Source organism: Periophthalmus magnuspinnatus, chromosome 7, assembly GCF_009829125.3.
Source record: "Periophthalmus magnuspinnatus isolate fPerMag1 chromosome 7, fPerMag1.2.pri, whole genome shotgun sequence".
Lineage (NCBI taxonomy): Eukaryota > Metazoa > Chordata > Actinopteri > Gobiiformes > Gobiidae > Periophthalmus > Periophthalmus magnuspinnatus.
Genome location: NC_047132.1, coordinates 27,134,837 through 27,279,015, shown reverse-complemented (window position 1 = coordinate 27,279,015; position 144,179 = coordinate 27,134,837). Strand labels below are relative to the sequence as shown.

The following is a 144,179-nucleotide window of genomic DNA, read 5'->3' as shown; positions in this document are numbered from 1 at the left end:
TCTTTCATTTTTGTCTTTGCCACCATAATTCGCTCTCGCTCACTTCATTTACCATATCAGAAATCAGAGTACTCGCATCAGAAGTAACTACGTACATGATATTTCCATAACCTGATCACTCCAAGAACCAGATAATGATCAGATCTTTGGTGTGCATGGAAAGATGTCTGTTTCCCCTCCAGTGGGTGGTTGGTTTGAGTTATAATTATGAGTAAAAATGATCACGGTCCCATGAGTGGAGTTTGAACCTGTGAGTACTGCTATAAAGAGACAGTGCTTTGTTATAGTAATGCAGGCTCAGGGGTGTAGTATGCAAGATGTACTGTTTTTAAAAAGGCTTTATGGTGAAATAAGGTGTAATGAGTTCCATAAAGAGTGGGCATGATACAGAATTAAATTAGACCACATAATATGAGCTTAACTTTTCACCTGCTTTACATAAATATAGGGAGTTGATAGCTTGGATATTTGTTTAAATATAATGAACCCCCAACTGATCTTATGAGCGAGTCTATTCTGAGATGAGAAGTTAACACTATTAAAGTAACATCACATAACTTTCTGTATTAGGTTGGATATTTATGGTTATATTTCAGTTACATATTCATTTTACCATTCAAAAGACATATTTAGTTTTTAGTTCTTATGGTAAATGGCCTAATTTTTCTTAACGGATTTAGGTAAGCGATTAAAAATACATGATGTCCAGGAATTTGCCTTAAGAACGAAAAGGCATCTGGGTTCTGCTAACAAAGCTGTCACACCTGATCTTGTTTCATGTAACTTTATCCAGAGTTTGAGGTGTTAAAGGCTGGACTGAAACCAGATCGTACTGCCTCCAACTGTGACAAACAACAAAAACCCAAACTCACAGTATCCTGACTGAACCAAAGAGGTGACATAATGCCTCGGGCTGGACGACTGCAACATCTCACACAGCAAACACCTGGGCTTCCTTACCTGCCTGTTACCATGGAAACACATTTAGAAATACCCAGTCCTGAATTTAGTGCAGTAGTTTGGGCAGAGTCCTGCTGAGAGACAGCCTGGTGTGTGAGATAGACCCTGTTCCTAAGATGGTTATTAAAATTTGAATCATGCACTTAATTATGTTGGAAGAGAAAGACTTATGATGCAATCGTGTTATCTTTTATTATCCTATTATCAAATGCCCAAGGGTGCTCATTTGTGCCCTTGAAAAATTTAGGAGTTTGTAAAAATGTTCACCAGCAAGGACAATTAAGCTACTTTGTTAGTAAACTTTAAAAAGCCAATTACTGCGATAATATCTCAAAAAGGAGTGACCTCTGTTAAGTTCACCACCAACATCTTTACTTTGGGCATCACTGCTACTGATACTGCTGGGCCTATACTTAACTGCAATGTTTCGACATTAACATCAAAAACAATTAATACTTCTTCAAACAGTTTCGATGCATGTTTTACTTTTTGTTATACCTATCACCTATGACCTGCGCCCTACCTGAAGCCAGCTGCATCCACGCACAGATCTTGTACACATTCCCAGCGTTAAGGAAGAAGAAGAGACTGAAGCCCACCATGGTGCCCACCACAAGCAGCATGGAGCTCCCCACGAAGAACATGGCGGTCCTGAAGGCCGGGGACGGGATGGAGGCGAAGTCCAGCACGCTGCCTTTGCACGTGAGCTCTGAAGTGAGCGCGTTCCCGATGCAGTAATGAAACAGTCCAAAGTATCCGGCCTGCGGCGTGTTCACACTATCCCCAATCCAGTATGGCTGTATGAAGACCACCACCTCGATGATGGCGAAGCAGATGGTGAAAACGGCCCACATGACTCCGATGGCACGCGCATTACGCACATAGTTGGTGTGATAGATTTTAGCAGCTTCTTGCGCTGGCAGCAGGTCAGGCATTTTTCAGCAGGTTTTGCCTTGTACTGTGACAAACACTGAAGATATGAGCTCTGTGTTCACTGGCACATTACTGGACTTAAGTGCATCTGTGTGGTGCTGTTAGGAGTTCACACCTGTTGCGTGTGACCAACAGTGACGGACTCCAGTCACGGTTCAGCACCTCGGACAGCGCCCCACTCACTAATTCATGAGGTTTCTGCTCTTGTGTCATCCCAACGCACTGGTTTCCTGGCTGCATGGATAATTTTAAACCTGTTAAGTAAAATAAACACATTGAAGCTTCCGTCTCACGCTGTTGTTCCTTTTATTCGAAAGCAGAAATACACCGCCTACTGTGACTACTGAAAATGAAAATTGGATATCTCCTCCAAATAAATTAGCTCCGGAGATAAAAAGAAAAATTGCACAAAGTTTACGTTGTTGTAGTTATTCTTTGTAATCTAACTCTACGGTCATCCCACGTTGATTTTATTTTGCAGCAGCTGCTGCTGGACACAGCAGAGGCCAAGTGGGATGGGAGGCGCAATGGGGTCAAGAGGTTACAATGAAGCTGCTTTTGTGTTTGTTTTTTTTTAACATATCCAACTTTGTTACAGGCTTTGGCCACATGCTGGCTGGACTTGCTGAACTTTCAGACTCACCACGCAACTAACTCTTGATGTTTACCATGGGAACAACAGCAGCAGCAGCTTCCTTATAGCATAATGTAGCCTACATAAGAAAACAATGCAATATCTTAACCGGTGAGGAATGTTGACCTGTGATTTAACTGGAATTTGCAAAGTTTAGGACCAGTTACTCTTAGTTTACTCTTTAAAATAGTTTAAAAACATTTTAGCTGTCCTTGTGCCAAATTCTTTGATATATTTATAATTCCTCTAATCTGGCAGCAGTGATTAATAGAGTTTTATAAATCAATCAGCTGTTCACATGCTCTAAAATAGTTATATGACAATCACATAACAAAAGTAACTAAAGAGTCAGCGTGCGCTCTAAAGACTGGTTCTAATATGTATGGATGTGCTTCATTCATCCAGACCTCTGACTCTGCTCGCTGCTCTTGTTACGATGTGCTGTACTGTAACTCTTTATTTCCATATTTTGAAAGGTCACTGTTTGATATTTAGCGGCTCATTCAGAAACAGCCTGCAGGCCCTGCTCGTGTGGTAGTTTGCTCAGATTTATTGGGTGAGATACAGGAAGCCAAACATGATATCCACTTTAGTATTAAGTCCTCCCATCAGACTGCGCTTTGGTAAATAAACAAATGAAATTGGACGAGCTGGTGGTGGATAATTGTGCAGGCTGTTTGGAAGCATAGTTAATGTTGTACAAGATGAGGCCAAGATAAATGTTCTACTCAGCAAATATATGCAAATATATATTAACAAGTGTTTAAGCTAACAGTAATTGCATAGAAATGTTTTTAAACACAGCTGTTGGAAAAGATTTTATCTCTACAACTATTTACCATAACATTTTACAGCAAGAGCTAGTAATATGGCACTGCAGGGTGGGTCTAAGTCGGGCGGGCTGGGCCGTGAGCTCATCCATATAATGTTTTGGTGATGATGTTACATTGTATTTCAGTGCTACTCTGTTTAATACAGCTTTATGCTCAAACACCGACACCTCTTCTATCTACTCCTCCTACTGGTCAGCCTCTGTCACACTCAGTGTGTGACAGGAGGATTTACCCAATCACAGTGAGGTGTGAACTTTCAGAGCAAGAAGATACATTAGTTACCTCTGAATGTAAAGACAATATAAAGATACTAAATGTACATGAATCAAGATAAAATCATGATATATTGGCATATCACCCACTTTTTGAGTGGAATTGTGAATGAGTATGGAGAGAAAGATACTTAGTGTAAAACCTATGTCATGTTATTGTGTACAACTCTACAGATCATTGACAGGGCTACGTTTCAGTTTTGACTTTGTTTAAACTTTCTTTCACTTTTACAAAGGTCCAGCAAGATTCTGCAACCTTTTAGATCAGTCTCAGCTGTCACTGCGCTCCCTGTGAGGCCCATTGACCGCTTTGATTGACAGCTCGCTGCTCTGCTGCCAGTCTTTGAAGACACTCTTTCAAAAGTTTTTTCTAAACACACTTTTTATTGAAGCTATGTCCAGTAGAACATTCCTGTGGTGAAGTGTCACACTATTGCCTAATCACCACCATTAAGATTGGTATCTGTCTCTAGATATGCTTTTTAAAATAATTTCTGATCATTTTATTGTTGTTTTGTTGTAATTATCTGGTCACCATTGTTCAGACTATTCATTGAATACCACTACGTTAGATAACACTATTTTGACTCTAGCCACAAGATGTCACCAGGGAACACCTGATTACTGCTGTGGGTTTTTGAAACAAAGGTATTATATAAGGCTGGTTAAAGGATAAAGTTTTACCACTTCATTAGAATAAGCCCAGAGCCCAGCTCTGTTGCAACTATGAGATCCTAAAATATTTCTAGGTCTTCACCAAACTCCCCCAGAGCCTGTTTATATAATCCTCCATTGTTGCATTTAGGATGAAGACTCTGTTTTGTAATTCCATAGAATTGACCTATTTTACAGATGTTTTTGTTTAGCATCCTAGCTGATTACTTTGGCTTACACATATGGCTTGGATGACACATTAGCTCATCTTCACACCATGATTTTGTCCCTTTGGTGCCAGCTCTGGGAACATAAATGTGGTATTTTTGAAGCGAAAAGCTAAATATGCAGTGCGCGTCCAATCACCCATGGCAGCTGCTCTGTGATGTGTGCCACTGAACACAAATGCAGTGCTGGCCGTTCCTCATTCCTTTGCAAATATAGCACTCATTGCTTTTCCCTAATTTCTCTTCTGCTCTGTGGGCTTGTGGTCCAAACAGCAGAATTAAACTTTTGGCAAAAACAGAGAATCCAATTTGCAGCAGACCAATTTTCTCATTTAGAGAGGATTTTAGCGTGTGCATGCTTTTAATATTAATGCTCATTGATAGATGTTACTTTGAGTGACTTTTTTTCTTTGTAAATTTTGAAAGTGCTACTAAGTGATTAAACAATCATTTCCATTCTTAAGATCAAGGTTGGATGTATTGTGCCACATAGAGAAATATTCTATTCATCTTTCAATTCCTCAGGGGCAGCCTGTCAGGAGCAGTGGGCGAGCACAGTGCACGGCCAGAGACACTTCTCCAGATGTTTAGCCAGGACCAGAAGCAGAGCAATATCCCACTGTGGCCTAGAAAGCTCTGGGAATTCAACATGGAATTTTAAAACTTAAATTTTGTTTTTCTACAATCCTCTAAGCAGATAAACAAAGACTTACTGTTCAAAAGAGCTATTGATCAACTGTGTTTCTCAAACTGCCTTTCCAATTCCAAATGAACATACAAAACTTATAAAGGTAGACTTATTTTTCAGTATTTGTTTAAAACTCTTAGTATATTATCATGACACATTGCCAGCGAAAATATTGACTGATTCAGCACTGTTAGTTTTCACTGAATATGTTATAAAGGGACTGGACGACAATCAATTGGTTTTAGGCATAAGCATTCCTTCCTGATTTGAAGAATTTGGCTTGGCAGTGGTTCTCCGTTAATACCGCAATCCAAATTAAAACTTGCTTTATTTCTTTTGGGGATAGAAGAAATCATTTGCCTGAAAGCCATGATTAGCTTTAACTGGAATCTGTGCTTCTACCACCAGATGTCTCTAACAAATGTACACATGCCACTTTTTGCTGCTGTCTGCTTCTAAACAGGTCTAAACAATAGAACTGAGCATTTGGCCAAACGTAGAAAATCCAATTTGCTTCGGGCCAGTTTCTCATTTTGGGAGGACTTTAGTGTTTAGTGGCTTTTAATAGCGTGCTCTTTGCTCGTTGTCACTTTGAGGTGTTGATGACGGTTCTTGTTGACAGGGGGCAGCGGACAAGAGCACACCACCATCTGGGCTTCTCCTCCATTTCCAAGTCCAAGTGTCTATAACGAGCAGCTCTGAGGCGCCGTTTCATGTGTGGAGAAATGTCGTCAGGCGTGAGTGCTTCTATGAGTGTGTGTATGTGTGTGTATGCGTGTGTATGCGTGTGTGCGTGTGTATGTGTGTATGTGTGTGTGCCTATTTTCTCCGGGGGATCCCTGGGAGCCTTGTGTAGTGGCTCCGCAGTCGCAATCAGCTGCCAGCGGGGGGAGGCAAAGAAGAGAGGACACCCCATGACGGCACTAATCAAACCCAGAGTGAGCTTGGGAGGAGTGGGTGAGATGTGTCTGAATGCTGCTTTAATGAGCGTAGTCCCCGGTTACGTGCGAAGGGAAGTTTGAGAGATGCCTTTAAGAGCTGTGAAAAAACAACAGCAGCTTCATAAAAATGGGCTTCAGGAGATGGTTGTTATTTGGGTTGTGTGTTTACTGCTGCTTTCTGCTCCTGAATAATGAGGTTTGTAATAAAAATGATTCAAATTCACTGCAACTAGCATCTGCACTAACACTTTGTTTAGAATGTGATACCAGTGCTTTTTTTGGTGAGTTGCATATGAAAGGTTAATAACTGTGATGTTTGTGCTTGAAATATCAGTTGCTGACATTTTAGTTGTTTATCTACCAAATACCTTGCCATTCTTAGCAAAAGACAAAGTTTAAATCTATCAACTGGACAAATTGTTGTAGAAGTGAAGACGTTTTGCTGCTCATCCAAGACTCTTCTTCAGTTCTGGTCAGATTGCTGGTGACCGCTGCCTTATATCTATCTGAAAGGAGGGGCTAACTACACTGAAATTGTAAACAGCTATTGCCTCCCGTTTCAGCTTCATAAGAGGATGTAACAACACCGGCGTGAAAGCTTCTCTGGACCCCAGTCAGCTGTACATCTCCATCTCAAAGCCACTAACCACTCCTTTGAAGACAGTGAGGGTCAGATCTGAGCCAGAGAAAAGAAATGGTTTGAGAGGGGAGTTAAAGAAGCTATTTTTGTTAGGAAAGACAATCCTTCCTTGAACAGGAATGGGGGCCTTAGACATCATCTCTCCCCCATCTATAACTCAATCCTCAGACCCAGACAAAGAGAACAATAGCAGGTTGTTAAAGGTTGAATAGGGTAGTTTCAGCTGTCACCTCTCTCTGTAACTGCTGCAGTGAGCCTCGTCATTTTGGTCTTAAAATGTCCGTATTAGCCTTTTATTTTACTATTGTGTCCTTAAATCAAATATAACAGACAAATTAGGTGCCTTCTTTCCCCAAGGTCGCTCCCACTAGCGTTAGCAACAGGTTTGTTTGACAGCCCCCGTGTCACCTTCATCAGCCTCACTCTGGATCTGTTCTTTGTTCTTTCTGTAACAACTGGCCTGGATGAGCTTCATTTCACTGGAGTCGAACACTATGGATGATGTCACACTCACTTAATCCACTTCTTTATACAGTGTATGGCTTGAATGCAGATTTTTGTTGTAATACAGTGAGTTCTTGGGTCTAGTCACTAATACACATGATCAGGTTCAACATTTGTGAATTTCCCTTTTGGATATTTCATGGTCAAGTACAATGTCTGAGCTTTTTTGTTTATTGGCGCTATCAAGTTTTGTGCCTGTGAAAAGACAAACTCATCAAACTGATCATTACTCTGACAGTGTTATAGATGTAGCCACGACTGTGAGCCTAGTTTTTATTACAGGTAAAGCATATCTGAACAAACTTTTTTCTCAAGTCACAGTTGTGTGAAATGCAGTGAGGTCATCAGTCTAAGTATGAGTTTTAACTAATACAAAAGCTCTTTTTTGTGCATTCACTCTTTCTCAGACCTCTGTGTTATTTATTTATTTATTTTTCACTCCTAAGTTGCCATGTTTGTTTAGACATAAATGGACCATATGTTCCTCTAATTGGTTAACTGGCCCGTTAATCCTGCCCATTGGAAATCTGGGAGACAGGATATGGCTCCAGACCGTATTGTCTTTGTAAAGTACTGTAAAAGCCTGTGGTTTTGGTGGGCCAGGAAAGTTCCCAGGATAGATAAGGTAGTACCCAGGAAGTCAATTTTTGGAAGACGTATAGCACATATATAATATACTTTACTATCTTCATAAATCCCATTGTTCATGTGTGTTAAAGTGCTTATACCCTGGATTAACTCCACTCATATTAACTTAACCTATTTAACTCCACAGTGCTATTACACACACTCCGCTGTCCGCGCGGGGAAGATCAAATCTGATCTGAAAGATGAAGGAGGTGAACTGCTTTCCCCCTTTCCTCTGCCTCAGAGGCACCACACTAGAATATAAATGGGAATAATGCATATATTTACCTTGTGAACTATTGACAGATTTTCTGCAATGAAGGCAATTTCAGTCTTTCAGTCTCAGTCATATTTTCTGAGGAAAGAACAAAGGCTTGTGTAGCCTCTGTCGAATTCAAAATAAACTATAACTAATGAATTCATAAATGACAAGGTCAGCAGCTGTAGGCTGTAAGTTTGAAGCTTTTAATTATGGCATAAATGAACATTTATTCTTCCAGAGCCACAGTCTGTCACTCATTAGTAGTTGCTAAATGGTAACATAGGAAACACACGCTTGAATACATGAAAAGTCTCCTGTGAAGTCATTTTGCAGGTAAAAACTAGTAACAAGATGAAAGTCTAATTTTTCATTTGCATGCACAGCGCCCCCTAGGTGTTTGCTGTGGGCAACACTCTTTGAAGTGTCGTTTTGAGGGAAACAATGGCACCGTTTTGACTTGTGCCCCAAATGAATAAAATGTACAATACATTGTTTTGACTGCATTTTGAAGAAGGCTTTGGTGTGTTTTTCTACTGGAGACCCTTTCAACGCTCAAATGGGTTTCAAAACAGTCTATTTAGTCTTTTACTCGTTGAAAACATTTTCCAAGAACCCATGACTGTGGGGCTGTGCAATTAATAGAAGTTTAATTAAATAGAGATCCAGTAATTGTCAGCTAGCTCTGGTGTTTTTAATAGAAAGGTCTACAGTCAATCTTCTGTCAATAAAAGCATGTGATTTGGAGCGTGATAAAGCAAAGTCTCATTAAAACTATTTATGTCCAGGAAATTAATAGAGACAACTATATTTATTTGTTTTCGATAGTTATTTGTCTTGTTTGTATTGTAACTGGTCGCCTATGCAAAAGAGTGGTACTGATCCTTCCACTGAGCTCTCCCTGTAGAAATAAGTATGATAAGACAACATTAAATTGATCTGTTTGAGGAAAGAAATCTGATACTTTTGCCCTGTATGACTGTATGTATGATTAACCATTACAGAAAAAATAAATCTAAACCTTGTGAAGCAACATAGAATATGACTTTCCAGTGCTGCACATTACCACTGCCCTACTCCATCAGAGGGTTTCAAATGCCCTCGTGAGCGTCAGGTACAGTCAGTGGCGTTGTTGCTGTTCCGAAGAGAATTCCTCTCTCACGGTGTCACTGCAGCACATATTAATTTGTATGAATGGCTCCGGTCACATGTCATTAAGCTTTCTCTGGCCTTATACAAATGTCCGCCTCCTTCCTTCTCGGTTCATCATTTTTCTGTGTATAATCGAGAGCGAGGTGTGAGAGCGCTTGTAAAATGGCCCATGGCACTTCTAATAACCTCCGCTGCTTTATTACATTTATGGGCCCCTTTCATCAGATGAGGGACGCGCTGCTTATTCCGTGATGTGATTACGGCTCTGCTGGCGAGCACGCAGGCAGCCATATTGTTTTTCAGGAATGTGACAACTGTACTATATGTTGTGTTATAGTACGACGCCGGGGCAGTTGGTTGTCAGTATTCATCAGCTTGATAATTTTATGAGGATTCTCACACTGAAACATTGATACATAGCGCTGGAATAGAAAATGAGTTACACCAATCAGGTTTAGCTTGTATAACCACTTTGTCTGTTTATCCTGTCATTGGCTGGCTGGTAGGAAATACAAGAGAATATCAGGAGAACATTTTGGCTTGTATTTGATGTAGTAGAAGCAGGAGAATTCGTTAAAAATACCTTTGTGATAGCTTAATGGATGGGTCATTCCCAAAGCTGCAGTTCTTATGATGAGACTAGTGATGGGACTTAAGTATCTGCCAGAAGGGGTACAAAGTGGAGCAGTGCTGAGTGGACAAGGGGGACTGCTCTCATAGACATAACTAAAGGATTTGTATGTTATAGCAACACATTATACATGTAGTGTTGTGCGTGATTGAGTTACTGATGGTTGAATTGGAATTACAGCTTCATTACCTGACTTTTCCCTCTATAAAGTCTATTGTATTGCATTACTTTGTGATAAAAAACAGACCATTGCAGGCTGTAAACATTTTATCATTTGCAACTTGAAAAAAGGGCCATGTGTGTCGCTGTATGTTGCTTTGGGATGAGAGCTGATTGGCTGTGCATTAGTGGTCTATATTGCTTCACTTTGCTGTCTTAGAAAGCTGTGCACATGACCAAGAAAATCATGCATGTGAATACCTGATGTGCCAAAGGGTTTGTGAGAGCTAATAATTACATTTAAAGATCCTATATTAAACAGAATTGACTCTTGTGAACTTTAAGTCAAACTATAATGCTGTTACCTCGTCAGAAACATACCTGGAGTTGTGTTTTGTTTCATTCACACATGTTTAAGGAACCCTTTATTTTTAGTCTGTCTACATTTCCAAAGCTCAAAATGCTCTATTCCACATTGTGATGTCATGAAGTGTCCAAGTTAACAGCTTGAAAATCTATCTTTTGTTCAGTAGAGATGGGCAATTCCGGGTCTGAAATTAACCAAATGGTAAATGGAGTTTGGAGTTTAAAAACACAATGGAGCACTTCCTGTATTAACACAAGACATCACAAGCTGGAACAGATTGTATTGTGTTTGAGAGAAGAACTCAGCCTAAATATGCAGGAATTGTGTGTTAAACATGCGTGAATGAAACGAAACCCAACTCCAGGTGTGTTTGTGATGAGGAAGTAACATTAGAACAGATCAGAAAATAGTGTCATATGGGCCCTTCCTTTCACGCTTTGGGTATCTTGGCTTTAAGGTCAAAGTGCAAATATTTTCCATTATCTATTTCTATTTCTATTTCTATTTATCATCCCCTATATTCTCCATTAGTCTTATCTGCGCTACATATCTGTATCTGGATCCACATTCTACAGTATATCGTCATTCACTGTATTCTCCACGTTCTGTACTCTGATCTGCGTATCTCTTACAGATCTGCAACAGTTGTAATTTCATTTAAGGTCTGTGTTAATTTATTCTGTTATTGACATTGGTGAGGGCGTTGAGATTCAGCTGTTATGACAGTAGTGCAGCAGTAGTGGTCCCTGGTTAGCCTTCATTCAAATAGGACTCTACATCAGCATGCAGGGGGGGGCTCCAGGTATCCCTCCTGTCTGTCTCTGGTGTGATCTGGGCCTGGAGGCAGAGCGCACTGTAATAATACTTTAAACTCCCGTGCACGTTCTGGCTTCTATAACCTTGAATAAGAGCTGTTTTGTTTATTGGTTTTTCAGCAGCGTTTGAACATAATGAGCTCTGTGTGTTTGCTGCAGGTGTCGGGCGCATGCAAAATAATGTACTTAACCTCACATAGTGTTCTATCGACAAAAGAAGCCTGTATAATGCGCCTACACCAGATGTGAAAGCTACTGAAATGTAAAAGTAATCATTTATTGTACACCGCCTTAACTGCAACTTAAACAACAACAGAGCCGCTAAAGAGCCACTGTCAAAGTCTGAGATTTTGTCTTGAAGTCCCTTTGTCTAATGTTTAGCGCACCCTTTAGTATTGATACCAAAATAGAGGAGGACAAAACTGGGCCAGTCTGAAAGAGTTTTAGAAAAAGCCCTTTTGCTCAAACATTGGTACTGGAAAAAGTTGTTTCCGCCTTGTTTTAGGGATGATCATCTTCCAAATATCAGTTCAGTCGTTATCCTGGTTGGACATACGTATAAACTGATGCAATACGACTATTTACCGTAGTCATTTGGTCGTAACTGTCTCAGAAAGTCTCCGAATGTTTGAATTTTTATTCATACAAACTTGTTCTGTGGTTAACTTAGATAAATAAGAGCTATTTAACACATTTAGATTTTTATTATTTTATTTTTGTTTAAAGGAAATAAAGACGCTGGTATCAGTTGATATCGGACACCAGCAGCTTCTTACAGGTGAAGTATTGAAATCGGTGCTGGATCGGTGCAGCCGTACTTGTCAATATATCGGTTTAACTTTGCCGTTTTCTATTATTTCTATTATACTAGCATTATTGTCGTAATGCCCATCGCTGTGAACTTAAATCTGCAACAGGAGATGAACATTTACAAAAATACAAGTAGCTGTTTTTCAAAGTTTGGTTTGCTCATTATTTCAAACTGTCACAAATGTGGCACCGTGTTGTGAGCACTTACCCAAATAATCCAGTGTGTTTTGTGTCATTTTCACCTCATTTTGTTTCAGCTGAGAGGGGAAGGTGGAAAAAGTGGGCTATTTCACTTAATGCACCTGGACTTTTGGAAAAGTTTGAGCTGACCCAAATACATTCTTCAACCCACTTTTGGATCTCTCTGAAGAAGCAGAGGATTTACATAGAGCCAGAGCAGACACCTCTGAGACTGGACTTTTGACTCCTCCAAAAATACATTCAGAATATCTCAATCTTTTCTTAGACCTTTGTAGTAAACTGACTCTCCTCCTATAGGTCTCTAGAGTTAAAATCTAAACTACCCAAGGCACCACAGGTTATTGTTTGAATAAAATAACTATAATAAATCCTGTTGAAATGAAATAAGTAGGATTACACAGGCTCTAATCGTCTCATATGGTTTGTAAATCAGAATAAGCTGTGTAAATGGTAGATGTAAATGTCAGTTTTAAAAGTGATTTGTGTCAATGGTTTCTTTATAAATGGCTGTTCTCCAAAGACTTGCTCTGTCTGTTCTCTCTCCTCAGTCTCAAAACACAAAAGCGGGACTTGGTCTTAGCACTTCTGACCGACTTGCAGATCCAGTAATGTGTGCACAAGAAACACATCCATTTAAATGGCCAACAAGGGACACAGTTAGTGGATAGAGCTGCAAACTGCAAAGAGGTCCAGACTATGGTTCTGTTCTTTTATGAGGAAAACATTTAAAGCAAACGACTCTGGGCTGCTCTTGTAAACGATTTCAAGACAATAATGGAATCAAGAAATGTGTCATTACTTAGAAGAACGATATAAAACATTCACAAAATAAGTATGATTGTAGAGTCAAAATACTGAAGAAGTTATAGGTTATATTCAGATTTAATACAGGGTGTTCATCAAGTCTCTTTACAATTATTAAAAAATGGATCACAAAGGCAATTGATAAGATATATTTATCAGACTTGTTCTATTGTACTCAGTGGTTTCTAAAGTTTTATACCTTATTTAATACATCTCTATATAAGCACCATTAGATGCACAAAGCACATCAACACGGGTCTGGAGTTTTTGGAGCATAGCTTATTCAGTGGTTGCAGTCGCATCTGTTAACTTTTGTTTTAGTTCAGTAATGTCCCGTATCTTTGTTTAATTCACAGTATCTTTAACATACACCCACAGAAAGAAATCGAGAGGTGTGACATCTGGAAAATGCGGTGGACACAGAATTGGTCCAACTCTTCCAGTCCAACAGTCTCCAAATGTTTGATTGAAGAATACATGAAAAATACAATGTTATTATAAATGTTTATAACCATTGAGTACAATAGAACAAATTGAATTAATATATCTTTGTAATTACATTTTAAAATTGACTTTAGATAGACTTTATGGACATCCTGTACAACATTGTAGTCTTTTGTATTGTATATATATATATATATATATATAAGTGTACCAGCATTTGTTTCTTTTACTTTCTTTCTTTCTTTTCTACTTTGTCAAGGACCATGCACAAAATCATTAATATTACAAAACAAAAGATGATTTGTATCAGATTTAGCTACTACTACTTTTTATTTATAGTCACAGGAGGATTAAAAAGACACATTCATAACAATTACATTATAAGACAGTTAGATATAAGACATCATTAACGTTAGCTGTTAAATACAATAAAATGTCACCATCTTCAATACTACCTACATTTTTCCCGTAATGATTTTAAATAACACTTAAACTTAAAGAAGAGAACCCATAACTTTTTTTTTAAGAATTTGTCATGGCTGAAATACTAATTCACCATATTACTTTATTTTTACAGTGTTCATTGTCCTTAGACCAAAGTTCGCACGCCCCCTCCTATGCAGTATAGCACATTTTTTCATCCTGTTTCAATGAACCAAATTCTCTTTGTCTCTTCCCTTTTGGTTGCCAGAGCTGTGTACAGAGCTGAAAAACACACAAAATACCCTGCTATATTTTTGCTCTCAGCTACATCTTTCATCATTCAACTCAGCAGTTCGTAAAGCCTCTTCATGTCCTGTTTTTGAATGCCAGATCTGTGTATTTACGTCACTGTTGACCCTCCAGCTGCACTATACCAGTATATTTTTGGGGCAATGAGTTTGGCTGTGGCACTAATGCGGATATTTTGTCCTGAGCTTTTGTGCAAAGCAAGAATCCAAACAGAAAAATGCTCTTACGTACCCCCTGGCCTTTCTATTTGTGCAGCTTTCTGTACAGATGCTGTTTTCTTCCAGGTGAAATAGGCCAACAGGGGGCAGTAAACCGACAGTGTGAGACAGTTGACTTATGGTGGGGAATCCTCAGAGGAGTCTAGAGTGAGCCAGAGATATTTTGGCATTGTAGAACCATGGCTGCAATAAACAATAGTCTTATTTGAACAGAATGTATGTTTTGGACTTTGTTCAATGAGCTCAAGGGGATGTTTCTAAAAAATATCTTTGATCTCATCTCTATTGTGTATGAGTTTCTTTCAGTATATAAAACATGAACCTTACCAGTCGGAGCAGTGTGCACTTGAAATACTGATCTCTCCTTATACTGCCAATACAACTGCGCTTTTTACTTTTTACCTTTTACTTGAACCACTGCTTTTGTTCATTTTTAGCACTTCATCTCAACTGTGACTTTATTCAGAGGCTTTGGTTTTATATTTGATCAAGAAAATAGCGTTGAACCACATCCGTGTAGCAAATTGATGTGACTTCAGTCGTTATTATTATAATTGGTTTTGCAAATAGCCTCTCAAATCTCACCCTGTCATCAAATTTGGTATTTTTCTAACAACACTTGACTTGTAGCTGAATCTCACAGAGTTTTTAATGGTAAAATTCCATCTAAGTAGGGTATTTTTTTTCCCTACGCTGCCTATAATCGTCTTGCAGCGTTGAGGATATTGATTTTAAGTCTAATGTAATGTATAGCTTTGTCCAAGGGGAAGGTGCTATTGAACTGTCCTATAGTTAGAAGAAGTAATTGCAGTGTAACACCCGTCTCTGTGACAAGCCGGTCCTGAGCGCGTGCATCCAACATCCTCCCTGTTTCTCCAGTATATATCTCCTCTAATGATTAAGGAAAACAAACCTATCATTTCCGTCATGATGTGTGGTGGCCTTTTGAAATGTCATCAGCATCAATACGTCTGTCAGGAGTCCCAGCGGCAGGGGCAGACTCGCTCCATCATTCTGCCCCCTCACCTCCGTGTCCGGCTCCTCACACGGGGAGGTCCTGTCTGAGTGGAGGGTTATGTAACTGTGAAGGGAGAGATGAGAGACTGAGATACTGTTTTAAACATGAATAATACTCCCTTTACATTCATTTTAGTTTCCACCAAACCCCAAACTCTCTCACTGTAGCTCATCTTTGTATTTAATCTTTGAGTTTGACTGTGCTGTGCTGTTTTTAACAAATACAAAAAGTAAACGATTTAGTTGAATTTAAATTTTTCTTATCCCTTTGACAGTATTTTAGCAATTAATCCAAAATGTGCACTATGGAACTATTCTAATGTAGGTCCACAATTTGCTTTTCTCTATTGTTTTGCCTAAAATGATACTGGTGTTTTTATTGCTCAAAGATCCTTCAAAGGACATGCATTCTTACTGTGAGCGGGGTCACCTCTCCAGTTTCCACAGACCTGACCTGTAAGCTGGCAACGTATTTCGATGGAGATGTATGTTTAATTCCATACTGTATACAAGGAGATGGTTAGTGCACCTTTAAAGTATGACAAAAAGTTTAAACTTATCACAATATGCCATCTTAAATTATTATTATTATTATTATTATTATTATTAATTTATTTTACATTTGTACATAATTATTAGTATTAAAGGTGCACTGTGCAAATCCAGAGGTGTGACATAGTGTTTGCGTTGGAAAGTCCCAGAGTATGGCATTAAACCTATCCATTTTGCACTTATTCAATTGCAGATGATTTTATTTGTCCAAAATACTTTGAAAAACTTGAAAAACCTCGTCAGATTTGACCTGTAACTTGGCCTGCTGGCATCGCATGTTTGTGTCCATGGAGATAGATAAGCTTAATGTCATACTGAGGGACTTTCACGGTGTAGCTTTAAGCATTAGTACACACTTTTGTTGCCAGGTTGTTTCTGTCTGCTGTTATATAACTGTTTAAGCAGGAAGTATCCCATTGATAATGAAAAGAGGCTGAGGGAGAGTGAGTTTGTTAATTGGTCTGTGAAGGTTTCATGTAGAAAAGCGCTTCCTCTGTGTCTGTCTGCGCGCTCCAGACACTAAGGACGCATTAGTTTACATGATGAGGTCCAGGTCTTAATTAAAATGGTCTACACAAGGTGGTTTTATGCGATAGGAAGAAATGCTCTAACTGAATAACACCGTTTCAGTGCTGCAAAAACATCCAAACGAGCGTACACACATAGCAATCCCAGTATGGAAATGAAGTTTACCACGCAACTCCTTATGGACCGTGTCGTCATAGAATACAGTGGAAGGTGCAAATATGTGACTAATGGGAATATATACAAGCATGCGGGTCGTATTTTGGATTTGATTAAAAGTATGCAACCTTAAAATACAGCTATAGTTTTATTTAAAGGATGTAGATTCCACTTTTATAAGCTTTTAATTATAACAGTGTTCTCTCATGATTACCTTGCTTAAAGTTGTATTTTGATTGATTCATGCATTTTTTTAGTAATCCTGCATTATCCGGCATTAGGGTTGATAGGCTGTCCCCTATCCCCACCCACATCCTTGTATTTACGTGCAATTATATGAAAAGTTAGGACACCGAGAGATACATGTAAGGATCTAAAACAGACATGGCCTCATTTTAATAATAAAACATGTGAGGGACAGTCTGTTGCTTGCTACAGGGAAATAGCACTATGAAGAGTTCTACAGTTTTGTACAGGAAGTCAGTGGTCCCATTTTTATTATTAAGATGTTTTAGATAAATATAAAATCCCCCAAATATATATTGTTTGTACCTGAAAAAAACACAACATCCCCTTCTTCCTTATGGAAATTCTTACTTTCCATCTGGTGGAAGTGGGGGCTCTTTTGGCCTAAAGCAAAGTGGAACCTGGACAATGCCCCGTTAATAGCAAGACTGACATTTATGGATAACATACCTGCAAATGGATTTAAATTTGTATTGGCAGTCGTATCGGTCACATGGCGCTAATTGCATGTAAAGTACAAAGACCTTAAGTTGAACCCAGCGCTATCCCCTGGCCATCAATGAGCTGACATTTCACTCTAAAACACCATTGATATAGTCTTATTGAACTTTTTTTGTGTCTGGATTCAAAAGATAAAAAAACTTCTGATGTAAAAATAAAATAAAATAAAGAATAAGAAAATAAGAAAAAATAAGAATAACAATGGATTTGTTAATTACTTAACACCAGTGGCACCTAAAGTGGAAATCAATAATACAGGATAAAATAGAAATATAAAACTAACTTTTTTACTGTAAACACTTTTGTTTGTGCTATTGTGACAAAGTGTGAATTTTTTCATTATTATGAAAGCAGCATGTTGCTATATTTATGACTTCCATTATCAAAGTATTTTAAAATTGGAATTTTTTAGTTTGCCACAAGAAATAAAATATACAATTGCAGAAAGTTTGTTGGTCAAAGCGTTGGTTGTGTTTGAATGGTAACTCATACATAATTTGAATATGTATTATTGTCCTCGGCACAAATTAGTGTTTTAGTAAACTTTAGTAAAAGTTGCTTTTGCTATTGTAGTTTTGGCATATTTCAGCAATGTAATTATTTTTTACCCTTTCACAGCTAAATAGAAGACTGAAATAGCTGCGTTCGTTTACATTTTGTCTTCGAAATCCTCCATCCTCGGAAGCTGAATCCAATCATTATGAAACACTACCTACTCCCTCCATTGTTTCTTTGTGTATTGAATGTCTTTAGCGCCAAAACAACAGAAGTCCCTCAGAGCGGTGCTGACAAATGATTGACGAAGACTGCCCCAAGCTCCAGCAGACAAAGCATATGTAAAGTATTTCTCCCACTGTGCTTAGTCTAACTTGGGCTGTGTTTTAACGTAGCTCCTTTAGTGATTCTTTTGTCTGTGTTAGTGGACTCTCATGATTGATCACTTTAATGACTGCACAGGAAAGGCACAAAAACAGCTGAGATTTGAATCTCTTCCAGCATTGGGCTTTTAGCTCTAAGTCCTGTCTTTTACATGGGGAGGCAGAGGTGCTCCATCACACAGAGAGTGCCGCTGCTGTTGCTAACACTGACGTGAATGGGGATTTAAAGACTTCGTTAGAGGCTATCTGACCTAGAACAAGCCTGCAGATGCATTCACTGTCTCTATTGAGCGGTGGTAAATTAGACCTACTTAGATTGAGTGCAATGTGCAGAATGTTGCTTGAAATATTAAGGGCAGTATATAGTATTCACATTTAAAACGATTAAATGTGTGTTTTAAGTGTTTTAAGGAAAAGTAATTATTGGATTCTGTAGTATTTCCTTTATTAACTCAACACATTAACTTCAACTGCAACTGTTCAATGCACTCTGCAGACCTGGACTCCCTGCTGAGCTGAGATACTTTGACTCTAACAATTAGATTTCGGCCCTGGTCAAAACGTATTTTGTATTTGTAGATGATATGGTCTCCACAGGGATTTTTTCCTTCTGCCGTGTTTAGCGCTGTGCTGAGGTCCATCTCCAGGATCTTGTTCAGGAGTAACCACCTGGAGCATCATTCTAAAGCACATTTTGGGGTCAAACCCAGACATTTAAACCTCTCTTCAGTTTTTTGTATTCTTTGAATTCACATTTTAATGCTGATTAAAATGTGCATGTTCCTAATTCTAATCCCAACAGCCACTGAGAGACAAGACATTTAATAATAGATTGTGATGCTGTACAGACACTCTGTTCTAAAGTTATTTTGTTAACTACTTGATCTATTCTCTTCATATTTCAGATGGCCTTTTCTGGGAATTATCTACTTGATGAATAATTTACAATGTCACAAATGATAAAAGAGCGTTTGTCTGGAGAATCTAGAATCATCTCTGTATTTTTTATGCAGATTGATATCAGTCTGGTTCCCGTGCTCTCTGCTGCGTCTCAAGCCCAATCAAACATAATTGTGCAATCAGAATTATTTTTACAGTGACACATGTAAAAGGAAGGACTCATTGGTCACCTATCACTTACAAATAAAATGAAATCATATTGAGAGTTTAGTGCTTTGCTTCTTGACTCATTGATGTTTTTAAATCCATTCTAAAAAAAAAAAAAAAAGCCATATTTGTTTTGGACAGATCATGTGTGTCTCTGATTGGCTAATCCACCTGTCAATCATGTCCATTTGAGGAGATCCACTGGTGACCAAACACACATCTTTGTAATGTATTGATTAGGTGTGTTTTCTGGATCCCAGGAAAAAGAGCTTAACATAGACATTGACTGGTTCATGGCTGAGTGCACTGAGAATTTTTAAATCATAATGTAAAAAAGATTGGAGAAAATGAACACTTAAGTAAAGTTAGGACTTGTTGGTGTTGGAGCTTCCCTGCCCTTGTTCCTCTTTTTTGTTTTAGCTACTGCAATTATAACCAACCCTCTCCATTTGTTCTGGTTTGGAACCTGGGGAGTTTTGTGCTTGGATTTAGAAATCACCAAGTTGTTGTTCTGGGAGATGTATTTGCTGATATGAGGACTTTGCAAAATTCAAAGCAGAATAGTTCATTTTACTTAAATATTCAGAACAAGGCAACAAACAAAGCCTCATCCAAGCTCAACAAATGTGTTACTAGTAATGATGATTGTGTGCAGTTACTTATTTGACAGGATTCCTTCATGTTGATCTCTACTGACTTGGCTGTGAATGGGTGTTTCATTCATTTCAGGCCGGGGAGTAGCAGCTGTTGAGGGTTTGCCAACATCTCGGTGGGTTGGAAGCAGCACTAACGACTCCATCGTGAGGTTTCACACTCTTCTCCTCCCAGCTTCCCCCTGGACCCACAGTGCACAGCCCTCCACCAGCAGCCTATCAGCACAGAGGACCACGCTGCTCCAGTAATGAGATAAACCGTAATGGCATCTCCAACTCTGAGCTCCAGAGAGTGAGTCGACTATTCTCATTATCTAAGATGTTCAGTGTAGTGTCTCATGATGGAAGGAAAAGTCATATAAATCATACTGTCACTGTCCACTCCACTCAACCCCTCCCATAGTGTCAAACTGCAGACGGCCCGTTGGTATTTGAACATAATAGTATTTCTGGTCTTTGGCTCGTCATTCTGACTGTTTACACTGGTGGATCTGAAGCCGAGGAGATGTGACAAGCAAAGATGGGTCGCCCACCCACTTCTTTGTCTAAAGATAGACGTGAAATAAAAACTGTACTTTTATGCCTTATGTTGCTATGGAAAGGTTAAGCAGTCAAATGAAGTCTTAAAGACTATTCTTGTGCTCGTAAAGGCGGTGTGATTCATACATTTTATTTATAAAACATTACATTATGTCAAGAATGGATTCTTTGTAGGCAAATCATCTTTGCCCTATGGAAACAACAACATCCCATATTTACCTGACCCCAGGTGAATTGAACTGTGGAGAGGCTCACATTATGGTACATGTGCTGCCTCTTCTGGCATTGAAAGTGTTAAATTACAGTCATTTCATCAGGTTGGTCTGAAACATGGCAAAGAATCATTTTTGGTGTAGTCCCCTCTCCCTTTTAGCTGCTGCAAGAAAATGATGCATTTAGGAACTCTCCATATGATTTACTGTTACAGTCTCCAAACACTTTGGATTTAGCTATTTCACAAAATGACAGTTATTTTCATAAATTATATATTGGGGTGACCATAACCTGATGTAGAATAGTTTAACTACTAAACAGGTCAAATCCACTGCTGGTATTTATTGTAATGTTTTAGGAAGCTGAAGCCAGAGGCCCTTTTACTCTGTGTCACAGTGTTGTCTCTGGAATAAAAAACTATGTGGCTGGAGCTCTGAGCCACGAACTGCAGCTGTCGTAAGTCACTTGCACTAATCATTATGAATCAGAAGATTGATGTTCAGTGTGGGGCTGTTGAAAAGCTCATGTCCAGTGTATTGTATATGAGATATTTATATCTCATATACAATACACAACCCTAACCCCACAAAATAATCTCATATATAAGAGAACTAAAATGAGCTGATGTTGACAGAAGACAGAAACACTCACTGATTTATTAGTTAAACCTTTGCACGAATGACAGAATGAAAAATTAAAATGAAATCTATTTTGCATGTTGTAACACCTCTAGTGGGAGTATAGAGCAGTAGCATGTGCCCTCAGTCATAACAGAAGAGGCAGTATCTTTTTCATTCTAATAAAATGAATTGTGAAAATGTCAAAGAAAAGCATTGCATTTTCATATTTTTGTTGGCGTTATTATATACTTCAGGGATTTACATTCAATCCCATGAAATAAACATACCATCCCTTTAATAGCATTGGCTTAATATTTCCACCAACATTTTAAAATCGTACAGAGACATTTATTTTTGCCGGAGGACACTGAGCCCCCTGAACATGTTCTTTATGGCATCTCCAGCTGCACCTGCCTCTGATCTCTTTGTGAGAGCGTGGCTTGTATCTCTCCCCGGTGTGCCATCAGTGGTGCATGCTGGGAGCTCACTGCTGACGGCCCCTTGCATATTACTGCCTGTGTATTTATTGCGCACATATACTCCCAGTGCAAGGGGGAGCTGCGTAATGATTTGCATGGATATAACCCTGAAAAAAAAAACTGTCTTGAGCTTCTCCGCCCCCAGTGAAGTAAACTTTGATCAGTGCTGGGAGGAAGCGTCACGGGGCAGGAGGCAGCTGAGGTTGGAGCTAAGGTTAGACTCATGCTAAATATATATATGCAGAATGTGTGTACTCTATGCTCTGCTTCCACTGGCAGACCTGCAGTGAACAGTCAGCCACACCCTTTTAACACGATACGTCAGATGCCCTTCCTTTCTCTCAACTGTCAATATTTCTTTTCTCACATTTTTACGTATCCTAATAACAAAGCCTGGTACTTTTGCAAACTTCATTGATCACAAAAGCTTTCAAGTTCACTTTTATGTCTTAAAGTGGATCTATTGTGCTGAATCAACTTTTCAGAGCAGCTTTTACTCATGTTATAGCTGTTTCCTTTCTCATTTACCCTCTGGAAGTTGTATTTGGATTTAATCATTCTTTTTCAAGACGCCATTTTGCCGATCAATCCCTGTTTTCACCAGCATCGGTATACTTTTTGTTTTTTTTCTTTGTTTGTGATATGTGTAGCATTCAGCAGTGTTGCGTAGTCATTTTGGTACAAATTAAATAAAATCCGCTATTGCCAGTGTGATGTGCATCTGTTCGTAGGAGGGGCAGAGTTTTCTAAAGTAGAAAACGGCAAACTTGTTTCTTTTATTAAGTCGTTTTAGATTAATATTGTAATTTAAAATGTGCAAATTATAACAAAATGATCCACGAGTGTCACAGATTATAATTATACTGTACAGCAGACACAAGCACAATGGGTCTTCTTTAACACTTACTGAATATATTGACTATCTTTCTTGTTGTAATTTGCGAGTATTTATTTGACAGTTTAAGATTTACCTGAAATGTATCACTATATACTCATTAAAAGTACTGACGGGCTCTTTTGCCTGTCAAAACTGTACAATTACATAAAGCTCAGAACTGAAGAATGACTTGGATGAGCAGCGAAACGTCTTTACTCCTATAACTTTTTATCCTTTTGACAGATTTGAATGTTTCTTTTACTATACATACAGCTTGATTTTAGTAGATTTTTTGCTTTTTTTGCGTTCTGTAGTGAGCAGTTGAATCTTATCCAAGCAATCCTGTTTGAGCTCTGTTTAGTCTAGATGTTAACCCAGATTTAGATCCAGGTTAAGTCCCATGATACGATTTAAGAGTAAGTGTGAACACATCCATAGACTTAGACTTATCTTCCAGTATCTCTATGGGAGCCATCATTTTACCTCACACATTTTGACAGTTTGAAGTAACCACAGCGACCCAACAGTAACACAAAGATGACCTGCATCGCCTGACTGTTATTGCTACTTCAAGACTTTTGACAGGTGATATAAGTGAGCATGCATGAGGGGTCAAAGGGCACGGCATCAGCACAATCTATATGGAGAACTTTGACCCTTTTGTTTTTTCAATATACCCTTGACCATTTGGGTTAAGAAGTCAATGGAGCCAAATTTATGAGCTTTTAACCATGTTCCCTTCACTATTACCATAATTGTATTTCGTATTTCGAGTGATTCATGCATGTTTGAGTAATCTTGTATTGTCCTGCGTTTGAGGCTTGAGTGCTCAGAAAATTGTCCATTTTGCATAACGATTTTTCAACAATAAAACACATGAATGAAAATATGCTGCTTGCTACTTTCAGTTCTACAGTTTTGAACAGTTTTTAACCTGTTTCTTTGTTGTTTAAGACCAGTATTGTGTTTGTGGTAGAAGTATAATCAGTGTTAAACTCAGTAATTGAAGCCGTTTTACTGCATGTTGGTAATATATTTAAACTTTTTCTCAACACTGCCCTACACATAATTAAACTCTTAAATCATTCTTGTTCTGTTATACGCGCTGGCTAGACTAAATAGCTTTATGTTACTATTTTAAGATTCTTACATTAGTGGAAGCCGACGTTACAGAAATGGTCCATGCAGTGGTCTGGTTTTATTCAGAGGCTGATATGAGCTCACTGACTGAAGTAATTGCATTTTGTCTTATTGATTGACACTGGACACGGTGAAGTTGCGGTTTATGGAAAATGATGGAGATAATGAAGGAATTTTATGTCTAAGTCCACTGCTGGAAATGAATCATCGTTTTGTATTCAAGTGAGCAGTTTGAGCAAGAAACATATTTGACCAAATGTTATAAACGGAAGGAAACAGGAAGTAAAATATCACATCTTGGTATTAGCTGAAAAATCCATGTTACATCATCTCTAATATAATATAAAACATATGATCCATGTCTTACAGATAGAGTTTCTTTTATGTCAGCTTGCACATTAAAATCATGTATTTATATTCTGGTCTGTATTTAATCCTATTTCAATTTACACAATAGATCCTATAATTTTAAGTGTTGTTTTTGTGAGAAAGCCCTGAGTTTTCTGACTTTTATATTGCGTCTGTGCTAGCCCTGCAAGGACAAGCTGTTGAATACAAACACTGGAAATGGGTGCTTGATGTCAACTTACCATAGCAATTTTGTAAGATTTCAGAGTGGCTTATTCTGCCTGTGTCATCTCTGCTTATGTTTTGGACACATGCTTATTAGATTTCTGTTCCTTTTGATGATTGTCATAAGTCGTCCATCTCTAGTGAGTTTTGACATTTTTAAAAGAGATATATTATTTTTATAGGTATTTATATAAACTATAATCTATACCACATATAGATTATTATTTTACATTGTGTTTATTTTGAACCACAACATTGATCTAAAATGCTTTAAAAATAGAGACATGCCTATGGACTTCCTGTTCAAACAGCAGAATTAACAGCCCCGCCTCTTCACTGTGACATTACTCCACAGCAAACAGCAGATTTTCATTTATTTTTATTGTTGAAAATTGGTCATGTGATCATGTTGAACCCTGTCAGGTGCAGTCACTCACCGGTTGCTCTTACTCCAGCTCTGTCCGGTTTCAAATGACTGTTCAGTCTCCTGTGTGTTTTGAAGCTCCAACCACCCATTATCACGCGTGTACCCAGTGGTCTAGTGGATACATCACACGTCTCACTGCTTCACATCCAGACTCTGGCACTTCAACATCGTTACTGTACACAGTCACTCACACTGGCTTCAGCCATTGGACTGTGTCTCGTTCATACTGTTCTTTAATAGAAAATAGATGTGTTAAAACGCCTCAGAAATGAGGGTTTGGCTGAGGCATGTGCAAATCGCATTTAACTTCATGGATACAGCAAATGGAGAAAGTCAATTTTCTCCAAGTCGTCAATGGTACTTTTCACTACGCTCATCCCACAGTGTAATTGAATCTAGTCTCTATAAAAATGTATTGATTACCCCTGATTGAATTTCTAGCGTGTCCCTGGGGGGTGTCTCCGTGTCCTCACAAGTGCAGCAGTGCCAGGCTCCAGTGGATTTGTTAACACGACTGGGTTTCATTCTGAATTCTCTCAGAGCAGAACTCAGCGGGCTCCTGTCAGCTCCGTCTTACCTCTCTTTGTTTTCTGACACTTGCTCTTTTTGCTGCCTTTGAAGATATTCCTATTTTTTCCCCACTGAAGCGTCCAACATGTCAAACTTTAGCTCAGAGGAAAGAAAAGACGACTCACTTTTTGCCTAATATGGTAGAGCAAAAGCGTGGCTCTTTGTGGATTTGAAGATTATTTCTGAGAGCTGTACATAATCATATTTGTAAGGATTTTACCTTTTCTTTTTCCCTTCGTGCTGCATTAATTCCTCAGCTGTTTAGCCTGAACTTGTGTGAACCCAGCTTCGCAACAGTGTTTAAAGTAAATAAAGACGGTGAAGTGAAAGAGCCCCTTTAGCTGCAGAGGTAGTGAAACTTTTTTATTTACTCTTAAATCTCATTTCAGAGGCATCGTGGGAATGGAGAGGCCAGGGGTGGGCCGCACTATCTGGACTTTTTTCTCTGAGTAATTAGATGTACGCCAGTTTTGAATTGGCCTTTAAAGGATAGACATACTTTTATACATAAAAGACTGATAATAAAACATAAACGGCAGCTGTTTAATGCCATGCTGTGAAACATTAAACATTAAAATGGATGGTGCACTACAAAAGTTATACAGTCGCCCTTTACGTTTAAAATGATCTAACATAAGATATTGTTTCCCAGAAATGAGCTATTTTAGTCTTGCCTGGCAACTCCAGAATGAAATATCTCTGTATTTTTATACAGTGTACGCGGTTTATAATGAAATGTATTCACTTTGGCATTACTGACAGAGCAAAGCCAAAATCTGTATGCAGATGAAGGTGAGAGGCAGCAGAGCTTTGTGAATGGGGAACACGGGACATGATTTGAATCCTTGTCATTGGGTTGTTGCGGTCGTATCAGGAGGATCCTTGGATGACTAGGCCCAGACATCAGCTTGCATGAACATAAAGGATATAAATCCACATTCAGAGTGTGTTTTCCCTTCAGTGACTAGAAGGACGACAGAGCTTTTAACAGGCCTTTTCAGCAGATATGAAATGTTTTCTGTGGCCTTCGAAAAGCATTAGTGCCTTGAACAACATAATCATGTGTGTTTAGAAGAATTTAACCGCTACAGCTGTTGGAATGCCAGTCTTATTTAGGCCAACGATGTTTGTATTTAGTGATTCAGTTGTCATTTCCTAATATGCTACTGAGTCTCAACAGCTATGGGTCTTAGGCGGGATGCATCTCATGGGCTTTTGTTCCAAGGACGTCAGAGATATCCCCAACTTTTTGCTCCAACTTTAGCTAAAAAGTAAAGCAGGATCTATTTAATGGAGCATTTCAGTTTTTGCTTCTAAAGTTTCAGGTCTACAGCACACTAAATGTTTCTAGCACGATTCATCTCATGTTGTCCCAGATTTAAATATGCTCCCTCCACTTGGATATGCACAGCGTGACAAACAAGTGAACTCAGTCGTCCCACCCAGAATGCACTGGGCCATGGGCAGCTGGGCTTTGGTGCTTTGTTGTAGCTCTAAAATTGTTTGACCCAGATGATATAGACATTGCCAGTTAAGAGGAGTGAGACCAAGTTTACTGTATTTAAAATCCTGCTCCCAGTTTCTCTTAATGTATGCATGTAATGTAATGTAGAGGTGAACTTATTTAAATAGACTCTTTTTTCAAACCAAGGTTTAGTTTGTTTTCATACAGTTTCAGCTCTTCACTAGCAGTCTTCCTGAGAGTGATCACATGATGTCGTCTGGTCAGCTGATTTAAACAGGTTTTGGCATTGTCTTCCTACCGGTAAAGGCAGGACTGAAAAAACAATCTATTAAAATAAATGAAAGTAATTTATATCAAAGGCATCATTTTAAATTTATGAAAAACTATCTCATTTTGTTTTCTCCCTGTGGTCATTTTGGATTATATCATGCTATAATTGTTTGGTTAACTAAAGATTAAAAGAGTTATTTTAGGGCACATGTGTCAAACTCAACGCCCGAGGGCCAAATGTGACCCGCCAGGTCATTTTATGTGGCCCACAACAAAGTAAATTAAAAGGTATGAGTTTATCAGGAGATGCCTGTGTAAACCCTCAGTCGTCCAGGTCTGATCCATCGCAAAAGACAAAGTTTAAATCTATCAACTGGACAAATCGTTGTAAGAGTAAAGACGTTTCGCTGCTCGTCCAAGCCGCTTCTTCAGTTCTGGTCAGATTGCTGGTGGACACTGTTGATAGATTTAAACTTCGTCTTTTGCTGTTTATCAGGAGACACACAGTTACACAGGCATTTTTTCATATCTATGTAATCCATATGCAATATTTGTAACTCGAATGAGTAATAAATATAGAAACGGTTAATTAACAAGATTAAAAAGTAGCTGCATTTATTTTACATTACATTTGGTTACATTTAGTTACATTTATCTTACAGTTACATCTGGCCCTTTGAGAGCAACCATTTTGTTGATGTGGCCCTCAGTGAAAATGAGTTTGACACCTCTGTTTTAGGGAAATAGCTGCGACTGTGGCCTTGTCCTACTTGTCCCATCACAGCCATTATGTGAGAATGTAAACTTAGGATGTAAGCGTGTCCTACGCTTCTGAAAAAAACTCTTTATATTTATCCAGAGTTAGGTGTAATCCCTCAGTTGTCCAGGTATGATCCATAATGAAAGAAACATTTAAAATCAGTCAACTGGACAAACCCCTACAACACCTACAACGTTTTTTCTTTTACTTTCTGACAGATGGCACACACAAAATGCAAATCAACACAGTTCTTGTTTGACTTTTCATTTCTTTACAGTAAAACACACCCACTTCATCTGACCCTTATTGTTATTATCCACACCGACAGGCGGCTTCACGGAAACGACTGTAGCATCTTTGACACACAAACACAAGTGACACTGGAGACGTGCACATCCAAAGCACTGAATGAGACCAGCTAATTAGAGAGTTTCCTCCTTCACTCGAGAGGCTGTCTTATGATTAAACCAGCCCCATGAATATGTATATGAAGTGAGCAGGAGAGAGGCAAGATCCAGGTCAGGCTGCTTCTACTGCTGCTACTACTGGAGTGACTGTGAAGTGAAACTAAAAGATGCTCTAAAATCTCAGGAGAAAGACAGTGAGGGCCCTTAACTTTTCCAGATTATGTGGATAATAAATTTACGGCTGTAGTTGTTGTGCACACACAGAGATCCGCCACTTCCTGTTTTGGGTTGGTAAATGGAGTCTATAGGGACCAGTTTATACACTTCAAGTCTGACATTTAAAAGAAAAAACAACAACAATTTGATATGTTGTGTTGACTGTGTAGTGGTTTGAAAAGATGGCATTTACACACAGAAACAACAGGAAGCGCTTTTGGCACTTTTGGGCGCAGTTGAGCCTTGAGTTGCATCAAAATATTAAAATTGTAGGACGCAGGGTGATACATAGACTGTGTTGAGTTGAACTTTAAAAATGGCATTTAACACATGGCCTGTATTTAAAGAAAAACATTCATAGTTGACTTTTGTTTCAGATTGTGTTTAATAGGAAAAATACATATGCTACAATCCCCTTTTCCAAGTTTACACTAAAAAGAATAGTGAAAAAATACAATACAATACAGTACAATTGGGTAACAAGTCAGAGCTATGGTGAGGCGACCCCACTCACCGTAAGAATGCACGTAATTGAATAAATGCAAGTTTGATGCATTTTATGCCATAACGTTCAACACTCCAGACAAAGAAATGACTGATCTACATGAAAAAAACAATTTAGCAGACCTCCACGAGAAAGTTACATAGTGCACCTTTATAGGCCTTAACAAGTTTAGAAGTGCTGAAGTAACAATTGACTATAAACGGTAATATTGCAACTAATTTATGCCACTGACACAATAACCCCAGAGCAGATTTAAACTACAAACACTATTCTAAATCTACAATATTGTTAAAAAATTATGAGCTGCAATAAATACACCGTAGAATGAAACACTTTAGTACTTAGTTTGCATAAAAATAACCAAATATTTCACAGAAGTGCAAAGAAAATGTACACATCATAAATATTGATCCCAAAAAACACTGTTAGTCGATAAAGTAATTTTTCTTTTTTTTTTTGTAGCCAACTATATGTGGTCTGGCTTTGTGTGCATCTTCTATAAAGGCAAAAAAATTGTTTGTTAGTTCTACGTAAACATTAGGGCTGTTTTGGCACCCCTTTCCACTGTTATTAGACTGATTATTTGCTTTAATTATGTGCAGTAACTCGAAAAAGACCTGGACATGTACATTTCAGTGTAAGGTGAAGCTATACATTACAAACACTATGGAAAGACCTTCGCAGTAATAATATATTGGAAGCTTTCTCATTGACTCAGTGTTGCATTCATATCTGAAAATGGGTTTTAATGAATTTTTGCAGACTCCAGTTTTAATGAAATCCAGTAGACTTCCCAATCTCTTCTCTATACAACCAGCATTTGGTCCACCATTTTCTACGTCTGTGTTATCAGCGTATAATTATGTCTTTGAGATATTACTTTCCATTGAATACATTAAAACCCTAATTAGCCCTGTTCAGCTCTAGACCTTATAAAGCTAAAGCCGAGTGTATTGTAAGCACCGCATGGCTCTGCTCCTCTCCTCTGTCACACACGCCTCAGCAGCACATCTGTCAAAGGATATGAAAAATGCACACAGTATCATTTTCTTTTATTAAAATGTGCCCCCTTATTTCATACTCTTACCACTCGCAATGACAGTTTGGAACAAGATATACGATCCCTGGATCCCTGACAGCTGTGGAAAAATGATTTGTATTTGATCATTAGTATTTATGAAAAATTTGCTATTGTTTGCAGAGCCACGAAGGTATATGATACTGAGCTTGGAAAACCATTTTTACTGAACATTACCTCGGCTTTCCTTACCTGTGTCTCCTTCGTCTCAGATTTAGGGATTACTTTCAAACCATTGTTATATTATTGTCCTAGAAAAACTTAAATTCTGCAAAATTGACTTTTCAGTCATTTAATCATGTTATAGTTGTTTCCCTACAACTTATATTTGGATTCGGGCATGTCTGAGCAACCTTTAATCACTGATCACTGATAAATCCCTGTTTTCACTGCCACTGGTGCAAACCCACTGCGCTGTATTTCTCTGTTCTCCTATTTTATTTTCCTAATTATGACACACGCAGGATTATGTAGAGTTGTGCAGTCATTTTGGTACAATTAAAAAAAATAATAAAATCAGCTGCTTCATCGGAGGTGCTGAAGTCAATGGACTTGTTTCTTTTACTAAGTCATTTTAGGTGAATATTGAGATAACATAATGATCCATGGGGGTCATAGATTATATCTATAGAGCAGACACAGGCACAATAGGTCTTCTTTAATAATCCAGGCACTCCAGCTGCGCAAGGAATGTTCTACCTTTTCTGTCACCCTTTGTATCCAGGATTAGCACATACTTTGTCATTACACATTTCCATATTATGTGTTTACTGTTGTTGGAACATAAAATAAACATATAAATCTTTAAATGTGAAATCATAAGGTTTCCTCTAATCATAACATTCATAATGACTGAAACCTCGGCCAAATTGTGGAAAGGCTAATCTTTTTATTTACCATCTCTCACGTTTGAGATCATCTTTATGGAATTTTACTTTGAATGACAGCCTCATGAAATGGCACTTATTATTCTTTACTTCTCATACAAGTAAAATGTGAGATAAAGAATCACGTGAACTCATTCATTTTGACATTCTTGGATTTCTTCATTCTTTCATTCTTCAGGATTGTGGCGTCACACATCATCAGAATTTTCAGTTAGTCTAATGTTACAGCAATGGAGATTTTAACCTGGTGAATACTAGTTTAGCTGTTCTTCACAAGTATTTGTGACATTGTAGAACTATAAATGTATTTACCCAGCAGTTTATCTGGTTGTCCCACGGTGCTGTTAACTGGGGAGGGGCATTGTTCCTGATTGGTTTCTTCGTCTTATTATTTTTCCCCCCAAAATAATTGCATTTTTAACCCTCTGAACATCGAGTCTCACATGGAAGTATAGAACCAACCTGTCCAAGAAAATGATCAAATGAGCATCACGACAATGCCAGTCACGTACAAATTGGGAGTGAGAACAAGCAAATTTTGGAGTAGACTCATGAAATTCAGAGCAGTGATAGAGCTTCATGAAACAAGCCTAAAGTTGAATTGGAGCACGGCCCAATGATGAACAGATGAACAGGAGGTCGGCCATATTGGATTGAATTCTGTTGTCACTTTTACTGGCTTTGTACGAGTCTAGTTTATGTTGTTTTGGCTAATTTATCTCTATGAGCGATTTGCACTGCTGCCAGAAACATGGCGCATATCCATGTTCCAACAAGTTTTTTTTTTTTAACATTCCATCCTCAGCTCTGTATCTGTTCTTTACCAAACCTGGTGCACAGCTATTTCATTAGGCCAGGTGCCCTTCCTATTGCAATTTAATGCAGACTTGCTATTCTCAAAAATGGTACACAACACAAGCTTGTTATCGCATATGGAAACCCCCCCCGAAAATGATATCACTTGGGAATGATTTTTTCCTCTCCGCTTCAGGCAACAGCATAAACGCATTTTTGTGTATAATGTGAACCCTTGCTGCATTAAAGCACTGTAATTTTTTTTCAATATAATTACCTCAGAGATGTTCCAGAGTGTTGCCGTGTGCAGCAGAACGCAGGCAGTGCTGGTGGCATTTGCTCCATCAAAGTAATGGATGAATTCATATAACACACATGCTTCATCACAAACATATGCACTAATTCATTTACACACAGAAAGGAACCGCATGCAATGGCCACTTTCAGGCTAAATGAGGCCGACAACATTTTTCCATAGACCTTCTCCATACAAATAATGTCGGATACAATAAGTTACGTGTACATTATGGTATGTTAGAGGCTGCAGTAGTGGTCCGCTCATTATAAGTCATAGTATCTCACTGCGTTACTCGATACCTCAGCTTCCTGCTCTTCAGAGATGCCATAGGGCCAATCATTGGAAATGGGAAATGACAAATGCGCTTCGGTTCGACACAAGTGCATTGCTGATGTATGTTGAGTAAGACTTAAAAGAAAAAACTATTCATCTTATGCTTCTATTTAAAGCCGTGGTGTAGCGTGCTTTAAATGTGAGATCCTGTGCACAGCCTTGAAACATGAAGGTTTTTATATATAGTTTTATAACGTGACAGCTCTTACCACAAAAGACATTATTCGTGTCAAGAACTTGTCAAGGCTGTTTTAAAATATTCTCTTTTAAAACAAAGAGGTACATTGTTCATATTTATGCATTAGGGGAATACTTCAGTTCCTGTTGCTGTGAACATGCATGTATTTGGAGCTAATTTTTCATTACATTATCACTCTTTCTACACCTGGTGGGAAGGCAGCAGCTTAAGTTGTCTGGGGATGACATTGGCCATTAACCCTGACCACCTCCACTCACTTATACATTACATTCATACATTTAGCTTGTTGAGTTTCAGTTGTGTCACAGTGAGAATCCTCCCGCTAATCTAATCCTAACTCATCATTTACCTCAAGATCTGGAGATGTGTCCTCTGTTCTTGACACGTTGCCAGGACACATTGCACATTTCTCTTTCTCAAATTTATACTGAATGTTAACATGTTACTGTACATAATTAAGTTTTTGTGTTCTTACAAGTTAAGACAGTAACAGAATAACAAGACCACAATTTTAATTAAGATTCACATATAATAATAATAATAATAATAATCAAAATGGGTTAACAGCAGAAAAAAACTGCAACAGCCGCTGAGTTTCACAAAGTCTTTTTCTTCACTATTGTAATGTTAAAGGGTCCACTGCGCTGTTGCATGATACGGCCTCAGAAGGAAGTCAACCAGCCTCCTACTCATCTTCTGATCTGTCAGTTGGGAAGACACTGTGCTAGTAAACAAAACAATAAAGGTCAAATAATGATTTAAAAGTCTTCACTGTGGCGAAGAGCTCAGTAACCTTTGAACTTTGGGCCAGCTGTCAGCCTCATCATTACAGCTGATAAGTGTGGCCAGAGCATGTTGTGGGAGAGGGAAGTCAGAAAAAACAGAAGATGCTTTGACATATTTAGATAATTTATTCACAGTCTTTGTCTGTGTTGTAGTTCTAAATAAGACTCGAGAACAAGGCTCGGTGGCTAAGTGGTTAGTACTCCTGACGCTTCGCAGCAAGAGTGGTCCAGGTTCAGTTCCCAGATCGTTGGGGCCTTTGTGTGCAGAGTTTGCATGTTCTTTATGTATCTGGGTGGGTTTCGTCTGGTCACTCTGGTCCCTGAGACTTGTACAGGTTTAGCTCGCTGGTCCTGATGGGTTGTTTCAGCGACACTTGAAGCAAGTGCAGAGAATAAAAAAAAAAACAACTTACCTACCTTGCCCATTGTCAATATCGACTTCTCTTTAGCTCTAGAGGAATGTCAGTTTTTTATTTTTATTTGCACCACCAACAACTTGAGTCAACATAAACCGTTTACGCCAAGATAACCTCGTATACAGACATGCATTACAAAGTTCCAGAGAATTTAAAAACTACATTAACAACAGAAAGTTCACTTACTGCTTAATGGATCCCATCCTTTTAAGTGCTATGATGAAGAGAAGACCTGTGTTATCTAGTTCCCCCGCCAGGACTATCATTTAATCATATTATTAAAAGTACTTTGTTGCAAATTAGTTTTTTTCAGATACCCTTGGACTTTTGGATGACTGCTCTCTTTGTTCTTGGGTGTTGTTTTGGTCACGACGGTCAGTAATACTTATTATGAATGACCTTCTGAGCTGAAGGTCATTTTCACTGATGTTTTTTGTTGTTCAAGGGGAAACTGATGTGTCTCATCCAGCGCCGGTGCTACTAGTTGTTCAAGGACACAGCGTTCATGATTTATTTGGCAGGAGCTTTGAGACATCTTGAGGAAGAACATTCAATCCCTGCCCTTGTCTTCACTCTTTTTTCTCTTTCTGCCTTTCAGTTCAATTCACTTAATAACTTTAAAAATGTCAGAACATTACAAGCCCCATTATAACTCATCAGTAATTTCACACGATTGAATGCTTTTGTGAGCTTTTGTGAGCATTCTGGACCAGTAATTTTTCTTAACTGTCACTTTTTTTGCAGCTGCTACACCAGCTTTTGCCACGTTTCATAAACTTTGCTAGCTCACCACATTGTCCAGTGACTCGGCAACCAGACTGAAAGCTGGTTTATTTTTTAGCACACCCCACTGGCCACATAGTTATATTTTTACATATTAGTTAAAGCAGAAGGAAATGGCTGGATTTGTACATTTGCCGTACTTTATGTTGCTATGGAGTTGTAGAAAATGCACAAAAACATAGCCCTGTCACAACAACAACAAATTTACAAGTGCGATATATTCATGAAGTAAATCTAGATGATGAATGACCAAACCATAAAGTAGAATTATCCTGAATACAAATAATAGAATGCAACACTTAAGCTGTGAGTTTGTTTCTATGATGAGTCACAATTCAACCCTCTACAGCGCAAATCTCATCATAAAACAGAAAAATAATGCGCATTTTACCACTAGTGCCCAAGAAAAAGTACAATACACAATAAATATTGACCTCCAAAAATAAGTGTTCCAGCTTTCATATACGGAACGATATAGTAATTATCATGCTAGTCCCACAAATACACAGTAAATGAGTTGTTCCATGTCACGGCCCACTGTTGACCTTCAGCTTGTTGCTATGCCCGCTCTGAACTTCCTGTTGGACGTATCAGACCTGGCTTACCCCCGGCTCTATGGCCCTCTCCCGCTGCTCTGCTCCGGTGCTGCTGCTCATTCCGCTGTAATTACAGAGTTGCGGTGGCTATAGGAGGCAGGTACAGGGTCTCTCAGCAGGCAGAGGGACCAAGCACTCAAGAGAGCTCAAATCAACCGGCTCCAGACGACCACGAGCCCTAATTACCAGAGCGCATGAGTAATAATGAGGTGGTGTTTGGTCCGAAATGTGCCAATCAGCAGTGGGTGCCCCCTACAGGTGTACATATGCACCTTTATACGGAACTGATATAATGAGTCTGTGTGGATATGGAAAAGGTTGTTTAGTGTTTATATATGTACTGGGGACTTTGATATGGGGATATTATTTGAGGGAAGGGAGGATTTGTGTGAAGGAGGCTGGTATAATGGACTGATATTTGCATTTTTTGGCGTATCAGATATTGAACTTGAATCTTTAACAGAGGCTGATGATTTGATTTGGGCCTAACACCTGGGAAACACGCTGAGTCTTATTTGATCATTTACGTGAGAGGAGGGGGCACTGCCAAAAAGGTGACTACAAAGCTCTGTGAAAGCATGATTTTTACTTTACTCTTAAACCTTGTGTTGAATACTTTGTGTCTTAAGCCTTGAGATGAACTTGTTTCTCTGTAAGAATGCGACACATACATCTTCACTAGACCACTAGAACTTCGGTCACATGATACTGGTATTCCTTGTCTTGTAATGCATCTTTTTAGTGACTGCAAGCATTTGTTAGTGACGTATTTTACCTCTCTGTGACAGTATGTAAAACAAGTTAAGTCCTTATAAGACCAGCCTTCTATAGCTAGTACCCTTCTGGGGCTTTAAGTACTGGAAAACTCCCTTGAAACACAACGCATGTTCCTGTTGTCTGTAACTTCAATTATTTGATCAGATAAAACTTCTTTCAACTCTCTACCTCACATGTGTCAAACTCAAGGCCCGGGGGCCTAATGCGGCCCGCCATGTCATTTTATGTGGCCCTCGACAAGGTAAATTGAAATGTATGACTGTCTTAAAATGTCAGTTTATCACTAGTTATGCAGTTACACAGACATATTTTTTATATCTTTGCAAATTTGAGATGAACCATTTTGTTGATGCGGCCCTTGGTGAAATTGAGTTTGACACCCCTGCTCTACCTGGTCTGCGATCTCTCCCTTCACAATTACACTCTGGGTCTGATGTGAAAAAAAAATGCGGATAAATCTTATATTTTAGGTAAAATGCTCAAAATTGGCGCCAAAATATCAGTCATCGGTTGCTCTGCTTTGGAAGCAACTGGTTAGTCTATGGTAGTAGTTATGGTCCTCCATAAATAATATCTTTTATGCTGATTGTCTTGTCCACTTTGGCTGCTAATGGTGCTGTTCTAAAATCTTTTAAATTATATTCACATTTAAAATACACATAACTAAATACCGAGTGTGTCCCGTTGTAATACTATGGTTTGCTCGGTGTCTTGTTTGATGCATCTTTCTGTTATTTGACCGAAAAACTTTTGTAGGTCAACAACACAAAAGCAAACAGGTCAGTCTTAGAAGCGAGGACCTCCCGTTTCATTGCGATACTGTTGTTATTCGCCTCCGGTTCTGTGATGCATCTCTCTCTGGTTATTATATGTACAACCCTGAGATGCAACACAAAAACAAACACATCAATCCTTTCTTTTCTCTTGTCTCGAAAAATAAAAAGTAACTTGAATATATTGCATAAGTCTGGTTTAATCCCAAGAGTCCCTGTGTGAAAGTCTCTCCCTCAGACTGAAGCCTTTGGGGAGGTGTTAATGAGTTTGCTCTGAGCTTGGAGTCAAAGCAGAGAGACCTGAGGCGACTGAGCAGCTGCCGACCCTGGGCTTAAAGAGGATGACACTGCTGCGGGCCACTTCAAATACCCATGGTTAGGCCTGTCACAATAATACATTTTGAAGTGTGATATAATTGCTGGAGTAAATGCAGACGATAAATGATAATACTGAAATGAATTTATGCCCAATGCAAAACCACAAAACTACTCTAAATCTACAATATTGTTGAAAAATCATGAGCTGCAATACATAAACAGCAGAATGAAACACTTAAATCTTATCATATAGACAAAAAATAACCAAAAATGTATCAGTAGTGCAAGGAAAATTCACACATAATAAACACTGACCCCCAAAAATCTTGTTTCAGCTTTTATACATTGAACAATAAGTCGATATACTGTAGTCTTTATCGTCTATCTATAGTGTGTCAGTTTGACTCGCACATTAAACAAGTCCACAACATAGAAAGTACAGAGTGTAATAAGAAAACACAATATAAACGCACCAGTAAAACCATACAGAAAACTCAGGCAACTACTCGTCCACCCAAAAAAATAAAATGTAATTCCGAATACTACTTGTAATAAAACATAAATCGGGGAAACAGGGACCGCATCCAGTACACGGAAAAAGGAACATAAGACAGAATGTGAGAAGGAAACACGAGCAACAAAACACAAAGCAGAACAGGAGCAACAAAAATCAGCCATTTTTGAACATTTTATAAGAGAAAACCACATTATGAACTGGGATTTAGGAGGAAATCGAAATACATAAACATGCTCATGAGACTTTAAACTGGGATGAGGGGGCCTTTTTACTCTCTCACACTTGGAAAACTGTCCTGAAGAAGTCGAACTGCAGATGGCGCTGTCGTCTTGTGTCCACCTGTGCCTCCACCAGTTTAAAAACAGCTGACAGGACACTCCCAGCTAAACTAAGCTAAACTATTTGAATAAGTCCACAACATTCGGAATTATATGTAACGTCTAGAAGTAATAATCGATTTTAGTAGTTCAGACAGACACATACATGCAATCTGTGCAGTAATTCAACCTATGCATTTCAAGTCATAAATTATAAACTCTATCGCTTTAGTTTGAGGCGACTGGTTATATGAATGAAACCCAAAAGTTTAACGTTAAACCCAGTTGGCACTTAGCCGTGTACAGCTGTTGTGATTATCTGTGTTACTCATACTGCCACTGATGCCAGGCTCTTATCCTGTGGCGTGTTTGAAGAAGCATCAAAAACCGCTTAAAAACATGAAGCCATAACACTGTGTACAGCATGTGGACAAAAACAGGATCTGTCTCAATATTTTTGGTCAAACTGTTTGTTCCCGTTCAAAGCAAACAAACATCGTGTCTCAGAATCTGCCCAAATGCTGAGGGAATGGAGTGAGGGAAGTCTTGGCATTTATCGGTCTGAAAGAAGCATTCAATTCTAATTACTTAACCACTTACACTCTCATTAACAAATTACCCCTTAAAGACAGCAGAGACCAGTTTGAAAACAAAACAGTGTCACCATATTGTTGATTTGTTTTTGCTTCCACACTGATTTATTGCTCTGACTCAACTGGAAATGTATCACAATTTGCCCCCTTCAGACACTGGACCTGGAGTTTAAAAAAATGACTGCTCATATAGTCCCCATTTTCATTTCATTCCATTATAGACTAACCAAAGAGCTGTGTAAATATAGCCTCGTTGCTGTAAGATATGCTGTGGTATGATAGATAGTTTTTAATTTGCCTTCACAAATCCGTCACACGTTTCCTCTGAAGCTGAGTGGACTTTGAGGAGCTGTCCAGGTGCTGAAACAAAGAATAGACACTGCTTCTCAATTAGTAATAGGCGCTGGTGGCTGCTGATGTCATTTTTTCACGGAGGAGGATAAACTATTCATCCGCAGCGAGTGAGTGTCTCCACTTTGAGCTGAGAGGCGCGCGGCAGAAGAGCGGGGAGGCAGCCGATTGAAGGGTGCGAGTTTAATCTACGCTTTCAAACAAGACAAACAGTAGCACTTTGTGATTTATCCGTTCTCTCAGTTAGAGGCTTCCAAAATCAATTTAGAGCAGAATAACGATCGCCACAGATCAATTTGGTGATTCTGCAGCTCGTGTGAGAATGCAGGCAGAAGGGGAGGAGTTCACCGCGCTTACTTTTCCAGTGCTACAGTAGAGCTCAGTGCGCGGCTGTCTCTGAGCGGACAGCGACGCAACTTTCCAAGCGATCGCACCTCTCCAATGGACAGCACCTAGAGTCAGGTCCGGACCCCTGCGCCCGTCCCTCATCACTTCGCTGCCGCCCGTCAACGCCACAGCTGCCGCACGTGGAGCTGGCGCGCGCCTCCCGTCAACATGGAGGGAGATGTGGACAAAAAAGAGGCAACTGCGACGGTCCGAGACTTCGACCCGATCAGCGGGAGCATCCCGGCCACCAAAGTGGAGATCTCAGTGTCATGCAGGTGAGTGGATGCGCCGGAGTTTTTCTGTCTGCGCCGTAAGAGGCGCACACAAACACAAAGTGTCCCCTCTTAAAACGCACTCACTATTTATAACTGTACTTATAAAAGTTAGACCATGTCAAACGCTTACATTTTCTCTGAGTTAAACAAATTCTTAATTCTTCTGCTCCTTTTTAGGTTATTATTTAAACTAAAATGACGCCACTCTTTTTGCACTTATGTTCTGAGTCTGAGTGATTTATAACTTGTTTATTGCCCTCAAACTTGTGCTAGAATTGTATTTTATTGAAGTGGTGATGTTCTGGTTGCATGAATGCTTTGTTCTTGTCAGTTATAATGACTCTGAGAAACGAAGACGAAATGAGCTTATGTTTTATAGTCTATAAAAATATCTCACCATTGTAATTTGTGCCTATAATGTTACATATAGACTTAGAAGTAACACATTTCCGCGATGATACCAAATCTTCGCTGGTGCATCCGATTTCCAGTTACTATGTGCGTTGGTATTTTACGCGTGCCAAGTCCCTCGCCACAGGAGACATCCAGCGCCTATAGAGTTTTCCTGGCGCTGGAAGCGCTCCCGAGGCGACGTGTCATGTGTGAAACAGGCTGGGTGTGCTCACGCTTGGCATCAAAGAAGACTACGCTTAAAACCGAATGAAAAAACAAAGACGGGTCCCTGGGAAACCCCTTAAAGCAGCCTCTCCTCTGCGCAGGGCGGGGCACTGCGCGCAGGTAGGGTACAGTGACAGTAGGCTGTTGCAGTGGTAATAAACTGCACACACCAGTGTGGGGGCAGGATGCTTGGGTTTGGGTATGATGCAGTCAGGGTGTGTTCACTCAAATCTACTGAATGTGATTCTTTCTCCCATTTAAGATTATTACAAGTTATGGCTTTGGTGCTTTGGTGTGGTCTTCTGTGACTGTTATCACTGAAATCATTGTGTCACATTCAACCTCACACCATCATGAGTGTTTTAGTGAAATCCTCCTGCTTTACATAAGAACAGATGGCATACCATAAATACATTTTTCATTCAACCCATGTGCAGGATTTCCCAGTTGCCTCTCCTCATTCTCTTTACCTATCTGAGTACTTCATGTCATATATGTGTTTGACTATATTTTCACATCCATGTTTATGGCATGTTCCCCTGAGTGCTGATGATCAAACGTTTTCAGTGGAGAATTATTCAGGCGTATATAGTGAAAGGAGAGATGCACACCTCTGCTCCTTCTGCATTCTGCTGGAGCTCCTCTGTCTGTCAGGTTCTGCTTGTGGCTCGACTGGCTGTTTATTCATCTAAACTCTGAAGACTCTTAAAATCTGAACTGTGCTGATGTGTATCATTGCTAAGTAGTCTGGTTTTAATAATAATTTATAAAGTAGAAGGCTCTCTTACAAATATGTAATAGTATAATTGTAAAAGAAATATGTGTTTTTGAATTTGAAGTAGTTTTTGAGGCTGATGCGTTAAAGCTGATTAGTGATTCAAGGTGAAACATTCTCGGTTTTAATACATTTATAGATTTCTGTGCCTGTGTTTTGTGCTGACAATGTTAACATGTCAGAATACAGACCAGTTTGATTGCATATTGGCAGATTTCAGAACACTAATAAATAATGCAATGGCTGAGTAGATTTTCTGTGATATTGTTGGTGTGCAAGTCTCTATCAAAGATTTCTTTCTAAGTTATACAATATGAGCTTTTAGCATTACTTTTTAGCTGGCGTTGTTTCATCATTTCCATTCTTCCTCTTCAAATACCTTTCTGTCTCATTAAGTCTGTGTTCTGGATTTTCCTCCAGCTCCATTGCCCATTTAAATGAATTGCTCAACATTGCTCTCCTCTTTCTGTCCCCGAACAAGCCACCCCCATCCTGTTTTATCACTCTGCCATACTAGATGTGTGACGATGGTGTTGGACATGCCTTTGAGCTTGGTTGAGTGGGGGTATTTTCGCACAGCCTGTTAGATCCGTGCTGGGGTGTAATTGCTGAGCCCAGCAGCTGGACACAGTTTGAGTATAGTGTGTGTTCTTGCTCTCTCCTTGCGCACTATCACTTCTCCCTCCATCCCTGGACTTTACGCTGCAATGTGTGTAGATGCCCCGGAGCACCGACGATCCTGCCGCTCCCTTGTCTGTCATTACTGTCTGTCCAAACAAAGTCTTGCTCCAGGACACGGGCCGTGATAGAAAAGAGAAATTCCTCCCTGGGCTTCCAACACACGGTCTGCTTCAGATGCAAAGCACTTATTTCCTCCGCAGGTCAGCACCTCTGTGTGAGTAAAGATGTTACTGTAGCGAACTCAAGGATCCACTCACAGACTGCTGGCCTGAGGATGAAAGATTATAACAACACAGCCACGTTAATATTTCATATGCAGCTACCGGTTAAAGTGTTTCCCAGCCAGGAGTACGGGGACATGGAGTGGGGACAGATTCAGTTTTTGATAAAATAAATTCCTTGAAGTAATTTTTTACTCCCTGTAGAATGTTTTGGAGGATTATGGACACCAGTATCTTCAAAATAAGACAATTTAATTGTAATAATTGACAATATTGATCTTATTCTGCCTTGCTCACTTTTACTGTAAAACCGACCAAACTGCACTTTCTTTGTGGTGGCACTTCTGGTTAAACAGGAATCCCATTCATTTCAATGGAGAATTTTGGGGAAAAAAAATGCTTTAAAGTAGGTTGATTTGTGTTAAATGTTCAATGTTCATTTAACCAACAAGTCAACACTGCACCGATTCTCTGTGAGGCTTTAAAACGGCAAAACAGAAGAAGCCCCATGTAAAATAATACAACCTCAACCTCTGGAATAAGGTGAATAGTAAATTGATGTTTTTGGCTAATACCTGAGTTATGAGCATAGACTATATGAAGAAATGGACTAAGTGAGTGTGACGTCACAAATAGCATTCGGGTCCAGTCAAATAAACCTTAACTATGTCCATTTATATTAAATTAAATAGGTTAAATTCTCAAATGATTAGTTATGAAGATTAATTGTACCATGTTAAGCACAATATGCACTTTTAAATCTATCTTTGTTCAACTTTGCGCACATTTGTAGGTTTGGTATCACATGGGGATCAACAAAAGACAAGCAAATTAACCAATATTCACAGAAAAAGCAAATGACAAGTCTCCCAGTGCGTCTCCTATGCTAGACCTCCATCTTGACAACGAAAAACCTTGAGGAGAACCATAGTGAAGGAGAGATCTATTCCCATGGATGGACGGGCTGTAGATGTGTCCAGAACTGATTCCTCTCATAGCGAAATAATCACTTTAAAGCCATGTTTGTATGTTGAGATTGCACATATTCCTCGTCATTTTACCCCCTCTCGACTCTCCTCCATCAACACCTCCAAAGATCTCTGACTGTAAGTGGAAAGGATTGAAATAACACCGTCACGCATGAAGACATCTCCCTGATATTTACAAACATTTATTTTGATGATTTACACTTTGAGCCAATGGGTGCTAAGAGAAAGTTACAGCCTCCAAACCTGTGTGTAATTGATTTAGCAAGCTCCAGAGCTCCGTTATTACTGTGTATGGGATTGTGCCGTGCTACAGGTATTCTTATAACACGCTGCCAATATTACAGTGAGCCCCCTTGACTAACCGAGAAACTGAAGCGGACAAGCCCTTATCAAAACAAGAGCATATCGCAGTGATGGCACATTGTTTCCTTCTGTGGTTCTGATTGGTTTTGCTCCCCGGTCCACAGCAGCTGCTTCTGTGAAACTGGTGAGAGGGCTACACTCCAGCTCGAGGATGATATGGCTCTTAACATTTGAGTGGGTTCTGTACATGCAATAGAGTCCAAGTGTAATGTATGCAAGCTTTTCACAAATGTGGAGAAGTAGATGAGTGTGAAGACTAAAGTCACTTTATATGGCAATTATATGCGTTGTTTTAGTGAATTGGTTATGCCGGGTTCTTATCTTACACTCACATATGGATAGGATGTTTTGGAGAGTTTTTGGATATTTGAAAGGTTCTCAAAAATAGTCGAATGGCCAACTAACACGATGGTCTATGTGGTTTAAAATTTTCAGTCTGATCAGTTTATAATCTTGGTGATAATGTCGTGTTGTATTTCAGTGCTGCTCCTCCTACTGGTCAGCCTCTGTCATGGTCTGAGTGAGTGACAGGTGAATTTAACCAATCACAGTGACGTGTGAACTCTCAGACGCAGCAGTTACATCCTGATAGACATACAAAATAAATGAACAAATAATCAACTACAGTTCCATACATATGTTTTTGATTAAGTAACAACATTATCACATGACTTAAAGCTCACCAGAGTCAGTTTTATGTAATATAGGACCTTTAGTAGCATCTTTGGTCATTTATATAGCTGGATTTCAATACTGTACCTCGAAATATTCAGTCTTTTCAGCCTATCCTCTCTGTGCCACTTTGCACATAGTCACCTCCCACTTAAAGTGCACTAATTTGCACATTTAATTTGGAATATGAGGGCTATGCTAATGTCTTGCAAATCTTATACTCGTGTTTGGTACAAGTAATAATCTGATTTTGAACTCATGTGGCTGGAAGTCAAAAAGATGAGGCCAGGTTTATTTGTACAGCACAACTCGTACACAAAGTAATTCAAAGTGTTTTACGGAATAAGAAAGACATTAAAATCACAATACAAACTAATTAAAACAGAAGTAATCATTGTGAAATTAACATTAAAAGAGAAGAGTGTGGAATAAACTATGCCCATCTAAACAGAACTGTTTTGAGGCTGGAACAGTAACAATGTCAAAGTAGTGTTTAGTCCTATTGTCATATTCCTATAGACTAGTTCTGTCCTTATATCCGCATTGCTCACTCTCCCATCAGAACAGTTCAGTTTGTTACGTCCCCACGGTCCCCCGGTAACCCTACAGACCACCTTTTACGCTGCACCATCGGCTCTGCTCATTAGTTGATGTTTAAGCTTCTCAGATGAATATTTTATGTCCCATCTTTGCGGCTTTGCTACATCATGCTTTAATTATGAGCAAAGTAGTAGAAAAGTGAATGCTTATGAAGGGGTGGAAAGTGTCCTCTCTGTATCTCAGCTCACCAGACCGGCTCAGAGCCCCCTCACACAATGACTTCTGGGAGACGGGAGGGGGTTTGGCGGTTCCACTTTAGGTTATGAATGTTGGAAAAAACTATTCACAATGGCCCTCAAGGCTCGACATGGAGATATTTATTAATGAACACTTTCCCACAATCCGTTCTGCTCTGTTCATCTCTGCACTATCATACAAGTGTGTTATTAGACATTTCCACTGCCCCTGGATCGCTTTTAACATAATACTTTTTTTGTGAGAATGAGCAAGGGAGTATGGGGATTATGAATAAGTCATTTTTATAAAAGTCTTTCAACAGCTGTATCTTTCAAGACGTTCAAGACGATGGTCAGATAGCAGTTTATCAGAAAAGGTACATGTGGGAATCTCAGTTCACCACTTTAGGCAAAAAAATCGATATGCAGATATTACCTGACGCCAAAACTAGAGCTAATTTTGATGCTAAATGTCAAAGTTGGATAGTTTTGGCGATATTAAGGAGACTTGGTATGGACAGTGGCTCAGTTGATATAGCGTTTGTCCATTGATCTGAAGTTTGATGGTTTGAATCCTGCTCTCGATCTAAAAAAACGTCATTGGTAGAACAATCGGACCCACTAACCCACAGGTTGGTAGAGCGATTCCAGCTCTCAAGACACTTAACCCTCCTTTTCTCTTGTGTCTGCGTACACCGGTGTGTGCCTTGAAGGTGGAAAAGGGCTATATAAAATGTGACCGTTTCCCAAATTACGTTCTACTGTAACTGATCATTTTTTACGTAATTGTGTTATAGAATCAGAATGGTAGAATCAGTTTTGTGTCAACACCTCCATCACGCAAGTATTTCAGCAATCTATAGTAGCACACATAGGATACCAGTGTTGAAATTCCCTCGCCTCTTCTTACTGCTCCACCGTAACCAGCGTGATTTCATGGAAGGCTGTGTCATGCTGTGCAGATATAGTGATGGTGTGCAGGGAGTCGCAAAAGCAGGAAAATACCATCCAACTCAAAAGCTATTCCTCTGTGTCAGTTCAGAACATGATGTTGACATTTGAAATTTGGTGCAATCCCGCCTCAAGGGGTCAGCAGCCAGTCCCATCTCCGCTAGATGAAAAGAGAGGATTTGGAAGGGCATCAGGTGTAAAAGCATCAGGGAATCAATGTAAAAACTCTGGTCTCATTCATGAACGCTCTCTTAAAAAAGTTTCCAAAGTGGGCGTTTAAGAAGTTAACTTTTTTCCACCGATTTCATGACGCATTTTCAACAACATGCTTTAGGAGAGAAGGGTGACAGAGGAAGAATGTTCTAAAAATATCCAGAAACGATCATTTTTGTTTCATCAAGTATGAGTCTGAGTTCTTATAACACAGTATCCCCACCCATGTGAGACAATGTATGCAAAACTGTGTGTTATTTTGGGTTCCGTCTTGCCTTTCCGGCTCATATCAGTAGTTGACTTTAATTGACTGCCTTCCCTCGGTGCTCATATCTCTGGTTTCTGTATCATGCGTTCATGCAGTTTGCTCATCTGATGTTTATTTGCTGTGTGGACATAACTCTTATTAGATCGTGGTGCAGTTTGTGCTTTATCTTTGCTACTTTTGGCATAGAAATACTCAGCCTTTCACTATTATACTGAAGGATGAGCAGAATCTCCGAGATAAGGCTTGACAATTGTATACTGCCCTTATCACATTGTATCGAGAGGCATATCATTTGTTATAGTTAGCAACAAGAGCACAGGAAATACACTGATTTGATGAGACAAAGATACAGGCTGTAGCTGTCTGATATACAAGTTATTCCAACAAACTGCTCACTATGAATTTTATTTCTTCCTATCAACTGAACGTACATTTGTAAAATTTATAGGCACTTTGCGTCGAGCTGAAACAGACCCCGATCTGCTGTTAAAAGTGGAAAAGCTGACAAAGCCGCCCATCTTCTCCACTCATCCAACCCTCTGACAAGTTTATCAGCCCCCAAGTCTACATTTTTAGAACAAAGATAGGATTTGCATCTCGTGTGTCAGTCTTTTTCAAACTTTTGCAGCACATACCATAACTGAACATATTTGGTTGTCCAAGTAATAAGGACTAGAGTGGAAAATAAAGACGATATCAGATGTAACCGGGGCAGAACCAAAACCGGGTTTGACTGAGGCAATGACTGAGAAATGTCAATGACTTGGCGCTAAACAAGGCTAAGAGGGCTCTGGGTGGAGTTTAGGGCTGCAGTAACTCCCTCAAGTAAAGTGGACCTATAGAGTGCGGACATTTAAACACAGTCAAGACCAAGCAATAACAATATCTCCATGGGGACAACCACATAGCGGACTTCCCAGCCTAAAAGTTATAGCGTACTATAAGCAGCAGTAAGTAGACCACACTAAATCATGCCAACAAGACTCCCGAGTACCACTACAGCTTAACCTGGCTTTGAAGTACCACTACAACCGTTTGAGAAACCCTCTTTTTTAGTAGCTGTAATCATTCATACAGTGGTCTATCGGTCCCACAGCAGTGCATGTGTCTGCTGCAGTGGGCATCTATCTCCAACCACGCCAATGTACCATGTCCCCACTCCTGCCCGTCCATTTTCCCCGCGTCCTCCTCCACCCTCTCGTCTTTTCTCCTTTCCCCCCCTCCTCTGCCTTGGGGATTCATTACCTGCTGAAAACACCAGAGGTCACGGGGACTGTATACCTGTGGGTGACTGATGTAGGCGAAGAGGCTCGGTGCAGATTACAGCTCCCCCGGGGGTCAATAATGAAAAAAAAGAAAAAACTTGTGGCATGCATCTTGGTCTGAACACATCCCCAGGCGATGATTGTGGGCTGCGGGGAGAGGACTAATGAAATCATCAGGGCGATTAGAGTTGGTGGAATTGGTGGCGTTCGATCCATCAAAAACTATTGCGGGTTTGGAGCAACGGGCCCCGACCCGTGTAATCGACCGTATCTTTATCCCGAGCTGTTCTGTCTGTGTCTAAGATGAAAATGCAAGTGCAACGTAAACTGCAGTGAGGGGTTGGAAAGATTTGTAGGGTTCTATAGGTTTTATGGGAATCTACATAAAACAGTAAATATGTAAAGTTATATTTGATCTGTCTGTCTTAACTTAATTTAACTTAAATTAACTAATTGTCACTCAGAAGGTTTGTACGAAGCTGGTCACTCTTAAGGAAGGAGGTTAAGGAAGGAGGAATCTACAACAACTTAGCAAATAAGAAGAAAAACCCAAAGACGTCTACTCTTTCATGCTGAATAATTTGTGTCAGTTCAAAGCCTTAATAAATCAAAAAAAAAAAAAAAAAAAAAAAGGAAAAATGTATGCAGTTTACTTCACATTCAATGTTGTGAAATGGCATCCTCCCTGGTATTTAATACTAGCTACACAGGATATTTTGGTGTTTTATTGTGCTTTTCCTATCATGTTAGCTTCGTATTTCTATTCTATATATATATATATATATATATATATATATATATATATATATATATATATATATATATATATATATATATATATATATATATATATTTATTTTTTACTTTTATGTGAAGTACTTATGTCCTATATAAATAAACTTGAACTGAATTGAAATCTCAGGGACATAAGGATAGTTTTCAAATGTCACCATATTTTATTCATAATCAAACACAAACAACTTCTGAGTTTTGAAATGATGTTTAATATTTCATGACAATAAACGGCTCACAGTCATTCATACCAAAAATGAACCAGGCAACACAGAGCTTGATACTTACCTTTATGTTTCATAGTAGCCACTATACAGTACAGTACATTGTATATAAAGGTATAAAGGTACACTGTATATAAACTGTTCTGTCACTTGTGCTTATATTTTGTATACTTAAAAAAACAAAACAAAAAAAGTAAATAAATAAATAAATAAATAATAATAACAACATAAAATGGTAAAATGCTGCATTCTAGTTACATTTGGTAGTACTAGGGAAGAAAATCTGTACAATATATAGGATGAGGGTATAATTTCACTGTCTTTTTTGGATGCATGCACCTTTACTCCATTCCTTTGACCTGAATTCTCATCTTTAGTTTGGAGCTGGCAGAAACAACAGTGTAATGGCGGAGTATGCTTTGTATAAGATGTACAAATATTAATACATCTCTCACAGCCACAGCTAAATTTCAATATGGAGTTTTATGCAGCTTCTCTTTCATTTGAAGTTTTGGGTTAAAACTGACCTGAGGGAACGGGCAGCTTTTATCTCCGCTCTCAGTGAGTTTGTGAGTGCAGTGACAGATCTGAGCTGTAGATCTATGGAGCTGCCTGATTATGGTGCAAAATAAATCGTTATATCACATATTTCATCAAATAAAATTGTTGAAATTTTAACTTCAAATGAATTATTTATTGATTTAGAGACAGTGACATGAGCTGAACTCTAACAAAGGCGTTTTATACAAAGAGTTTGACTTTGAATTGTTAATTGGACAGCTTATAAAATATTTAATAATGGAATAATTTATCATTTTAAAGGTTTGTTTGTTCAATGCTGGAACTGAATTACAAGTACAGTATGTGTTTTTATTTAAACATATAGAAAATCCTTCAGCACAAATTCATTAATGAAAGAAGAAAGTTTTCTTTAATGCAACAACTCATTCTTAAAATCAATCACTCTCCATCTGCATTTGCAATAGTTATGAGAGGCACCTTTTCATGTGTGTCTACAGTGAGAAGGCCAGTATTGTACTGTATGTCTTTCATTTTGAATCAGAGCTGCAGCCTTGAAAAGACTTGAAGCTTTGCAAAGTCAGACTGAATGAGGGGATATTCGTTTCATGGACTGTTGTTGATTCATCAGTTTTCAAGTTCAAGTCAAAGTCCTCCATGAGTCTAAGACCACAGGATTACTTTAGTACAAGTACCAGACAAAGTTCCTTAAACCTGCAGTATGAAACCTTTTAGCCAAATAGTAGACAAAAATAAAAATATGTTTGGTTTTTTTCATTTTGGTTGTGTTTTTTGCACTAAAAATCTTTGAATTGCATCTTCACAAACCTGACTCTTATTTGACCTGCAGACGGAGGGCCTGCTGTTTCTTTGGCTATAATTTTCCACGATATGTTATAAAATGCATTTATCTCAATGGAGAATGTTCTGAAGTATGTTTTGACTTTCTATTTCTGTGGAATCATGCAGGTGAAAGTCAAAAAGTTATACGTTAAAATCCAGTCAATGTCAATGAGTTACAATGCTACAACTTCCACGTTCTTTTACTGCACTCCAGGTTTAGTGAAATCACTCACCCATGATACTTCCAAATGTATTTAGAAGTGGCCTTGCCCAGTAATTGCGGCCGCCATGACCTGCCTAAAATGCCTTTCATCACAGTGAGATTTCAATTAAGTGGTATTCAGAGTAAACATACAAAAGTATTTAAAAGTTGATGACTCACACCCTGCTCAGTGGTGGGGCCATTAAGACGCTGGCTTATTTTTTCCAATTTTGGGAGGTATTATGAAATTGCATGTAGGTCGTTGATGCGGATAATTATGCATGAACCCTCTGACACGGTGAAAATGAGTTTGGATCGCTGACACTAGGCTTTCAGTGTTATTAATATACGCTCATTTGGGGTGTCTGCAGTGCATGGGGGTTTCTACAATCAGGTACACAGCTGTAGTGGGCGCGTGCCAGTGGTGACTCTGTTCATGCTGCCAGTGTCATCTCCAAGTGTTGATTGGACTGCGAGTCAGAGTCTGGAGGGAGGTGTAGTAATAAAAAGTGACGGCTGTCCCCACCGGAGCGGAGGTATCACGTCGTATTAGTCCAGCTAAAACCTTCAGGTCAGCAGAGTGTGTCTGTGGATTAGTGTACGCGGATATTTGACCTGGAACTCCGCAGTCAACTTGGGAAATCTCAAGACTTTATTGGAAGAAAGCTTTTATATGGAGCCGGGGGAGAATTACATTATAATAGGCCAAAGACTGTTTATATTAATATGGTTATTGCTGCGATTAGCGCTTCATTACAATCAGACAAAAATGGCCTAATCGTGTCATCTCTCATCGTGTGTATTAAAAATTTGGAGTTGTAAGTTCATTGGAAGAGCTTACCACGTTAACCTCTCCAGTAAAAGAAATGAAAACACAAGAGAATATGTCATGGAGTTCTGCAGTCTAGAAGAAATAAAAGTGAGCAGTTTTTTCAATTTTTAACTGTATTTCAGAATATCAGAAAGTAAATTGTACTTGGGTCGATCGTCGCAGTACCACATCAAACACCAACACCTCAGCCTCCCCTTGTCACCTTGTCAATTCAATTCACATTTGTCCTCATTTGGGTTCGTCCTTGTTTAAAATAGTATAGCAAATGTGTGGTCGTATTTTAGACCTAACGTAGCCTAGTTTAGCCTTAGAGTTTAGAGTAGAGCCTAGTTTTAGAGCTGAAATAGTCCAATTTTAGACCTGGTTTAGACTGGGTGGCCATCAGAGGGGTGTAAAAAGTTTTCTTAGGAGATACTAAGTTGAAGAATTGCTAGAATCATTGTCGATTTAGAGTATAATCAGCACAGAAAAATGTTCAGATGAGGCAGACTGTATTAAATTAAACTTAAGCATTTTAAACGTTTTGGCTGTTCCTCAAAATGTCCTAATGTGGGTGTTGAAAATAGCAAAGTATAGTTGAGTGTATTTATATTTGAAAAGCAGACACCAGCCTCACTGTAACCATATGTCGCTGATACAATGACAACACTGAACACGACTAAACTCCCTTTACATTACGTCTCATATGCTCAAGGTCCCACGTCTACTGCTATACTCTTCGCCAAAAGGCAAAACAACTCAAACCATTGTCATTCTGTTTCAACTCTCTTATCTGGGAGTTTTTCAGCACTGGATACATTACAGGAAAAACGCTTTAGTGTAGCCGAGAGGGACAATTGGGTGAGTGGGCGACGGCCTGTGAAAGAGCTGAGACACTACTTTGGATAAGATTATTCATTTTGACCCAAGGAAAATGCATAATCAGTCTTGTGAGGATGAAGTTTATCTGCCAAATGCGCATATTGTTTTAGAGTGCTGGAGAAGCTCTTTTAGGCCATTATATTTTCCATATCAAAACATGCAAACTTCCCAACTTTTGTATATATTTCAGCATCAATAAGCCCTCTAAAAATAGGCATTTGACATCGCTTATACTGCCAGTAAACAAGTCAGCTTTTCTCTTGTTTTGATGGTTGTGTTTGAAGTCACAGAACGCGGCTAGCAGCGAACGAGGAAAGCGCTAACTCGGGTTAAAACAAGCGATGAAAGGCTTGTATGTGGTGAGGCAGTGTGCTACAGATGTACGTAAACATATGCACAGTATAAAGTACGTGTCCATTTGTGGGCTAGCAATGTCTCTTTGGTTTTTGACGACTGTGACAATTGATGTGAGAGACTTTAAATCCCAAAGCTGCCAAGAGAGTGGGTTGTATTTGCATGCTTAAAAACTGGATGTTGGTAGTATGAAAGGCTTTTAAGCAAGGGCCAACAGAAAAAGAAAAGGTTGAAGGCGAGAGGAAAAAATCAAGGCAGCAGTCAGAAATAAATGGACAAAACTGGAACAGCTTGAATAGCTCAGATGTTTAGCAGAGCATTGTTGAAGTCTTGCAGTGTTAATGTTGCAATGTCAAAACCTGCCTTTTTCACATGGTCCAGCCAGAAACAGGCTTGACATTATAACTGGCAATAAGTGAAGGGCAAAGTAGCATTTAATCTCTGTCATATCCACACACGCTGGATGTGGACATTATGATAGAAGGTCAGCACTGATTGAACTTATATTCCTGTCTATTTGGCTATGATAAAAGACTTAAATTAAAAGTGCCCCTTTTGGTAGAGTGTCTGCATGGAAATGCTTTGGCTATTTCACAGTATAGCATTAAACTTGTCTAACTTCATGGAGACAAGCAGGTGACCCTATTGGGCCAAGTTACAAGTCAGATCTATAGAAAGGTGACGCCTCGCATAGTAAGGGGGCTTTCAGACCTACACCATTCAGTCCTCTTTAAATGGAGTTGAATTTGGAACATCTGCAAATTTGGTTTGTTTGTGCTGGTGTGAAAGCAAAACTAGTTTGACTTGGTTCAGTTCCAAGTGAAGTCAAGTGTGGTTCACTTGAGATGTGAACATTGATCTAAACAAGCTTCCATGGCTCACAACAAAATAAACCCCAGAATAGTTCTGAAAATGTGAAAAATAGGCCGTGACAAGATGTAGTGAGGAGATCATTTATGATCACTGTTATTTCATATAATTAGACAAAAATATATCAGTTTCTGAAAAAAACAGTGTCATTGACAGGCTCACAGTTTACATGTATTCATTCATATAATGCTCTGGCCTGTACAGTCATGTACACTAGAGCATTATAGTACAGACATGTACTGTAAGTTATGTCTTACCATGATCCGTGTCTTTATATCCTAGACACTGGTAATAGATTTGTCATGGTTTGCACGTCCACTTGTATCATGCAGCTGTCACGTCCTTGAAGTAACTTTGTCCTGCTCTGACCTCTCGTGCACCCGACGGCCCAGTGCAGATCACTGTCTGACAAATTTGTAAAATACAAATACAACATACAAACATCATTAAAATCTGATACTGCTCAACATATGTTGACAAGTAACTGATTAGGTAGAAATATTCCTCTGACCAAGGGGTAAACACAGTTTCTACTCTACTTTTTTCTGCACAATTTGCGATGCAGTGCCACCTCAGGTGAGGGGTGTATTCTGTGTTTCTTGGTTTAGTTCATTTGAGCTGAAATGTGGTGAAAATGTGATCTGCACCAAATCCCCCAATCGAACCAGTTAACCGGACTAACAGGTGTAAAAGTGTCCTAAGAGTACATGTTTTTTAGGTATTTGGAGCAATAAACAACCCTAACTCAAAACAGTTATTATGAGATGAATGCAAGGTGCCATACTCTGGAACATTACAGGTACACCAACAACATCTCCATGGAGAGGTGCTGGTAGTTGGCCCACCACAAGAACATTGCATAATGCAGTTTTAAATACCCAGCAAAGTAAAACCAGTGCACAATTGGCTTGACAGTGACACTCAACAGATATGAATAATCCACAAATCATATGACTCTATAGGTGCCAGCTCCTATAGTGAAACACCGCTGTGCCGGCATCAGATCTGTGTTTGGCTAATAAGTGCATGTCATGGGGTGATCACATCTAAGTGCTTACACGCCTAGTTAGTGTTCCTCATTATAGTCCCCCTCCACCTACCTGCTGTGTCCCTTCCTCACCTATCCACTCGCCTCCAATTAGACAAGCCAACGACACAATGGCAGCAATCTCATCCCCCACCAGCATCATTAGTGTAACTCAGAGCCTATGTGCGTTTATTATCGTGATCCCACTTTAGATTGACTGACTCTGTTCTTTCACACTCCACTAGATCCATACTTGGGCCTTTTCGAGCTAGTTTTAATGAACAGCAACCATCAAACCAATATGAAGCTGCACTGGTTCTGTATTGACATCCATGGGTTTTTATATGCTGTTCTATACTAGGAACAAAGATGAAATGTCACGAGAAGTTTGAGTTTTGAATTTAAATGTACCAAATTCAAAGTGACAGGTGCAATTGTTTACTTCTCTCTTGTGACAATCTTCCATATAGATCTTGGAATAACTTTCAGACGTTTTTTGCCAATTACTGGAATCCACTAAAATCATGGTATCAGAAGCAATGTATATAAATAATGCATTGGATTCATACAGTGCCTTTCAAGACACCCAAAGCACTTCACATTGCATTATTCATTCACTCCACACTCGGTCGTGGTAAGATACTATTGTAGTCACATCTGCCCTGTACCATTACCCCATCCGACCGCGACCAACACTAACACATAGATCCAACAGTCATTTTTGAGGTTCAGTATTTATCGTACTATCGTTTCTTTGTACTAGAGGAAAGATTTTGGTTATTTTTCTGTGCTACAATGAGGTTTGAGATGTAGAAGGTTGAATTAATAACTTAACCACACTTTCTTTGTGTTGGCACTTCAATTCATTTTATTTGAGTATTTGGGAAAGGTTTTGTTGTTACAATCTTATATAAAGTAGGTTGATTTGTGTCAGATGTTCAATGTTTATGTGCAACAACAAGTCAACACTGCACTAATTCTCTGGGATGGTTTAAAACGTCTCGGTAATACAACCTCACTAACAACAGCAGCGATCACAGCTACTTCCGGAATAAGGCGAATATTTTCTTATTTTATTGCTATTTCAGATTTTAAAACCAACTCATTACTTCATTTTAATGTACTGCCATACAATAAACCATAGTTAAAAAAAAAAAAAAAGACACATAAAATTCTATTGCCCATTTAAGTGATTCAGCCACAACGTAATGTGTCTTTAAGTCCACATAAATATGAGAATAACTGCACACAAAGACGCAGGATTGTCTAGGGCAATACCTCAAGGACATAAAAAAGGGAAGCATTCTCTAACCCTGTGACTATCAATTGATTTGATTAATAGAATCCATGTTTGTTCACACACCTCTTCACACCTCACCTTTGACAGCAGACCACCTTATCTCTGAATTATCGAGATGCATTTAACTCATTCACACCTCACATGACATCCTTTTTCAGTCCCCCGATAGATCCAATTTTTAAAGGTTTTTAGGTTAAAAGGTAGATTATTATATTTTTTTTATTTTAACAGAAGTAACAAAATAAAAACTGTCAACTGGTGCTTTCCATTTCACCCACTGTGCGTTGTGTTTGTCTCTAAAGGAATCGACGCCTTTAATAGACAAACAAACAGAGAGGGCAAATTGGCATGAATTCGCACCAGACAAGTGCAAAGAGCCGTGTTGTTCCTAATATGGACCCCTGTGTGCGCTCATTTCCTCTGCTCTTTGTAAAAACCCCTTTACACAAATGCCGGGGCTGTCACCACTTGCAATTAGCGCTGATGTTATTCCCAGGTCAGGCATTCGATGCGCTCCAAAGTCGATCTTATGTGCTCTCCCATTTATTATACTGCCAACCGAACGGCAGAAGATTCTGTCATTTACCTCCAAAAGGCCACCAGGAGAGCCGTGCTTAGGCCCAAGGTATCCGCCTGACCACAGAGATCCCAGATTGAAAAGAAAGTGAATAATTAAACATATGGGGCAGAGGAGACACCTGCGTCGTCATGATGAAGGTCATCCCATCGCGCCGCTGATTATAAAAAGAGCAGATTGCGAGCTGAATCAAATAGCGTTGGAGAGATTTCTACCTTATGCCTGACAAAGAAAAATGACTTTATGGTCAGAGCGACGAAGCTGGAAATGTACTTATACAGTTTCATAAAGGGACAGAGGGGGGTCTTATTTGTTGATAGCCAGCTGTGCTAAACTCTGGGTTTGGGAAAAGTGCATGCATTTCAATATTACATTTCCATATTTCTGACACTCGCTTGTATTTTTGAATAAAACGTACCATAACCAAGTCACATCTGCAATCAGGAGCTAAAGAATGATGTAAAAATGGAACGTCACGACATCTGTTGGCCTAATATTCAATTATGTCAACTCATATAAGCAATATACTGTTTCACACAAATTGTAGTTCTATCAGTAAGAATCGTTTAATCTGTGCCAATTACTGTAGTCGTCTTATTATTCGTGATACTGCTGTGGTTCTATGAGAAAAGTTACTTCAGTAGTAGTTGGACTAACATGGAAAACTGGTCACACTAGTAGCACTGTTCACTTCCTGAGTATCCAGCTGCTTCTGACCTTTTACATCCTCTCAAAAAATCCAGTACACTTCTTCCTCGAAAATAATGGGAGTCTTTCACTTTGCACTGACATCCGCAGCGGCACATCTCTTTTACGCGGATGTACGACCTTCACGACCTTTAAGATGGCGCTTAAGGCCAAATTAGACAAAAAGTGGTTCCTCTGACCTGCTGCGCGCTCCAACCAGAGGAAAAAAAAAAATCCACGCTACGTTAAAGAGGAAAGGGGCCACGGGGCAGGAGGCAGAGTCAGCTTGAAAATGCAAACCATCCCTGAGTTCTCCTAGCGCTCTCCCATTGTGGCTAAAGTCATTCAGACGATGGCCTCACTCTTACTGGGTCAGCGGCTTGACTTTCAGGCCAACAATTTGTCCTGCGCTTTTAAGACTCAATGAGGCACAAATCCAATGAACATTTATTTATGAAGCATGAAGCGGTTTCTCAGAGGTGCTAATTATGACAATGTGAACTGTAGTGATGGTCGGGTCATAAAACATTCAAAAAAGCCAACAAGGCCCAACTCATTACCGCATTTCATAGTTAAATAATTGAACCAAGAATCTACCAAATCTCTCCGGGGATTGGACCCTTATATTCCTCTAAATTAACTGTAAAATTTGAAAATTAACTTTCAATTAATGGACTGCAAAAGTAGTTCTCATGAGTCTCCTGAGAGTATCATGAAATTTGAAGATTAAAAGAAGTCATTTACCATAGTTCTATAATTAGCAGCAGTACAGTATCTTCTGTAATTACTTTTTAAATAACACTCGCATCATTACAATCATCAAATTTCAATTAGCATCACTAGTTATGTCAAATTTCATGGCTTTCATCAGTACTCAAGACTCCATCTAGTGGTACAGATTGATATAACGCCAATCCCCCAAACGAAACACATATATAAATGTTCAGTTTTTTACTGTTGCTATTCCTAAAAATGTCTAAAAAGTCAAAGAATATGGAAGTACTACGGAAAATCCAACAAAACAATAGAAAAAAAAACACATAACCACTCCAAACTAAGTCTTACAACCTAAATATACCGCAGGCATTGTAGAAATATTCAGAGTTTTTCAAACCCTTCAGACACAGATTAATTCGGAGAGCTTCTTGCGTTATGTATGAGTCTTTCTGCTCCTGCCTTGTTAATTAAAGTTTGCGTAACAAAAACAACTGGCTTAATACGACAATGAATAAACCAGTGTTACTGTGTTAGGGATGATTAGGCTGAGGGAGAGTGCAATTATATGGATTCTCTACTTCTTTGTCAAGTGAAATTGATTTTATATTTTAGGTAATTTCGTTTGTACTGTTGGGCTAATGGCAGCTCTACAGACTATTGCTCCTCATGTGATCAAATATTAACGGGATTAGCAATGGTGACGGAGCAGATTATTGCAGTCAAAGTTATAATGAACATGAACGTGTCAGGTCTTGTAGTCTCGTGCTGCGCTTCTTATTAAGGAGCGCCCTGTCACATGTAAGGAAGGCTTTAAAATGTAGCCGTTCTAATTACTTTTGTCCTTCTTTCAATGAACTTCATCAACAAACTTTGGGCACGTCGTAGCTGGGATAATGATCTTCTCTTATCCCTGTGAGATTTGCACTGAGTTAACTTTTGAAACAGGCAGAAGCATTATTCAGAAGGATTATGGAGCTGCTAATACCCCTCCTGCGGCATCTCCCAGACTAATTTACAGAGAAAAGATACATTTACATTGGCAGACTATATCAGTTTATTCGACTTGATGTGATTTTAAAAATAAACACATATTTTTAGAAACGGTGCATAGTAACACTCGTAAACGAAGTACACCTTTTCGAGAGTAGAAACATTATGCAGTACATGAAAAGAGACATATTGGACGGAGGTTTGCAGTGGTTTAATCATTAGAAAAAGAGGTACATTTGAGCGTATCTTTTAATAATTATTTGAAAGGTTTCAGCGTCCTCTTTATATGCAACATTTTTAGGACTTTCCACCATTCAAAGATAGAATAATTTGACTTTATGGCAACACAACAGTGATAATTTCTCATCTTTCTGAAATCCATGGACAGGTAAACTTAAGCCTTTCCTCTAACATAGATTTTTAGTGTAAGTGCTATTACCTACAATCTCCCCCCCATCCCAAAAACACGATTGCAATCTTCTTCCTCGTGTCTCACTCCACCGTTTTTCCTTTTCCTGAACTTGTCTAGTGAACCTTGTCCCTCCTTTTGTCCCTTAGATTAGAATGAGCGGGTGGAGCGTCTTGGAAGTTTATTGCCACACACTTTCTCTACTGTAACTCTGCAGATTGTTGCAGTTTGTGAAATTGCTCTCTCCAATTTTTCTCCATTCTGTACAACGCAGAGTAAGTTCTTTCCGTGCAGTATTTGTCTCCGGTGCAGAATGGGTTTATATCCACCTGTGACTTTAAATGATAAAATGACAAATTTGAAGTGTTTGCCCTGACTGGTTCAGCTGTACACCAGTGCTATTGGCGACGCCTGGTAATAGCTACACTTTAATTAGCTTTAACAAACACGAACGTGGACTTTATTCAGCGAGCAAACATGCCCCGCGCACAGCCGTCACTCAAACATAAAATTAAAACCTATTAAAATTCAAATTCATTCAAATAAAAACTACTCAATTATTTTTATTTGCAGAATACTTGAGTTTGGGGCGTTGTTTTAATATTTATTACGCCTCAGAATTACCATTAGCATTCAGACACAAACATCGCTCTGTCCTCTGGTGGAGTATTTTGTTTGTGTTGTGTTTAACATGTTGTCAGCGCAGATCCCTGTCCACTGCCTGATCTTTAAATATTTATATTGCATTTTAGCGTGACTCTGCAAAAATAGAGATAAAACTGGACTGGAAGTAGTGACGGTAACAGTGAGGTTGCCAGGCACTGTTGTTTCTTTTACAAGGATAAATGATTAATAACTACTTAATGAATAGACCTTAGCTAATTTGCTGATGAATACTTTAATTAGCAGTAGTTACTAAGCCTGAGTAGTTCTTAATAAATTAGGTGTTTTTTTAATGAATTAAGTTTTGTTTATGTTTTATTAAGGGCGTATTAAGATGTAGTTAATAATAATAATAAAGTGTATCTGTATTATTCTCTGCGCATCATTAAACGATGTAATAGCCTGAAGAACGCATAGCAATTTGTGTTCACCCTAAAGCTCTATTGCCTTCCGGTCGGACTGTTATTTCCCTTTTGTTTGGTCCGTGAAGCACTGCTCAGCTCCACTCTGAGTAAGACAGGCAGGCTAATTGTTTGGGGCTAATGAATGTCGGAGAGTTACAGGTTACAACACAAAGAGCCCGTTAGCACACACTGTTTTGTTATCGCTAATGAAAATTATAGCAACTCTGTTCCAACTCTGGTCAGGTCAGCCCTGGGCTAATCCCCCACAAAACTCTTGACTCCGCTCCTCTGCTTCCTGAAGATTTAACACCCATAAATGCATGTACATGAGTGATGCCTCCGCTTCCTGTCTCCCATTTCACAGTCTCATCTATATTCATTGAAATCCAGCAGTCGCCCGAAGCCATGAGGATTGTTCTAAACTGCTTTGCCAGTTATTTATTTACACTGTTCAGCCCCAAATGAGACATGTTTATAGGCCTCCTCTGTTCGTCGATATGCTAATAAGATCATCGCTACCATCTGGAAGTGTCTCCCGCATCCGGAACGGGTGATTGGTGTAAAATTTGTGACTGGCGCAGGTTTGATTGCATCTCGGATCGATTTATGGCCATTTCCGAAGTCGTAAAGGTAGCATCTGCTTTATGAGATGTAATGTACAGTAGTTGGTGAGACATATTGGTCGTGTCCAAGTGTCTCTTCGAAATCCAAGAGTGTGAAAGAGTGGTATTAAAGTTGATTGTTCTCATCTGGTTTAATACAATGGGCCAATCATAGCACGAGAAGATGATCACAACAGCTTTATAGATACATTTTACAAGCTTTTTGAAGATTAGGTCTCTATTGGATAAAATCATTTGGACAGACTGCAGGATTGTCAATATTATAACCACATTGAGCCCTCGGTGACCACCAGTGTCTAAGGGGACGTCCCGTGGGTGGAATATAACAACCTTTTGCGTCGCTTATCAATAGCTCAGGTCATGTGACACTCGATCATAATAAAATAAAATCAATCCTGTATTCAAACCAATCCGCAATGATTTCATGTCACTTAGAGATGACTGATCTAATGGGTGAATTTGAAACCGTTTCATCGATAATTATAATTTATACATACAAAGTTACCTTGAATTGCTTTGGGGACGTATTTAATCTATTCTAATTGGTATAAAATTATCACCACCTGTGCACACTTAAGACTGGAGACTAGGAACATCCCATAAAAGCTGCTATTTTGGAGATGCTCTGATCCAGTCGTCAACTAGAATTACATTATAAGGCCAGAATCAAACTCGCTTATATCCTCATGGTTGTATTTAACGAAGAGACTTTAAAGTTATTTTTCCGTGAAAGCGAATTTATGCCTTGCTAATGTATAGAATCTCTGAGAATGTGATGACGTTGTACTTCCAGATGGGGGCATGAACCAGTTTTTCCTATTCATTCATTGTATTTTGTATCTCAAAGACAAATTCACATATTTTCAGTGACTAGACCCAAGAATTTACTGCAAAATATATCTGCATTTTAAACGTATTAATTTCAGCTGCCCCCATCTGTTTTAAATATTATTGTTGTGATGTCGTCTGAAACCCAACAATAAGTCTGAAGGTAACGACACATAGGAAAAACTATGACTTAACAATAAATACTTCAAAATAGGATTAACCATCTTTTAAAACCTGCCTTATTGAGTTAACTGAATATGAATTTTCTTTCCTCAATCTGATTTGGTGCTTCCCAAGTCCAAGGGCATGATCCGTTCTAGAGGCAAATCACATTTTATATTAAAAATAAATGAAGATAAATGAGCTCTATATTTGAACAACACTGAGGCTCTCCACAATTGTAATCTGATTTAGAATAAATGACAATCCTTTCAAAGTAAAAGCATCAATCAGAATAATGAAGTTTAAGCAAATTTTACCGCACAGTTGTATTGAACCTCAACAATGTAATTTATAATGAATCCATTTCTAGACTCTTGGGACAATTAAAGTTTGTTTGTAAAATCATGTTTACAATGATGTTTATAGACAAGCCTGATGTTAATTACTGTTTCTTTTGCAGGAATTTGTTGGACCGAGACACTTTCTCCAAATCAGACCCATGTAAGTTCCTCTCTACTCATTCCATCTCACTTTTTGAGTTTGTTGAGTGTTATTCGCCCTCTTCTAGCTCTGATTTGGTTTACTGTGCAGTTTCAAAGTGTTCTCTGACTTCTCTCTATTATTGCATATCATTTGCACACTGATGTGACAACCTTTATTCAGTGGGTGCAGTAGAAAGTCCCTTAATGCATTTGGGTTAGAAGTGCCAGACTTTGAATTGAAATGTTTAAGTGAAGCACCAGCAGGTTAAACAGCACTTGTGGAAGAGTAACAGTAGCAGCGCAGGAAAAGTTTTATCAAAAATAATCGCCTTCAATTATGTAGGATGTAATGTAGGTTTATATATAAGTCAGTTTCACATATTTGATGCTGTATATAGCTGTAGTGTAGTTGGTATTCTAAATCAACTCAGAGGTAGGGACTTGTTAGCCATGACTTGAGCCAGTATTTTGAAGACTTGGGACTCAGGACTTGAAGACCAATGACTCGGTACTACAATTTGGTATATAAAGCATCGCAAATTACTAAAATGCCAGCTGTATTTGGTGCTTCATTTTAAGGACTTGAAAGCAGAGGACTTAGACTTGGACTTGGGAGCCGCTGACTTAAGACTCGACATGGACTTGGCCATTTGTGACTCTGGACTTGACTTGAACTTGGGAGCAGCTGTCTTAAGACTCGACTTGGACTTGAGTGTTTGTGACTCTGGACTTGACTTGGACTTTGAAGCCACTGTCTTAAGACTCAACTTGGACTTGCCTGTTTGTGACTCTGGACTTGACTTGGACTTTGGACTTGACTTGGACTTTGAAGCCGCTGTCTTAAAACTCGACTTGGACTTGCCCTTTTGTGACTCTGGACTTGACTTGGACTTGGGAGCCACTGTCTTAAGACTCGACTTGGACTTGCCTGTTTGTGACTCTGGACTTGACTTGGATTTGGGAGCCACTGTCTTTAGACGTGACTTGGATTTGCCTGTTTGTGACTCAGACTTGGCGCTAAAGACTTGAGACTTACTTGAGACTTGCAAAACAACGTCTCAGTCCCATCTCTGAATCAACTCGATATTATAACGATCTTGCACGGAAGCAACTGTGTACTCAGAGAGGAAATAGTAAACAGTATCTGAAAAGGCAGATTAAACTGTCTAATCCCTCCCAAAACTCCAGATAATTCACTCCATTCACCCATCTCCTGTGGTCCACTTAAAATCTTTAAAAAAATAGTTGACTCATGAAAAAAATAAGATACCACTGACCAATTAATTGACTAAACGACCAAAGAGTTAGAATGTTTTGCTTACATCAAAATAAAATCAACAATATGTCCCATGTTCTGTTACCACCCAAAATTGCAGCTTTACAAAATCGCACTTCATCCTCTCAAAGTGCCACAAGTTTTCCTGAATCAGGTGTCTCCAGATAAGACCTGTTCTGTATTCCCGCACACGCAGCGCAGATATCGACAGGTCATATTGCATTTGTTTCCCTTGGCTTCATTTAAAGCCGTAAATCAAACAGGAATCAGCTCCATCCTGCCGTTAAAAAAGCGCACGTTGATGGGACGCTTTAAATTGTCCTCTAGGAGCTTTCAGATTCAGCGTTTTGTTTGACTGTGCCCTGCATAATCAGACTACGACACGGCGCCTATATTCAGACGTTTTTGAGGACTGAAGGGTAATTAATGACTGCACAGACAAACAAACAGAGCGACGGCGATGGATAAGCTTTTGATTGAGACATTTTGTCCTCTTGTTTGTCTCAGTGGTGGTGCTCTACACTCAAGGCGTCGAGTGCAAACAGTGGAGAGAGGTAAGATATGGCTTTATTATTTATCATTTGCTGAGGTGGAATGTAATTAAGTAAAAGTAGTAAAGTACAGATACAGAAGATTTTTAGTAAAGTAGATTTTTTACTTTTAATTCACTACATTTTAGAGCAGGTATCTATACTTTCTAAAAACAGCTAACAGCTAAAAAAAACACAAAAAACTATTGATTCAGTTGTTTCTACTGAACAAAATCTGTAACAAAATCGATAAATTTGATGCTTTATAAGACCTCAAAATCTGCGTACTCTTTAAATAAATTTTTAAACAGGTACTTTAATACTTATACTCCAGTAGATTCTTTCATGTGATACTTTTACTTGAGTAGATTTTTTGCTCCGATGTCTGTACTTTTACTTAAGAAACAAAATGGAGTACTTCTTCCACCACTGATTATTTGTTCACTCAAATGTGATCGTTGTTACATTGAAGTTATTATGATTAGAAACTAAAAGTATAACTGGCACAATGGAACTTTTACAATGCACTGTGCTTTTTATTTATTAATGAATCTCTCCCATGAGACCTTTAACAGAATATATGCTATAGTTAGAGCCTTCAGAGCAGCAAATATTTATAAACCAGCCCCAAGTGCGTTCTGAAAAATACCCAAAAGAGTGAATTCACAATTAGAAAAATCAAGTAGAATAAGTTAAATGAGTTTTTGTGTGACTGCCACTACGTAACTTTTCTAGTAGATGTTTTTCCACCTGCTTGTTTCAATGGAGATGCTATTTATTTGTCATGAATGTTACACAGTATGGCATTCAACATATCCCAATGGGAAAAAAAAGCTGGTGGTGGCAATAAAACACTGTAAATTGAGTGTGTGAGTGTGACGTCACCTATAGCGTTCGGCTCCGGTCAAATGAAGCTCATCCATGGAAAGAAAGCTCCTAATTTGTCTGTTATTAATGTTCATAACTTGAGTTTCGGACACAATAGCGAAATAAAAATACCAGGATCACGTAAAGTGGGTTAATATGAACATTTTAAGACCAAAATGCAGAGTCTGACTGCAGCAGTTACAGAGAGAGAGGTGACAGTTTTTCCAATCTAAAGTGAATTGGAGCCAACACTGTGGCTAGCAGGTTAGCTATGTCCATTTATATATATAATCTGTGAGTGGAACATTCCTGGCAAAGCAATATCATCTTTATTGACACAAGCAGATGGCGTACACTTATCAGTAAAGTTAAATAGTGCACCTTTAAGAACTGTAAATAAATCAAAAGCTAAAATTATATTCTAATAAAGCCACTACCAAAGGGTCCAGAACATCTTGAGTTATTTTGACATTTGCACTCCTGAGGTTCGTAGCTGCTCGCACACGTTCGCTCACGATATACCACCGCTGCATACATTGTGCAGGTTTTATTAAATACATAAAACACTATGCTTTCACTGCTTAGGGGCCTTTATTTGGTCCTATATAAACAATATATTGGAATGCACCCGCCTGTTTATACTATCATTACATATTTACAAAGCCATAAACGTATTTCAGGTTGTTAGTGTTCAAACTCATAACTGCGAATACACTTTACAACATTGCGCCGTGTCCCTCTAATTTACCGATTATCAGTCCAAAAGCGAATCCAAAAAGTCTGTGATGCCTCCAGGTCGGTTCAAACCGCACAACAGCTCTTGGCACGGCCTTAGACGTTCTTCCTTCAATTTTAATCCCAAGACAAACATTGTAAGTGCCAATCATCTTCCATTGATTAAACCGGGAATACCCATGTGTCGACGCGCGCCGCATTAGCCGTGAGTGATTGGCTGATAAAGCGGCAGATTCGTGTATTGATAAAGTTCCTCTCAGATGTGCGGCTGTAATTAGACCAGAGAGACAGATATCGAAGCTACAGTAGAAATCGTAGTGACACAGATTGTTCTATAGGGAGTTTTCTTGGTGTATAGCCTCAGGAGATGTACATACTGAAAAACAATAAAGTATATCTCAGGGGGGAGTTCATGAATAAATCAAATAACACTTGAAACAGTTGATGGCTGTATATGCCAGATGCAAATGAAAACATATACAACTCTATATATTGTTTAAGAGATCGAGAGCATTTTACCTCTCAGCCTGTTTATAGATTTAATATATATATAGATTAATATCATTCATAAGATATAAGATTATTCTGAATGGATATTTGCTATGACAATAGTGGTCTTTTTCATCACTCTCAAACCCGTGGAGTGTTTACTTTTCTATCTTTATCTCGGTAGAGACTATTCTCCCTGGAGGCCAAGCAGATGTACATTTTACGCTGTGTCTGTCAATAGGCCTGTCATGATAAACACTATATCGAGTGTTTGTTCAATACATAACAGATGGAACAATTATTTTTGTTCCATCTGTATTTATCATGGGGAGTTTTTCTTTGTACTAGTGGGAAATACTTGGTTAGTTTTCTGTACCATGGTGAGATTTGAGCTGTAGGGTCGAATTATGAACTTCTATAGAGTCATTAAAGTGGTCCCTCGTTTATCGCGGGGGTTACGTTTTAAAAATAACCCACAATAGGTGAAGTCCGTGAAGTATCAGTTTTATTTGAACAATTATTATATTTGTTTTTAGGCTGTAAAATGCCTCACCACGCACTTTATACACTTTTCGTACACAGGCATTAACATTTTCTCTCATTTCTCTCTTGTTTAAACGCTCTCAAAGTTCAAACCTTTGTATATTATATCCCTCTTCCTTGATAATCGCTTTAAATGTGTTGTTCACTTGTCACTGCTCCAGCGGTATCCGCAGAGGCGCCTCTCGTCCATAAAAACACTTAAGTCCAAAGCGTTTCTGAAATTTGTCAGTGCAAAACGTTTCATCGACATTGTGGGTTTTGTCGGGGAGAAAACTTGCAAACATACAGCAATTCAGAGCCACACTGCAATCGAACTTTTATGTGAATTTGTCTGAACACATTCTGTACTGTACACAGCATGGAGGAGACTGATGGACAATGGTCTACAGTCCCTTAGCCAATCAGGACGCAGAACACAATGCACGTTCAGACGCTATAGAAAAGCATGAAAAATCTGCAAAACCCCAACATAGTGAGGGACAACTGTATGTGCGGTTCATATATTTATATAACAGTTTTGTACATTTAGAATACTTTTTTGGGGATACTTCTGCTTTATGGTTTGTTTTTTATATTGCCGTTTATCGTCTATATTTACTTAAGCAATATATCACACTTCAAGCTTTGTTATCGTGACCCATCTGTCCATCAATACCACACACACACACACATACACAGTAACACAAAAGCTGTTGGCCCTCCATGGATTTCTGCTTTACATTCCTTAGGCATCGTTGCACAAATTATTACTTTTCTGTTGACATTATTTGGAGCATTTTCTATTTGCAAACTTCATGAGCATTTGTAGCAGATTGCAGATGGAAATAGATAAAGTGATCAAATTTTAACGAGGCAAAACATAACAATTTGAGAATGTCAAAACAACTTTCTGTAATTCATTTTATGGCGATTCTCATTATTGGAGCAATATTTACAAGACAGCAACCGTAATGTCTATTTTTAAGTCAATATTTGTGACTAAACTGTCAGCAGGGTTAGCAGGAGGCCTGTTGACTCAGTAACAGAATACAGAGCAGGTAAAATGCCAACAGTTATGATCAGTGAAAATAAATGTTAAAATGTATTATTCAAACGGGGTTGTAACAGCCAGTGCATACATCACCTTATGGGTCTGAGAGCAGCATGTTAAACACCTCTGCTCTGGCTACACTACCCAAAAGTACACAAAAAAATACTATCTCTGGCACACAGTACTACATATTTGTACCCTTAGGCTGTTTATTCTGCAGCGTCTCTCCCAAATCAAACCCAACATTTCCACAAATCACTCAGACGTGGAAAATGTAGAGGTCCCACTGGAGGAAATAAGCACAGCGTTCCAGGTGACATTTTGTATCGCGCTCCATAAAATACTACAAAAATAATGTTTACTCTTATGTGTAGCCGACTCATATTGAGTTTGTTTTGATAGATCGTAATATACGGTGTGTAAAACAAACTTCAAACAGCATGTACCTCGCAGTGACAGCGCAAACACAATTAAGAGATATTGAAAAGCTTTTCTAGGTAACTTTTCTGGTAGAGGGTTTGACGCTTGTTTTCATTGAGATGTTATTGGTTTGGAATGTTCTGCAGTACGGCAACTTCTGTTTTATTTGAATGTGGGTGTTTCAGCGTTCAAAAATCTGTTGACTTTGACTGGGGCTGCCTCTCCACAGATCTGAAGTGTAACTTAATATGGCGTCACATGCTTGTCTCCACCAGAAAAATGTACCTTTAAACATATGTTCTTTTGTCAGTACTTATAGTAATTAAAAAAGATCAAACTTGATTTCACTTAAACTTATATTTCATAGTGTTTTTTTTCTTTGGTTCACCATCAAACGACCACATCAGTCACACATCAGTCACACATCAGTCACACATCAGTCACACATCAGTCAAAGGTCTGTTTTATTATTACTACCAATTGTTTCCTTTGGGGACAGTCTTGAGCGGTGATAGAGTGGCAGATACATGTATTTTGATGGATAGTTTAATTGATTTGCTGATAACACAGTGTGACAGGGCTCAGTGCACGAGGACAGACTGACACACAATTATGATTAATAGCTTTTCATATAATATTTGACCCTAATTACCTCCCTGTCTGAATAAAGATATAAAAATGTATAAAAATGACCTGTTTAGCCTGCCCGCCTCAAGCCCCTAGTTTCCCATCTTGTAGCTGGGCAGATGCAGTGTCCCGTACAAGCTGGACAATGGCGATAAAGCCTTATGTCTTATACTGTACAGAGGATTTGTTCTTCTCTGAGCTGATAAGACTGGTGCCATTGACTCTGCATAATCCAATTGCTTCTACATTGGACTGTGCTTCCAATCATCGCTCTGCAAACTGCGGTCTACACATGAGCAGCAGCATGAGACAAGATGGACAAGACACTGTGTACAATGGCTTTACAATAGGCCTTCCCACTGTTGTACATGCGGATACAGGAATTACAGGATTTTAGCTGGGTAGAAATGAACAATTCTTGGCATAGATTTCCTTATAAGCTCTATGCCAAATGGGATAGTATGTATGTAAGGGTATATTAGGACAATGTGAAAATACTGAAAGAAGAAATATCTGTAGTACCACAATTTATTCAAGTCAAAATAGCCCAGTTATTTATAAAGGCAACAGCTCATAAACAAGCTAAAGTGATGCAAAACAAAAAGAAAAATTGGCAAGCTTTTCTCAAGTTTCTCCAAGGGTTGTAGCAGGTACGGCATCAAAACGTCTGCCAACTTCCTCATAATAGCACACTCTAAACAGCTGCTCACGTCTGAAGATATTCCGTATTCTGTTGTTATAGTTACAGTTATCAACAAAGCTCTGCCCAGCAGTCACAAACACACCGCTGACCTTTGGAGAGACAACCTCTTAAACAGAGCTGTAAACATGTTTATTTGATCCCAAAAAGTCGCTGGTGCCATATTTTTTCAGTGTTTATTTTTTTAAGCAGAGCCTCTAGCTTCACATCTGGTCTCTGGAGGTTGCTTCATCTAAAACATTTTTTCTCTCCACATACTGTTGGGCTTGCGGACATTCTCTTCCTTCTGCATGCATTATGAAGTCTTAATCTCCCCACTCTCCCTCTGCTGACAGCGTCTCCAGCTCTAAAGTACATAGACTCAAAACCCAAGTCCGCTCCAGCAGCTTCTGCTCCAAGTTGCATTTCCTGACATTTAACTTCACAATTTATTCAAGTTTTTCAGACTGCCTCCTCTTGGTTACATTGGCTAAGCAGCTGTTTCCTAGAATTTGACAGACATAGTGATGTGGTGGGCTTATATACTTATACTGGAGTGGGGGTCTGTAGTTAGTCCTATCTCTCACACTGCTGAGCTTCTGCTCAGCAATGAATCTTTTATAGGCTGAGACACGCTAAGTTCTTCTCAAACTGTCACAGACAATTCAGCTACCTATCACACAAGGCAAATATATATATATATATATATATATATATATATATATATATATATATATATATATATATATATATATATATATACACACACACACACAGAGACACAAACACAACATAATATGAATACTTGAATGCATTTTTTAACTGAAAGTTATTGAATTGAGTAATCACAGTTTCTAGTTGTCAGTGAGTTTCCCACTGCACCTGTAAAAATCAGTATTTTTCTTATTCTATTGTCTCTTGTTTTATCACAAATACAGTGTAATGGAGCTCAACAAAGCACGCTCGCTCATTTTTCTGAAAGTGAATTTTCCTTTCATTTTTCCCATAGACTTTTAAAAAAAAATTCAGATATTAAGAGTTCAAAAATTGCAACCATGCAAACTAATAACCATAGCACAGATATTTTAAGTCCAAAAGGAAGTTTAAAATGCAAGATTCTGTGAAATGTTTTAATAGCTTTGTGGTTTATAAAATTTCAGAAACAGATTTTAAATACAATTATAGGTTTTGTGGTCATTAGTTACCACATATCCAATTATCTCTGAGCAAGATTTTGAACTTTTAATTTTTTTTTTTTTTTACGGAAAGTCTTTTGCGAAAACTGAATGTTAAATTTTGTTGAGGGGCCGTGGGGTGGGCGGTCACTGTTGAGCTCCATATGAACAGTATTTGTGCTCCTCATTTCCCCAATGCCCCCGGTGGCTGTGAGCTGTAGGCGCACCCTGTCCTCCCAAAGCTCACTGCTCATTAGGTTTTGACAGCGCTATCATTAATGCACCATGTCATCTGATGGCAACACTGTTCTGCCCGTATCTTTTATTTATGCTCCTTTCTCTCTCTGAATTATTCATTTTGAGACGGATCTAATGTGGGAGATTTTGGGGTGCGACACTTCCACGGTTGTTGATTTGTTTATCGGTACAACACCTCATCAGCCCTCACAAGTGACACTGACAAATCCTTTCTTTTTATAGAGGCATCCAGCTCTAGAGAACAACATATCTGTCATCTTCCCACCATTCTCGACAGCTCGCGGCGTTAAGACAAAATATAGAACGACACTGTTTCAGGTTACCTCATAATCACCTGATTTCACCCAGTTTGACCCAGAATGAATGTGACTGTACTCCAGCGCTCAGATTTAAAACAACAAGTAGGATTCAGTTATAAACGATGGAATATGTAGCAATCATTTCTGTGCCAAAACTTTTATTCAGAATACAAATAAGAGCCAAATTAAAAATGTTTGTTACAGTCAGAAACTAAACTAGTGCATAGCTGAAAAAAATGTCAACAATATTTTTTTATTATTTTGTTCGTAAAAGGTTGAAAGGCCCAAGATAATTACACTAAAGTTAGATTTTAATCTTTAGTAGATAAATATAGACTTGGTTACACACAACGGTATTGATTAATTGTTACCAGTGTCGGAAGGTGGATGAAGTAAAAGTAGTAAAGTGCAGTACTTAAGTAGAATTTTTAGGTATCTGTACTACTTTTGAGAGCAGGTATCTGTACTTTCTAATCCACTGCATTTTTAACAAGACTGAAAAGCAAAGCAACTACTTTTTGCATGACGTGAGAGGTTATTTTTACCATGTTCGTGATAACATCCTGACTAAAGTTTTTGAGTTCAAGCTTCAGGTTTGAGCAAAACAAAAATAAATTCACAAAATTCATCAAAAAAATTTAGAAATGTATTTGTCTTTTTACTGTTGACCAAAAAATGCATCACTATATTTAACACTTAACAAATGAACAACACTTTTAATTTTTAGTCTTTAAGTACATTTTTAAACAGGATCTCAAATACTTAAACAGATTTTTTCATGTGATACTTTTACTTTTACTTTGGTAACGTTTTACCTCTGTATCTGTACTTTTACTTAAGTAACAAAATTGAGTACTTCATCCACCACTGCTTATCACTAAACCTCGTATCGTTTATCAAATGCATTTCAAAGTTGAGCAAATGCATTTACACCAATCTATTGTGAATGAACTCATACAATCTTGATAATCCACATCACCTTGTCTAGTATGGCCCATGTATTCCTCACAGTACTGAAATAGGTACAGCCTGAAATGAACCTGCTTTTAAATACACTCTGTAACTCCATCTCTCTTGTCTCCGTATCTGTTCTAGTTTGGTCGGACAGAGGTGATCGACAACACATTGAACCCAGATTTTGTCCGAAAATACATCCTGGACTACTTCTTCGAGGAGAAACAGAATCTACGCTTTGACGTGTGAGTTATTTTCCAAGCTGTTCAAACTGATCTTTTGTCTAACCCACTTATCCCAGATTCCAGGTCTCTTCTCTCTCGTCACCACTCCATCTAGTCTTCTTAAGGAATTATTCATTGGTGCAGGGTCTTCGTAGTAAGGGAGATTGGTATAAGGCTACTAAATATTTCATTCATGTTTTATCCCTAATCTCGTCCCTGAGCAAAGAAAAAGCATGAAAGAATGCCTCATAGAAACTGCAAAGACCACAGATGTCACAACCTTCTTCTATTGGGAAGGGTCAGCTTTCATTTTGGACTTATTATACTGACGCTATTGAAAAAACTAGGCAGAAAATATGGTCTTTTTCCTTGTTCTTTTTACCTTGAAATCCCAGGATGCATTCAGGAGGTCTCAGAGGACTTTCACACAGATAATGAATACATTTGGTGCCCCGCCACGATACAGCAGTTGAATGAGGAAGGAGGAAGTACGTCCCCTCACAATTAGCACAGCTCATTTACATGTGTCTTTTATCGCAGTGGAGGGAGCCAGGGCATAGCGAGTGTCTAATTACTTCTACTGCAGCAGTGACTGGCAGATGCTACAAAACTTTTTCGTAAGAATACGCATTTGTTTCGGTGTGGTCCCTCTGGCGTTGAACAGAAATGACATTAATAAACTATACAATGACCGCTTTAATTAGCTGAGAGCTTCCTTCTCGGTGCTCCCCAAGGCTGAGGTGCTTAAGAATTTAAACAATACACTTTGCATTTCGATGGAGAGATTACTGCATATCTACACCTCAGAGGACTTTTAGCTTTCCTTGTATCATTTTTAAATGCAGATAATGAACCAGCAGCAGGTGTAAAGCTGAGGAGTGAACAGGGGCTTTCAGGGCACACACAGGACGACACCAATGCATGCAGGGCAAGATAATAGTCTAAATAATCAATAGTAATAAACTTAAATCGTTACAAGAACTGCAAAAAACATGCATTCCACTAGGAGATGTCCGAGTACCCACGATGCATCTGAGAACCAGTGCCTAAATGTTCTCTTCTTAATGACACTGATTGTAATTTCAGGTATGATATTGATTCTAAAAGTCCAGATCTGGGAAAACATGTAAGTAAAACTATTTCTGTCTTTCACCGATTGTGCAGAACTGTGCATGGCCTTGATATTTTGGTTCTTTGCAAGTCAAAATCAAATGCTAACTACTCAAATATATTTGGAAAGATGGTGTTTACGTCTCATGGGGAGGCACACTGCTTATTTTATAAAATGAACTAATTTAGTCCTCCAGAGTCATAATAATGGAGTTCATTTGCACCTGGCAAACACAATTACATTGTTTTTAAATGAGAAATGAACCAGTGCATATGATTATCAAAGCTTTCACGGCTTCTTCCTCTGCGCTCCGCCAAGATGCTAATTTGGATTTTATGATTCAAAACAGCAGAGGAGAAAAAAAAATGAACATTTGCACAAAACATACATTCAACAAACTGAGTAGATGAAAATCAATCTAAAGCAGACTATCATTTACAAGAATATTATGACCACAAGATATCACAGTTTGAACCTTGTCAAACTGTGATATGTCCTCAATCCTTACATTTACTCTTTCCTGCTTCTAACACTTCCAATACTTAACCTGCTGCCTAATAGTTCCCATCCAGGTGCTATTATGAAAAAGATAATGCACTTTATCTGTCAGTGGTCATAATGTTATGGCTTAACACTACATAATGATAATTAGATGTGAGTAACCTGCACAATGACTGCATACCATATACATACAGTTCAACTCTTTGTATCAACTCATTTACAAAAATACATCTACCCACCGAATGTATGTTGAGATGTGGTCTTCAATAAAGACACTATTTGACTCTAGTGGCTTGCACATAACCAAAGGTCCATTATAGACTTGCTTGTGTGATGTGCTGCTTTAACTCCATGGCACTGCCCTGAGCCTTCTCTGGTCTGGAGCTCTGGGCCTGTCCCTGCTGCTCTGCTCTCTCTGCTCCATGTTCTCCACTCTCTCTGCTCTTTGCACTGGTTTGATGAAGTCTAGTTTCTGAGTGGTGTGCCTTCTATTCCATGACTTGCTCTTGTTGTGTCACTGCTGCTGCCTGGTCTTATTCTTCCTCCTCCTCCCGGAAGCCAACCGACTTTAACGTACGTGTTGCACTTATTACATTAGCGTACAATGCTGTTGACCGGGCTAAACCCTTACCGACTCTCCTCTACCCCCACCTGAACGGCCCCCCTCTCTGTGGTCCCTGCCCCCTCCCCCCGTAGGACTTCCTGGGCCAGGTCTTCTGCACTCTGGGAGAGATCGTGGGCTCGCCGGCCAGCCGCTTGGAGAAACCTCTAGGGTGAGTGTTTGAACGCTTTTATTTAGACAAGACAGAGTGCTCCTGCCACAGCCGAGCAGCTGGGGACTTATCTGGAACAAGCCTAATTTTTAACCAAGTCTTTAAAAACAGTATTTAAACATCCTATTTTGCCTAAGCATGTAATTATGATAACGCTGGTAAAGATTCATTGTAAATCGTGCCATTTGTAGTGTTTCATAGTAGTTTTTAGATGTTTTTGTCTGATAATTACTTTCTTTTAACCAATTTCAAGGATCTTTACTCTGTAATCCCACACCAAATTGTTCAATCTCTCATCTCTTTTTGACTAATCAATGAAGGATGCACTATTATATCCTCTTGCTTTTTCACAAATCTCCCACAATGCATTTCAGCTGATGCCGGATTGGAGACAATCGCCTTTGATTGCACGGGCTATCTCCCACCAGATTAAGGATTGTTGCAGCTTTACTGTTTTTAATACATTTTTAATTCATTTTACCAACGTCACTGAACAATGTAATTATAAGTTTATTGTATTAAATGGGGATCCAGAGTTGAATTCTCAAGATTAAATAAATTCCCAATTGCAATTTGCTGCATTAATATGAGGATTAATTTTTCAATGTAATGAATACTAGCTCTACCCAGCACCATCTGTATGAACCACACACCAGGAGAAGCGGTCCTAGCTCTTGAACGCAGCTAGAGACTTGTATATGTGCAATACAAGTACTGTCATTACGAAGCTGATGTAGTGTGTTGCGTAGAACGATGTCTGGAGGGAACATGTGTATCTGTGGAGTTGAGGTGAGCTGCTGCTGTACTTGGTTTGCTGTGTGTTCAGTCAAAGGGAGTGTTTGTGCTGCCGCAGTGAGGAGTAGACCAGCGCAGTGTGTAGAAGGAGCGTGCACAGCTGGAGGGGGCTCAGAGGGAGGCCAGAGACTGTGGCACAACATCACACAGAGACCGCCACTTCAGAGCTCCACCGAGGCCAAGAGCACAGACAGAGACCAGACTCACACTCATCAGAAACTCAGAGGCCTGGGGTGGTCTGCAGAAATAACCATCGCAGTGGGCCAGGAGTGAATTTGCTAATCATTTAAATTTTGTAAGTTTTGAAAAGTTTTAGAAATGGTCAAACTCATTACTTTGAAAAATATGCTGCTAGAAATTAACACTAGAAGAGCCACAACCATTTCTGTTAGCCCGGATTTTTACTTTGACCCTACTATGACTTGTTCCAGCATTCCACCTCCTCCTAGCCGTCGTGCTCCAAGTAGGTCTTAAAATGTTCACATTTTTATTTCGCTATTGTGTCCGTAAATCAAGATATGAACATTAATAACAGACAGATCAAGCACCTTCTTTTCCCAAACAAGCTTGATTGATAGCGTTGCTTAGTACCCGCTCCCGGCTTAACCAACGGTCCGGGCAGGAAGGAGCATTACCTTCAACAACCTCGCTTCAAATTGGCTCTTTGGTTGGAACTCGGCTTCAAAATCGCCCCTATACCTGCTCAGCCTCAGTGAGCTTCATTTGGCTGCAGCTGAACGCTATGGTCGATGTCACACTCCCTTAGTCCGCTTCTTTTTACAGTCTCTGCTTACAACACAACTACCATACTACTCCAGCTACCATCACTACTACTTTCTACAACTACCATTGTTAGGACTACTCATTACTTCAAATATCATCATTACAAGAGTTAGACAAGTGTAAGATTACTACTGGAAATAAGAAATGAAGGTATGCTTTACTGTCCCTGTAGGGAAACATGTTTCTTGCATTTAACCTTCAATCAAGATTTTTCAATATCACTACAGCAACGGCCAGCTGAGGTACCCGGAGACCTAGACCTTGTGAAGTACTCATGGTCCGAAGTATCTCACTGCTGATCGGTCTTTTGCGTATATTTTATGTGAAAATGGCTTCAGTTGGAAATAGAACTTCTTGTTGTGAGGCAAAAGTGCGATGAAGTGCAATATATTGCTGAAGAAAATATAGATGATAATATTGAAATTAATTTATGTACTGATACAAAAACCCAAGAGCAGATTTATACCACAAAAGCTATTTTAAATGCACAATATTGTTAAAACCCATGAGCTTTAACTTTCAGCCCTCTATGGATCAAATCTTATCATACAGTGAAAAAAATAACAAAACATTTCCCAGTAGTGCAAAGAAAATGTGCACATGACAAATATTTACCCCCCAAAAATATAACGATAACTCCATATATTCTTAACGTAACAGGCCTATGTCATTGTGCCAGTTAATTTAATGCTACTACTGCTACTATTTATATAATTTGCTCTCCAAAAACTTAAATGATGTTGAATGAGGCTCTGTCCGCCACTGCAGGGTGCCCCATTTTCCCGCTACACAAAGCAACAGTGACGATGATCCGGCTGTGCCTTGTCGAACTCCTGACTTGTGTTTACTGAGTGAGAAGAGACCTGAGGCATGACTTCAGGCTGAGAACATTAGCCCGAGGGGTCCCAGGGCGAGAATAGCTGATTCACATTCATTTACATTACAACCGAGCTTCCAAAAATGTCTTTATCAGAACAATTCAGCATCCCAAAATGACACTAAAACGAGATCGTATTGGAACAGCAGCGAACGCTTAAATGTTATACTTCAAAGGTTGGAGCGTCCCAGTTTCCTGACCTGATAGTGCAGAGAGAGTGAGCACATATCAGTCCAATGGTGCAGTTTTAGCTCCGTCCCTGTCGTTTTGTGAATAGCTAAAGTGGCGTGTCCGTGGGTAATACAGTCCTCCTCCTCCCTCCTCTCTAGGCCCACAGACTGTGAGCTCCATTTGCTTGTCATGCGCCTGATGTGTCCCTGCTTCTCCGGGCTGCAGCTCCCCGGGGGGACTGAGGAAATCTGTTATCCATGCTTAAACAAGGCCTCCCAAAGCACAGTGCAACCAATGACCTGCTTAAGAACCACATGAGCCAGCCTCTGTGTATTCTCCACACTCTATCTCTGCCTTAACGTCCCTTCTCCACCACGTTCACTTTATTTCTGCTTTGACCTCGTTTCTCCTTTTTGTGTGGAGACTCTAAATAGCTTCACTTTTCATCCGGGTGCTCTAATATGGCCGACTAAACATTGGGGATGGCGTACTGGCAAATGTTATGGACCTTATCGTTTTTTATTTCAAAATAAGGGTAAATGTTGTTGAATAAAAAGAATTTATTCACCCAAATCCTCCATCTAACCTATAGATTGTATAAAGAAGTGGACTAAGTGATAGCGTTTGGCTCCGGTCAAATGAAGCTCATCGAGGCGAGCAGTTATAGGGGCCAATTTGGAGCCGAGTTTGTTATTTGGAATTTTGACAGCGAGTATCATAGCAACCAAAGAGCCAATCCGGAGCGAGACTGTTGAAAGTAACGCCCCTGTGTACGCTGTGCTGTTTTAGGTTTATTATTACCCATTATTCCACACAATTAGCGCTTTCACAATGTAAAATTCAAAACAAATATGATATCTTCTGTAAATCCTCAAAATAGTAGTCATGATCTGAAAAAGTACAGTGAATGTAGATAGTTTAAACTGAAAGGTGTAGTGGATCCCTCTCTGAGCAGTGCCGTGGTTGTGTTCTTGGACACTTAAGTATCATTAGTGTGGGAGAAGCTTTAGGCAAAGACGGGAGGCATGGATCCATTATTGAATAAGACTGAACAGAGATGGGAAAACACAGTGTTGAGAAAAGAGCTAAAAGTTCAATGCTTTATGATTAATATTTCATTTGACACAATTTGCAGTGACATATAATAAAAATAGACCTCAGTTTGGTCAATATTCAGGCCATTCAGAGTTCTGAATGATTTCCTTTCTATTTCTATCCTCTTTCATTCTGTTTTGCACACAGAAATACTATGGCCCCGTCTGAATTGGTTAAATGCTCATAGGAATTGATCATTGAAGTTAGGAAGGAGTAAGGAAAGGAGACATTATGCTTCCTTTTATAGCTCCTTTAGCATAGTAACTCGGGAGGTTAATAACCAGCTGCAAGGAGCTATGAGCCATCCCACAATCCCCTGCGCAGATAAAACAGAAAGTTTCCAAATACTAATTTTCAAGTTATACACTGCAGCAGATTATTAATTAAAATCTTCTGCATAAATAAACTCATCTTTACAACATATTAAGCGTAAGTCTTATAGAGCTACTGGGCTTGTTATAGTCCATTTTTGTGTGTTTGTGTGTAGTTTTTATTGAATAGCTGTTGCTCCTGCTGCTGGTTTGGAGGATTCGGCTCCACCAAAGCAGCAATGACTCCTTGTCCTCACTGCACCTCACTTTTCCTTGGTCTTGATTGCTGACGTCATGACGCAGCTCCCAAAGAACAAGGCAAAGGAGCAGGATGAAGCATGAAGGCAAGGAACGTTTATTTGTATAGCAAGATTTATTAAGAAAGTATTTCAAAGTGCTTTACAGAATAAGACAAGAAAGACATTAAAATCACAATACAACAAATCAAAACAAAAATAATCATCATAAAATTAATATTAAAAGAGAAGAGTGCAGAAAGTAGAGGTCTGTCTCACATCTTCAGGGAGACTGTTCCAGGTTTTAGCTGCATAAAACTGAAACGCTGATTCTCCATGTTTAGTCCTGACTCTGGGCACCAGCAGGAGGCCGGTCCCTGAAGTCCTCAGAGTGCGAGATGGTTCATATGGCACTAACATATGGCACTGGAGATGTACTTTGGTGCTGGGCCATGAAGAGACTTGTACACAAACAGAGCAGCTTTAAAGTCTATTCTCTGAGCTACAGGAGTCAGTGCAGAGACCTGAGCACTGAACTTATGTGCTTGTACTTCCTGGTTCTAGTCAGGACCCGAGCAGCAGCGTTCTGGATGTACTGCAGCTGTCTGAAGGAGGACAAGGCAAGAGGCAAGGCAAGGAATGATGCATTTTGCTCGATTTTGGATTGAGCCTTATTTCCTTAAAAGTAGCCTTCAGGCCTTGGTGGTTTTCATGGTTGCATTTTTGTCCCAGCGTGAGTTTTTGTCACTACATCATTCCTCCCTCTTTCTGTATTTGAATAAAAACACAATAAAGCATCTTGGAGTTTAAAATTCTACCCTAACCACTGCCTTTGACTTAACTGAATATTATAACCCTCCATTACATGTTTCTAAATGATCTGTGTTGTTTTGTGTTGGTGCTGTGGCTGTGAATAGTAAAACATTGCCAGAGTAATATGTCAATGAAGGTAGCTCTTAATTTAATCTGCCACTTCAGTCTGCCCAGCCTTTACCTACAACTAATTAAAACATAATTTGAATCCCCAGAAGAAACGCAAACGGCCTTAATGGAACGAATCAACAACTTAATTTCTTTAACAAAAAGCAGACGTAATTACTGCTCATCATCTTTTAACAGAATAAAACTCAGCCGATTAAATATCACTGAGACGCCAAATCCTGTCCGATCCTTCAGTTTGGTTTTGCTCATTAAGGTAGTGTTTTTTCTTTCTTTTTTTTTTTACTACTCAGTCTTCAGTTGCCAAACATCACGTTGAGAGTCACACTTCTGTTGCTTAGAGACCGAGCGCCGCCAAACCAATTAAAAGATGTTATTTGCAGCGTATGTTTTGACAGATAAGACATTTACGAATAATTAGTCTTGTCACCATTTCTCAATATAAACATTTACTTATTGTAATGGGAAACAAATTGCCCTGCCTTTTGAAATAATTAAGATAAACAAATCCGTTTTAATTTGATATGATCTTAAAATGCAAATATAATTCCTGTGTCAGCAAACGTGGGTGTGATGTTGAGTTAAGTTCATGCCGTTTGGAAAGTCAGCCGTGGTTTTGAATAAATTGCTTTTACACGGTGGTCCATAGCAACAGCTTTTCTACTTTTTTTCCTAAGAAACACAAGGCCAAAACTTATACTTTCACTTGTGTACTATGGAACTTTTCTAGTGGAGGGTCTGCTACCTGCTTATAGTTTATAGATACATTTATTCTTACTATGAGCGAGCTTGCCTTTCTGCACATTTGACGCGCAACTTCGCCTATATCAGCTTGTCTTTATGGAGATGGGTATGTTTAATGCCACACTGCGGAACATTCCAGCCAAAGAAAGAGGTAGCAAACGTGGAGAAGCGCAGGTGGTGCATAAACTCCACTAGAAAAGTTGATCTTGTTCCACCACATTGGATTCAAGTTATCAACGTTGCATTAATCCCACTAGATGTTTAGATTCGTGGAGGTTGACATGTTTAATGCCCTACTGTGGAGCATTCCAGGCAAAGAAATAACATCTTCACGGAGACTAGCAGGTGCCGTAGACCCTTATTCCTCGAGTACAATCAGAAACCAAAAGTATAAGATTAATTAGGTTTACATTGAAGCGTGGATGACAGACATTACTCACGCAGCTGTGCAATAAGCGCTATCCTTCTACTGTATATATTGCGAGGCCAGGCTCAATCATTTTAAAACTGTGCACATGGGGACACACGTAATGCCGAGTTTTCCATCGGGGTATTTGTCTTGGGAAAAGAACAGGCAGTAGCAGAGATGTATGGCTCCCTCTATGAGCTGTTATTAAGACAGAAAAGCAGGCCAGTGGAAGCGACGTGAACAGCGAGGGGCCCAAGAAACAGTGGTAACAAGTGGTACAAAGCTTTCTCTTATAATCTGATTTTAATGAGCTGCATATATCACTGTTACTGTGGCACAGGAAATTCAAGACAATATGAAGGAGTGATGCAGAGGGCCGGAGCAAATATGGTGTGACATGTACAGGCAGAAACAACGATGTAAACGCAGAGGGGCAGCAGCAGAATGAATTTGGAATAATATTCAGTGGCTTTTAATAGATATTGTCAAAACTTGGACGTTAAACACACCATATGCTGTTTTGTCTGCTTTATTTATTTATTTTTGGTATTTAGTGAATATACATAGATTACTATTAACTTTGTGTACATTGGAAACCACAGCATTGATTGTTGCAGACATTTCTGGTTGGAAAAGCTAAGGAGGTGCTAAGATCTTCAGTGTGGGAGCTCACTTAACATTTTAATACAGTCTTTTAACAATGGAGCATACCCCTCACCCTCTACCATGTTTGCGTTGCTGTTTTAAAGTTTAAATGTTAGCCCCTGTAGTGATTTATAAAAGCTAATATATGTTTCTTTTTATTGGAGTCTCATTTTGAACATTTTTATGAATGTGCTATAAAAGTCGGGCTAAAAACTTTGGGGAAGTTCCAGGGGAGTATGACCATTCTAGGGGAGGCTAGTGTCCCCCCAAGCCCCCGTCTGGCACCACCCCTGGCCACACGCTGCCTGGACTGCTTTACTTTCAGACGCACCAACGCAACTGACTCTTGTGAACGTAAATAAATAAAAAATATAAAAGCAATGCAATATCTATGCAAGATGTTGATGTTTGATTTAACTGGAATGTGAAAAGTTGAGGACCAGTCACTTTTCTTTTACCCAAACATTCATTTTAGTCATCCTTCGACCAAATTTTATGATATTTTGTCATTTCCTCTAATCTGGCAGCAGTGAGTGAAGCAGTGATTAATGGAGTTTTATAAATCAAATCAATCCAATCTTTTTTTTTTTTTTTTTAGCACTCTCACTGCAGGGCCATTCATCAGCTGTTCACATGTTTTAAATGGTGAGATGACAAACAGAACAAATAGTAATTTACCTTAATAATATAAAGATGCAGGGGTGGTGCTAGGAGGGGGCTTGAGGGGGCACTAGTCTCCCCTAGAATGGTCAATAGTCAAACTGCTGCTGGCCCAGTTTTTTCATTGGCATTACATCGAATTATGCAGTAGATTCTCATTTTTGGTAAAGATCCAAGCTTCATTTTTTGTGTATGACCTGTAGTTTGACATTTTTAAATGCTCAAGTGGGAAGGAGGAGGAAGGAGGAGGGAGGAAGTGAGAACAGAAAGTGTTTTGATCCTTGGATACAGGATTATGCAGGATTACGCAAACATCCATGCATGATACAAGCCAATGTACAACTCTGAAAAAGCTAAAGAGGAGGGAGAACCATTATTACATGGTTAAAAACTCATAAAAGTCAACTTTGCATAATATGTCTCGTTTAAATACCCAAATAAAGTCCACCCATGCAGTGCACAATTCTTCAACCAATTAAATTACAAATGACCTCGCAGCTCTAACCAAAACTGTTACGTGTTCAAAATACAGCTAAAAAATAATCAAACTGACTAGGGATGTGACGTTGGTGAACGAGTCGACTCTTTTGAACGGTTCCTTATCTGATTTTTAACCGAATCTTTTACATTTTTAGCCATTTTTAAGCTTTTTATTTCAGTTTGAACCATTTTTTTAAACAGATCTAAACATTGGCCATTTCTCTGTGATTAGTTTATAGTTAATTGAGTTTTCAAATTGGCTTCTGTCATATAAATAAATATTAAAAGAACCAGTTTTTTGAACGGCTAAAAAGATTCAGATCCCCTAAAAGAGCCGAAAGTCCCATCACTCAAAGACATCAAATCAGAAAGTGAAAGTAAGTAGTGAGTATATCTAAATGCAGGGCTTGTATATGCTATAGAATCATGTCGCTTATTATCCAGATGGGCGGTAGCATTCACTTTATATGCTAAATTAGCCCCCACATTGGAGCATATGAACGCAGCTTTGCATTAGCATGTTAAACCCATTAGCCTTGTGCCCTCTCCCAATGCATGCTGGGAACGAGGAAATGAACCATAAGTGAAACAACATTGAGTGCTGCGCGATGCCTGGATGTGGCCACAGGGAACAGAGGCCAGTGGGGGATTCATACAAATGCATTAGATTTAAAGTAAAAAAAAAAAAAAACGTTGAGAACGGGAACGTTGCATATATTTCCAGGAGCAGTGGGGACATCAAAGCTTCATCTGTAGCTGATCCCAGCGGTGGGAGTCCAGCGTTTCTTCAAAGAGAATGACGTGCTTCAGTTGTAGAGCCAGCAATAATCACTCAGGTGTGCCCAGAGACCACCCGAGGAAGTTTAAAGACAGAGCACACCACTGCCAGCTAGGGGTCAGATCTCACAGATGTTTTTGTTTTTCAGAGGGCATGGGGGTTTACTGCTACAAATATAAAATACAACTGAAGAACGTGCAGTATTTTGTAATATTATGTTTACAATTTTAGTTTAATGAAGATTGAAACAGCAACATGAATTTTAGAGTACATTAAAAGGGAAGTGCTTTACTGTGTTTATAAGCGCCACCCATACACCGTCACTAGAATCATTTGGATAATTTCTGCTCTGGAAATGCCAATCTTTACTGAACAAGAAGTAGAAGGTATCTGTTAACTTAAAAACTACTGCTTCATGACATCACAAGGTGGAACAGATCATTTTGACTAATAATAATGAAGGTTTACTCAAACATGTGCAAATGAAACAAAACATAACTCTGAGTGTGCTTTTGAGGGGTGACAGCATTATAAGATGGCTTGAAGCTATACTGCATTCTGTGTAATATAGGACCTTTAATATATATAGTGAGAGATGGTCCTCTTAATAAATAATATTGTATTTTTATGTTATTAGGCTAAGCTGAATAAGGAGAAGTTATAGTTTGGAAAATGGCCCCCACATAAAATAGAAATTAACTGATTAAATGCAAGCAAACCCAACTCCCCATACCTGATGAGGAGCCCTTGATGCTGACACAGCATATGGCACATGCGGCATTAATATATCATGTAATGCACTAGCTCTTTTCAAGAGTTACTTTGTTCTATATAAAGACGTTATGAGTTTCTCCAATGCCTTGAGAGTTGTCTCTATAACTAACTTAATTTTGTGTTGCCGATAGGATAATTTTTAACTTGGGAATGGGGTCATTTTTCACTTTTGAAGGAACAAGCGTGGGCACCACATGAGCGTCTCTGTAAATGGCCCAATCAAAGGCTGTTCCCAAATTAAATTAAAGTGAGCCTTGGGGTGCAGCTCCAAATGAAATGATAAAACCGAGAGAATATGAGAGCGGCTCAACGAATGCACTTTCTCTGGCTTTGGATGTGTTTGCATTTAAACGTACTGAATGTAATGCCACACACTGAAGGAGTCATATTTCTGAGTCTTTGTTCTACATCTGTGAATCATGAAACTCCCACAGTGCCTCAGTGGATCTCAGTGAGTGATCAGGGTTGACTGTCACGTGATACAGATCTGAAACAGCTGCTCTCTACAATACAGACCCAACAACAACAGCAACAACAGCAGCAGCAACAACAACAGCAGCAGCATATTTATAGCACTCATTAATATTGTTCCAGTCAGTGGAGTTTGGCGTCTATGGGCCTCAGTTGCAAAGAGGTGAATATAGTTGGATCTGTTGAAGCTTGTATCAGATTGGTGAATGTTTTGTGCTGCTCTGTATTGCCATGAGCTTGATGACCAGGTTTTTAATTCTGTCTCAGTTCAGTTTAGACTCCCTAAAGCCCCCATGTAACGTTTTATCCAAGAAATAGATTTTTTTTTTTCATTTTTGAAGTTTTATTGCACTAGAAATTCTCATTTGGCCTGGAGGAGGGTAATTTTTTCCATAAAAATGTTGGCTATAATATTCCATACTATGGCTTAAAACTGATCTATTGTCATGGAAAATGCTGGTTTTAACTTTCTGTTTCCATGGAATTATGCAGGTGATGTTCCATCTCCAAACTGCTGTATAGTGTTGCTTTAAATATCCAGCAGCAGGCCCTTCATTATTCATCTCATGTTTACTTCAGAAACAGTGGTAATGGTGTAGATTAAGACTACCTCAATGTATTCAGGTTTAAGTTTAAACAATCTAGTTCAGAGATCATCTTATAATAAAATATGATAGATAATAGTGTTTTTCATCAGTGCAGGAGCTTGTGTTCTCTGTCCCCTCACATTTGGACTGTTTTATTCAGAAGATCAGGCACCTTACAGTAATCAGCGTCCACAGCCTCAGGGCACTGCGCACAATTACAGCTTTGTGCTGCCTCGCTAAATGCCAATTTGGGCTGTGAGGCTGCGCACTAACAAGAGTCCTCCTTTAATAACGCCTATAGTATCTGCTTAGGTGTGGAAAAGCTGATGGTACATAAACCTGTTTTATCTTTGGAAACTGGAGACTTATTAGAGACCAATTAGGATCTGAGAACATAACGCCTCAGCAGCAACATCCAACTATCAGTGCATGGGCTTCTTATTCACACTTTGAATCAAAACAGTCTGTGTATTAAATCCCCTATTGTACAAACACAACATTTGGAACAAGACAGGTGTTTAAGAGAGAGGTTTGCAGGAGAAAATATTATAGAGAAAACAAGAACACTCATGCCAGTAAATAACAGTATTTCAGTATTGTTACGTAGTTAAAAATACAGTACAGTACGCATTATGGGAGGAGTGTGGGTAAAAAGCCAGTATTTTAGCTCAGGCTGTCCCAGTTACATTCATCTCCATTGCAGGTGGATCACAGAGCTGCTTCAGACTCTAATGTTTTATGGAAAAAATCTGTCGCAATAAGAAGAAACATGTGTCTTGAGTTGTATGTCTGGATGAAACTAGCACTTTGTAACTATCGCTACAGATGTATTTTTAAAGCAGACCTATTCTAGGAAATCGACTTTTCAGAGCTTTTAACAATGTTATAGTTGTTTTCCTTCCCATTTACCCTCTTGTTGCTGTTTTTGAGTGATTTGTGCATGTTTGAGCAATCTTTAATCACTTATTTTCAAGACGTCATATTACTGATCAATCTTTTTTCAGCGCCATAGGCATATGGCCACAGTGACGTACGTACGTCGTTCTTCCATCTATCCATCTATCCATCCATTTTCTTCCGCTTATCCGGTTGCGGGGGCAGCAGTCCAAGCAAAGCGGGAGAGGTCCAGGAGGCATCCTGAACAGGTGCCCAATCCACCTCAGCTCCTCTCGACGTGGAAGAGTCAATTTTATTTTCTCGATGATACGTGCAGGATTCTGCAGCACTGTGCAGTCATTTTAGTACAAATGGTGAAAAAAAAAAAAGCTATTGTGATGTGCTATCACAATAGTATCCATATCCTATCCATGGGCGGGGCCAACAGCTATGGCTCGATGTTGGGATGACGGCCATTGGGCACTGAGTTTTCTAACACAGAAATCAGTGGATTTGTTCAGTTGTTTTAAATGAATTTGCAATTTAAATTGTGCAAATTATAACATAATCATCCACAGTTGTCATAGATTTTAACAACACAGCAGACACAATCACTATTTAGCTGAAGATTTGGGAGTGATTTGGGAATTTAACCTGCCGATTTATGTACACATGCAGAGTTACACTTCTCTGTACAAAGACTGTAACTGTATTTATGTGACTTGTGGGAGCTTGTGACTTCATTTGTCTGTGGTCTAATAGTGATTCAGGTCAGGTGAAGGTTTTACTGTATCTGACCGTCAGCAGTAAACTTTTGCTCTTCAGTGCAGTTCTGTCAGCTGGAGATGCCTCAAAAACGCCTTATACTGGGGCTGTTTTTGACACCGCTGTTGTTAATCTATTCAGGGCCTGTCTGAGCACACGGTGTAATGTATAAGACTGAGAGGAGAGGTCAGACAGTAAGAATGTGATTATGCCTGCTGCCAGGTGAAGGGCTACTGTGTGATATGGCCTTTGATTTCATGTCTGTGGGAAAATTGGCCGAACATTGTGTACGCTGTGAGAATGACCCATCTCTGCGGTGTGGCTATTGTACATGGGGAGAGGAGGGCTTGTTATGGTTTTTACTCGTCACAATCCTGTACAATATAATGTATAGCAAAAGTCTGAGATGGGAAATTTTAGAGCAGGGACAAAGTAAGAACAAAGTAAGAAAAGTAAGAAGAACTGTCATCTTAAAATAGTGTTTTGTCTGTCATCTGTTTTGACGGAATGCAAATGCAATAGTGATTCACACAGTTTCCTGGGATGGATTTTATTAAACTGCAAAACATTCACACTTTTTTGGTTCAGAAGTTGAAATAGATTTCTGGGTCTTATTCATGAGTGAGACAAGCGTGATATTGACAGGCTGCAGGTGTTGGCTCCTCAGCAACGAAATGTGACCTTGGAGGAGCTCGGAGTAGAGCCGCCGTCACCTGAAGTGTCTCAAGCATCTGTTTCGAATGATTCCTGGGGGCCTCCCTGGGGACGTGTTCAGGTCATGTTTCACTGGGAGTAGTCTTGGAGGAAGATGTGGAATACAGCTGTTTTATGGGAACGTTATAGGATTGTAGGAGCTTTGCATAGACTGCTACTTCTGCGACACACACCATGTAAGAAAAAATGTATGAATGAACTTCACTGGCACTATTTTTCCGTGCCTTATAACATGTCACGATAACCAATTTTGAAGTGCGATATATGGCTGAAGTAAATATAGACAATAATCGATACTATTGGAACCAAACTAGCAGAATTATCCTCCAAAAAGTGTTCTAAATTGACAGAAGTGTAAAAAAACATGAATAGCCAATGAATAACTGAATAAATGAATAACTAATACAACACTTAAGCGGTTAGTTTATCTTCACAGTGTGTCATAGAAGTTCATAATTCGACCTTCTACAGGTCAAATCTCATTGTAGTACAGAAACAAAACAAAATATTTCCCTCACGTACATAGACAATGTTTACACCATAAATACTGACCCCCCAAAAAATATTGTTCCATCCATCATGTGTTGAAGATAATATTTATCAACTTCAAAATGTCTCTAAAAGTTGTGACATAAACACGAAGTCTAGTTTCAGCAAGACGTTCTGTAATGCACAATAGTTTACTTGAAATGATGCTTCAGTATTGTTATAACTGAAGTGTTAATTATTACAATTAATCAAACAGAAAGGAATAAATGAATCACAGCACACTGAGAGCTGTTGAATTCTTAGACAGGACTGGAAAAGCAAATAGTGTTTGGGGGCTGTCTCAACGGGGGATACGTCTTCAGTCATGTTGGACAGATCAGACAATCCTTAATGAGTCTTTTCACTTTCAAAACAAGGTCCATTTTAACTGGCAGGTGGCTGATGAAACACCCATTTATTTAGAAATAACCTTTTGTCACTTTTTAGAACCACTATAGTCCTGTCTCTCCAGACGACGCAGCTTTAACGTGTGTGAACTGAAACTGTACCATATCAAGTGTTACTAATTAGCACATATATACGACTGCATACCTGAGACCACTGGGGATTCATCCTGTCTTTGTGGGAGCCCCACTGCCTTCTATAAATACCATAGTAGTTTACACAGCGGATGAAAGAGATGGGATGTAATGCGTTTGTGTGTTACTCTTTCCGTCTCCCTGCTGTTGTAAAGCAAACACATTTTCAGGGGTATTGTATCTCCATTTTTCACTGACTTTTTTTCACTTTGTGTTTTTGTCCTATTTACTGGTTTATGTGCTAGTTCGAACCTGGCTTCAAAGGGCTCAGTTTAGGTTGCCTGTAGCTACCTGCTTTCAAACGACATCAGATTCTCGGCACGCTGTAGAACTGGGAGTTGTTATCTCACTGGGGTTTTACTGGTATCTGCTTGAATTAGCCAGTGCACTTTGTAATACATATTTTTATTTAATCCCAGGGAGGTGTAGGATTAGGTATAGGTTTATCGATGTGGGGAGATTCGCCAAGATTATGAAGTTAATCCTAGTTAAATCAACAAGAGTTTTGGCAGCCATTTTGATACTACACGATATTCCGCCTACTACCTCAAACATGTACAGTGGCACTTAGCCATTTCATCTGATTACACGCAGCACATATAGTCGATTTTTGATCCTACAGTCGACAAATTTGATCCTTTTGTCAAGAGATATTTGGTTGGTAACATTGCATTCCCGATGGTGTTTGTAAATGTTTTCATAATACCTCTATCTGATGTGTGATGATTATTGCTGTGATAATTCGTAGGGGTAAAAGTGTGAAGTGAGATCTCTCTTTAAGATTTATGTTGGTAACAAATATAAACGTTGAAACAGCCGCCCGAGAGTCACCTTATCTCTTGTAAACGTATAAAGATATAGTAGGTTTTATAGGCCAGGGATATTGTTTTGTATCTATTGATCTACAAAGCTATTTTATTCCACTGCTGAAAATATATTCCATTATTTTTCTCATTACAATCTAGTTATTGTTTTACTATACTGGACCATATCTAATCGCCTTTGGTAGCTTTTTGTGGTATCTTCCTTCACAAACATAATGAAATACACGTCTTATCATATGAGTAAATGCAAAAGTGTTACATCTTTTCATTGCTCTAAAATGGCATTCAGATTTGTATGCATTCTTCGCTCCGCTGCAGAGCATAGAATTTTCTCTATCTTACAGCTGTAAAAATACACAGTTATGGATTTTTGAACTTCCTAACATAATGCCTAATCTCTCTCTTTAATGCATATGTGTAAAACCATCGTGACATTCATACATGTAAAGAACTGATTTATGAGTCCACCCCGAGCCAGCTGCAGAGTGGAAATAAAAAACTCATATTCTTGTATTTTATGGCCGCCCCCCCCTCTCCTGTATCTCTGGTATGTCTGACACGTCGCCGCATTGTTAAATATCAATGCCATTCTTCATCCTAATGACCGCATGTGACCAGCATCAACAATTGCTTCCTTCCTATTCTTCAGACTTTAATCTCGCCACCGCTCTCTGGCTTTAGATAGGTAAATGGAGAATTCAACAGCAGTAATTCACCTTTTCATGACAGCCCCTGCCTCCAAATGGGAATTTATAGAGGCCAATGTATTAAGGTAGATTCCTTGTTACCTTATATGTCATGGTCAATTGATGCTACTTTTTGGCTGTGGTGAATGGGTTTTTGTATTCTTATTGGTATTCTGCACAACAGTTTCATTGTAATTGTGGTCATGTCTAAATATACGGCTTGATTTCAGACGATTCATGTGATCAAAAAGTGTCAAAGCAGCTGTGGATAACTCGGCTCAGAATGGCACAGCGCTCTGAGATCTGCCCCCAGTCCTGTCCCGTCTCATTTGTTTTCTCCTTGAGTTTTTGTTTGATCCGCTGCATTTGTACATTATAGATGCAGAGTACCAGAGAGCCGTGTGAAAACTTACAAGTTACATTTGGGTTTTTTGCATTAATCATCAGAGTTAATCAAATATGTTCTGATCTCCGAGAGTACTTAAACTGCATTACATTTACTTAAAGTTAATAGCGGGAACATAATAGTTTAAAAAAGGGCAGTACAATCACAGCTGAATCGGTCATGTACTGAAGACACTCCACTCTTTGTTTTATTCAACATGAACAGTTTTTTATGTGAGCCTGATAACCTGAAGCAGAGCTCATTCTCCTTTCTGACTGGATAATAACCTTGAAGATAACAACATATAATATGGTAAATGGCAAATGGTCACCTTTTTATATCGCACTTTTCCACAATCAAGGCACTCAACGCACTTTACATCAAGGAACTACCCACATGCATTCATACACCAGTGTACGCAGACATTAGGGGCGAGGTGGGTCTTGCCAAAGGCTATAACAACAGCATTCATCTGTGGAAGCTGGAATCGCATCCGCCAACCTGTGGGTCCGTGGATATGACCGCTCTACCATTAATGTTTATGTCGACTGTCGATCAGTGGACAAATACCCAACTGAGCTACTGTTACTTGAGTAATATGAATAAAAATTTCAATTAGGACATATTAACATCATATTTGAGGAGGTAATATGCATAAATAAAGAATATCAGTCCAGTTCTATCTTACATTTATGAAATGATTGCAGAGCATATTTATTTATGTTTATTATTTTTTAATTTGATTGAAAATTGCAATATATCAACAAAAAAACATGCTTCATTTTTTTCTGTCATATCCTCCAATCCAAATCTGACAGTAGGTGATCATCCCCAAAGACTGTTAGGTTATTCATTTACCTGAGACTTTCAAGGAGAAATATATACAGTTTGAGTTTAATTAAAATACCCTCTTCCCTGATCACGTTTCTGCAGTGATGGTGGTGAGCATATGGCGGGGAGTCTCTGTCTCTCTCTCTGGGCCCTCTGTATAACTGATGTGTGAGTTCTCCCTGCCCACAGAGCTGTTAAATATCAGAGGTAGTTAGCACAAGGCTGGCACCACCTCCTCTCACCTGCAGCACAGAGATACTGGAGCTGTCAGGTCAATGTTATTTCATATTAATCATTCACAACAAAGCAGCAACACGCAAACAGGCATTCATTCTTCCCCAAAACACTTGAAAAAACTGCATTTAATTCTTTATCGCTATGGCAGCAGGACCTTAAATATAGCAATAGTGGTTTTCCAAGCACAATATTTAAAATTTAGGCTATAAATATAACTGTTAAGAGATAAAACGGTGAAAATATGTGTTGCAGATGCAGAAATAGTACACTGAATTCTTGTGCTCGCAGTGAGATAAACAACCTCTTCACTTGTATTCACAGAGAGCGATTTGCTTTTACCAATTCTTGTCAAACCCAATCCATGATATAACAAGAAGGCCATGTACACTACATCTTTTTAAATGATAAAAGCTGTTACTGTTGTGTCATTCAGACAGGCAACTCTTTATAAATCACATGTCCTTTGTTCTCTTTTGATAATGAAATATGTAATACTGATGTAACGCGTTTAATCTTGATGCGATCATGTCTTCTCTTTGACAATAGCTCATTATCACCCGATTGTCTGAATACATCACAAAACTGTTGAGCACCAAAGCAATTAACCATTCGGCGGACATGATGGAGACAAAACAAGGCCCGTATCTATCTCATGATTATAACAATCTCTCCCCGATGTAAACGTGGGGTGTGTTCACTGTAGACTGATAGTGTAGGAATTGGGAGGACGCGGCGTATTTCTCATCATTTCATCATCAAACAGCAGTCGCTCCCACTGAGGCAGAGGCAGTGAATGAGAGCAGCCAGAACAAGGGCTCGTGTTGCAGGACATTAGATCACTCAGAGTAAAACTGTGAAAACAAGATAGAAATTTACATGCTTGGAAACTAGTTTGGATAAATGGTTGTGGTGGGGAGCTGCTGTGTGTCCAAGGGGCCAGACCACACAGGGCTATAGACGAAGCCCAAAAACTACCCGAATAATAATACATATTTTCCTGGAAATGGGAGAAATTACTGTAAAAAAAAGAAGTACATGACAGCATTGTTAGGCTGCTGCCTACTTGACTTGAGCAGTGGTCCAAAATAAATGGTAAATAGTCACATTTTTATATAGCTCTTTTCCACCTTTAAGGAGCTTTACATCAAGAAACCACTCACCCACTCACTCATACACCAATGTATGTCGACACTGGAGGTGATGTGGGTTAAGTGTCTTGCCCAAAGACACAATGACAGCATGACAGCATTGATCTGTGGGAGCTGGAATCGTTGAGAGTGGGATTTGAACCGCCAACCTTCAGATCAGAGGACACGCTACCAACTGAGCTGCTGTTATTCTTCAAAGTTCAGACTTCATTTTCCTAACGTGATCCATCCTAGCATCCTAATTATTCGCAGCAATGAGTTGATAAGCGCTAGAGCTCATGATAATGCTAAGACAACTAACATGCTAACGACGCACTTCCTTGCTTTATAATCAGATGACAACAAACACTGGTCTTATTTTGACCATTAGCTTGCCTGGGATCCACAACACACACTTCTTCAATACTTTCCGAAGATGTGAGTCTGGCCACTGGTGAATCTTCCCGCTTTGAAATGGGCATGATTGACAGGTGGATTAGCCAATCAGGGAGGCATGGTTCATCCGTATAGGAAAAAATAAAGTTAAAAATATCACAGGGGCTGAAAAACATGGCGTAATTGTGCAGAATCAATGAGTGAAGCACTAAATTAATTTGATTTTATTTGTAACTCATAGGTGACCAATGAGCTCCTTCATTTCACATGTCACTGAAAAAACAGATCTGACTGCACGATCACATTTGACTGAGCTTGAGACACAACAAAGGAACAACAGTTTTCCTCACCATCTAATGACCTTCTACCACAGGCATATTTGGTGTCATTGTTTGCACTCAGTTGTATCGTGAATGTAATGTTGATTCCAGGCTAATTCTGTATAGTTTATTTGTACCAAGACAACACATCTATAAAGAAACCTGTGTGTCTTCCAGTGTTCCAGTTAACCAGTCATTGTCAGGAGGAAATGCCGTGCTCAATAATGCATGCCTCATTTCAGAGACCATTGCCCTTTTGGTGCCTGCTCCTCTCACCGCTGCAGTGATTAGAGCATCTCCTCTCAGTGCCTCTTTAAAGACATTCTGCAAACCACTGGATCTTATTCTGCAGCTTTCAAAGGCTACACGTGAATAGCGTTAGCCCAGAAAGATAGCTTGACCTCTGGAGCTCATCTTGGTCTCATGTCCTTGGAACAAAAGGGCTATAAACATTCGAATGTCAACCAGGGCACACTTCAGATCAACAATAATTCAAGTTTGTGCAATTTCCTTTGAGACAGGTCATTGGTACTGAGTAATGAAGCATATAAAAATATAATATAAAAGTATAGTTTGTTAAATATATATACTGTACAGCGATAAAACATATTGTCATGATCTGATATTTGACACCCTTTGTTGTTTTTCTAACTGTTTGTGTTGTTGTTACGGTAACTGCTTTTGATGTGACATTTGGTTGCTATGCTGACAAGTTCATGTGAAGGTTCTATTCGTTAGTTTCTGGTTTGTTTTGGAGACTGACTTGAGACGTTGAGACTGCTATTGTTGCCATCGCTACTGTATAAAGAAATGGACTGAGTGAGTGTGACGTCACCCATTGCGTCACCCATCGAGTCCAGCTGTTATAGGGGCAAATTTGGAGCCGAGTTTCATGTTTGGAATTCTGAAGCCAGATTTGATGGAGCTGGAAGTGTGCCCATAATCACTTCCTGGTTGGAACACAGCGGCTAGCAGGTTACCTATGTCCGTTTATGTATACAGTCTAGTCTCAAGAAATTTGGCGTGTTTCCTTAAACCACTACAGAATTAATTAATGAATAGCACAAGCAAAAAAGGCCTACAGGAATTAGTGATGCAGATAACATTCCCTCTGAACAAATGAAGAGTCAAAGCCTTGTTTCTTCAAAATTGCGATGTCTCACAGTGCCTTGGCCTTCTCCTTGAGCTTCTTTTCGTGTTTGATGTATCTTTTGTTCACAGCCTTAAACCTTTTGTGCGGTGTTATAAAAATATATGGGGATGTTCTGGGGAAAAGGGTATCGATCTAACTGATACGGTCTCTTTTATTGGGCATTTGATATAATATGTATAGTGACAATAGGCACGCTGAATGGGCCAGCAGAGGTTAATGGAAAACACACATGCCATATTTCTTTAAGTCTTCAGAGTGTTTCCTGCACAGTTAGATAAGAAAGAGGAAGTGCTCTATATCTGATCAAGTCCCATAGTTGCAGTTTGCCCTCTTCAATAATGCATCGTTCTGGAAGTGTAGTAGACCTTAGTAACCTATGTGGAACCCATGCCTTCAAGTCAAATAAAAACTTCTTTGAAAAGTGAGACTTGCCAATGCATAATACATGGATGTTTGACTCGCAGGCCTTTCTGTGTGGAGTTTGCCTGTTTCTTCCTGTGTTTGGATGTGTTTCTCATGGGCACCAAAACATCCAGTTAAGGTAGTCCTGACCAAGCCTGGATTGGCGCCCGTAGCTCCTGGCAAGTTGCCCCAGTGGCTCAAATGGACAGGGCTAATGTTCCTACCATAGACTGTATAAAGAAGTAGTCTACGTGAGTGTGACGTCCCCCATTCGGCTTCAGTCAAATGAAGCTCATCGACGCTAGCAGTTATGGGGTGATTTTGGAGCTGATTTCCATATTAGGAAGTCCGACCTTGAGTATCATAGCAACCAGAGCCAATCCGGAGTGAGGCAGTCGAAGTTAATGTCCCTTCCTGCCCACACCACTGGTCTAACAGGGAGTAGATGCTTAGCAACGCTGTCAATCAAACCTGTTGCTAAAGCTAGTGGGAGCAACCTCGGGGAAAGGATGCTGCTGATTTATTCATGTTCATATCTTGTGTTACGGACACAATAGCGAAATAAAAACACCAGTATCAGGTAAAATAAATGAAACATACCTACATAATATAAACAAATGTTCCAAATGAAAGATAATTTTGAAGTTAATAAGTTAATAGTATTCTTCAGGATATAACCGACCTCTCCAGCTCAAATCTCTCTAACAGAAAGACAGTGACTTCAAACTTCCAACAGGACATTGTGGTGCAGTTTAAGAACCCATTGTGTCTCTCAGTATCTAGATGAGCTCCACGGTGGTTCTAACCTTCTAATGATGTGCTCCAGCTCAGGCCGCAGCAGGACGCCTGTGTAATTTCCGTCTTTATCCGGAAAGATGACAGGCGGGATGGCAGCTGGAGTGGAGCGTGATTGGAAAGTGGATACGCTGTCGTGTTGTGTTCACTTGGATGGACTCTCTCTGAAGTGAAGTGACTGAGATTTGGTTCCACTTCAGAAACTACAGTTGGACGTTTAGGATTAGTTTTTCTGCTGCTACAAAAGAGGAAGGCAGTGAAAGTAGCTTGTCGAGATTGTGTGATTGAGGTTATCCGAGAGACTGCAGAAACTACAAAATGGAGATTTAATAGGAAAATGAAAAGGTAAAAGGCCATATGTAAAAGTTATTATCACAAATGTTTTTATAAAAGCTGCCAGAGTGTCACTGTAATCGCACTTACTGAAAGCTACAATTATAAAAAGAAATCTGGACTTATTTGACAATTAAATTGAATACACCTTGGTCTGGTAATGAATGTTGTAAATCCAAATGGTTACATAAATCAGCTTGTTCATACCCAAAAAGTAATTTGCTATTTCCATGAAATCTAATTTTTCACACACTGAGAAAACTGAAGCTCAGATTTACATAAATGGTGAGGCGGCCACTCGTCTGAAATAAGTTGGAGCATGACAACAAAAGGGTTTGAAAACTCATTACAAAAACAGCGTTCTCATATGAATTTTAATTTATATTTAGTCCTGACATTTGAATATTGTGTTGTGTAGTTTCATAAAAAATATCCTCTTGATAATGAAATATTTTCTCTTCACAGAGGCATACCCGGGAAGAAATGTGGGACCATTATTCTGTCAGCGGAGGAGCTAAGCAACTGCAGGGTGAGTCAAAGTGCCTCATTTTGGTTCTCATTTAGATTCTTAAAACAAACAAACACAAAAATCTTGACAAATTGTGCTGTTGTGAAACATGTAATCACATACACAGTGGTCAAAGTTGAATAAAACATAGAAACAACAAGACACAAGATTTTATTCATCGGTTACTTTTGATAATAACATTTTTCCCTTCCAATCGAAACATTCAAAAACATGACTACCGGGCTTGCAGTGTCGTCAAGACTGTATATTTATTGACTTCTTCTAGGGTAATAAAGTTTAATGTTATTTTAATGGGAAGCGTTAACACACAATTATTGATTTTGACACTAGCCTATCTCTTCTGAACTGATAATGATCACTGAACATCTATGTTTAAGCTAAATTATAGTTGATCCGGAAAAAACTACTGAAGTAATAGCTCTCCAAAGACATATTACAATGCTGCAGATCAACTCGCCAAAAGCATTGTATTGATTTATCTGTTTATAATGTAGTTGTTACCAGTGTTATTCTTAGTTCTATTCAAAGCCGGCTTCATTAACTCCCTGCTGCTGATGTATTAGGGGCCGTCGGTACGAAATTGTATGAGATATCTTAAAGGAAATTGCTCGTGTGGCTTGAATTATGTTAGCATTCTTTGCGCTGTTTACAAATGCTCTGAACTAAAGTGGGCTGGCTAATAGCTTTGACTTGTGTGTCGCAGTGTTATCCGTCTTTTGCAAAACGCTACTGAATATTCTACGGCTTTGAACATCTAGTTTAATGAGGCTGGGTTTATCCCAATCACTGAAACAGCAATTTTGCCCCATTTGCGAAGCGTTAACCCATTCATCTGTATAAATATGCCTCACTCGCTAATGTCCATTGGCTTTCTATCCACGCCGCTAAATGAACATAGTAAATAATTGTGTTACGACGCTGCCAGTGGAGAAAGCAGAGAGGCTCATTGACCACGAAGCTAAAGGGGTGGTTAAGATGGCCGCCAGCGCTGCGCCTGTGTGGGAATTAGGGATCTGAGGTACGACCCTGGGCGTTTAAATGGTTTGGGGCGCTTTTACGTTCAGTACGGTTGGGCAAGTTAAAAGTGGTGAGGTTATTGTGCGGCCTTGAACTGCACTATGTAACTTTTCTGATCACTTGCTCACCTGCACTGAAATGCTACTGCTTTGTTTGCTATGTGTGGCATCGAATGTGTCCATCCTGCATTTATTCAGTTACATTCTGTATTCATTGTCTTGAAAAACACGCATTCTTACTGTGAGCATGCTCGCCTCTCCAAAGATCTGACCACCATGGAGATACATAGGTGCAATGCTCTGCTCCATTGAGACAAGCAGGTGCACACTCTACTCCAGAAAAGTTCCATAGTGCACTTTTACGTTCAGCTAAGTTTAGGATTGTACACAAGGCTCAGCGGCGTCTCTACTCTCTATAACGTCCCTGGATGTCTTCGAATAAAATACCATTTACCGCTGCTGTATAGTTTTTTTGGGAAGTCATCCACCCTGCCAAAGTGTCGCTTCTAACCATTCTTCAGTTTCAAGAGCATGAAATAGTCACAGGGAGCCAAGTTCAGACTGTGAGGTGAATGGAGGGGAGCCAAGTTGAGGCTGTGAAGTGGATGGAGACGCGCTGCTCTTTACAGCTCTAAAGTGGAAGGATCATTTTAAAAGGCACTATTCTGGAGGTGTAATAACATTCAAACATATCTCTCAAGCATATCCCACTTGAACATAAAACCCAGGAAGCTATGCAAAATGTAAAAAACACAACAACAAAAAACACACATACCATTTTAAAGAGACAGAGTTCACTTTGAAATGTTTGCACAAAGAAAACGTGATGACAATAAGGAAATCAAGACAAAATAACCTCATAATGTCATGGCTGTGCAGTATATAAGAAGTCTAAAGACCCAGACATCTCTAAACCAAATATACCAAAACTAAAAATTGCAAGTGCATGTTTACAGATTTCCATTCTAGTCGCGTTGCTCAGTTCCCTGTAGTTTTTATGATGGTGTCTATTCTGCACCAAAATTGAATGTGTCATGAAACAGCAGCCCCATCCCATTGAAGTGGGCTTATCCTGTCAGGAACACCTCCATCTGCCTGTTCTGTGGCAAAGATCCATCTCCTATATTATGTCGAGTGTGTTCATCAGTTGGAAAATTCAAATGCCACTTCACAGTAATTGTATTTTGACACATATGTCTTCAAATAACCCTGTATACGACTGATGTAGCAGGCTTGTGACTTATCAGGTGTAGAGCTGTTAGCAACAACACTGGAAAGCCCCTCTCCAGAAGCTATTTTCTCATATAAATGCAAATGATGATCCCTCTGACCACGAGCCTCTCCTGTGTCAGCGGCTCATTTAGAGGGTCACTACTTTGACATGTCTCTACAGCCTTCTCATGTTTATCGCGGTTAACCCTGAGAATAAAAACGCAATTTCCCCATAAAGATACTTTCGAGATGTTTAGATTCATGTTGTCCCTTGTGAACTGTGATTTATAGTGTTGTGACCAATAACCCAGGCCCAAGGTAAACAGCTGGAGGGAGAGGGGACTGGCTTGGACACAGTAGCTGGGAGAGTGGTCTCGTATCTGGTCAGGCGGCTCTCTGGACTGGCACAGGTTTCATTAGGCAGTGTCAGTGACAGTGTAGATCAAAGGCTCCTCCTCTGGCAGCTTTCTCTGGCTCAGAGTGTACGGCACACTGCCTGATGGCTCCACTACAACTGTGAGATGTAGTCAAAGCTCCATATCTGCATCTGTATCTAAATCAAAATGAGGAGAAATACATTGACTGGGTGTGGCTAGTTTGTATGTTTTAATAAGATGTTTAATATTAATGTTTAATATGATGAATATAATGTTAATCTTCTTAATTCATGAAAAATATATTCTCCTGTAATCTTTGCATGTGTTTTCAGGGTCATTTTAGGTAGTTTCATTCTACAAAATCACTGTATTGTGTTAAACTCAGTTCTACCAATGAAATATTTGTGAACATTTTCTATATTTTTGACACCGATGTCAACTCTCTCTGCAAATACAAGACTGTGTAGTTTCTAGTGTGTAGTTTCATCTGAACCTTGGATGTAACTACTTCAAGTGAATATGTCTCTGCTACATGAGTCACCTCTGTGTCACTGGGGTCTTACAAATGCAGTGAATCTACTGTGAATTGTAGATAAGGAAAATACAAAAAGAAAAAGTAAAAAAGTTAACAAAACCAGTTTTCATTTTTACAGTTTGTCTTTGAGATTTATATGGTGTTTCTTAATGTTTAAACTCGGTGATGCCATTTGTAACACTCCCAAGTTTGGACTCCCGACTAGGACAGGGCTGCCAGATAAACATGACCATCAGCTGTCACCAAAAACTTTTGTTTAATTGCGTCTCTCTAATCACCTCAAACTTCTCAGACATAATTACTCTAAGTCCAAATATTTCCATAGCCATGAGAATAGCTGCCTGTTCTTGTGAAAAGCATATATGATGTAATATCTCAATCATTATTTGTCACTATATATATGTAAAACAAAAATGACCCATGGATCACTATGTCCATTTCAGTGTTTGATTTCTATGCATTACCCAAACGCCTATAGCGACAGTACCTACACATCCACAAGCCTTTGAAAACCCACTCACACTCACACAGTGACACTCTGCATCTCTCTCACTGCAGCGGCTGTGTGTTGGCAGAGCAAAGAAACAGCAGGACAGCAGTGAGAAGTATTCCCCTGGTGCACCTAAACCTCCAGCTCCTCTGAATCCTCTGCCTTTTCCTGGTTAATGAGAACCCTGCACCACATACTGTTATGTGGAAACTCACAGCACCATTTTGCTGCTACATAGTAATTGTGAAGGCCACGTCAAGGCTACAGAAGCACACCTTGTAGCTATTGTTAAAATAAAATAACAGCTTTAAACTCTATATAACCTGCTGAAGTGAAGTTTTATGACACTGTAGTTTTTTCATCCGCAAATGAGACGCAGCGTGAAGTTAGCAATTTAGCAGGTTTGTCAAAAGCTATCAAGGGTAAAAAACTTGTAAGAACACAGGATGTCATCATAACTTGCCAGATTCATATCCAATTTACCCACTTTGAGATGTCATGCAATGCTCCCGTCTATGTCATAAATCACAGAAGCCACGAGCGGCCACTGGCTGTTTTAATCAGCACTTACCAGACCTCTTGGGTTGAAATCCTCAGGGAGATGATTGGAAACAGGGCTAAATAACAGTGCTAATCACTTCTGTTGGTTTTCTCGAGAGGTTAGAAAGCTATTATTGACATCAGGGAGCAAATGTAATGCTTTTGTTTGTCAAAACTTTAAACTCTCACATCTCTCATAAAAGTGGCACAATGACAAGGTGGTAAGGACAGAGAGGACAAGCTGCTGGCATAAAACTGTGTTTTAAAAATTTAAATGAAATACAGGTTCTGTCTTACTTTAGTGGGATATACTCTGTTAGCCGACCACTGATCATTTATCTGCAAACATGATGCTCCAAACGCAAAAGGACTGGAGCTTTGTGCGTGATGGTCCGACAACTGTGTCAGAGCAATCAGTCAGTGTACAGAATGTGGTACAAGAAAAGAACACTTGTGAAATGGTGTTGTTATGGATGCTTTAGGCATGGAGAATATATTACATTTGTTTAACCATCCTTCAGTTTCGGTGGCAGTTTGCTTCAGGGCATTTATCAAACCACAAAGGTTGAGATTATAAATTATGGGATTCTTGTATTTATTGTGTTCATCGGTTCATATTTCAGTCCTTGTTCCACTCGCCCACTTTTCTCTCTAAATGCTCCAAACCATGCCTTTTTTGTGGTGACATTTCCAGTTAAGCAGACATCCTATTCATATCAATGGAGAATTATAAAGTTTCGCCTCAAAAATATGATTTAAAGTAGGTTGATTTGTGTAAACTGTTCAACGTTAATGTGAGTAACACGTCAACACCGCACAGATTCTCTGAGAGGCTTTAAAACACTTTGTAGAACGTATTTGCTGTCAAGATCAGTAGCCCCATGCAAAATAATACAACCCCAATAATGTAACAATGGCGGCGCCCGCGGCAACTTCAGGATTAATGTGAATATTCTTAGATATATTTACAATGCATACTCTGAACAAAATAGGCCAAACTGAATACTTGCAGAAAATCCCAGTTATTTCCTTTTCAAAATTGGCTTAGCATGATTTCAATTATCTTGTGTAATAACAACAAATGGGAAATCTGTCAGACTCAAAAAACCTAATAATAAAAATACATGTGGAGATGTGAAAATTTTGCATAACCCATCTCTGTTTCTTGGGTCTTACTTTTAAAATACCCAGTTTATGTACTTGTACTTGCACCAGGTGTGTCTCTGCCTTGTACTGGCCCTGCTGACTGTATATGGCTCCTATATCTCTCTGTGGTATGGGGCAGTCAGGGCACGGTCACAGTGGGAACTTGGCTCTGATCTGGGTCAAATCGATCAATGGAGGTTTGAACTAAGGCTTAGCAGAGTCTGATCTAATAGCTCCACGTTTACACCCTCAAACCCCAAAGCAGCAGGAAGTAAAACGCCTGTTTACCGCTCTAAGGGGCCAGTCTTTGATATCTAAAATGTGATGACAGGGTGGTTGCATCATCACTGTCGGAAGGATGAAATATTAAAAAGTAATGTTGAATCCTAAGGCAGATTATGTAGATGTTTGTCAGACACATCCTGTTATTGAGCAGGGCATGTTGAAATGGTGCAATTTATCTGTGTAATAAAATATTCGTAGAAGATTAGAGCCTTGTTTTTACAGTCTTATTCATATTTTTTATTATATTTGTTAGACAACTCGAAATGAAAGAGAAATCAGGAAATTAATTAACATCATTAAATAGTCCATTAGTAAAAGCTTATCCTGATATCCATCTTTATTTGGCCACTGGGGAATTAATTTGCGTATAATGTTTGTGTATAATATATACTTCTGAGACATGTAGGTGTCATTGATTGCTTAAAAATACAAACTGCCCTCCCGGTTGAATCGTTGCTGCTCTGTGTTATAACTTAAAATAATGAAATTGAGCTAGGAGGTGACCTATCTGTTTAGTTTACACCTTGCACCTGTCTGCCATATTTCCTCATTATTATTCAACACTGTCTATTACCTTGACCAGCGTGGACTCTGTGGAACCAAGTGCATTATGAAGCATATTCATTGTCCTTGTAAATGGCGCCGCACGGTGAAATTCTAGCTAAATGAGCATAATTATGGTAATACCGGGCTTTGTAATGTATCATTAGCAGCACTTGCACCCCCCCATATCCTCTTTGTACACAGCCCCCTCCTCTGCAAGCCCCATTTTAGAAGCCATTACTTTGCACAGCTCTGCATTGTCTCTCGTACTATTACTATGATTATATCCAACAGCAAGTGGCTCCAATGTGCTGTCTTTTTTATAACATGGGCCACTGTTACACTGGAGATGCATAAAGAAGTGATAATGAATGCTTGTGCAGGTTTGGGAGTCTACTTGCTCATTACAATTTAGTCAGCACTTTGCCTGTATATGGTGCCAGTCTAGTGCTTTTATTCCTTGGCACCAGCTTGCACAAACAAACACGACACAGGCAGAGAAGATTCACACTGTTCTTAAGTTTTATTTCCCTATCTCTTTCTCTCCGCAGGACTGTGCCTCCATGCAATTCTGTGCCAACAAACTGGACAAGAAGGATTTTTTTGGGAAGTCCGATCCCTTTATGGTTTTCTACAGAAGCAATGAAGATGGCACGTGAGTTTTACCTGTTTCTTAAACAGGTTTAAACCGGTTACTACTCCTGTTGGGGGTTTTCACTCTAGAATGTGAAGATGTCGTACTCCCAGATGGGATTACATTATTAATTACATACGCCATGAATTTCTAAAAGGTAAATGCATAAAGGTTGATCCTGAGCATTACTATTTGTATATTTTAGTTTTATGGTTTTTTTTTTTCAAACCAAGGTTTAGTTTCCTTTCAACTGTAAGGTATGAAAACAAACTAAACCTTGGTCTCGAAAAAGAATCTATTAAAATAAATTAAAGGAACCAGGTGAACCACATTGGACAATTACCATTAATGACTATACCCTAGAACTCACTAAAATCTGTATTTATAACAATATTAATCTGCATTAAAGGTCCTATATTACACAAAATTGGTTCTTGTGAGCTTTACGCCATGTTATAATGTTGTTACCTCATCAAAAACATGCCTGGAATTGTGTTTTGTATCATTCATACATGTTTGAGTAACACTTTATTATTAGTCTGTCTACATGTCCAAACCTCAAAATGCTCTGTTCCACCATGTGATGTCAGTTAGAGGTAGTTTCCTAGTTAAAAAAAACAAACACCCTTTACCTTCAATAGAGATGAACTATTCCAAGGCTGAAATCATCCAAATGATTCTTAATGAAGGTGTATGGCGCACTTCCTGTATTACCACATGACATCATAAGGTTGAACAGAGCCTAAATATGCAGGATTGGTGTGTTAAACATATGTGAATGAAACAAAACACAACTCCGAGTATTTTTGTGATGAGGAAACAACATTACAACATAGATCAGAAAATAGTGTAATATAGGCCCTTTAAATATCGTTTGCCTACAGAATGTTATGATGAAACTGAGTAATAAACAACATATTAGCCAGTTCTGAGCACATCTGTCGCTCCTTTTACAAAACCACTTCTGTTTGTGTTCAAAATTACCCCAGAGTTTTGTTCCGACACAGAGGATTTCCCCTAAAACTGCTGCGCACACAAGGTTGTCTAAAAACAGGAGGATGAAAACCTTTTGGGGCCTGATTCGGGAGGCATTATTCAGTGTTGTTTTGAGATCCATTGTAATAAAGCGATCAAAACTGTGGGGAATGATCAAAAGGGAAGGGCAGATGAGGCCAGCAGAGGGAGGTCGGGTGTTTAAGTGCAGGCAGTGTAGGCGCAGTGGGGAGAGGTTTTCTGAGTTGAATTTAAAATCACTTCTGACCTGTGTCTTCAGGTTCACCATCTGCCATAAGACGGAGGTGGTAAAGAGCACGCTGAACCCAGTGTGGCAGCCCTTCTCCATTCCTGTCAGAGCGCTGTGCAACGGAGACTACGACAGGTACACTCAAGCATGATGGAGCCCGAGTTTCCATCGTCTTATTTTCTACGCCAGAATAAGTGTTACTGTCAAGTACTGTGGCAGAAATGGGGGATTTTTATGTGCTAAACAGGGCATTAGGGATGGATGGGAAAGATTAAATTAGCACAAAATCAATATGGTTTACAGGAGCACAGTTGTCATCTAAAAGCAGCCAGGTAGTGGTAGCAGTCTGCAAAATGGGACACAGAAGTAGTGTTATAGAAAGAGTAGAACTAGTGTTGACGACAAAAACACAATTTTGATACTAACAAAAAGGCTCAATACTGATTACAATACCACAATTACAATTACGATTACCTTGCAGTCTTATTATTATATTAATTTTTGGTCAACTATAGAACATGATCACTCCAAAAGGTAAATTTTTTCCTACGTGAGGTTTATATTCCCAGTATCAATTCTTGTTCAAATCAGGCAAGGCAAGGTAAGTTTATTTGTGTAGTGCAATCCGTACACAAAGTAAATCAAAATGCTTTCCAAGATAAGAAAGACATTCAAATTGTAATACAACAAATCAAAACAGAAACAATCATCGTAAAATGAACAGTAAAAGAGACAAGTGCAGAACAAAAACCTTTCAGTTCGACGCTCAGCTAAACAGAACCATTTTCAGCCTCGATTTAGACATTGTCAGAGCAGAGGCTTCACATCTTCAAGAACTGTGCCATGTTTTAGCTGCATAAAACTGAAATGCAGTTGGTATCTAGTTTCAATACTAATTTTACTACACATTAATATCTATGCTTTTGAACACCCTAGTTAGACATGTGCCTAAGTAAATATCTAAAAAGTGGACTTCTGTTTATAGTTTCAATTTGGGATGATCTGACTTAGGTCATCCTTGTATCCTTCCAGACATTTTTACAGTCCGCTCTTCTACCCGGTTGGTTGCACCTTGATGGCTCAGACTTGAAGTGAGAAAATCTGTGTCCGACCGAACAAGTTGGAAAGTGTCAAATGTAGACAGCATTGATCTTCCTCTGTTATTTTATCCACTGTTCAAACAGGGAATTATTACTTCGCTATCTCCGGCTAGACGCCACCTTGCCAGCATTTCCATTGATTTTCACAAACCATCTTCTCTGGGTATTTGATTGGCTGCTCTGGTGGCATCTCCTGTATCTTATCAGAATCTGTGCCGAGAGTAACAGGACTCTTGGGAGACAGACAGGGAAATAAAAATAAGGGGTAGAGAGTGGAGATTGCTGGTTTGTGTGGAAGCTGACAGGAGATGCTGCAGTGGATTTATGAGATATGCTCAAATCGTCTCGTCAAACCTTGTGGGCCTATCCTCTGCAGGTGTCAGCAGAGGAGGTTCTGGGCAGGCGACTCGGCTGGAAGCGCAGGCTAATTGGGTCAGCCGCATGGAAACTAAATGAGAAAAAAATCGATAACAATTTTGCGTCCGTGTCGTGTTTTAAAATGTCAACACCACAAAGCATTAGGAAGATAGAATTTCTCTCATAGCCATTTTTCACTAAAGCATCTCCAAAAATTTATTATTTGCATAAACTCGGAACAGTGATTAGTCTTCCACGTTTTTACGAAATTGGAAAATCTGTTGCAAAGATTAGGGAACAGCAGAAGAATTTGTACTACCCCCTTCTGATAAATACTTGTTTGGTGATGCACAGACTGACGAATAGCCCTTCACTCTCATGTTCATTTATTATGGCTATATTTAAGTCGGAAAGAGGCCGTAACAACAATCAAGGACTTGCAGACTCCACTTTGCAATGTCTAAGTTGGTCTGCCCAAGAATCAAACCCTTAACCGCTTCACTAAGAGGCAGGAACACCAATAAACCACTATCTAAAACCATATACTCCTGAGATACTGTAGGTATCGCTTCCTCTCTCATCACTAGATTATACAAACTGAAGTACCATCACACAAGGTTAACGCTGACACACTGACACTCCGCCGCATGTGCTGCAGCTGTCTGAATGTCAAAACACATTTGTTTATTTGTCCGTCAGTCAACAGGGGCGTTTAGACCTCACACGGGGATGACAAGTGTTTGAGTACTACTAGACAAACCTCTCTATCTCCTCAATAAGTAGCTTGGGATGAGTGTCTTCATTTAGGGCAGATGGGAGGAGGTCGGGGCAGGACATCAGGACCTCCCGCCTCTGCCCCCGTCCCGCCTGCTGCTGCTGCCGGACCTGTCACACATGACTGGAGACCGCTGATAGGGCCGTGCCACAAAACGCTCCACAAATCTCTATATCTGATCTGGCGCTCTTCATTTTCAACCAATTCTGCATTTAGCTGATTTTTCCATCTTGAAATCTTATGGGATGAGTGGTTGGCACACCTGGATGTCTGCAGGGCTTGGATTTGCATATTATTTGATATGTATAGTCCTTGATTAGGCAGCATTGATTACAAACCTCCATACAATTCTTTACATTTCCTTTCGGAACTTATTGTCTATGTTTGATCAGTTTGTTTATCCTGGCCATTTCTTTGATTATGGTATTTTTGCAATTGTTTGATACTGTTGGAACTTAGATAATGCACATGCCCCCTTTCAAAAGATTTTGAGCCTCATTTTGTTATTTTGTCATTATATAAAATGTCCTTTGACGCATACATGTAAGATTTTCTATGGAGCTACTGATGTTTCCTACAAGCGCGCAGTCCCAATGTGCTCTCTGCTGTATTTTTCAGAACGATCAAAGTGGAAATCTATGACTGGGACCGAGATGGAAGGTAAGAGGGCTTTAGTTCCTCGCAGTTTATATCACAACTTATTCATAACATCTCAGTCTGGTCACATCCCAGCCATGGATATACAGAAAAGAACCACCTTGGGCTCTGTGTGTTTCCTACTTAGAGGTCCTATATAGCCTCTTTTCCACTGGCACGGTTCGTTTGGGGCCACATTGGAGCGGGTCTTTTGGGCATGGCTCCCTCCGGCTGAGTTGTGTTTCTATGCTCAGGGCGTAGCTTTTGTGAGCTTTTAGCAATGTTCTAAATTTGTTACCTTATCAAAAACATACCCAGAGTGTTTTGTTTCATTCACACATTTTGTATAGTAAACGCAGAGGGTAGGTGTGTCCAAAATATGGTCCAGGAGCAAAATGCAGCATCCTTTCTCTAAACTCCTGATGAATTGTCACATGATCTTAACTAGTACTTTTTACTTCAAGTTTAAAAATCATGTACAATTACTACTAAAATAAGCAGTGGGGGAAGGTACCCAGAGTGTTTTGTTTCATTCACACATGTTTGAATAACCCTTTATTATTAGCCTGTTTACAACTCCAAAACCTCAAAATGCTCTGTCCCACCTTGTGATGTCATGTAGTGGTCATTTTTAAGCTAACATCCACCTTTAACCTTTAGTTCAGTAGAGATTGGCAATTCCAGGGCTAAAATTATCCAAATGATTCTCGTGAAAGTGTAAGTTTTATTAACACATGAACTCAGCTTAGATATACAGGATCTGTGTGTTAAACTTGTGTGAATGAAGCAAAACACAACTCAAGGTCTGTTTATGATAAGGAAACAACATTATAACATAAATCAGAACACAGCGTAATATGGGCCCTTTAGTTACATTGTCTCAGGTCCCTTGAACACATTTCAATTTAAGTTTTTCATTTATTTAATAGGATATTGATGTCGTATTTGTATCCATTGACTGGAGGTGTTTTGTTTCTTTACACAGCCATGATTTCATTGGAGAATTCACTACCTGCTACACTCAGCTGTGCCGGGGTCAGTGCGTCTTTGAGGTGAGTGCACACAAACACCTCTTATAGTAACAGACTATAGGTAACTGTTCCATTCAAAGTGATAGACAGCTGTAACCACTGTATTATTGTATTTTATCCTTGCACTCCGAGCGAGCCTGACCTCAGTATTCTAATCCTATATATTGCCTGCTTGCCCTTTGTACGTAAGAGTATTTATTCTCTGTAGGGAAGTGGGAACATCTGAGACTCACAAATTGCTGTGCCCAGGGCTATTACGTGTACAAATTTTAAACTCTAGAGGGCAGCGCTTAAAACTAACTTCTGTTATAGGCATGCTCTTTTGAATGGCAAGGTCACGCTATCCTAAGTTCAACAAGAGTCTCTATTTTGTGAGAATTACCAATAGCCTTGCTTGTCTTTACCTGAAGTTAAACGGGTGGTAGGTTAAATGGTGCCACAGAGACTACATGTCCCGAATACTGATATGAAAGCTACTCTTGATTAAAACGGGGTCCGGTTTTCAGTGAAGTTCTCAGAGGGTCAGATTTGGTGTTACTGCAGATTTGCTTGGAGGCTTCTTTGGTTTGGCTCATTAAAACACTTGCCATGTTCTATTAGACTCTGAATTAGTCATGGAGGTGGTTTAAGGAGGAGAGGAGAGCGGGGAAAGGGGGAGAGGTGAGAGGAGAGGAAAGTGGTGACCCCAGCTGGCCTTTTCACAGAGCTGACATGGCACTAAAGACGCATGAATTACCCTTCACCAAACCTTAGAATTTTAATGAGGAAAAAACAAGTACAGTAGTTTGGCGCCGCTGTGTTTGCCGTGTTGCTGGCATTGCGTTGGGCAGGATAACAATATTTGGACTGACCTTTTTGTGATTTTGTATCGTAAACGCAGAGGGTAGGTGTGTCCAAAATATGGTCCAGGGGCAAAATGCAGCATCCTTTCTCTAACCTCCTGATGAATTGGCACATGGTCTAAACTAGTACTTTTTACTTCAAGCTTAAAAATCATATACTATTCTAAAATAAACAATCGGGGAAGGTAACGATGTACAAGTAGTAAAGTACTGTGGTGAAGTAGGATTTTTAGGTATCTATAGTTTACTAAAGTCAGTTTTATAGTACTTTTGACTTTTACTTCACTACATTTGAAAGCAGGTACTTGTACTTTCTACTTCACTACATTTTTGAACTGAAAAGTCAAAAGTATTTTTCATGTGATTTGAAGGGTTACTTTTACCATGTTCCTAGAAACAGCCTGATTAAAGTTTTCGAGTTCAGGCTTTGGCTTTGAGCGAACAAGAATAAATACACAAAATCCATAATAAATTGATTCGTAATAAATGTGTGGTGGCACAGTCAGACCTCAAATCAATGCAACTTTTTGGATTGCTTTGAACCAAAACATGCACAATAGGTAACATCCTCCAGGTTAGGTAATCCTGACGAAGCTTTGCTCACTGCTCCTGACAGGATGGGTCAAATGCAGAAGACAAATTTCCCTATGGGTTAACCTACGTGCTTCAATATGTGGCCCTTGATGAAAACGGTTTGGACATGGGGGTATTATAATATATAGAACACATTTAAACTCCAACCCTCCAATCACTATGCAAATTAGTGTGAGCGAAGCGAGAGGCACTCAAAAGATCTTAACATTTTACATATAATACTCGAAAAGAATATACCCAGGCTTTTGCAAAAACCCAATTTCCTTCAGCGAACACCGCGCCAGACTTTTGACACTTTTTAACTCTACTAGTTCTACCTTTGAGATTCTTCACCTCAGAAGCCGTACTGTGTGAGATGTTATCAAGTCCAGATTTTATCCAGCCCATTGAATCATACAAGTTGTGAAGTTGGTCTTTTCACTCAAATATCAGACCTGTCCTGAAATCACCGCCTGCCCGTTCTAGACTGTAGGAACAAACCCTCGAAGTGTAATCTAATAGAAGCCGGTTCATTATGACCCGCTCTTGGCCTGATATGGCTCTTGTTATTGCGCTTTGAAAACTGTTTAATTAAGTTTAATAAGACCCATATTGTGGCTTTTCAATGGATATTACATAATGACAAATTGCTGTAAGCTGCTATACCATACAGCGGCAGACTTACTGATTGGAATGGGACAAATCGTTCTTACATAGCAATCAAAACGTATTAGTATAATAAAAATAAAAAATAAAATTCACTTTTTTTTTTTCCCCAGTCATAGAATTGCCCTTTGAAGCCATGACCTTAAGACCAAAACAATGCGATTTCACCTTTTAGTACTAATATTTGATCCAAAACATTGTGAATAGGTCATAGCCTGTGCCGTTGGAGTATCTCGATATCTCGGCGGAGCCAATCTGACGTGCTCTCGGCCCACACAAACATTAGCAGTGTGAGGAGCAGTGACAGGCGGCTAATGCTAACATGCTCTGGTGTAATTGAGGGTGATGTGCGTGTGACGTAGTCTGACAGTCATAGTGTAACAAGCGTAGAGTGTGTTGGAGGATATGAAAATATGTGGGCAGGAGGTGATAGGAGGAAGAGTACATGTCAAAGCTTTTATGCGCTGGTAGTATTTGAGAGTATCCCTTTAGGCGTCTGCTTCAAAGATACATGGATTTATTTTGGTGCATATATTCAGTGTTGGGAAAAGTACTCAGTTTTGTTATGTAAGTAAAAGTACAGATACCAGAACAAAGAAATACTCAAGTAAAAGTATCACATGAAAAATTAACTTAAGTAAAAGTATTAAACTACTCATTTAAATATGTACTTAAAGAGTAAAACATAAAAGTATTTTGCTCAGTTTGAGGTTTAATAATGCGTCAAATGTAGTGAATTTGATGAATTTTGTTCCACAGAAACAAGTGAATCTTTTTTATTCTAGCTGTTTTTCTTTTTGTTTGCTCAAACTACAAATGTGCTAAAGAAGAAGCCTTTTCAACAGGTCTCAAACAATAAAAAAATACTTTTCAGTCTAGTTAAAACATTTTGTGAAGTAGAAAGTACAGATACCTTCTCTCATTTCTGGTAAAAGTTAAAAGTATCCACTTAAAAATCTACTGAAGTAAAGTACAGATACCTAAGTACAGTATTTTACTACATTTACTTTGTTACTTTCCACCACTGCATATACTACACATGTGTCTCATCTTCATAAAGTCCACAAACTCATTTAAAACATGTTGGGAACTCAGAAATAATAAAATGTACTAAGAGTATTTACAATTCCGACTCTGGGTTAAACATGCAGGGTTCAAAACTGTTTCATAGCCATTTCTCACAATTAAAAAGAGGAAGTCAATGCATAAGACCTATATTAGATAAACATTGCAGTTTACCGTGAATAAAATGTAAAATAATGATGTTATAGGTTACAGTAATAAATGCCAGAAAAATGCTAATGTTCTATCTATGAATGAGCCCATTTTTCAGCACCAGATGTAGATATAGTGTAGTTTATTGCATCATCAAAGTTTTGAAATACATTTTGCAGACCGTTGTGTTCCTTTTGGCAGCTGCTGGATACACCTGAGTTAATCTTCATGCACCTGAATATGTTTTTTCCACTTTTTTCTCTTATCACTTTCACCTTTTAACCTGCCTCTATTACAAGACACACTATAAAATTCATAATTTTTATCTGCCAATATTCACAAACAAATCTAGATAAGAACATGTTCCCAAATGGCCTGAAGCTTACAATGCACAGAGAATGCACAGAGCTGGGTTTGAGCCTCCAAGTGAATCAAAATGGCTTTATATAATCCTGGTTACGCTTCCAGGCATGATCAATGCTATCTCATTCACACCTACTATACTCCTCATATTGGATTCAGGCTGTATGCCCCATTACACTTACAGACAGAGCTGGGAGGACAACGATGTGGTTATTACTTGCCTGTGGGGTGCAAAAAGCAGAAAGTATGCACAAGTTAAATGTTTTTTTATTACTGTTTCTATTATAGGTGGTCAATGCCAAGAAGAAACTCAAGAAGAAGAGATATATAAACTCAGGAACGGTAAGGATTTGACCATAGCCAACAGCAGATAGAATATTATGTGAAGCTATCAGTATGGAACGTGGTTAGTAAAGAGATGTCAGACTGAGATATTTTGGCCATTTACAGGGAATGGAAAGTGGATATACAGCTATGATGAGGTTAGAGGACACACAGGACTAAAGAGGAGACTTATGAATGCTGTGAAAGACGGCATTAAGTTAGTGTAAGAGAAGGACTTATGGTAAAGTTCTAAGGTTAAATAGAGCAGATGATTAGGAGCTCAGTTGGTAGAGTGTTTGTCCGCTGATTTGAAGGTTGGTGGTTAGAATCCCGCTCTCGGCATAAACATCATTAGTTGATGTAAAGCGCCTTGATGGTGGAAAAGCGCTAGATAAAAACGTGTGACCATGATGGCAGATAACACTATCGACATGTAACTGTAACTAAACGCGTGTACTCATGCATATTTGAGCAGTTAAAAGTGCACTATGTATCTTTTCTGTTGGACGGTCTTATCTCCATGGAAATGTTATTGCTTTGCTCAGAATGTTCCACAGTACAGCAGTTTTTCTGGGTATTTTTGAGCAATAAACAACACAACAACAATATATTCAAGGTAGATTAGGTTAATGCTATACTATAGAACATTCCAGGCACATATTAACATCACCATGGATATGTTATTGCATTGCTCGGAATGTTCCACAGTACAGCATTAAGCTTTCTTCATAATCTGTGGAGAGGCAATCAACCTATTTATAAGAATATATGTTTTTTTCCATATTTTTTAGCAATAAACAACACAACAACAATATATGCAAGATAGATTAGTTTAATACTACACTATAGAACATTCCAGGCAAGCATTAACATCGCCATGGAGACGTTATTGCATTGCTTGTAATGTTCCACACTGGTCAACAAGAATGTATGTTTTTCAAGGTATTTCTGAACACCTATCATTAAATGTATGCAAGATAGATTAGTTTAATACCATACCATAGAACATTCCAGGCAAGCATTAACATCGCCATGGTGATGAGCAGGTGGCATACTTTCTCACCAGTAAAGTTACATAGAGCATCCCTCCTGACACTCCCTGTCTGCCGTGATGCATGGGTCTAATAAATCTAAGAGCTCTAATGTTTTTCAAAGTTTTCCCACACATCTAGCCTCCGTCCACCTATACTAAGGCCGGATCAGTACATTTGTAAAACATTTCCGTTGTATTAAATGAGGCGAGGTCCATCTTAAAGACAGCTATTAGGGCGCTATCAGTGAGTTGACGTGGCAATGTTTATAAACTACGCATATTATCCCGTCTTGTTCACTGCTTTGGCTGCTCCTGCTGATCCTAGTGGCAGTGTAATTAAAATCTGTGGCCAGTTATCCATCAACGCTCCCAGACATGAGCTTGGTTCTCTGCTGATGGCTCCTCTGTGATGCTAATGCTAATATGCAGCCTGCGCAAAGATAAGTTATTTAGCGGGCGGTTAGTGCTGAGGTCAGTTGGTAATTTGGGAGCACTGGCATGGCTTAATTACAAAGCTAAAGATGATTTGTTTGGGCTCCTCTCCCCTCAGGTGTCCTTGTTGTCATTCAACGTGGAGTCGGATCACACTTTCCTGGATTATATCAAAGGAGGGTGAGTGAACTTTCTATTTGCTGTAGTTGCTAAGTGCTAACCCTTTCTGCCCTTACATCAACACCGAGCCAACGTCAATGTTTCGATTTTAAAATTTCAATATTTGGCATAGGCCTCATAAAGCAGACTGCAGTGGAAAATATTATTAGACGCTGCTCTAGAATGATCCTGTCAGGTCCTCGCCGTTTAAGACTAGACTGAAAACCCACCTCTCCTCCCTGGCATTTAATACTATCATAAACAGGATATCTTAGTGATTTATGGTACTTTTCCTATGTATCGTATTACCAGTATATTTGTTGTTTGTTGCACTTTGGGCAGCTGAATGTGTTTTTAAATGTGCAATATAAATTAAATTAATTGAATTGAATCTACAAGCAAACAACAAAATTTGTTTTACAGATAACGGTAACTATTTTATGTAATGGTTTATCAAATTTCCTGATAGAGCTAGTTTCATTCTCAAAAATGTATGTTACTTGGATTTGTTTATGTATTTATTTATTCATTTATTTATCAGGGACAGTGCATAGTAACGAAGATGTCTGAAAATGTGCCAGAAAGGCTCTTTTTCATCTGTAATCCCCTGCCTGATGTCGGCCTCTCTATGAATGACATTACATATACATTACATGCCAGCAGACCTAATGATGTAGTTACAAAATAAGTTTCTCGATCACGTTGTGCATAATTTAACAGATGCTGAAAATTTGTGCAATTAAATTAATTTGGCTTATATTATGTGACTGATCAATCTAACACTTTTCTGATTTAAATGATCTGCATTGCTATAATTAGTGCAAGATGGTGCATTTGCCTAAACCATCATAACACATCACAGTATATAGATTTGTATTATACTTATTTTGTTTTAACAGTGTTCAAGATGATTCTGTTGATTTTGAAGAAAAAATAACTTCAGCCCAAATATTGAACCTTATATTTTAGGGCATTTTGGGGTTGAATCCACAAATTGGTCATGTTAATCTTTTTGCAGACAGAGAAGACATTAAAAGCTTTCTGCCAGTTTTGGTTTTATTTGAATATAGAAATTTGACCAGGCCTCCACCTCATAAAATCACAAACACAACCTATTTGGGATAATTTGATGCCAAAGTAAATGAGGAGCAATGCCATAAGCAGTTACCCCAGTAGTGTGTGTTTGTCTATACTGTATGTGTGTGTGTCTGCGTGTGTGCGTGTGTGTGTGTGCTGCTGTGAGCTTGGCAGTAGCTCCGATGTTTCTGTTGGCACTTCCTGATTATCATTAAAGAGGATTTTCATGACTGTTCCACTGGAGATTTCACTACACTGTTGTCCAACCATCTGACAAAACAAGGCAGTGACAGCTTATTGGTGTATTCAAAGATACTGCTGCTCAAAACTCAAAATTCTCTTTGAAATAGCATTTTTGTGAGACTGATTTTGATCCAATTTAGAAAGACATGATTAAAATGCCTCCTGATGAGATGCGCCATGTGTTACTATTGAATAAATGTATGCAGTTGTTATTTGATCTTCACTGTATAAAATGTCTTATGGAAGCAGCAGTGCGGAAAAAATTTAAATAAACCAGATTACAGATTAAAATATACACATTAACACACACACATATACACATACGCCTTAAAAACATCTCATTGGTTATATATTTTTTTGGCAATATCACCAAATTCACACTATATTGGAGGAAAAAATAAAACGTGTATATCAACCTTACAAGTTTACTTTTGTATAAACACATCCAAGCAAACACAAAGTACCAGTGTGACCAGTGTAAACAGGGCTGCAGCAGTGGCTTTATAAACATTGACCATCCCTGGTGTTCGGGTGTAGAATGAGCTGGTGCAGGGGGGGTAGAGTGCTGAGATTGTCCATTAGTAGTTCAATAGTGTGATGACCTGAGGGAAATACTGTGACACTGCTGTGATAGTGGACCAGATGGGGATGGGAGGACTGTGCCCCCCTCCCTCGCCCCGTACTGTCCCCAATAAGACTCAGCTTGGACTTCACCCAGTGGTTCGTGTCTGGGATCCTGTCGTGATGGTAAACATGCTCAAGACACAGCCCAGGAATCATGCTGCTTTGAGATTTAAGTCCAATATATTTGTTGTAGGCAGTGCCCATGGATACGGGCCTTGACTCGACAAAGTGGGGCTGGTGGAAACAGGTGGAAATGAGTCTTTAGAGCACCTTTAAAAGTCTGATCTTTGTTATAATGTTGTTTCCTCATCACAAACATACCTGGAGTTGTGTTTTGTTTCATTCATGCGCAAACAAGTCCTGCATATTTAGGCTGAGTTCTTCTCTCAAACAGAAAACACTCTGTTCCACCTTGTGATGTCATGCTCCACTGTTGGACATATACACTTTCGCTAGGATAATTTCAGCTAATCTCTACTGAACTAAAGGTAAAAGGTAGCCGTTAACATGAAAACTACCTTCTCATGACATCACAAGGTGGAGCAGAGCACGTTGAGCTTTGGATTGATAATAAAGAGTTACTCAAAAATGTGTGAATGAAACAAAACGCAACTGTTTTTGATGAGGTAACAACATTTTAACATAGTTTGCAGCTCACAAGAGTCAGTTTTGTGTAATATTAGACCTTTAAGCTGTTGCAGACAAACATTTTGGGCTGGGCTGTTTTTCGTATACACAGAAAATAAACTATGTGTGTACTCGTGTAAATGTGTAACCTGTAGATATAGTTTTCCAATTGTTTCTGGTGTTAAGACGCCAACTATGAACTCTCAGCAGCAGAGCAGGCTATTTGTGGTTCAATTTCAAACGTGCTCTGTTCCCTTCCTACTTTAATAAGAGTTTAGTCAGGAGAGCCATGCCATCTCTGCAAGTAATCAACAGAAACACAGTTAGAAAATGACTCATTCAAGTTTTAATACCGTAAGATTGAAACCAGCTCTGGCTCATCTTACAAGCACATGTCAATTACCCTCACATTGTTGTTGTCAGTTTTCCTTCGAAAGTCTCTCCCTGCAGTATTTTTCTTTTATCGGTGTCCACAAGTCGAGTGCGAGTGAATATGAATGAGCGCGATGAAATATGGAGGAGATGTGAGGGCTTAACGAAGGGCGGACAACCTGCTACATAGAGACGTGTTTCTCAGTGGATCAGAGCCTGCCCTGGTTTAGACCTGTCCCAGTTCTGTCCCACAGCTCAAATGGAGTCACAAGTGGACACTGCTACCCTAGTGTACCATATGTGTTTTGCTAAAACTCCTCCCCCTCCCATTGGGTCTCATTTGACAAGAATTATGGAGCACCACAGACTGACGGCAACCTTCAACAAGAAGTAAAAATTCACCTAGTTGTTTTTTGTTTATAAGGATACAAGGTTGGGTTTGAATTATTCATTAATTTTGTCCTGGTAATAACTTTAATATTCAACAAACCCAGATAAACACTTTGCAAACTTGTGTAACCTCATTAGATTCATTAAATGTGCTGACAGTTGCAGTGCATTTGACTTGTGGTGACTGCTCTACAGTGTTTTCTTGGCCCACTTAAAAGAATTGAGGTTATGAGGTTTTTTGAGCAAGATTGTCTAAAACATAAAGCTTTTTATTTTATAATTGCCCCCCTGTTGTTGAAAGTATACATTCAATTAGGGCAGTGCGGTGATTGGCATTTTAATTGAGTTTAAGATTGAGAGATATAATAGAGATTGGCATTCAGTCATTTTAAATTGTCAAAGTCTAAAGTTGATCTTGTGGCAGTGAAAGCATGCAGCCTGGAGAAGAGTTTAGACTTAGGAGGGAGATATTTGGCAAAGTTTGGTGTAAAATGGCAAGATTAAATGTCATCGTTATGTTTGTACTTCTTTATCTAGCTACCCATCTATAAATACCATCATCAGTCGTCATTATGTTCTCTTGTGTTTTCTATTTTTCCCTGAATCCATACAGTAATGTTTGTCGTTACCACAGACTGTTTAATAAAGTGGATTAAGTGAGTGTGACATCACCCCGTAGCGTTTAGCTCCAGTCAAATGAAGCTCGTCGAGGCTAGCGGTTATAAGAGGAAATTTGGAGCAGACTTCCATATTTGCAATTCCGACCACGAGTATCATACCAACCAAAGAGCCAATCCGGAGCGAGGCTGTTGAAGCTAACACCCTTTCCCACCTGCACCGCTGATTTAACAGGGAGTGGGCACTTGGCAACGCTGTCAATCAAACCTGTTGCTAAGGCGACAAAAAGCAGGTTTATGTAGAGCGGGTTAATACGAACATTTTAAGACCAAAATGACAAGCCTGACAATAAGCAGTTACAGAGAGAGCGGCAATGGTTTTTCAATATAATGTGAATTAGAGCCAGAGTCGGTTACGCCGGGAGTGCGTCCATTCTCTCTTCAGATTTGGAACGCAGTGACAAGCAGATTAGCTATGTCCATTTATATCCATTTATATATACAGTCTATGGTTGTAACACATCTTTCCTGTCCTTAGCATTGGTTGTAGTTGTAGTTTGTGGCCCTATATCTGTCATGTGATTAACTATTTAGCCATTATAATACTGCGTTCCATCATGAACTACCGAAACTACCTTACAGCTGTTTAACCTTTGTACTTTAACTGTAACTTTAACTGTATCATTCGGTTTGTTAAAGCTGACGCGAAGAGGTGATCTATTAGACGGTGTGAAGGAAAGTGTAGTTTGGCCATGTGACATCCCTCCAGGTTTAAACTTGTAATACACGGAAGCCGAATGATAAAACAGGCAGTGCCATCATTATTCTACAGAGGTGTTTTACAGAAGAGCGTAGTGGCTCTGCTCCTCAAGTGCTGAAAGAACAAAGCGTTTCCCTGGACGTTTCTATGGAGAAGATGTCAGACTAAAATGTACAAGTGTAAAAGCATTCGCAAGCCTCCCCATTGATGCAAAGTTATGAAAGAGAAGTAATATGTTTGATATGGATCTGCTCATTGTCTGATCAAAAGATGAAACACTATTTGTTGTTTTCACATGAATTTCTAAAATAGAGCAGCTGGGTTCATTTTTTTTCATTAGTTTTTTCAATTAATAACAGAAAGTGGACAAGTTCACCCCCAATAGGTTACTACACCCTCCAAATTAATTAAAATAACCCTTTAAAAGTTTCAGTGCTTTTATAAAAAAAAAAATGTTAAAAGCCTGCTCCAGTTTTGAGAGTTTTTGAGAGAAGCACATCAGGAACTATTATAGTAAAAAGGAAATTTGAAATAGTAAAATGCGTGCTCCAGCATTTCCTGCGGTGCTCTCTGGGGCATTTAAAGCTCATTCTGGTACATTGAGAGCACTACATCTTATATTACATTTGGTTTATATATTTTTTTCTAACCCAGTGGAGTATGTTGAATGTAATTGCCAGTGATTTATTACTGTAAATATTGTACAGACATGGGATTCGTCGCAACATTAAACATAATAGTTGAGTTGCTTTAAATGAGTTTACTATTACTTTAAACTACATGGGGAAAACTGGGGTATAGAGTGTAACAAATCAGTTTGAATAAATACGCTTGCTTTGCCAACCAAAGCTAATAAAATGAAGACCATATTTCATAGAGAGTCTCGTGATCAGTTAAGTTGTCTAACGGATGTCTGAAAGATGAATGCACCAACACTTGTCATTGTTGTGAAATGCTTCTTAATCAAGTCACCATCTGCTCACTGTCCCTGGTTTCATTAAGTCCGGATCCCTCATTACATGGGCAAAGTTACACACGGAAGACATACGAAAAGGATCTATTCAAACCATAGGCTCTTTATATAAATGGACATAGCTAATCTGCTAGCCGCCGTGTTCGAAATAAGAAGTGAGCATGGACGCGCTTCCGGCTCCATCGACTCTGGCTCCAATTCACTTTTGCTTCTCTCTGTAACTTAAAACCTTTGCATTAACCCTCTCTACGTGATCCTGTTGTTTTTATTTCACTTTTATGTCTGTAAATTTCTAAATTTTAAACAGCATGTAAAAAAAAAATCATATATAATTAAATTAAATCTGTCAAACTTCAAACATATAAGACCTTATCTGACGACAGAATCAGCCAAGGCGTATATGCATGCCATGATATTCAGTCACATATCTTAGTGCTATACCACATGGTCTCATACACCAGAGGCCATCCTGAAACCCCTAAAGTCCCTCTTCAAAAAGCCTCTACAGTATCATTATTGTAATATCTTAAGTATAATATTTTGGACCTTGAAAGTTACCAGGTATTTATGGATGCTTGCCTTATTTTTAAAGTTTTAAATGGACTTGCTCCTCCACCATTAATGTAGTTTATAAGTAAAAAAAAACAACTACTGACCGAGTTAGCACGAGAGCATTGACCAGAGGAGACTAACATACAAAGACGCAGGACCAAATTTGGCCAAATGGTGACATCTGTCAGAGGATCACAGTCATGGAACGCATTACCTGCCTGTGTCAGGAACTGTGGGTCCTTTTCAACCTTCAAGAACACTCTGAAACATTGGTTGAAAAATAATCAAACATGCTCACACAGGTAGATTATCTTCTTTTGGGGGACTCTTAAACTCAAAGAATGGTCTATTGTGGTTAACATGCCGTCATGTCTATGTGCACTTTTGTCTCGTCTGTGTGTTTCTTTAAATGTTCTCTGTTTCTGACCTGCCTTAGGACAACAGATGTAAACTAGCGATTGTGCTAATTCCGGCATATTTACATTGATGCTGTTTGTTGACATGTTGATTAATATGCACTGTCCTAATTAAATAAAAAAAATAAAAAAAATAAATAAATAAATAAATAAAAATAAATCAAGATATGAACATTAATAACGGACAAATCAGGTGCGTTCTTTACCCAAGGTCACTCCCGGTAGCGTTAGCAACAGGTTTGATTGACAGTGTTGCCGAGCGCTCCCCCCCGTTAAACCAGCTGTCTAGTCTCGATGAGTTTCATTTGAAAAGATGACGTTAGCCCGCTTCTTTATACAGTTTATGATTCAAACACTACTTGAATCAGCACTGAAACTGTACTATTGAAGCTTATGTTTGAGTCGGTATATTCAAAAGTTTCTCATTAATTACAGTATTAACATTCACCGCGTAACAAGCTAATTAAAACCACGTGCCATATGCTTCTGTCATATGTTTCTATACCTTACCTTCAACACCCTCTGCATAGCTGTTGGCGTCACTTTTATAAATCTATAGAAACTGTGAGACTTTCTGCACCGCTAGCATCATTGACAATGCCGCAGCCGGGCTAACCAGACGGATTTGTCAAAGTAATGCATACATATTACCTCGCCCACATTGGATGGCACAATCATAATAAATAACCAAATTTCCAGGCGTGGTATTGCATTAACAGCAAAATGGTTTATACATATGCAGAAAGAAAATAGAAGGGTGAGGGAAACAAAATTACTCATGCTTACGTTCAAAGTACACAACACAAAATACGCAAAGGAGATTAAGAATAAACCAGAAGCAATGAAATCCAATATGTTGTTTGTGGGATTTAGCACATCTGAAACAGCAGTTCTTGCATTGCTGGATATGTGCTGTCTCCTGTGGCCAGCCGTTAAGATGGGTCAGGTTTATTTGTACAGCCTTAATAAGAGTTTCTGCCTCAGAGGGATCCTGCACCCACTGAACAAAAGTAACCCATCACCCTTATTTCAGGAAAGAAGGAGAAATCCTCAAACTGCAGCTCATTAGAAAGAAGGCCATGCTCCCGGTGGGACGGGTAAACTCATGAAAGGGGGCGGGAGACCAATTAGTTTAATATGTGTTTGAGAGTTAAAATAAGACATGTGGTGGTAAATATATGAAGATAATCCTTGGAAATACACAATAATCACTTTCAGAAGTACATGTTAGCACAGGGTCAAGGTGGTGTACTTTTGGTACCTGTTCAAACTCTGGTAAATGGTCAAGAAACGGGATTACATCAGGAAGGCGAACAGAAAATGTAAGTAAGAAGTTCAAATTAATCTTCCAAATTTTTTTCCTGTTCTTGACTTTAAAACTTCTGAGAAAACATCCAGCTTGACACTATTTCTGTTATTTTGGCAGCATCCATATCTTTTCTAACTAGGTCGAGCAGAAAAAGTCCAAAATGCTGATCAAGTTTTGTCTGAGGCAAATCTATATTGAAGTTCCTGATTGGTGCTGGGGTACAAAAGCCAAATCTGTAGTAACTATTTCATACCACAGTGAACTAAACTTCTGACTTCTTGTTACGATATTTTTCTTAGTTCATAGTCGGGGTAAAGTTGTTACACCCAATCAAAAATGCTTTATTTCTCATAGTCTGCAGCAAACCCTGTAAAAGCCTCTCGTTCATTGATTGTAGTACAAGTGCTGCTAAATGAGTTCTTTTGTCCAGTTTGACTTATTCTGAGGGACCGGACGAGGTCGCACATTTCCACTGAGGCGGTTCAGAGGGTCATCAGTGTTTTTCATGTTCCCAGCTCTGACTTGGCATCCAAACTCTGCATTTTCAGCTAAAACGCTCCACAATACATCCTTTTTAGCTAAAAATGAACACTGACCAACCGCAACGAACCGTGTGTGCATTTTTATTTTTCTTGCTCCAAATTGAAACCTCCAGCCTGGTTTGATTGGATGTTGCTTCCTTATTACCAGCTGAGTGCTAATATGGCGCCTTTTTGTATTGGAGGGTAAAAAAGCAATTTCGCCGACACTGTAGCACATCCTAACAGGTTTCACACTGAATTGGTTTCTCATTAACTTTCATTAACTTTCAATTCTGGGGCTAAAGATATTGTAAAATAGAGGTAATTAAAGTCCAAAAGCCATGCAGCGCTTTTTTCACTGCCATGGGATAATAAAAGATTGATATTCTTTTCATCGCACGCTGAAAAATGTTTCTTTTTGAATCAAATCTTCAGTGCGATCAGCCGTGTAATGGCATGTGTAGCCCCTCACTATTGTGTCGAGTCTTATTAAGCTTTAATAGTCCCATACCCAAAATATCGTGTTGTACCGAGATGGGAGAAAGCCAGAGACAGTGCGTTTCATATAGGGGCCGATTGTGGTTGGAACTCAAAATGCGTGTTCCTCCACTTTTGAGAAACCATAAGATGCCAAAATACCATGTCTAAACTTAGCCAGAAAACGTACTGCATTGTATTGTATAATGAACTTTAGTATATGATCTGTCATGAACTGCGATATTTTCATCTTGCAAAACATTTCTCTTTAAATCCGAGTATGACTGTTGAGCTGGTTTCATAAAAATATCTGCTATCCAAGAACCACAGGTATGTGACCTTTCAGCGCTTTAGTTTTTCCCAGAGATTACAGATTTGGGCAGACACACGCTCTAAAATATTTATGTTTGAAAGTCCAAAAAGCTGTTGATAGTTTAGTGGCTTCTTCAGAGCACTGTTCTGCACTTTCTGCACCTACAGAAGCCTGGCAGAGACAATCCTGAACTGTCAAATGATGTCGCCACTTTTGAGGTGGATATTAAGACGTTAAAATTCTTTCAGTGCATAAAAGTAAAGTCCATCTAATACTATATTTAACTTGTGTTGGGCTTAGTAAGGCTGGTCTTGACAGCAGTAGGAACAAAGAAAAAGGAGCAGGATTTGTGGAGCTTGTTGGTCATAGTCTGACTCCCCAGGCACTTTTTTAATTGCATGTACTGGATCCGTTTTTACTCTATTTCATAACTTGGTCTAGTGGCATTACCTGCGTGTCTCTGTGGATCTAGAGAATTTCAGTGTCATGCTTTAGAACATTCTAGGCAAAGCAATAACATCTTCACAGAGAAAAGCAGCTGCCAAACCTCCCAGCAGAACAGTTACATAGTGTACCTTTTCCCTTGTGCAAGAATACAATTTGTCAACTCAAAGCTAAAAACATAACAGCAAAATACTAGCGCATAAGCAAAACAACCTTGTATTCAGTTCCAAAAAAAATATCGATTAATCCTCTTGCTTAACACGCAATTCTGTGCCAAATATGTCAAACTGAGCAAGAATAAATCCGGTGTAAATCAGGACAAAAGTTAAATAGTATATAACAGCAAGGACATGATACCTTGCAGGTTAAACAAAGACTCATCCTCTTTAGTTTCGTCCTTCAGTGCTGCAGATGATCACTATTACACCGCGCACACTTCATTCATGTGTTTTGGCAACTTTCCAAATCTGTTTGTTTACCTGTGGGTTCTCATTACTCCGCTCTCTCCTTTATTTACATTTAGTATTCTCTGATAGCAGATTGCCACGACTATCGGGACTTCTCTTTACAAAGAACGCTGCCATATGGTGTTTACGAATGGAAACCGCAAAGTCAACGAAGTCTGAGGCTGTATTTCAAGGTGATGCTCAAACCGGTGGCAGCGCTGGCACTTGGAGACGGGAGCAGAGTGAATTGGTGGTATTATAAAGCCTCCCCAAAGATGCGCTGCTCTGACGGATTTGTACGGATTTCAGTTGCAAAAGACAAGCTCAGATTTATGCACTTGTGGCAAATTTAGGAAATGAAGGAAGGTGCGTCAGATGCCAAAACAACAGCAGAACATCAATCACACGGGGGCCAGAATATGACTTACAAATGCTTCAGACTCTAAGGGACTAAGACAAAGTGGATGAGAGGAGGAGGCAGTAAATCCTGTTGTTTTGCAGAAAGAGAGAGGGATTAGAGGCAAAAACATGTCTTATGAGTCTGGCTGTGTTTGATGAGTTCTGTCATAGAAATAACACGTTGACCTTTCGTGAACTATTTAATGAATGAAAGTCATAGTTGTATTTTGTGTTGGGATTAAGAAAGGATTAGACAATGAGGAGAGGGGCATTAAATAGTTTGAAAACACAACACAGGTCACTATTCTAAGTTTGTATCCTGTAGCAAAAGGTGGGATCAGAGTCAGATAAGGATATGATAACCTTTTGGAGCAGGAAACTATTTTTTGTTAAGAAAATATAAAATAAGTTTAGTTGTAACGCCCAGAAAAATGAAGCAAAAGTGCACATCTAAAGCTAGAGGCTGAAAAACCGTTAAGCGTCTCATGCATAGACTATAGATATATATAAATGGACATAGCTAACCTGCCTGGCGCCATGTTCCAAACAAGGAGTGATCATGGGCGCGCTTCCAGCTCCATCAACTCTTGCTCCAATTCACTATCAGCTATCACCTCTCTCTCTGTAACTGCTGCTGTCAGGCTTGTCATTTTGGTCTTAAAATGTTCGCATTAACCTGCTCTACATAATCCTTGTATTTTTATTCTGCTTTCGTGCCCATAACTCAAGATGTGAACATTAATAAAAGACAAATCAGCTGCCTTCTTTCCTCAAAGTTGCTCCCGTTAGTGTTAGCAACAGGTTTGATTGACAGCATTGCTAAACGCTCGTTCCCTGTTAAACCAGATTGCTCCAGATTGGCTCTTTGGTTGCTATGATTCTCACGGTCAGAATTCCTAATATGGAACTCTGCTCATAATTTGTCCCTATAACTGCTATCCTCGATGAGCTTCCTTTGATCGGAGCCGAACACTGTGGTTGACGATTTAATGCATTTGTCTAAACTCTACCTTAAAATAACCCAGATATGCTTCCCTTTGTTAATTATTTAATTGTCGAGGATATGCCTAAGAAGGTGGAAATAGTTTATTCATTACTTGGTGTTCAAAATGTATCTTAATTAAATTCTTCACTTAGAAATACAAGCCTTGAGACATGATAAACACTACACCACTACCACATGCATAGAAATATTCCCTTTAATGACTATGTGATTAAAGTTTAACCTCCATGACCGTATTAAATGAACACCCTGGCTCATATACTTTAAGACCGCAGTCTGGCTCTGAATGGGCTGAACGCTCTCATGACCTAATGGCCAGTTTGACTGACACCTCCTACTGACCATCTCCTCTGTCTTCACTTACTGCTCCACATCTCCAACTCCACACCAACTGTCCTCCTCAAAGCGGCTAAAACCTGCTAAATCCGGCTACATTCCCCGCTCAGAAAATCAGCACTCATTCAAACATCAGGTCCAGCGGTCATTGTACCCAGTCCCCTTTTGTGAACTGGGAGCTCTCTAACTCAATACTGATTGATGAGAGGTCACAGCCCCCCCTGGAGGAAGTCGATATTATCTGGTGTGCGGCTCACGGGAGTTTTTTTGAATGGTGTGAGGCTTGGAAGGCAATCAGAGTTAATCACAATGAAACAGGCTACACTTTGATCTGCTGTTTCTTGGGAGTACACCATCCAACAGAGACCAGTTAGATCCTGTTTATTTCTTCTCATCAAGGTTTTGGACCACAAAGTCATGCATAAAACATTTCTTGAGAACTTTTAAGGTTGTTATTTTCCCCAGATTGACCATATAAAGTGGAGTAGATGGCAGGCTAATAATAACGCCAAAAGCTTTCTGACATTATCCGTGAAGGCACTATATTTTTGCATAAACTTGAAAAGAAAATGAAATTCTCCAACTATGTGTGTCTATTTGCTCTAATTTTCATGTTGCTGCTCTGATGCCTTGTTAATAGTCGTATCTTTCCACAGCGTGATGTGTGCAGTCAAGTCATTAAGCCAGCTGCAGAATCTCATTATACTTATATCATAATCATTTGGGAAATTACAGTCATTTGGAAGTTTTTTGAGCATAAAAAAAATGTTATTCTTTTGAAAATGTAAAGTAAATATACACGTCTGACCTTTACACAGACCTGAGACTTTCTAAATAGCTTTGGCTCTATCTCTATCTAATATTATAGTGCAATTATCTAAAATTATAGTGCAATTAACTCTACATCTTACTGTATCTGAAGTTGGCATTTTTGGTTGGTTTTTGGTTTGCATATACCTTAAATCAGACCTCAGACATGCACAAATCACTATAAAAAACAACTTCGAAGGGTAAATGAGAAGGAAACAACTATAACATGGTTGAAAGCTCTGAAAAGTCAATTTTGCATAATAGGTCTGATTCAACACAATTTATCATAATCAAAAAACACTGTACTACAAATTGTATTCCACATGGACTTTACTTGCCAATAGAAGAAACCAATCATTGTCATAATAAACTGACTTTTTATTGGCCATCTAAAGTGCTGTAAAAGTCTAAAATAGTAGAGCAGACTGCGAGCCGGCTGAAACCTCTCGTTAAATTGCACCACTGTGAATTTTGTGCCCGTCTTTTGATAACTCCATCCTCTGCTCCTCTCCATTTCAGGACGCAGATTCACTTCACGGTGGCCATTGATTTCACTGCATCAAATGGTGAGTGCTTCCATAGCTATCACCTTGTCTCTGTGCTCCTTAGTTTTGATGTACAAGTGCAGCGTTTCCATAAATCAAAGACGAGTGAAATAGTTTGGTCTTGACGTGTTCCCTCTTTTAAAGCCGCTCCGTGTAACTTTCACTGCTGTTCTCGTGCATAAGCCACATTTTGATCTTATCCACAGATTCTCAAAATGAGCTATAGCGCTTTACTCAGCCTAGTGTCAGCATTTATCTTTTTTGTTTTATGGTCTCATCATCTCCGCCCACTTTATGCTTTTGTTCTCAGCGGTCTGTGATAGAGTCAGGCAGTTGTTTCCCCATGACTCTTAGTGAACGATGTGACTGACTGGATGAAAGCTGATGTTCCTCTCAGTAGCGTTTCCAGTAGCTATAACCCAACAAAATGCATAGGCTCTGTCTTTCAGTCTCCATTTTCTTCTCAACAATCTGCATTTACAAAACACTGAATGACATAAAGGGCATTTATCGTAATCAGAAGTCATTAAACTCAAGTGCAGGCCCTTTATGATCATTATTACAATTATTTTAATGTGAAAACATCAGACAGTGATGCATTAAATGGAACAAGGTTTAACACACATTTAGTATAGACCATTTAAACACGATATTTTTACCTTCTTAAGGTAACTGTATGGCCCCGCCCACTGCCCCGCCCACTCCTAATTTGTAACAAATACATCATGTGAAAGTTAACAACACCATAATAATTAGTCCAGCCCTAATAATGCCCAAGCAAGCAGTCAAAGAGTGCAGAAAAACAGATGCAAAATGAAAAATATTATTTCCAAAAACGCATTACTTAGGCTGTTGTTTTATTAAAAGTCACCTTTCCAAAACTGAGTGTTTTTAAGTAAAGCCGTCTTGTCATTCTACTAATGTTAGCATTAGCATTATTTCCATAAACTTCAACCAATCAAAAAGCCATTTTCTGGGAGATGCAGAAACTCCTTTAGTATAAACACAGGTCTATGAACACTGCACAATCACCCTGCAAGTAACAAAATATAGCTATTTCAGTGCATCTAAATATTACATATTTCATATAATTCAGAACTAGCTTTTAAAAGTGTCTATTTGTGACAATTGTGTGTCAAAATGTGCTATTTTTTTTCTCAATAATTAATTTATGTGGTCTTCCAGTGCCAATGGCACATGGACACTAGACTGGTCCAAAACACCAGAATGTTTTTCTACTAAAAGTAGAAATACTTTGACATGTTTTGTGTTTTCTGCACCACACTTTGCACCAGTGACCATCACTTTTAGGTTTTTCTATTCCTTGGTGTGTCAGGTACTTTCTCTAGAGTTTTAATTGTAATTTTCTATTTTTATTTCATAGTTCAGTCAGACAGAAATTCAATTTCTGTATTCAACCCCCATTTCCTTTTTTGACTTTTTCTCAGTGTAATATATTTACTTAATTTCATATCAGACAGAAATCCCAAAGCCCTAAGCCCATACCAAGACCAGCCCTGTAGGCACCGTACAAGAAAATCTGCAGTTCATATGTACAGTATACTGATTTGCCGAGGATTGGTCTACAATGTAAAATGCCCTAAGCTTCAGCCATTTTTCTTTCACATACTTCCTCTTCTTTAGTCCCGTGTTCTCTGCATCTGTCAGTCCAGTCTAAGGTTTTGCCTGGCTGCCTCCTGTCTCTCCAGGAAACCCCTCTCAGTCCACATCTCTGCACTACATGAACCCGTACCAGATGAATGCGTACGCCATGGCACTGAAGGCCGTGGGGGAGATCATCCAGGACTACGACAGCGACAAGATGTTCCCCGCTCTGGGCTTTGGGGCCAAGCTGCCCCCTGACGGCCGGGTGTCCCACGAGTTCCCTCTGGTGAGACTGTTCTGCCAGATGTCTTTGCACCATCTCTTAAGGGCCTGTGTTGGGTTATATAACATTTTTAAGCTTCTTGATCGTGTTTTCTCATATACACTGCAGCACTCACATCACTGGTCAGCTTGTGGATATTTTCAAGTTTGTTAAATCAGTGGTATTTTCAGGGCATATTGATTTCTTGTGTGAAAGAGAAGGACATTTTAATTGAGTTATCTCAGAGGAAATGTGAAACTACTGTTAAATCAACCCAGACAAACTGCAGTTTCATTATTCATTGGTTAGCAGCAGTTGTTGTTTGGGGGTACAAAACCATTATATACTGCAATGCAAAGCGTGCAGCAGGGATAATATAAAAAGTAATTTCATTTGGGCTAGGTTTATGATCATGTTTACTCATCAGCACTGTAGAACTCACCGCATTTTCTTGTTAACATTCCCATACGTTTGCTAAGCATGTCTTCATGTTCTGTGGATGTGTGCACTTCCCCTTGAATCCCGCTACACCTCCGACATGCATAATTCACTGTGGACCCATTTACCTTTATAGTGCAAATCAGGCTGAAGGTTTCAAATCAATTTGGCTCTTTGCAGGTCCCTAATGTTCCCGTACTGCTGTATAAGGGAGCTATAAAGAACAGCCTGTAGTCCAGATATTTCTAGCTCCATGCATGTTTCCTTTCACATTTCACCAGGATTTCTGTGTTTTATAATTGGAGTCGTTTTGGCTCTGGCTGTGAGGTTTTTAAGGGTATGAACTGTTTTAATTGGAGTTTTAAGTCTTTTGATCCTTAGTTTGACAGAGCAGGCGCCTTCTATCATTTAAAAGTCACCAATGCCACAAATGACTTGCGTTAGGTTATGTTTTGGTTTACTAAATAAGATCACGGATATAGATTACTGCATTGGAAGAAACAGGTATAATTAGATTTTCACTTGTATAAGATATCCCAAAGGAAACAGATATTTGGAAAAAGATTAGAAAAATATTTTGTCAGTCCCAAAGGAAATCAAAAGCCGATAAACCCACCCAACCAAAAATACACAGTTCTTTTTAATACCACGTATTTTACCATATTTTCTTGTGGGTGTATTAAAGTTGGTTCCTTTTTTTTAGGTCATGTTGTTTTGTTGGGTGAAAGAGGAGGAAATTTTAACTTGATTTAATTGAGTGATCCCGGAGGAAATTTGAAGCTGTTTAATCCATCCATTCAAAGTGCAGTTTCAAAATACTTTCTGTGGTATTAAATAAAGGGGGATAGTTTTAAGAGCAGTTGTTTAGGGGTGAAAAAAAATCCAATATAAACTAGGACTAGAGCCATTATTACATTATACTGCAATGCAAACCCACAACAGGAGTAAGAGGAGAAGATACCGGTCCAAACGTTTCAGTTTCCTGATAGCATTGTAAATGATATGATTAGGTTTTTCAGTATGACTATAATAACTACCCCTTAACTGCCCATTCACACACACATTCATCCACCAGTGTACACAGACATTGGGGGTGAGGTTGGTTAAGTGTCTTGCCCAAGGATATGATGACAGCTTTCATCTGTGGGGGCTGGAATTGCACCGCCAACCTGTGAGCTAGTGGATCTGGCCGCTCAACTGATATTGTTAATGTTGAGAGTGGAATTTGAACCTCCAACTTTCGAATCAATGAGCAACTGAGCTACTGATTCTGGATTAGTAACTACTCATTTATGGAGTTAGGGTATTAATTAGGTACAGGGCCGGCCCAGCCTATAAGCAGACTGCTTAGGATCCCCAAGGCCAGCAGGGGGCCCCCAAGAGCTCATACATTTATATTGAAAATCATATATTATATCTATAGTAGCAAAATATCTACTGCTACCTACATTTGCTTTTGAGCCAAGCAGAGGTGAGGGCAGCTATGTGTTTACACCTGTGCAAGGACCTTTATCAATGTAAATTTAAGCCCACTGTCGCCAACTGGAAATCAAATCTACCAGAAACGAAGAATAAATGTCTAAAATTTAAAAAATCTTGACCCCCCTTATATGTTTGTGTTCTGTTCTTGTGACTATGGGAGTTGTGACATTCTGGATGTTTTAAGTCTGATGTTGGTCATATAAATACAAATACAATTGGCCAAGGTGATGGAATGTCCTTCTCTTTCACCCAATGTTGTCAAATGTTAACCACCAATATCTGAGCCAGGAGGCATCTGCTGTCGGGGTCCTCAGAGACAAATTCAACTTAGGGTCCCCTGAAAGCTAGGACCAGCTCTGATTAGGTAGTTACTATACCTAAATCTTAATAAGCTATTTGTTCAGTGAATTAAGCCTTAAGTGTTTGTGAGCACTACCATCATTTTTGCTTCATAAACTTGAAACATGAGTATACTTATCAATGCTACTTGTTTTCCTCAGAATGGAAATGTGGATAATCCATACTGTAACGGTATGGAGGGCATCCTGGAGGCGTACCACCAAAGTCTGAAGACGGTGCAGCTCTACGGACCCACCAATTTCGCGCCGGTGGTGAATCATGTTGCCAGGTACTTTACACAAATATCTGCCCAGAAACAAGCCATTATCCTGTTTGAAAGTCTATCTGTGTGCAAACAATCGTGGACAAGCCCCACGCTGTCAGAGTGAGATGGCTCCTTATGAGAGCAGCGGAGATAACAAGAGCTGCCTCTGACATAAACATGGGATGTAATTGGACAGACAAGTGCTCAGAGCCTTAGACAGAGCGGCAGTTTATTACTTGAAAATACCGCAGCTGTTAGGAAGATAGGAAATGAGGGAGCTTAGGTGCTGGCAAACTGCAGCTACCTTTCACAATTAAAAAAGTACACACTTGGAACACTTGGAACTTTTGAGGTAACCAAATTATGCAATACTTTTTTTTGTTTTCCTCTATTATTTCTTCACGAGTACAGTGTGCAGCTTTCTAATCATGTTTATGCTTATTTTTGTTATGTATTCTTTGTATTATGAGTGATACCTGCACTTTTTAAGCACATCAGCTATTGGCATTTAAAGGGCTCATATTATGCTAATTTCTGATCTCTCTTATGATGTTGTTTCCTTATCACAAACATACCTGGAGTTGTGTTTTGTAGCATTCGCACAAACACACAAACCCTACATATTTAGACTGAGCTCTTCTCTCAAACAGAAAACACTCTGTTCCACCTTGTGATGTCATGTGGTAATACAGGCTCCACTGTGTTTTTAAACATCATCACTAGAATAATTTGGATAATTTCAGCTCTGGATTTGCCTTTCTCTGCAGAACAAAAGGAAAAATGTAGCTGCACAGAGCATTTTGAGCTTTGCAGACGTAAACAAACTAGTAATAAACGGTTGCTTAAACAAGTGTGAATCAAACAAAACACCACTCCGGGTATGTTTTTGATGAGTTAACTATATTATAACATGACTTAAAGCTCACAAGGACCTTTAAGCTCCAGCATAAGCAGATATTGTGTTTGGGTTGACTTCTTGACTAAGTGAAATACATTTATCTTAATTTTTTCTTACACAGAGCAGTACACCGTAGAGGCAGTAACTGGGTTTATAGTGATTTGAGTTCACCCTTACATTATCAGCTTTGTCCATAGAAAACCCGTATTGATTGATTTCTAGTTTGTTATGACATATACGTTTGAAGATCCTGCCTGGATTTCTTGCCTTAAGCTAGTCTGTTTTATTGTGCACAGTGATTCTTTTATAATAGCGGCAGCAACAAGATACTTGACTTAATTAGTACATTTGAAACAGTAGCAGTCAGTAGCCAACATCGAACAAAACACAAACTAAAGTCTCTTACCTCTACTTTAATATGATAATGTTCATAGAAAGAAACTCTGCTGTGGCTTCTGGCTAAATGACTTCACACATTCACTCCACGTTGTCTTTGATTTTATTATGAACATAAAACATGAAGCAAATGGTTTTCTATACAAACACTTTAAAAACGGCCCACTGCTTGCTATGCAGCTGAACGATCTTCATAAATGATAAATGCGTCTTAAGGCCTTTAAAATGCACATATTGCCTCATAAAAAGCTAGAGAGTTCTTTACATGTGTGCCTCTAGGCTGCAGTGAGTGAGGTTGTCTTTGTGGAAAAAATCTTAAGTATAAAATAGGTCAACTTGCAATACATTACTAATAAAAGTGCAAAACCATAGACCAGAAAATTCATAATCTTAAATCCACATCTAGTTTACTCCTATGTACTTGTGAGAAAGCTGGAAATAACATGGAAACATATATAAAAGCATAGAGTCATGTGATACCATTATGGGTTTCTTAAAATTTCCAGATATAAACAGCTCATGTAAATATGTATTTCTTTGTATTGCATGATTTGACTTTACTACAATTCTTTACAATGCTTCTGTAACTGTTTCCATGTTATTTTTGCAAAGGGGTCTGTGTAGGATTGTGTAGCTTTTCACCAAATTTTGTCATTTATGAAGTGCATTTTATATTTACAGTTGTCTTTTGTGTTATTGATAGACCAACAGCGTCGATATTTGGACTTTTTAGCGTATAAATTGGGCTTAAATCTCCAACAGAGGTCAATATTTTGTTTTGGTTGATCTGCTGCCTAAAAAATACACGCAAACCTTTATATTTACACTTTAATTTAAAACTACACAGCTCTCTTAAAGGTTTGTAGTAAAAAGAGGGGTTGGGGGGGAGTTTGTAGTAAATTTAAATGACATAATTTGGGGAAAATAAGCAAAATCGGACCAACATATTGACCCAAAAGTATCTGCAGAGCTTAGTGACCATTACTTTCTCTGGATTCTAAACAATTGGTATCGGCATTGGCCATGAAAAAACCCATGTCAGTCGATCTCTACTTTGTAAATTAAAAATGGTTTGATGATTGTAAATATTTAAGTGTGACAAATGTGCAAAAAGGACACATTAATATTAATTATGTGCTCATATATGAATATTGAACACATTGGCCTTTCACATACATTATCAGCCCGATGTATTATGAATGATATGTTTGGTACAGAAACAGACAATAGATTACAGACTTCCAACAGAAAACACTCTCTCTTAATAGAATCTAATTTATTTATTTCACTGGTTCAGTTCAAGTTCATCATATCTTTTTAATCATAACACCTCTGTGCTGCCACTAGTGTTACATTATTGCACAAGGTCAAACCGAGCATCCAACTGCAACCATCTGCTCCACCTCTGTCACTGCCGCCCCAACATCATCTTCCAATCTAGTGGCATGTTTTTGTATTTCTTGACATCCCCAGCACAAAACATTTACATAAATAATTAATGTGTCAAAGGTGCATTTGCATATCCAATCTACTCTTAATGTGTTCCTCTCCTCTCCACCGGCCGTTTGTAATGATTTATATCCATGACTTCACCTGCTGCGTCGTTTGCATGCAGACTGTTATTGTTGAACGCTTTAGCCAAAATAAAAACAGTTTAATCTCCTGAACACCCACCATCATTCTTCTCTCCGTCTCTGTATAACCAGACTCTGATTAGAACTGCTTTCTCCGTGTGTCAAATTTACAAAGCTGCGATCAACAGTGCCGTGTGACCGCTGACCCGTCCTTGGCTCTTGAGGATCAACTTGCCATGTTTTCTCTCAGTGCTCATCAAGAGAGGTCAACGCGGATCTCTGAAATCAATAAAGTTCTGAAAGAATGAGACTGCGGCGCTTGCATAAACAGTTTGATAAATAATTCATAGCAAAGTTGGGCATTTGAAAGTAGGCCACGCTGGCTGCTTGTCTCTGGTGGAGCTTGAACACACCTTGGGAAAGGCATAGCATTTTGCTGCTTTATGCACGTCTATATTAAGTTCCTGTGTCACTCTCTGTGCAGTCTGAGTGGGAGGTCTCCTTACTCTTCATCTCTGACACAGCAGTTGCACTCGCGGCTCCTGCTTTTGTTCTGTTTGCAAACACAACTCTAGACTTAAGATAACTCCGCCAACGTGCCTCAGCCTCTCTCACAACTCGCTCCACTGTGGCCTGCTTTAAGCCATGTCCAATAGAACACACTGCCAGACATTTGCAGCTTTTATGTTGGATCCAAAATATTCTTCGGTGGTTTATGAAAATAGGCTGATCAAAACAGAAAAAAATGAAAATGAGAGACTTAAAATGCCCTCATAGAGTCACAAACAGGGGAATTGTTCTTTTGGATGTGGGATTTTCTCTTCTGGGATCACTATGTCAATAACAGAAAGATACACACTGAGTCACATTTACTTAGTTTTTTACACTTTATAACTTGATTATTGTAGCAAACTTTCCTTGAATGTGTCATCTGTGTTACAGATATGCAGCAGCTGTTCAGGATGGCTCGCAGTACTTTGTCCTTCTCATCATTACGGATGGTGTCATATCAGACATGGCTCAGACAAAGGAGGCCATTGTGAATGTGAGTAAAGTGTGAGGACACTCTCCTCTGCTCCCACAGGTGTCCAGACTACAGCAGACACTAAACTAGTGTCCCGGATTTAAGGATTTGAGGATGTTTTCTGCTCCACTTGTCTGCCAACTTCAGCTCAATGTTTTGTTTGCTCAATATTTCTCTTTTGGATTAGACCTTTGGAGGCCGTCTGGTTCAGTGGAGATATATTTACAGGTCAGCAGGTGTGCAGCTAAAGCAGATCACTGTGGGGTTTGTCTATGACATTTCAGGTTGTGTTTATTTGTCTAGTTTGTGTGTTTGTGAAGACCTCTATAATGAAGCCTCTGGTGTCCTCAGCCTCAGACCCCCAGCAGACTGGGTTTAAAGGGAATTTGCGACTGTTAATCAAACCTTTCGAACAGCCACACCTTCCTTTTAAGATCTTGTCTGCTGCTCTGCGCTGCTGCTGCTCTGTGGTGCTCCTCTCTGGGCCACTCTGGATCTGTGCGTCCCGCCTCCTGCTGACTGAGCAAAGCCTGTGAACTTTGACCTCAGGCTGTGTGCTGGACAGAGGAGGCCGGGGCTGACTGGGGGTTATATTTGCTCTCTGTCTCTTTGTTTGTGTAGAGGATGTACTAGGACTTTTTAGGGACACTTTTGTCTTTTGTCATCAGCTTTTTGGTGGCCCCATTCACCTGAGGTCCTCTGTGGATCGAAGTTTTCTTGCCATGATGGAAAAGAAACTTGGATAAACTTTACTGTCTGTAGAACAGAAGAGCAAGGTTATTAGTTCAGACTAGAGAAAATTGAATATCTTCTGCAAGTTTCAAAAGCCTATAAGAACAGAAAATACAGGAAACACCATGTCTATGTACTTTCTGTAAATATACAATATATTAAGTCTGATAAAATAACTGCTGCCTCTTTCTTTTAAAAGAGTGAATAGGTAAACAAAACTTACACTTAACTGGAATGAAAAGCAATCCACTAGTAAAGAATATTAAGTTACGTTTCAACTGTCACATCAAACTGTAAAAATAACTAGCTAACAATTAGATATACCAGCCCTGATTCATAAAACAGGGCCATTTGTATAAGAGAGTTTTATTATTACAGTATATTATGGCTGGTATACCTGCATTTCAAACTGTGAAAGAAGGAGCTGCATTTAAATCAGTCTATCTAACTAGTTCCTAGCTCTCACAAACCTTCACAAACATCACTAGTATTTGCACGCTTAGACTTTTGGAAATGTGCACAACTTAAGAAATGGGAAAAGATAAAAAATGTGTTTCACACTTTGATGCAGACGACACAGAGAGTGAACAAGTGCTGCTTCTCTAATAATCTAAAGGGGATTCATTAACTCATTAAATCATTTACAAGAGTAAAGTCGGGCACCACAGCTTAAATTTTACAGTAAAAACATCAGAATCCCAGAAGAGAGCCTCACCTTTCAGCTATGAACAGAGATGCAGAAGTGATGGATGGCTCTGTGGTTCAGACAAAGTAACAAATGGTGTCGTCTAAATAATTCAGCTTTGAAAGACCACCCTGGCATTTGGAGGATATCTGTACTGTACGTGTGAGGTCTCCACTGAAAAGGCCAAACACAGTGTCTGTATTATGGGCTGGAGTGAGAGGTCGCGCTGAATGAGACGGGAAAGACTGAAGCCACGTGAACCAGAGAGAGAACCAGGGAGAGCCAGGGGGGCAGTGCCGATATGAAACACAGAGTGGTCACTGGGGGGTGGTCCCTGGGGGGGGGCTCCAGGACCTGACCCACTTTTCTGTAATTCCTGTGAATGTACTTGAACACATATCAGTCACATACAGGCGTGTAAGGCTGTGTGGAGTAGTGGCAAGGACTTTAAAGCAACAGTAGATTCAACAAACAAAAAACAAACAAAAGTAACTGAAAGAAACCTGCAAACTTTTAAGATTTCATGTTCTTGTGCCATGATTTAGGTCCTGTCTTACTTGAAATGAAACTAGATACAACGTGGAATATAAGGCCATCCATTTTATGTATTTTTCAATTGGCTGAATGTGTTTTTTCATACTGTCCACTACTGTAATAACACAACTTTTTTGATAAGCAGTGTCTAGTAAATGTCAAACTAAACTGCCAAAACAGGGCAAAATGTGAAAAATCCTCCACTGTTCCAGACCAGAGTTATGGCCACAATCTAAGAATCCATATTTTGAGAGATAACGCTATGTACAATATATCTCCAGTACTGATGTTTGAGGTTTATGAAACGTATTTGAATTATCCAAACACTATGAATAACTCATGTCTAAGCTGTGTAAGGTAAGTAAGTGGCAGCAGCAATCATGTTTTATGAATACGCCATTTGACTTCATTCACGTTTTCATTATGTCAAACTGCAGGTGCTTTGAGTCACGCAAATGTAATTCTGCTACACATCACCACGCGTGTGTATATAGTACAACAATGTCCAGGCAATGTATGGATAATATATAGGCAAACTTTAAACAACTGGTGTTTATGTCTTGTCTTCTTCATTTTCTGCATCATTACATCGCTTTTATATTTTTAGCGTCACAGTTTTAGATAAATTTGTAATCGTAGCTACTTATATAAACACGTTGTTTTCTCTCTTGTTTACGGCAGGCTGCTAAACTGCCAATGTCCATCATCATAGTGGGAGTTGGACAAGCCGAGTTTGATGGTAAGATGTGTCTTTGTACTAAACGGAGCTTATGCAGTGAATTAATGACAAGTTTATGTGTGCAGTACTGTTTGCTTTAAGGTTTATTTATATTTTTAGTAGCTTGTATTTGTGTAGCAGTAAGTAGTAAATAGTAGCAGTAAATATTAAGTAGTAGTAAGTAGTAGTTTGTCTTCTTATATTTTCTGCATCAAAATTAAACATTCTTTATTTTTTATTTCATTTTAATGCAATGTAAAATAGAAAGATAATGAACTTTTACTCCTTCACTATATCTGGGGATGTGTATTCATCACTGCTGTATAGACCAGTGCCTTGGCAGAAATCTCCCCCTCTGAATGCTAATATTTCTGTACAGTCTTGAACTTTGTGGCATCCTTCATTTATTTAAAAACTTCTTAAGACTTTTTCATCTTAGTGTGGTAGTGTATTATGTATCCTTAAGTATGTTTGTGTGTAGCCATGGTGGAGCTGGATGGAGATGACGTGCGGATTTCCTCTCGAGGCAAACTCGCTGAAAGAGATATTGTACAGGTAAACAAAAACAAATCTATCTTTCCAGCCATAAACATTTAGCCCAAAACCACAGAGGCCCAGATGTGATGACAGTGTACAGGCCTGAGAGCAGCTGTGCCTGTCAGACGCTGGATTACTTCAACAAATCACAAACTGATGTTGGGATTGTGTTATAGAAGAACAGAACAAACAAGGACAATGCTCTGTTCCCACGGCATATACAGCACTATAAGCACAGACATCCTGCTGTTAGCTAAAAGTCTGAGCCCTGGGTTTTAGATTTATTATGACTTATCTTTGAATTTAGACGTTATCGGGACAGGGAAATGAGGACTTAAGAACTAGAATTAATTACTGTCAAAGTCGGAGCTGGAGAATGACAACAGCACCGAACTTTTCCAAACTCGAGCAAAATGTTCATTAAGAAAACGACCCCAGTGCCAAGTTGTTTCGTAAAAGCCAACAAGAAAATCAATTCTGTTTAATACAAATTTATGATGGTAGTTTAAGAAAGTAGTTTTGTTTGTCAGAGAAAAATGGTAGAATTGGTTTCCAATCGAAAAGGACATGATTGCCTATTGGGTCAACATGAAAAAATCAAACCTCAAGATGAGGTCAGCTTATTTCTATGGCAGCTGCTGCCTCAGTGAGGTTTTCAAAGTGGTCCATATCATGAAATGGACAAATACTCTCCTCTGAAGCAGCCTGCTCCTTTTCAATAATTCACAAATTGCTACAAGTCAATGCATCCACTGTTGTAACATAACATAACACGTTTTGTCCCCTGCAGTTTGTCCCATTCAGAGACTACATGGACCGCACAGGGAACCATGTCCTGAGCATGGCACGGTTAGCTAAAGACGTGTTAGCCGAGATCCCAGACCAGGTCATCTTGTACATGAAAAGCAGGGCCATCAAACCCAACCCTGTCCCCCCTCTGTACCTGTCTGAGGACCAGTCCAAACCTGTGTGACCCGTCCTGCCCCCACCCCCACCCCGCTGGACCAGAACGCCAGCTCCACCAAACACAACGATCCTTTAACAGACGCTCTTCAAGGCTCTTTGCTGAATATTGAGACTCCATTTTGTCTGGAGCCTGGATTGATGGAGGTCGATGGCATGTGAAGACGCGTGCGTTGGCTTGAGATGCGAGGCTTAGTGGTGTGCTGTTACCTGTCCAAGTGGTGATATTCCGGCGTTAGCAAATAATCCCGTAGAGGGCCTGTCCTGAAGGCATCCATACAATATTAGAATGTGTGTATCATGTCTGTGATACCTTTTGGGTCAAGTGTGTTCAAATAGGACGTCTATGTATAGTTCATTTATTTACTGCAGAAAAATTATTTATTCCTTTACAGAGGTTTTATGAAATGGATAGGGATCAAAGTCATAACTCCTGGTAGTTTTCCATCCCTATATTTTGTGACAAGTGTAATAATAAAAGTTGTTTCTATCTTTGATAAGAACTGTATTATAAGAGCATGTTTATCAATCGTTTTGGCTGATGTACTTTAGACTATGATAGAGGAGGACCTGCTGCAATGTTTTTTTCCATATACAAATTTTTCAGCATCACGTCTTTTACCGATATTTCTAGTCTTTATAAAAACAGAATGCACTACTGTCCTATTCAAAGCACAACCGTAATGAACAAAGAGTCATTGAATGCACCACAATAGACATAATGGAAAGTATTGTGGTTTGTGTTTGCAGCTACGCCTTCCATCTCCAACACCAATGCTATTGTTAAAATTATCATACCAGCTGTTATTTCCATAAAATTTCATAAATAATTCAAAATGTGTTGCCATTGTGAGCACACAGGGAGACTGCTGTATATCATTTGACCACTGCATTTATTTCCATTATGTTTGCTGTGTTGGCTTATTTGTAGTACTTTTTAAGGACCCTACTTTAAACTTTTTGCAAAAATGATGTCAACATTATATTTATTTTAATTATAGTCCCAGAATGTACAAATACAAATCTTGCAACACAAAATCTGTTTGCTGATGACACATCACACTGCACAGGCGGGATTAGCTCATGTTGTATCATTTCACCATTGATCTGAACATACTGGGATTACATAACAACAAAAGCTGTATTTAACTTAAAAATGTCTTGCTTTTCCTGACTGTTCACAACCTATTCCTAAAGATCATTTTCACCTGTACCTCCGACACATTCGATATCGATATTCCAAATGTGCCTATTATATGGAAACATATCCCAACTCCCAGGTTTCTGCTTCTTTAAAGGAAAATCTCTTCACACCACGACTGTGGTGACTATATCACTGTTGCAAGATTAGGTTTAATACAGCAGATGGTTTGTTATGTTTTGTACTCCTATACAGATCTCCACAAATGATAATCTTTGTGCATTGAAAGTGATGCGGCTAAGTATGTCTGCGTACTATTTATAAAGTTTACAACTGAACTGTGGTCACACAGAGGGAGGTAGGGTTATGATATTTGCATTATTTTGTTTACTAGAAATACATTTTATTGAAAAAGTTTACAAAGACGAGCAGATGGGTTTTTGAGAATGTGAATTTTTTTTTTTGTTTGTTTTGGCATCATCTTGTCATTAGCACAAATATTTCTGTCTTGCATAATGTTGCTTTAATGTTGCTCTTCTCCACGTCAATAATGCACAGCTCCTAGGCCTAGTTTTTAGAGTTTTATGTGTTAGGTTTCTGTTCATTATTTTATATAATTATTTCTCCCTCAGAAGTCATTTACTTTTCTGCCAGAATCACTTGTACATTAGGTGAAATGAGGCCATTATAATTAGTTGTGTAACTCTCATAAAATACCAATATACCTCGAGAAAAAGCCTATTAAGCCAAAAAAAAGTATTATTATTATTATATATAGTTTAATTGAGACACTATTATGAACTCAACTTTAAATGTCATTTCATGAAATATGACTTTGACAATTAACCTCGGCTCTTAGTCCCATTTTTATTGTTGATGGAGTTGTTCAGACCAAACTGCTTCACTTTTGCTGTTTACAGGCTTTGCTATGAAAGTGAATAATAAATCAAATCATGCAAATGTGTGAAAGGGGATGAGATGCAAAGAGGAGACAGGGGCCATTTATTATGTGCACTTTTTTGACATAATGTTTGCCAACTCCAGAAAATATATGTTTTAATGTCCCTGAGGGCTGTTACCTCTGTAGGAAATCACTATTACCATTCTGAAGACTATATGAATGGATGAGCACAGTAATGAGACTTATGCAATTATGGCACGTTTGATTTGAATATACATTTTGTTATGTTTTCCTCAGAGATGTCTCTTCTAAAGCACACAATATGTTTTTTTGTTAATTAAACAACATAGCTTTGATTATCTTTTCAGACAAAACATTATGACCTGCCATATGTTGGTTACTATAGCATTAGGTGATGTGGTCATGTGACTAGTATCATATTTCCAACTCATTTTGTATCAGCTCTGGCAGCCATTATGTCGGCCATTTCAAGCAGTTTATCTGTTGGAAAGGATCGTTTCACATCGCACAAGTATTGCCTATCTCTCATCCAGTTTTTCGTACTTCAAAATATGTCATTGCTGCTAGATAGATACCCTACATGCTAAAATGTGTCCTATTATAAAAACAGTGGTCATAATGTTATGTCTGATTTGGTGTATTTTCACATTACTTTGTTGTTGTACATAATCACTGTATTTAATGTAACCAGTGCCAAACCCATCCCTTGGCCTCTCGTAGGTGATGTGCATGCTTGTGCCAAACTCAGTGGTACATTAGTACATAGTCTCATCCCTCTCTTATATAGTTTAGAGCCGGTTAATTAGCTGGGACGATGTTAGCGATAGCAGCCGCACTCCGCATGATGCATCTCAGCTTCCTTTGTTTTCCATTGAGATTTGATTTGCAAAACCACCACTGTTTTGAGTTGGGCCACTCCTCCCGTTCTATCCCAGGGTGTTTACATACCTCTTGGACTTTTGCATGCTGAATATTTCCAAACCAGGTGTTGGACATGATCTTGTCGTTATGCTGTGGTTTGTGAAATGCTTTGTAATGGATTGCCTTAACTGACCATAAAGAATAAAATACTGACAACTTTGACAGAATGCAATGGGCGTCTTGTCTAATTTCAGAAAAAGTTTTTAAAATGGTTTCTTTTCTCTGTGTTTTGGTGGATGGTTTGAGCACATTGCCAATAGTATGTTCTCAAATGGGAGTCTGCATGTCCTGGTTGGGTTACTTACAATGTGTTCCATTTGGGTACTTAGATTTATTTCACCATCCAAAACACATGCACACACATTGTAATTGGCATAAAACCCAGAACTAAACCAGGGCTAAACAAGGCCAAGGATAAACAAGACTAGAACAGGACCAAACCAGGAAAGTGTTTAACATATCCCACATATTTCCCAAAGTGAATACATGCTGCAGTTCCTTCTTTGTGTCTCTATATCAGTGCTTTGACAAACTGGCAACTTCCCATGACCCAAGCAGCCCACATGCACCTCACACATCCGTATAACTCCAGAGGTTAGGGGGTGGAATAAAAGAAATCTCAATGGTGCAAGAGGTGATGTAATTTTCATGAAGAGTCTGCATATTATAGTTTAAACAAGGACACAGAAGGCAAAACGTCACCTTACATTTTTATTGGGAAGGACAAAGAAAATGAAGGATTTAAAGAATGTATAAAGGACCAAATGTCAGGTGCCATTTTGGAGATAAGAATGTACATAAAGGCACCGGAGAAATGCAAGCTTCAAGGAGAGAATGTTAAAAACGCCGAATAGTTTTGAAAAACGCTGTCACTTTGCATTCTGAGAAGATAGTTACATTTTTATATAGTGTTTTTTCAACTTCAAGGAGCTGAAAGAGCTTTACGAGAAGATACCACTCACCCATTCACACACCAAACGATGAGAGTGAGGTGGGTTAAGCGTCTTGCGCAAGGACACAACAGCAGTATTCATCTGTGGTAGCTGGAATCGCACCTCCAACTTTTCGGATCAGCGGACGAACACTCTACCAACTGAGCTACAGAAATCACAGAAATACTAGAGGCTGAAGGAGGGGCACATTTCCAGTTTTTCGCTCCGTCATTAATTATTTGCCCATTTTACTAATTTAAAGGGCACTCTACGTTTTTAGGTGGAGAGTCTGAAACCTTTTTTCCTTGGAGATGTTATGGTTTTGCCAAGAATATTCCAGGGAATGGTGTAAAATTTAGCAATCTCTATGGAGACAAACAGGTGACACTACCAGAAGCTTTTTTGGCAGTTAAAATGCCTGTTATTGAATGAATGCTAAATGATTTTATGTCGTGCTGGGAAACATTCCAAGTAAAGCAAACAGAATAGTCATATACTGCAGC

General features: G+C 39.0%; 2 protein-coding genes across 3 annotated transcripts in view; one reads left to right on the top strand and one right to left on the bottom strand.

Moving 5' to 3' along the window:
• Positions 1–1,895, bottom strand: part of lhfpl5b (LHFPL tetraspan subfamily member 5b) — a 2,785-nt gene extending 890 nt beyond the window's left edge. Inside the window, exon 1 of the mRNA XM_033968903.1 lies at positions 1,484–1,895. Within this exon, the coding sequence (XP_033824794.1) occupies positions 1,484–1,895 (412 nt within the window). The remainder of the gene's footprint in view (positions 1–1,483) is intronic.
• Positions 1,896–39,417: 37,522 nt separating this feature from the next.
• Positions 39,418–142,905, top strand: cpne5a (copine Va). Of its 2 annotated transcripts, XM_033969967.2 has the most exons (21): positions 39,424–39,683; positions 61,820–61,860; positions 63,625–63,671; positions 71,865–71,968; positions 73,034–73,073; positions 74,118–74,132; positions 74,256–74,332; positions 96,464–96,527; positions 103,223–103,326; positions 104,579–104,683; positions 107,399–107,440; positions 108,402–108,468; positions 112,395–112,448; positions 114,014–114,075; positions 127,283–127,329; positions 129,018–129,199; positions 131,596–131,723; positions 135,510–135,612; positions 138,224–138,281; positions 138,742–138,815; positions 139,588–140,718. In XM_033969967.2, exons 1-21 carry the CDS (start codon positions 39,577–39,579, stop codon positions 139,768–139,770), a joined length of 1,704 nt encoding a protein of 567 aa, XP_033825858.1. In that variant the 5' UTR covers positions 39,424–39,576; the 3' UTR covers positions 139,771–140,718. The 2 variants fall into 2 exon arrangements, with proteins under 2 accessions (XP_033825859.1, XP_033825858.1); XM_033969968.2 differs by lacking the exon at positions 74,118–74,132 and having other exon boundaries at positions 39,418–39,683; positions 139,588–142,905.
• Positions 142,906–144,179: the final 1,274 nt, after the last annotated feature.

Bases quoted from the DNA above. Each gene is read 5' to 3' on its own strand.
- cpne5a (XM_033969967.2), top strand. From the start codon at position 39,577: ATGGAGGGAGATGTGGACAAAAAAGAGGCAACTGCGACGGTCCGAGAC. The intron at 104,684-107,398 runs GTACACTCAAGC...TGTATTTTTCAG, and splicing joins TGCAACGGAGACTACGACAG to AACGATCAAAGTGGAAATCT. The intron at 138,816-139,587 runs GTAAACAAAAAC...TGTCCCCTGCAG, and splicing joins CTGAAAGAGATATTGTACAG to TTTGTCCCATTCAGAGACTA.